This window comes from Paramacrobiotus metropolitanus, unplaced genomic scaffold (assembly GCF_019649055.1).
Source record: "Paramacrobiotus metropolitanus isolate TYO unplaced genomic scaffold, Prichtersi_v1.0 Parri_scaffold0000016, whole genome shotgun sequence".
In the NCBI taxonomy this organism is placed as follows: domain Eukaryota; kingdom Metazoa; phylum Tardigrada; class Eutardigrada; order Parachela; family Macrobiotidae; genus Paramacrobiotus; species Paramacrobiotus metropolitanus.
Genome location: NW_026570236.1, coordinates 972,257 through 1,095,064, shown reverse-complemented (window position 1 = coordinate 1,095,064; position 122,808 = coordinate 972,257). Strand labels below are relative to the sequence as shown.

At 41.2% G+C, this 122,808-nt stretch overlaps 25 protein-coding genes and 1 long non-coding RNA gene across 40 annotated transcripts; 8 read left to right on the top strand and 18 right to left on the bottom strand.

Moving 5' to 3' along the window:
• Window positions 1–1,256: 1,256 nt before the first annotated feature.
• LOC129585363 (histone-lysine N-methyltransferase SMYD3-like) lies at window positions 1,257–2,904 on the bottom strand. Its single transcript, XM_055478009.1, has 4 exons — window positions 2,540–2,904; window positions 2,132–2,296; window positions 1,915–2,036; window positions 1,257–1,779 (listed from the first exon to the last, which is right to left on the bottom strand). Exons 1-4 carry the CDS (start codon window positions 2,744–2,746, stop codon window positions 1,395–1,397), a joined length of 879 nt encoding a protein of 292 aa, XP_055333984.1. The 5' UTR covers window positions 2,747–2,904; the 3' UTR covers window positions 1,257–1,394.
• Window positions 2,905–4,190: 1,286 nt separating this feature from the next.
• Window positions 4,191–6,204, bottom strand: LOC129585353 (uncharacterized). 2 transcript variants are annotated; one of them, XR_008690014.1, is made up of 5 exons: window positions 5,778–6,204; window positions 5,416–5,574; window positions 5,181–5,297; window positions 4,718–5,086; window positions 4,191–4,658 (listed from the first exon to the last, which is right to left on the bottom strand). XR_008690014.1 is itself a non-coding variant. In XM_055477993.1 (4 exons), the coding sequence occupies exons 1-3, from the start codon at window positions 5,982–5,984 to the stop codon at window positions 5,184–5,186; spliced, it is 480 nt and encodes a 159-aa protein (XP_055333968.1). In that variant the 5' UTR covers window positions 5,985–6,204; the 3' UTR covers window positions 4,191–5,086; window positions 5,181–5,183. The 2 variants fall into 2 exon arrangements, 1 of the variants encoding a protein (XP_055333968.1); XM_055477993.1 differs by having other exon boundaries at window positions 4,191–5,086.
• Window positions 6,205–6,868: 664 nt separating this feature from the next.
• LOC129585332 (uncharacterized) lies at window positions 6,869–9,744 on the bottom strand. The gene is made up of 8 exons (XM_055477974.1): window positions 9,532–9,744; window positions 9,198–9,386; window positions 8,830–9,030; window positions 8,623–8,720; window positions 8,216–8,540; window positions 8,009–8,128; window positions 7,495–7,865; window positions 6,869–7,373 (listed from the first exon to the last, which is right to left on the bottom strand). The coding sequence occupies exons 2-8, from the start codon at window positions 9,369–9,371 to the stop codon at window positions 7,088–7,090; spliced, it is 1,575 nt and encodes a 524-aa protein (XP_055333949.1). The 5' UTR covers window positions 9,372–9,386; window positions 9,532–9,744; the 3' UTR covers window positions 6,869–7,087.
• Window positions 9,745–11,142: 1,398 nt separating this feature from the next.
• Window positions 11,143–15,506, bottom strand: LOC129585311 (uncharacterized). Of its 5 annotated transcripts, XM_055477949.1 has the most exons (10): window positions 15,140–15,506; window positions 14,349–14,439; window positions 14,215–14,276; window positions 13,820–14,015; window positions 12,959–13,159; window positions 12,769–12,863; window positions 12,375–12,690; window positions 12,191–12,310; window positions 11,743–12,113; window positions 11,143–11,673 (listed from the first exon to the last, which is right to left on the bottom strand). In XM_055477949.1, exons 4-10 carry the CDS (start codon window positions 13,991–13,993, stop codon window positions 11,388–11,390), a joined length of 1,563 nt encoding a protein of 520 aa, XP_055333924.1. In that variant the 5' UTR covers window positions 13,994–14,015; window positions 14,215–14,276; window positions 14,349–14,439; window positions 15,140–15,506; the 3' UTR covers window positions 11,143–11,387. The 5 variants fall into 5 exon arrangements, with proteins under 5 accessions (XP_055333924.1, XP_055333923.1, XP_055333925.1 ...); XM_055477948.1 differs by lacking the exon at window positions 15,140–15,506 and having other exon boundaries at window positions 14,349–14,653; XM_055477950.1 differs by lacking the exons at window positions 14,349–14,439; window positions 15,140–15,506 and having other exon boundaries at window positions 14,215–14,348.
• Window positions 15,507–18,711: 3,205 nt separating this feature from the next.
• LOC129585344 (atrial natriuretic peptide receptor 1-like) lies at window positions 18,712–23,349 on the top strand. Its single transcript, XM_055477982.1, has 18 exons — window positions 18,712–18,718; window positions 18,782–19,083; window positions 19,157–19,200; window positions 19,399–19,467; window positions 19,593–19,736; window positions 19,811–19,861; window positions 20,070–20,249; window positions 20,323–20,461; window positions 20,559–20,640; window positions 20,764–20,938; window positions 21,003–21,137; window positions 21,216–21,404; window positions 21,489–21,816; window positions 21,886–22,195; window positions 22,278–22,497; window positions 22,582–22,717; window positions 22,793–22,841; window positions 23,017–23,349. The coding sequence occupies exons 2-18, from the start codon at window positions 18,849–18,851 to the stop codon at window positions 23,207–23,209; spliced, it is 2,679 nt and encodes an 892-aa protein (XP_055333957.1). The 5' UTR covers window positions 18,712–18,718; window positions 18,782–18,848; the 3' UTR covers window positions 23,210–23,349.
• Window positions 23,350–24,413: 1,064 nt separating this feature from the next.
• LOC129585380 (cytochrome P450 2G1-like) lies at window positions 24,414–28,694 on the bottom strand. Its single transcript, XM_055478033.1, has 7 exons — window positions 27,869–28,694; window positions 26,991–27,230; window positions 26,410–26,713; window positions 25,893–26,098; window positions 25,297–25,476; window positions 24,949–25,212; window positions 24,414–24,855 (listed from the first exon to the last, which is right to left on the bottom strand). The coding sequence occupies exons 1-7, from the start codon at window positions 27,981–27,983 to the stop codon at window positions 24,671–24,673; spliced, it is 1,494 nt and encodes a 497-aa protein (XP_055334008.1). The 5' UTR covers window positions 27,984–28,694; the 3' UTR covers window positions 24,414–24,670.
• On the top strand, window positions 28,179–30,872 carry LOC129585382 (uncharacterized). Its single transcript, XM_055478036.1, has 4 exons — window positions 28,179–28,579; window positions 28,643–29,892; window positions 30,006–30,317; window positions 30,386–30,872. Exons 2-4 carry the CDS (start codon window positions 29,627–29,629, stop codon window positions 30,591–30,593), a joined length of 786 nt encoding a protein of 261 aa, XP_055334011.1. The 5' UTR covers window positions 28,179–28,579; window positions 28,643–29,626; the 3' UTR covers window positions 30,594–30,872.
• LOC129585383 (mediator of RNA polymerase II transcription subunit 19-like) lies at window positions 30,795–33,407 on the bottom strand. The gene is made up of 6 exons (XM_055478037.1): window positions 32,949–33,407; window positions 32,318–32,577; window positions 32,145–32,241; window positions 31,715–31,795; window positions 31,504–31,607; window positions 30,795–31,122 (listed from the first exon to the last, which is right to left on the bottom strand). The coding sequence occupies exons 1-5, from the start codon at window positions 33,079–33,081 to the stop codon at window positions 31,561–31,563; spliced, it is 618 nt and encodes a 205-aa protein (XP_055334012.1). The 5' UTR covers window positions 33,082–33,407; the 3' UTR covers window positions 30,795–31,122; window positions 31,504–31,560.
• A 472-nt stretch (window positions 33,408–33,879) lies between these two features.
• LOC129585385 (uncharacterized) lies at window positions 33,880–35,214 on the bottom strand. Its single transcript, XR_008690015.1, has 3 exons — window positions 34,873–35,214; window positions 34,557–34,649; window positions 33,880–34,403 (listed from the first exon to the last, which is right to left on the bottom strand). It is a non-coding gene; the product is annotated as an uncharacterized LOC129585385 (long non-coding RNA).
• A 446-nt stretch (window positions 35,215–35,660) lies between these two features.
• LOC129585379 (cytochrome P450 2J6-like) lies at window positions 35,661–39,674 on the bottom strand. The gene is made up of 7 exons (XM_055478032.1): window positions 39,307–39,674; window positions 38,501–38,740; window positions 37,838–38,144; window positions 37,306–37,511; window positions 36,931–37,110; window positions 36,335–36,598; window positions 35,661–36,087 (listed from the first exon to the last, which is right to left on the bottom strand). The coding sequence occupies exons 1-7, from the start codon at window positions 39,419–39,421 to the stop codon at window positions 35,894–35,896; spliced, it is 1,506 nt and encodes a 501-aa protein (XP_055334007.1). The 5' UTR covers window positions 39,422–39,674; the 3' UTR covers window positions 35,661–35,893.
• A 2,389-nt stretch (window positions 39,675–42,063) lies between these two features.
• LOC129585384 (protein D2-like) lies at window positions 42,064–44,871 on the top strand. The gene is made up of 5 exons (XM_055478038.1): window positions 42,064–42,510; window positions 42,615–42,735; window positions 43,048–43,171; window positions 43,588–43,725; window positions 44,388–44,871. The coding sequence occupies exons 2-5, from the start codon at window positions 42,661–42,663 to the stop codon at window positions 44,600–44,602; spliced, it is 552 nt and encodes a 183-aa protein (XP_055334013.1). The 5' UTR covers window positions 42,064–42,510; window positions 42,615–42,660; the 3' UTR covers window positions 44,603–44,871.
• Window positions 44,872–45,949: 1,078 nt separating this feature from the next.
• Window positions 45,950–47,521, top strand: LOC129585381 (uncharacterized). Its single transcript, XM_055478034.1, has 2 exons — window positions 45,950–46,350; window positions 46,546–47,521. The coding sequence occupies exons 1-2, from the start codon at window positions 46,041–46,043 to the stop codon at window positions 47,142–47,144; spliced, it is 909 nt and encodes a 302-aa protein (XP_055334009.1). The 5' UTR covers window positions 45,950–46,040; the 3' UTR covers window positions 47,145–47,521.
• Window positions 47,522–49,156: 1,635 nt separating this feature from the next.
• Window positions 49,157–51,724, bottom strand: LOC129585183 (uncharacterized). Of its 2 annotated transcripts, XM_055477775.1 has the most exons (3): window positions 51,546–51,724; window positions 50,521–50,700; window positions 49,157–49,780 (listed from the first exon to the last, which is right to left on the bottom strand). In XM_055477775.1, the coding sequence occupies exons 1-3, from the start codon at window positions 51,574–51,576 to the stop codon at window positions 49,188–49,190; spliced, it is 804 nt and encodes a 267-aa protein (XP_055333750.1). In that variant the 5' UTR covers window positions 51,577–51,724; the 3' UTR covers window positions 49,157–49,187. The 2 variants fall into 2 exon arrangements, with proteins under 2 accessions (XP_055333750.1, XP_055333749.1); XM_055477774.1 differs by having other exon boundaries at window positions 50,521–51,724.
• Window positions 51,725–51,857: 133 nt separating this feature from the next.
• On the bottom strand, window positions 51,858–54,092 carry LOC129585182 (uncharacterized). The gene is made up of 2 exons (XM_055477772.1): window positions 53,468–54,092; window positions 51,858–52,902 (listed from the first exon to the last, which is right to left on the bottom strand). Exons 1-2 carry the CDS (start codon window positions 53,799–53,801, stop codon window positions 52,253–52,255), a joined length of 984 nt encoding a protein of 327 aa, XP_055333747.1. The 5' UTR covers window positions 53,802–54,092; the 3' UTR covers window positions 51,858–52,252.
• A 649-nt stretch (window positions 54,093–54,741) lies between these two features.
• On the top strand, window positions 54,742–57,408 carry LOC129585237 (uncharacterized). 3 transcript variants are annotated; one of them, XM_055477845.1, is made up of 5 exons: window positions 54,742–54,871; window positions 55,213–55,314; window positions 55,706–55,752; window positions 55,876–56,161; window positions 56,546–57,408. In XM_055477845.1, the coding sequence occupies exons 4-5, from the start codon at window positions 55,981–55,983 to the stop codon at window positions 57,178–57,180; spliced, it is 816 nt and encodes a 271-aa protein (XP_055333820.1). In that variant the 5' UTR covers window positions 54,742–54,871; window positions 55,213–55,314; window positions 55,706–55,752; window positions 55,876–55,980; the 3' UTR covers window positions 57,181–57,408. The 3 variants fall into 3 exon arrangements, with proteins under 3 accessions (XP_055333820.1, XP_055333818.1, XP_055333819.1); XM_055477843.1 differs by adding an exon at window positions 55,476–55,644 and having other exon boundaries at window positions 55,706–56,161; window positions 56,546–57,407; XM_055477844.1 differs by lacking the exons at window positions 54,742–54,871; window positions 55,213–55,314 and adding an exon at window positions 55,487–55,644.
• On the bottom strand, window positions 57,385–59,401 carry LOC129585238 (uncharacterized). Of its 2 annotated transcripts, XM_055477846.1 has the most exons (3): window positions 59,238–59,401; window positions 59,026–59,169; window positions 57,385–58,260 (listed from the first exon to the last, which is right to left on the bottom strand). In XM_055477846.1, exons 2-3 carry the CDS (start codon window positions 59,057–59,059, stop codon window positions 57,602–57,604), a joined length of 693 nt encoding a protein of 230 aa, XP_055333821.1. In that variant the 5' UTR covers window positions 59,060–59,169; window positions 59,238–59,401; the 3' UTR covers window positions 57,385–57,601. The 2 variants fall into 2 exon arrangements, 1 of the variants encoding a protein (XP_055333821.1); XR_008689997.1 differs by lacking the exon at window positions 57,385–58,260 and adding an exon at window positions 58,668–58,721 and having other exon boundaries at window positions 59,026–59,401.
• A 1,596-nt stretch (window positions 59,402–60,997) lies between these two features.
• Window positions 60,998–62,552, top strand: LOC129585146 (uncharacterized). The gene is made up of 2 exons (XM_055477727.1): window positions 60,998–61,439; window positions 61,526–62,552. The coding sequence occupies exons 1-2, from the start codon at window positions 61,088–61,090 to the stop codon at window positions 62,185–62,187; spliced, it is 1,014 nt and encodes a 337-aa protein (XP_055333702.1). The 5' UTR covers window positions 60,998–61,087; the 3' UTR covers window positions 62,188–62,552.
• LOC129585149 (uncharacterized) lies at window positions 62,364–64,159 on the bottom strand. Its single transcript, XM_055477729.1, has 2 exons — window positions 63,526–64,159; window positions 62,364–63,226 (listed from the first exon to the last, which is right to left on the bottom strand). Exons 1-2 carry the CDS (start codon window positions 63,824–63,826, stop codon window positions 62,589–62,591), a joined length of 939 nt encoding a protein of 312 aa, XP_055333704.1. The 5' UTR covers window positions 63,827–64,159; the 3' UTR covers window positions 62,364–62,588.
• Window positions 64,160–64,560: 401 nt separating this feature from the next.
• On the bottom strand, window positions 64,561–66,542 carry LOC129585148 (uncharacterized). The gene is made up of 2 exons (XM_055477728.1): window positions 65,908–66,542; window positions 64,561–65,575 (listed from the first exon to the last, which is right to left on the bottom strand). Exons 1-2 carry the CDS (start codon window positions 66,209–66,211, stop codon window positions 64,935–64,937), a joined length of 945 nt encoding a protein of 314 aa, XP_055333703.1. The 5' UTR covers window positions 66,212–66,542; the 3' UTR covers window positions 64,561–64,934.
• A 997-nt stretch (window positions 66,543–67,539) lies between these two features.
• On the bottom strand, window positions 67,540–68,614 carry LOC129585421 (alpha-2B adrenergic receptor-like). The gene is made up of 2 exons (XM_055478086.1): window positions 67,975–68,614; window positions 67,540–67,550 (listed from the first exon to the last, which is right to left on the bottom strand). Exons 1-2 carry the CDS (start codon window positions 68,612–68,614, stop codon window positions 67,540–67,542), a joined length of 651 nt encoding a protein of 216 aa, XP_055334061.1.
• A 2,232-nt stretch (window positions 68,615–70,846) lies between these two features.
• Window positions 70,847–71,896, bottom strand: LOC129585420 (alpha-2B adrenergic receptor-like). Its single transcript, XM_055478085.1, has one exon. It carries the CDS (start codon window positions 71,894–71,896, stop codon window positions 70,847–70,849), a length of 1,050 nt encoding a protein of 349 aa, XP_055334060.1.
• A 2,621-nt stretch (window positions 71,897–74,517) lies between these two features.
• Window positions 74,518–77,563, bottom strand: LOC129585358 (uncharacterized). Its single transcript, XM_055478002.1, has 2 exons — window positions 77,077–77,563; window positions 74,518–76,694 (listed from the first exon to the last, which is right to left on the bottom strand). The coding sequence occupies exons 1-2, from the start codon at window positions 77,411–77,413 to the stop codon at window positions 76,021–76,023; spliced, it is 1,011 nt and encodes a 336-aa protein (XP_055333977.1). The 5' UTR covers window positions 77,414–77,563; the 3' UTR covers window positions 74,518–76,020.
• An 8,331-nt stretch (window positions 77,564–85,894) lies between these two features.
• Window positions 85,895–89,555, bottom strand: LOC129585356 (uncharacterized). The gene is made up of 6 exons (XM_055477999.1): window positions 89,043–89,555; window positions 88,613–88,662; window positions 87,791–88,186; window positions 87,108–87,339; window positions 86,672–86,779; window positions 85,895–86,308 (listed from the first exon to the last, which is right to left on the bottom strand). Exons 1-6 carry the CDS (start codon window positions 89,202–89,204, stop codon window positions 86,165–86,167), a joined length of 1,092 nt encoding a protein of 363 aa, XP_055333974.1. The 5' UTR covers window positions 89,205–89,555; the 3' UTR covers window positions 85,895–86,164.
• Window positions 89,556–90,319: 764 nt separating this feature from the next.
• On the top strand, window positions 90,320–98,392 carry LOC129585355 (acetylcholine receptor subunit alpha-like 1). Of its 3 annotated transcripts, none has more exons than XM_055477998.1 (16): window positions 90,320–90,549; window positions 91,367–91,733; window positions 92,384–92,823; window positions 93,624–93,638; window positions 93,995–94,020; window positions 94,119–94,228; window positions 94,503–94,595; window positions 94,704–94,737; window positions 94,887–94,910; window positions 95,356–95,490; window positions 95,747–95,849; window positions 95,961–96,040; window positions 96,110–96,169; window positions 96,686–96,796; window positions 96,873–97,226; window positions 97,586–98,392. In XM_055477998.1, the coding sequence occupies exons 5-16, from the start codon at window positions 93,997–93,999 to the stop codon at window positions 97,781–97,783; spliced, it is 1,326 nt and encodes a 441-aa protein (XP_055333973.1). In that variant the 5' UTR covers window positions 90,320–90,549; window positions 91,367–91,733; window positions 92,384–92,823; window positions 93,624–93,638; window positions 93,995–93,996; the 3' UTR covers window positions 97,784–98,392. The 3 variants fall into 3 exon arrangements, with proteins under 3 accessions (XP_055333973.1, XP_055333971.1, XP_055333972.1); XM_055477996.1 differs by having other exon boundaries at window positions 93,624–93,642; window positions 97,586–98,389; XM_055477997.1 differs by lacking the exon at window positions 90,320–90,549 and adding an exon at window positions 90,825–90,857 and having other exon boundaries at window positions 93,624–93,642; window positions 97,586–98,389.
• On the bottom strand, window positions 97,633–101,271 carry LOC129585360 (uncharacterized). 3 transcript variants are annotated; one of them, XM_055478005.1, is made up of 7 exons: window positions 100,950–101,271; window positions 100,718–100,863; window positions 100,363–100,641; window positions 99,618–100,254; window positions 99,008–99,112; window positions 98,834–98,919; window positions 97,633–98,210 (listed from the first exon to the last, which is right to left on the bottom strand). In XM_055478005.1, exons 4-7 carry the CDS (start codon window positions 99,815–99,817, stop codon window positions 98,014–98,016), a joined length of 588 nt encoding a protein of 195 aa, XP_055333980.1. In that variant the 5' UTR covers window positions 99,818–100,254; window positions 100,363–100,641; window positions 100,718–100,863; window positions 100,950–101,271; the 3' UTR covers window positions 97,633–98,013. The 3 variants fall into 3 exon arrangements, with proteins under 3 accessions (XP_055333980.1, XP_055333978.1, XP_055333979.1); XM_055478003.1 differs by having other exon boundaries at window positions 100,718–100,846; XM_055478004.1 differs by having other exon boundaries at window positions 100,718–101,271.
• LOC129585357 (uncharacterized) lies at window positions 100,274–103,528 on the top strand. Of its 2 annotated transcripts, XM_055478001.1 has the most exons (6): window positions 100,275–100,386; window positions 100,463–100,586; window positions 100,730–101,210; window positions 101,819–101,909; window positions 102,012–102,174; window positions 102,617–103,528. In XM_055478001.1, exons 2-6 carry the CDS (start codon window positions 100,480–100,482, stop codon window positions 102,858–102,860), a joined length of 1,086 nt encoding a protein of 361 aa, XP_055333976.1. In that variant the 5' UTR covers window positions 100,275–100,386; window positions 100,463–100,479; the 3' UTR covers window positions 102,861–103,528. The 2 variants fall into 2 exon arrangements, with proteins under 2 accessions (XP_055333975.1, XP_055333976.1); XM_055478000.1 differs by having other exon boundaries at window positions 100,274–100,586.
• Window positions 103,529–122,808: the final 19,280 nt, after the last annotated feature.

The following is a 122,808-nucleotide window of genomic DNA, read 5'->3' as shown; positions in this document are numbered from 1 at the left end:
TAACGTTTCGAAAAACAATAACAACAAAAAATATTGCAAATTCAATAACGACATCGATGCTGCATTGATACTTATAACGAACAGCGATTCAGCGCATCTTAGACATCTGACTCAATAACATCTTCGTCGCGTCGAGTCTCATCATTGCTTCGTTGGCTACGGCACAATTTTTTCCATACAATTTCCAGTAAATCTCCACAGATTCCCGGACCCAGTCCATCGACTCCTTCAGTGCTGCCTTGATCAGCGGCATCGAGGGTTTAGTTTTCCCATCCTGCCCGCCAAATGTTCCCAACGACTGCGTCCACCAATTAGGTGCACAAAGTGCCGCCCAATGCACAAACTGAGCACGATGCAGATGATACCGCGGAAACATAATTCTACAAAATTCAAGCATCGCAATCATGTAAACTGAAGCTGTTAAAACATTTTACACATAGCGAAAAAATACATACTACAAAACAGGTAAACAAATCGGTTTAATTTTGTTATATTGCAGTTTTGCGAAAGCGTACCGAACGCAAACCACCAATTCACGATACAATTTCAATGCTTCGTGGCACCGGTTCGTATTCTCATAGAACCGCGCCACATTCCATCCAGTGACGAAGCGCAGATGCGCTTCAGGTTGCAGAATGTCACCCGCCTCCAGTTCCTGCAGCAGATGAATGCGCTTCGTCAGGCTTTCATGAGAATCCATATTTGCCGTTTGGAAAGGGCATGTCACATCGAATAGGCCGGCATATTTGTCCAATAGAGCCTTCAGTTTACGCAGTTTGCCTTCGTTAATGGCGCCGCACTGGGCACACGGGAGTAAGGCTCGCTCATCACTGGGTATGCGTTCCGAACACCCTTTTGTTGTACATTTTAGTGGATTAACGTGCGCTTCCTACAGAAGTAAACATTGGACCGGAGGAAGGTGGGCATAATAAAATTTTAACTAATTAATAACTTCGGTCAAGGCTGTCATAATTAACTTTGGATAACGCTGGACCGCTAGACGTCATTGGTTTACAACTTTACATTGGTGCGACAGTGATCGTCGCTTTAACTGATTGGTAACTGATTGCCAGCCATACTCTTTTTATTAAGCTTATCCTGTTGCGGAACTGACTGTAACCGCAAAACCGGTTCAACCCTAATCGAATTTACTACCGTTAAGCCTTCCGTTGCACTGTTTTCACATTGTGCAGCGCACAGTAATGTGCGTCTCATGGAGCCGAAAACCATGAAAAGTTTGTAAAATTATTGCCATTTTAAATCCGCTTACATATTCCGGTGTGCATTTGCGACACTCGCACACGCGTCCGAACTCTTCTTCGAACAACTGTCGACGCTCTTTGATGGGCCATTGAAAAGGGAAGCGGGTCAAATCACAGCACCGCATTTGCAAATTAACGTTCGTTGTTATTGAAAATAAAACTGTCGATTTTCGCGCGAAAGGATTCTCTCACGTCTTGGAGTCCAGTGTAACTGGGAATATCTTCAATAGCCAGCAACTGCAGTCGTTTGCCTTGGAAGACAACCGTGGCATTGTGATCCGAGCAGACCCGCACCATGTTACACTGCAACGCGTCGAAATACAGTCCTGCCGCATACGGCGCCCGGCCTGCTTTGTCCTCGGTATGGTCAGCCATCCAGTGACAGTTCTGGCAGATTCTGTTGTACATTTCGATGAGAAGAGCGTCGGAAAAGGATTTTGGCAATTCCCTTGACAACTCCGCGAAAGCCGCATTCAAAAGGTCTCGGAAGAGCTTTTTTTGAACAAGCTGCAGGAATCTACATTTTTCATGGAATGATTAACGAGGGAAAACTTTGAAAGATACACAAACATAACTTCCCGGTTTTAAAATTAATCAGTTTCCGTCTTTTCGGAACAGATAATTAAATAATTATGATGCTTACAGTACTTACTTCGGGTTCTGCTTCGTATGATCATACGGAAACAAGTTCAAAACATTTTGGACGGACGTGGATTGCCTCTCATCATGCGAGAATGCCTGCCATCGAGCCAGAAAGCCACATTTAAGAATGTTCTGCAAAAGCGAAGGGGCAATCCAGTCTTCACTGTTTTCCAGTATCACCAAGCCCAAGTTAAAGTCAATTTTAGCTACAATGTCACATATCTTACATTGATCCCGTTCATCATCTTGATCAGCATCAACACCTCCACCGTTAATAACGAATCCATTTCCCACGTCGAAACCGATCGACAGTTCGTTAACTTCGTTTTGTAATCGCTGATGCCTTTCAGCAGCAAACATTCGGACTTGTGCTCTTTCTTCCAGTCTTGTTTCTGCAACAGTACATTCAGTTCGCATAGGTTGCTTTATTGACATGCATTAGGCATGGAAATTCTTTGGTCACAGGCATTTTTTAAAGTTTTAAACGCAACGTAAAATGCGCTCATAAGCCATAGGTAGCTGGCCTAGCTGCGTAATGCGTACAAAGACACCCATATCCCGACACCCAGAACCGCTTGTCGGTTAAACAGTAACGGAAGGGCAAGTTAAAGGTGCAGCTGTAAAGCGCAGCGTACCTGACATGATTCCCCGCAGTAGCGGTACGTGTGACATCGCGTGCAGGTTCTCAAATGCGACGAACGTTGGAGGCAGTGTGCACAAAACACCGTGTGATTACGCCATTCCAGCGACCATACCAAAGGCGCGCAATCCATAATGAGCTCCCCAGCAAGGACCGCTCTCCCGCTAGAGGCTCCTGCTTTCTGGGAGATTGTATCAGCCATCCTCGTATCAGTCTTAGGATGAATTGAATCTGTCAAAAGTGAATGCGGTTAGGATTCATTACAGCTACGCACCTATCACTCGGTGATAAATGCGATAATGCAGCACACTACAACGCAAGTTATCATTATGAAACAAGAAAAAGTATTAATGGTGCAAATGTAGTAGCCAACGGTTAGCAACTTACAATTAGCATCAAAAAGTAAGTCAAAATACTATGTAGTACAGATGAGTGCAATACAGTAGTACGGTACTCGTACAGTCGTACTTGAAACTTAAAATCAGTTGCCTGGGATATAAACCAGAACCAGGCAGAGTGCGCCAATGCTCACACTTTGATCGAGCCGCTAAATGGACGTCAAAACGGCTGAAGTTACAATACAGTAAAACCTGTCTCTACATACACCTGGTAAACAAATACACCTGGAAAGTAAATACATACGCTGAAATCGGAACCGGCGCATCCCGTAGACTATAACATAAGGGGGATCCTGTACAGTGCATACACCTGTATAATAGGCTTACATACACTTTTGGTCTTATATAACCGGATGCATATGTAAGAACCTGCTGGCTACATACACTCTGCCAAGACAAACAAAATACAACAAAACTTCCGCGTTAAAAACTTAAAATCAGTTGTAAGTGTCATGCAGAACTTGGCTACGTCGAGCAGATGAAAAACAGTGTGTTGCCAGTCTTTGAGTTTAATACCGTTAAAAATTAACTATCGTCGACAAATGGAAGCGAAATGATTTGACTTTGGAGAAAAAGCTGGCTAATGCAGCGAAAGCAAAGCAACAGACGCTAGATTCTTTTTTGCTAAACTGTAAGTTTTTCGTTCAATTGTAAGCGAAGTGCACAGTGCATGTTCTAATATTACTTTACCGAAGCTAACATACTGCACAAATGTAATAGTTCTGCTATATGTATTAACCGGGGAGGGGGGCGAAAATGTTTACTACCCTTGGGCCCGGGCCTGGGGGCAGTTCTGAAAATTAAATATGTACACCTGGATAATGAATACGGGATTTGCGGAACCGTCGGTGTATTTAGTTACCAGGTTTTACTGTACTTACGTTAAAGACGGACCGACGGTCACTACTTAACTGCGCGCCGATTGCAGTTGTCTAATCACTCCTAGATTAGTGGATCTTATACACAAGTACCTACTCGTATAAATACTGTTCGAACTTCGAATACTTCCAGATTTCTCAATTCGCAGCATATTCGCGAAAAAGTACAAAAAAGAAAGATGCGCGCGGTACCACAAGGCGTACTTATTGTAGGTGTGTTCGGCTTCTTAAACAGAGGTCAACATTAATGCAGAATGTACTTACTGAAACCGCGGAAATCAGGTATGGTTGTAATTATCTATATTTTGTACCAAGTTACCAACACTGCGATTTTCACAAGTCGGAGATTTATGCCCTTAATCCCCAAGAAGAACAAAAATAGTCAATCAAAATACAGAAATAAAAAACAGTCATTTTCCATCACCGCATGATCCGCAGTATTGAAATCTAAAGAATGATGAATACGAGCAGTATACATATAGATATACGATGATGCTACTCTTCTAGTTTTACTACGAAATATTTGTTAAGGAAATGATTCAAACTTCAAAGTTCCGCTCATAACCGGCTCAGCATAAACTTTGCCCCGTTTAGCATGACAGCAGCTTCCCCAGCTATTGTGCAATCTTTCCCATACAGTTTCCGGTAAATCTCGAAGGACTCGTGTAACCAGTCTACTGCTTCCCGAAGGGCAACCTTGATAAGCGTCACCGAGGGTTTGCGGCTTCCGTCGCCCCCGCCTAACATGCTCAGCGACTGATTCCACCAGTTCGGTGCACACAATCCCGCCCAGTGAATATAACGAGCCCGATGAAGATGAAGAGGCGGAAAGACAGTACTGCAAAACGTCATACCTGTCAAACAAATTAGTCATGCTACCGTTTTGTCAAAGCGCACCGAACGCAAACTACCAATTCGCGATACAGTTTTAGTGCCTCATGACAGCGGTTCGTATTCTCGTAAAATCGCGCCACATTCCATCCGCTGATAAAGCGTATATGAGCATCAGGCTGCAAAACATCAGCCGACTCCAGTTCTTGCAGCAGATGAATCCGTCTGGTAAGGCTTTCATCAGAATCCAAATTTTCCACTTGACGAGCGCACATATCAAAGAGATCTGCATATTTCTTCATTACAGCTTTCAGTTTGAGCAGTTTGGCTTCGTTAATGGCGCCGCACCTCGCATGGGAGTAAGGCTCGCTCGTCACTGGGTATGCGTTCCGAACATCCTTTGGTCATACACTTTAACGGATTAATCTCTGCTTCCTAAAAAAGAGCAGAAAATTTTATAAAAGTTTCGCTTAAGTTAATTGTGCACTGCAATTAAGACTCATATTAAATAAAATTTAATGCGGCTTACATATTACGGTGTGCATTTACGGCAACTACATGCATGTCCGAATTCTTTCTCAAACAGCTGGCGGCGTTCTTTTAAGGGCCAGTTAAAAGGGAAACGGGTCAGATCACAACACCGCACCTACAAATGAGCAGTTAAACCTAAACATATGCGTAAAGACTCGTACAGTCTTTTGCAAAGTGGCTTTCTAAACATGTTGCCCATATCCCGTAAGAACTTGCATTTTGATTTAGCGTACATATATCTTGTTCATCATCTTTATCAGCATCAACACTTCCACCGTGAACAACGAATTCATTTCGAACTTGGAGATGGATCGGCTTATTTCTGTCCTGTAGTAGCTGATACCTTTCAGCAAAAAACACTCGAGTTTGTGCTCCTTCTTCCAGTCCAGTTTCTGCAAAAGGCATGTTTCATTTCACCAAGATTTCGCTGTTCCGTCATATAAATGAGAATTCCACGTTAAGTTAATTTAGCGGCATAACCAGCATTAAATGTAACATGATTATAGCGACAGCCGAAAGGCACAGCATCAGTCCACAGACTCCACTCGTTATTATTATATACAGATACATATATCTATATAACATACTTACATACCTGACAATCTTCGCCGCAGTAGCGATACGTGTGGCACTGCGTGCAGGTTTTCAAATCCGACGTGCGTTTCAGGCAATACGCACAAAATACACTTTGATTATCCCATTCCAGTGACCATACCCAGGGTTCGCATTCCATAATAAGCTCCCCAGTCCGAAACCCTCGGCCAGCGAAGTTTTCTGCTGTGTGCTCGCTGGAGTCCACCATTATCGAAAGCGCTGGTTAATCAGCGGGATGTCTGGTGGTCAGAATCACAAATCGATCACCAAGCAATGACTGTGCTAGTGACTGGTAGCTTACAACTTTGCTATGTCTGCGCATTAGAATCGTAATACGGAAATACTTAACGCAAACGTGATGGCAGCTCAACAGGAAAGCAACTTATGGAAGTGGAAAAAACAAAAAAGTGCTTATCAGCAGTCTACTACAAAACGCGTGCAGCCGTGCACGCATAAGAATGGAGATTTCTCTTCTGCACTCGGCAGCATGATCTACATAATTTTTACAGCTGTAGTAAGCTGTTTAATAAGCAGTTAGCACTTAGCACCACTGAGGCACTGACTGCTGTGACTAGTAAGCTAATGGTAAGTACAGTATTAAGTAGGCTTATTGTTACTTCATTAGTCATTTTATTGTTAGTGAAAGTGTCCTTGTTTTTTGTTGTGTATGTAAAATCATAAAATTTAATGTTGCGGTAAGCGTCAACCAGGATAGTTCAGCCGGACGTATTATCAAAGTGAGTTACCGTATCATGAATGTAAATAAGTAAGTCATGAATGTAAATAATGTAAGTACTGACTGCCGACGGCGATTACAGTACTTCCGCCGGCAGACCAATGTCAGTACGATCTCGGCCCGTGGTCGAAAATGTTTCTTCATTTTCTTGTTTTCGGTCTTTCTCAATGTTGGCTTGCATTATGTAACAATTTACAATTACGTACTTATTACACACTGGTATAACGAGCCGACAAATGACTATTACAAACTTTATTTTATTACTTTTTATTTCTCGGCATAATTGTAACTCGCTGTGATCAACGCGTCCATCCCCATGGATTATTGATCTTTAATCCTTATTACTTCAGTCGCACTGCAAATTTATAATCACAATTCTCAGACAATAATAAAACTGACAGTGAGCAGTAAAATCATGCACTGCCACATTTGGTCAACATGACCTGACAAGTGAGTTAAAAAAGTAAAACTGAAAATCGCAACACTTCTCCATAAAAAAATGTTCTAAGTCAGTTGGGCACGCAAAGATTACGCCTATTTTCGATTACACGACTCTGCCACTGACTTTGTCCAATTCACCCTTTAAAAAATTCTAAAACTTGTGCCAAAAACATCTCTTCCATCATCAATGCTCCTTCAATATCCACAGAGATTACACACTCCCCGCACAATGTCAAATAGGTATCCAGCGTCTCTTTCATGCAGTCAATTGCCAACGGTAACGCATCCGAAAGCAGCGGCACCAGACGAGTCTTCTGGGCTTTACTCATTGCCACAAATTTCATTCCCCAGTTTAAGACACACGTAGACGCTTCGCGGAGAAACTGGGCCCGATAAATATTGTATCTGGGAGCAATATCCCTGTGAAAGTGTGAAATTATGAGCCAGTCTTTCATTCAACAAGTAATATGTAAAAATAATCCCATATGAGCCAGTCTTTCATTCAACCGGTATGTAAAAATCAATTCCGTAAGAGACTTACCGCAAACATGTAATCATGGGACGAAATAATTCCCACGCTTCCTGATGTCGTCCAGTTTCGTCGCAACCTCGAGCCACATCCCAGCCAAGGACAAAGCGAAGATGCGCTTCCGGCTGCAGAATATCAGCCTTTTCCAGCTCCTTCCATAAGAGGAATTTCTTTGGCATGATAGCTTCACAGTCATTCTTCTGCCACATGGCACAGTATTCGGCAAACTCCTCCTCGTGCTTATTCAGAAACGTCTGCAGCTTACGGAGATTAGCTTCGTTGATTGCACCACACTGTGCACAGGGCTCTAGGGCGCGATCATTACTTGGAATACGTTCTCGGCATCCTTTCGTGGCACACTTCAACGGATTTATAGTCGCTTCCTGCGGAAATATCAAGACAAAATTGAAAGAGAAAAATAACAGAACAAAATAACTACTTTTTAAAAAAGCGAGCACAAAATTACAAATTATTGGTGCTCGTATAGCATATTCTGTAACAAAATATTTATCATTAAGAAACTTACGTATTCCTTGGTACATTTTCGACAAGTGCACTCCTCGCCGTCAAACTTGTCTGCGTACATAGCGCGCCGCTGTTTTACCGGCCATCTGAAGGGAAACTCCCTCAAATCACGCAACAGCACCTGTATAGAATAATCGGACGTAACCGTGAGATTATCCCATAAAAAATATCAATGATCAAGTGCTCCAAAACCGCATTGGTCACATACATCGTGAAGTCCAGTGTAACTGGGAATGTCGTCCGAAGCGTACAGCAAGAGGGTCCGTCCACGGCACAGCTTTACGGCATTTTGATCGGAGCACGCTTCCCGTAAAAGCCCATTGGGGAAACGGGGATAGAGACCCATTCCGAAGAAGACAGGACGACCTCCGAGATAATCAGTCATAGCATGCTGATGCAGCGCAATTGTTGTGAGAGTTTCGGCAAGAAAAAATTCCGGCCGAACCGGTTCACCCGCTAGAAATTCCATCAAATCCGGAAGTGCTGCTTTCAATAAACCCTGGAACATTTTTTCTCGAGCAAAATCCAGTTTCCTATAAAAGCACACCGTGTGGAGAAAGAAGAAAAGTATGTCTGAAACGACGAAAAACCACGCAATGAATTACAAATATATACCGTGCTGCCACAACTGTGCTAGCTTTAGGGAACATTTCAAGAATTTCCCCGGTTAACAATTTTTTGTCACGACCGGAGATAGTCTCCTTCCTATTAATCTGCAAAACACAAACAAAAGGCCTCAGAAAAGATACTGCAAATTCGTATGCACACCCTTAATCTTGTCACTTTTGTACACCGTGCAGTAGTCTGCGCAGTTTGCCTTACATGCATTCTGTTCAGGATTTTGAGCAGAATGATGGAACTCGTGGCAAATGTTTGCGAAGTGTCGCCCTGTATACCGCTGGCAAGCCGCATCATCCTCGCCATACGATGGACCTCAGGGTGAATTTCGGTTTCTTGTCTGTAGTCTCGGACACGCTTCAGAAGATCGCATTCGCATTTGTGCTCCTTTTTCCAGTCGGCGCGCTGAAATATCGAGCAGCACAACCCATCAGCTATGCTTAAGGGTTACCGCTGGCTTAATAAACGAAATTTTGCAAATCTCAAGATCACCGTAGTGTATTGTACAAGGCTACCACAACCACGATCTGTTCTGCTACAGGCTGCAAGCACAAGCTGTCATCCATGAGTACCTGACATTCTGCGTTGCAGTATCGATACAACTGGCATCCTTGACACGATCGCAGACTTGTAGAGTTCCGAAAACAAAAAGCGCAACGTGTCTGGTGTTGGTGCCACTCAAACGACCAAACCCAAACTTCGCTGAACGCTATGATCTGTCCAGCAGCAACTGGTTTGCCACTCATGTTGCCAGCTGACACCTGCAAAACCAGAAATCGCATGTACGATACTTGCTGCTCAAAACTTCCTTGTCCAAATTAACCTTCAGGCTGCTGCATTAAGTTTCGACACTTCTACGTTAGTTTCAAACGATAACTTTCTATGAAATTCAAAGGTGCAACGTACTGCTGTAGAAAATCCAGTCAAAAGATGAGTTTGAGACTCCAAGTTGCGTAGACTTGCTTCCTTATCCCTACTGAGATAGCATCGCTAGTAGTAATCGCTACTCATTCAGTCACGACGGAAACTCATGCCAAATTAGCAAAAGCTTCTTCCTGGCTCCTGAGCAGGATTCAACCACGGATATTCGTCCTAAAAACCTTAGAACTACTTAACAAATTATTAACACAGTGTGTCAACACTGTTCAATACAGCAGAATGAGCCGAGTATAGAGGTGCCAAACCGTACCGGTAGTAACGTACGTTTATAATTCTGATACGTACGGTTTCAATGACTCACCGGTCAGTCTACGGTTTAATACGGTACGTGTACTTGTATACCTGGTATGGCCAAAAATCTTTAAATAGGCAGATGTGCCTACCAATAACCGCAGCGCGCAGTGCGGATGGGCCGTGTTCGAGCGGCCAACCACAACTGCGTACAGGACTTCTGGAGCTTTTTTGGGAACAGTTTCTTCAGTTCCTCGGGTTTCTTAGGTTTCTTAGGTTTTCTTAGGTTTCTAAGTTTTCTTAGGATTCTTAGGTTTTTTTAAGATAAAAAAACTCACTAAACAGGCTCATCTTGCGACTTGCAGAACGGTACCGAATTATGCCAGCTTTTGCAGTGTACGTTTTGTTGTACATCCTGTAGTACAACGTGTAGTACATCCTGTAGTACATTAATTTTAAGTTCGTACTGCACCGCGAAGTGCTCCCGCAGTTTCTCCTGCAGTACATCCACGAGTACATCCCGCAATATGTCCCGAAGTACCCCAGTGCGCAGTAGTGGTTGGCTAACTCAACGCAGCCAATCTGAATTGCCAAAGACTACCACTGGCAGGCACATCTGCTCATGATTTTCGTGTCGGTTGGTATTAACATACAGTAACCGAATTGACGGTACCGCATACCGCATGCGGCAATACCGTAAGCTGTACGGCGTGTATGTACTTCTTCCTGCTGTTAGGCTTCCTGTTTCCTAAACATTTTGTCGTACACTGTTTACAGTGTAATTTGTTTGAGTTAATCGACTGCGTGAAAGCGAATTCGGGAACTCATCCGGACCGGATGTGGTCGATCTCAGTTCGCAATCAAACGGAATTAGTATGCTTGAAGTCTTGAACGGCTTAACCCAGTTCTTCGAGCATTAAAACTGTCCGAACTTTATTACAGTGTTACCTCCTCTAGTCTTGAAGGTGATAGAGAATTTTGTGTTTCTTATAATTATAATATTATTTCAGTTCTCGGAATTGTCGTTATTTTCTTGAATATGAATCTGCTTTCTTGTGGCACAGAGTTCAAGTTAAATAATTCTGTTGCTTAAAATTCAATTGTGTTGACACAGAATCACAATGCAACTGAATGCTGCAGATATTCTTAAAGCCATAAATATTGCTAACCAGGCGAGATCATTCTAAATGCCACCAATAAACCATTTCGTATAAATTTACATTAAACGCATTAATAGTACAAGGAAACCGCCGGAAGTTACAGAACGTTCTGGGGTTTCTGTTTTATGGGAGTAACCAGCTGGAAACGCCTTAGATGACGAGAGGATGATGATTATTTATACTTAATTCCACCTGTTGACGCCTTGACGGCACTGCAGTTCCAAGCAACAACAGTACGCGTATACACTGGCAAATGACACAAAGTTGCAAAATTATGTGCTACATCTGTCCGAAATTACTGATGCTAAAATTTAAGAATTTGAGAATCATAAAAAGTTTTCGTCAAAAAAACCAGTCGCTTAATCGATGATTACTCCTGTTTTGATTTCACGCCTCTGAAATCGAAGTTATCAAGTGACACGACTATTAGTTTTATCCTTTAGAAAATTCTACCACGTTTGCGAAAAACATCTCTTCCATCTCCAATGCTTCGGCAATATCCTTAGTAATTACACATTGCCCGCACAACGTCGAATAGGTATCCCGTGCCTCTTTCATGCAGTCAATAGCCAACGGAAACGCATCCAAAAGCAGCGACACCAGTCGAGTCTTCTGTGTCTTGCTCATCATCATGAATTTCATTCCCAAGTAGACGATACTGGTTGACGCTTCACGAAGAAACTGGGCACGATAAAAGCTATATCTGGGAGCAATATTCCTGTGAAAATGTAAACCAATCTTTGGCTTCAGAGTTCACACCACTAGGAAATTGATTTCAGTAACTTACCGCAGGCAAACAATCATGTGGCGGTATATCTCCCATGCTTCCTGATGTCGTCCAGTTTCATCGCACGATCGAGCCACATCCCAGCCAAGGACGAAGCGAAGCTGCGCTTCCGGCTGCAGAATATTCGCCTTCTCCAGCTCTTTCCATAATGGGAATTTCTTAGGCATAATAGCGTGACAGTCTCGTTTTAACCACATGGCAAGGTACCCGGAAAAGTCTTCTTCGTGCTTATCTCGAAACGTCTGTAGCTTCCGAAGATTGACCTCGTTGATCGCGCCGCACTGCGCACATGGCTCCAACGCGCGATCATCACTTGGAATACGCTCTGTGCATCCTTTTGTGGCACATTTCAACGGATTTATAATCGCTTCCTGTGAATCAATACAGTAGTATCTATGCAGGTAAAGACAAATTATTCCGTAAAAGTTTTCTTCAAACAAAAACTTACATATTCCTTAGTACATTTGCGACATGTGCATTCCGCGCCGCCAAACTTGTCTGCGTACATTTCGCGCCGCTGCTTCACCGGCCATCGGAAGGGAAACTCTCGCAAATCACACAACTGCACCTACAAAAATAGACCGCGCGTTACAGCGAAATCAGCGATTTCTGTGTTAACTGTTTTTACGTACGTCGTCTAGCCCAGTATAGTTGGGAATATCATCCACAGCGTACAACAGGAGAGTCCTTCCGTTAAACAGAACCACAGCATTCTGATCGGAACACGCTTCGTCTAAGAGACCATTGGGGACAGCCGGAAAGAGACCCATTCCAAAGAAAAACGGACGACCACCGTCATAATTGATGATAGCATGCTGATGCAAGTCAATTTTTGTCAGAGTTTCAGCAACAAGATATTCCGGCCAAAGGGATTCTTTTGCAACCAATTCCGGAAATGCTGCTTTCAGTAACCCTTGGAACATTTTTTCTCGAACAAATTCCAGTTTTCTGCAAAACAGCATGACGGCCCAAAATACACGAACTAAAGTCAAAATGAGCGTAATAATTAATAAATAACAAACACACCGTGTTACCGCTGTGAGAACACTAGGAAACATTTCAAGGATGTTCCCCGCCGATAACTTTTCGTCATAACCGGAGATGCTCTCCTTCGTCATTTTCTGTGAAACACAAACATATGGCACAGAGATGACATTTGTACAAATCTGTACAAAATTTTTATCACTGGTGCACACATTTAATGCATTAATATTACCATAATTTTATTTATAATTTTAAGTAGAATGATGGAACTCGTGGCAAATGTTTGCGAAGTGTCGCCCTGTATACCGCTGGCAAGCCGCATCATCCTCGCCATACGATGGACCTCAGGGTAAGTTTCGGTTTCTTGTCTGTAGTCTCGGACACGCTTCAGAAGATCGCATTCGCATTTGTGCTCCTTTTTCCAGTCGGCACGCTGAAATATCGAACACCGCTATATGCCAGGGTCTGTACTTGAGAAGCTCCGATGAACCACATTTGCAAATGTACAACTACAATGTAGGACTAAATGGTCGCATAGCCCCATACCCAGCATTCTGTACGCAAGCGGTGCAGTGCACTTGTACGAAACGGATATTTTGAACTCAGTCGTACAGTGCACTGCGCTGCATTCGTACTGAATGTGGAGATTTTGGGTATGCGACCATTTTGTCCTAAGCTGTACGTAAGCACAGCACTTGCAAGATGCAGTTGATGCAACGCAAGTCCGAATCTGGATTCGCTTACAACGTGTAGGTACTCCGAAGCGCATTGAAGGAACAAGCAGCTGTCAACTGTTCGTAAGTACCCAATTCAAACGGCTACACGCCCTGATCCCGGGTTTCCGGGCACTGACCACAGGGCAAGTGCTTATCAGAAAAAGATTTGTGTAACCCCAACCATCGACTGAGAAGTTGCGTACTAACTGGTAATGCACCCAGTAAACTAGCAGCAAACGCAAATCAATGCGAAAAGCAACTTTGTCAACTGCCAACCATCAACGGTTCAACGACAAATTAGTCGCTTCATAAGCAACGATTTGTTCTGTTTCTCTGCAAAATTTAAGAAGCTGTCTTCGCTTTGCCTACGGTCCTACCTGACATTCTGCGTTGCAGTATCGATACAACTGGCATCCTTGACACGACCGCAGATTTGCTGAGTTCCGAAAGCAAAAGGCGCAGTGTGTCTGATGCTGGTGCCATTCGAACGACCAAACCCAGACTTCGCTGGAAACGATGATCTGTCCAGCAGCAACAGATTTACCGCTCATGTTGACAAGGAACTGGGAACATCTGGAAAACTAACTTTCATAACTGCTGAATGTGTTCTAACTTTACGCCGTGAATCTACTAGCTTATGGCTACCGGATGAAGGACTTGTACCAGTTGGGCAATTACCGAACTTTCATGCCAGGAATACAAAGATACAACATTCAGTTGCAACGCGGAGTTATTGCGTTCAAAGTGGCAGACTACATGTAGATTTACTTACAACTTTAATCAGGGAAGCTGACTGCAGCCGCAGATTTCTGACTGTCGCAATCTTCCGCCAAACTACCGAAACAAGCTCCTTACTGGCAGCCGAGTGGCAGGAGTAGCAACGAAATGCCAAAATGCAAGACTTACTGTACTTGTTGATAACGAAAGCATACGACTTTCGGTTTCCGCTGGATTTTAAAAATAAGCCCCACTAACAATCACGGACTTGTGCGCGTTCCTGCACGAGTTGAAAATGTGAGTTTACAGTCACAAGCTTACCCCATAAAACGGATAGCCGAATGCCAGGACAGCGTTTTTCATCTGCGCTACCCTGGCTTACCAAGTGTTCGTTCGGCGCGGTGCGCAGCCGCTGCGGATGCGAACTATGCAATAAATTAACATACGTACAGCTACTTTCCGGTGCATTCGGTTTCCATAGATAAACACGAAGCATAACGATCATTCGGCATATCAGATAAAAAAGTCAATAACAAACAACAAAATATGTAAAACATACAGTAAAAAAATAACGCAGAGTTCGGAAATTAAAAGCCATCCGGGAGATTACTAAACGCGGTTGATTAAACACATAATTAAGTATTATTTATTAATATTTAACTTGTAACTTGTAAGTACAGTGTCTACTGTCTAGTACTGTCTACGAGCGAAACAGTGAAATCACCCATAATATGTGAGATTTGATGCCAAAAGTTATTACAAGACTAACAGTTTTATGTTCGGTATTTAGCATGATCAGCTCTACTACACTGTTATTGTATAATTATATAGATGTTGCTATTGTCATGTACTGTATTTACCGTTAGACAATACGAGATTCCTGAATTCGCGGAATTTGTTTTCAGAAAAAACTTTCTAGAAGTAATTCAACATTTTGCATGGGGATTGGGGATTGCAAAGTTTATTGCGAGCATACTTACCAGTTAGAATGTAGTCGCAAGCGACCATGAAATATGATGATCACCTTCAAATATCATTCCGACTTCAAGGCGTTGCGTCGCATGGAATTTAAGACTGCATGTCTGCCGCCACTTATCAGTCTGCGAGACACTCTAAATCCAGAGCGATTATCATCAACCATCAAAATTATGATCAAATACAGGAAGGTGCCGGCCGTCTACTAAGCGAACCGCTACTCTAGATTTCGCAACGTATTCACAAAAAACAGAAAGTCAGATACTTCGCCATACCATACCATATGCATTCCAGCGTATGTTCGGCTTCCCAAAGAAGAAAAATCGTTCATACAAAGAAATCACTGTCGAAATGTCGAAAACTCAATGTAACGTGTATGCAAATAAACCGGTTACGGTACATTACAATGTACATTGATATATCTATTGTTATATATGTACGAGTATCTATGTAGAATGGAACGAACTGCTTGGGCAACGGCACTTTTCCCTTTCCTTCCAATGAATCGCTCCGGTTGAAAAACCATTAGCTCCTGGTACAGAAACCATTAGGTCCTGGTCTGTAGTAGCCTGGGTTGTTTAATAGCTCACAAATTTGGCATGACCTTTGTGCGGCTTGCTCAACGGTAACAAAGTATGCGCATTTAATTCTGTGTCCAGCAGGTCGGCAGCTAGGTAGAAATGTGTATTACCATATATTAACAATATCTGTAATATTTCGAAGCGAAATAATAACTGAAAGTTCCGAGTGGTTTGATTTCTGTTTGTGGTAAAGAATCACTCGCATACTCGACCGCAACTACAAACCGTGGTATGCAAATAAACCGGTTCGTGGGGTAAAGGCGGCCTGCGCTAGGCTCTAGGTAATGATACTACGTGACATTCTAAAATGCATATCAAGGTCAGTGTGTTTCTCCAAAGATTTCTGACAGTATGCACACTTTAGTAATACTATGACTACAGTGACTCTACACGGTGCTGCTTGATTTTCCGGTTCCGGCAGTTGGCAGGTAGGCATAAAATAGATTAGATTGGAATTTGCGCGATTCCTGTTGCATACTTATCGACGATACAACAAAACCAGAATACCGATTACAAAATGATACGAAGTATTCTCGTACAACTAACTACAAGTCTACAAGTGCCATAAGGAAACTGACAGGTTTAATTGCAAGGGTTCTTGAAGTGTATCCCAATAGTAAGTAGAGGTATATATATACAGTACATTCGAGTCAGTCTTTTTCTAAATAACCTGGAAAGGTCACGGGCCTGCGTACGCGTTTTAGTGCGCTCACTCATGATAATATCAAACTTCTTGTGAGCATGAACAGCTTTGTACACCATCGTATTACGTTCTTGCTGTTCTTTTAACAACGAGTCTTTTAACTTTTGAAATTTATGGCCGGCTGAAAGGCCCAATGCAGCAACAATTCCGCCGACTATGCGGGCTAGCACAGCTATACTCCTGCACAAGATTTATCAAGTTACCAGACTCAACTTTGCTGCAGCAAGCACCTTGGTTTGGCGCATCCCTTTCTCCCCAATATCCACAGTTTGATGAGTTCAACCAACGAAGGAGTGGATAGCTGCCTATTGGGATGAAATGCGCCTGCTCACCGTAACCCTTGGTTTTTTTAAAGGGTTTTGCACCAGTACGTTTCGTAGCGAATTCTTATAGTATCTTGCTACGAGTATTTGTCAGGGGGTGCCGCTGGGGAGGCAAACTGCTTATAAATTTCCGAGCACTAGAATGAAATAAGTAATATGGAAGTAATAAATTATTCGGCAAAATTGCAAGAAACTCGCACATACGAAGCCTGTGGAGAAGAATCCAGTAAACTACATACCAATTTTTTTGACTTGCAGACACGGTCACCCTCACTTGAGGAATGTCTTAGGGTCAACCAGCGTAGGCGTTTTTGTCACAGCCAATAAATGCATTTTCCGAAGATTGTGCAGACAGTGCAGTCACAAGTTGCAGTACAAAACCATATTTATCTGAGCCTGGATAGTGAAAATGCAGCTATTCTTGAAAGAATCCAGCCTGTTCATTGTCCAACGCGAGGTCGTGTCTATTGAGGCAAACACGAAATGTCAACACACTGGCTTGTTTGGATATAACAATGTTTCTCTTCGTTGTTTCAAAGACCAATTTTGAAATTTGAAGGCGTCGTTTCTTTGTCATACATCACGCTGATTCACGCAGTATATCTGAATAAGGGTAAAACGGATCCCCTGTATAAGTACGATACTATACTAATAACATATGTAAGTACAATGAAGCTCAAAGCGCAGATGTGTTAAACGTTAAATAATCGGCACGGGAGCCTTACCAAATTAAATTCTGAAATACGGTACTTTGCACAGTTCGCTGTATCTCTAGAAGTAGAACGCGACAAGCTATACACGTAGTAGAGTACTCGTTCGTAATGATATCACTTAGAAAAGGAAAACTGAATCGGAAAGACATGTTCATGAAATATTAATGCATAATGAAACCAATGTTTTGCTGGCGGTGCGCCGGTGAGAGAGGTACAACGACCGCGGGATTAGGCGTCACCCATATAACAGCGCCGTGAAATTTTGTAAATTAATATTCTGCCGAATCCTCTGGGCATTGCAGTGCCCGGTGGATTTCGTGCATCGGCACGAACGATTGTTTACGGCGGAGCTGCAGTTATCCTCCACAATCACAGGGAAAATAATTCCAGGCCGACACTGGGATCAACTATTTGTTTCCTTCGGCTAATCAATCTGTATCTGTAATAGGCTCGGTTCGTATGCCAAACATTCTGGGGTTCTCTTTGAATGATAACAGCACGGTCACGCACAGCCGCACATACATGATGAAAAGTTACAGTACATCGCCTTGGCACAGACTCCAGTTTTGCTGATTTAAGCGGTGGTATAATGGCAGGACGGTCAATCTTGTAATTATTCTGAAACTCTAAACCACCTGGTTTTGTAAGTATGTTGCTGATGCCCGATTTTAGGGGTTGCGGCTGTACTTGGTTGCCACATAATGCATAGGGCTTTGATGTCATTTGTAACAACCATATCTTCCATGATTTTATTTTGTACCACTATTGCCACTGCGGGCCCTCAACCGCTGCTGTCATCCCATCCTGACAAGAGCCTAAAGGATGGTGTGCTCAATGTTAGCTTGGTGGTAATAGGTGACCCTTCCGCGCAAGGGTTTCAGGATCTCCCGTATATTGGACCAGCCTTTACCTTAGCCGCTGAGCGCGTAAGCGCGAAGTACAACGGGACGATGAACTTTCGTGCGCACTTAATTGAACAACAGGGATGCAATGCAGAAAGCAGCAGTGCAATCGCAATGTTGTCTGAATGGCATTATCAGAACAGAAATGATCGCGACCTCACCATATATGACATACTAGGTAATACCTGTGTTCGGTTAGCTGGCGTTCGGTTCGGTTCGGTCGGTAATACCTGTGTTCGGTTCGGTTAGTACATTGCTGAGAAGAGTTGTCAGTTCGAATCGGGTTTGCACTTTGCAGCATGTGCAGAAAATTCGGAGATTCCTTATTTTTTTACTCAGTGGGATACTTTATGGATATCAACGTAAGTGCAGAGTATAGGGTAAAAATTCTCTTTCAAGGAAACAATTTTTTTCTTATTCATTAGCGGCTCGCCTTATAACCTACTCAACCGCGATCTATACAAAACGCGCATAAACACAAACGCTTTTATTATGGGCGAATTCGTTCACTTATACCTGGAGATCTTGAATAAGTATAACTGGACCACCATAACTGTGATCAACGACATCACTTCTCCTCCGTTTCATTCTCAGTTCGCATCTACATTCCTAAACCTTGTCAAAAGCCAGAAACACATTGTTAGCATTGTGAGGAATATAAGGACAAAATCACCTGATTTTACTGGATTTCAACCGATTCTCGAAAGGGTCCGTGCAACAAGCCGGGGTAAGCCACTGAGTCGTTGACCATGATCTCGCACCGGAAATTATTTTACCTCTGTCTTTTTCGTTATTGTCAGTGGTGATGTACTTTGGCGGTGAACCGGCTTTGCGGAACTTTTTGGTAAGCCCGTTTTTCAGCCGGTTTTTACTTTTGAAAGATCACATTTTTTGCAGTTGACTGCTCATTTATTAAATATGACCAATGGAGAATACGTAAGCTACTCGTATTCTTTGAGTACTCGTATACTTCTACTGTCTAAAGTTATAGTATGTTTTTTTGCGCTTTCCTCGAACAAGTATCATTTAACTGCCATTGCAGGTGTACATACTTGAAGAAAATAACCTCTTTCCTCCATTAACATGGCGAGCTGGTGACGCAAACGATTCGGTAAGTGACACCGCTGTAAGAAAAAATTTATATGAGTAAATCACACGCATCACCTCTGCGAAAGACTTTTCTACAAGTACTTTTCTACAGTTACTGTGTTGAATCACAAAACGCATTTTATCCAGATGCTCTTCGAAGCGTACAAATCGGTCTTAATTGTGAATCCCAGTCAGGTTATCGAGAACGCTAGTGTAAAAATGCAGCTCGGTAAGGAATTTCTCCGTCGCTCCGAGCACGACTACAACTACACGTATCCATTAGTAAGGCAGGTAAGTCCACATTCCACAGCGTTTTGTTTTCTTTTCTCGCTGTTGATCGGTCTTTAATAATTTTGATTTTCTAGCCATACGTCCTTATTCTCAGCAGTTACATGACCGTCTTTGCATTAGCGGAGGTAAGGTGCAACACTCTTGCCCGGAAAACCGCAGCACTTAATTGCAGCTTTCTGGCAGCTCTGGAATAGTCACAATGAAGACTCAAGAATTTAAATCTTAGCCTTGTAAACGCTGCTCTTTTGAAATTTGTCTACTCACATCATCAACGATACAGCTGCCTTGGAAAATCCTTTGTAACACAATGGTTTTAAAACTTGGGCCTTTTAGATGATCAACAATACACTTGCATCCGACGAAAAAGCGGACTGGAGAGGTGTTGCACTAGCAAAGCGTTTATCCAACCAAACGTTCACCGATGACTTTGGTCACAGCATGTATATAGACAGCAAAGGCCAGCGGCTCAGCGACTTTGTGGTATCTTTTATCAACGCTAACGGGAGCCGCGAGGTGCGGTCACTTTTCGCACGACATTGTTGTATGATTGTATAAAACACTTGTGCATGTTTTTTTATTTGCACAGACGTTACTGCGCAAATTCGGCCAAACAGGAGCTTTAATCGAAATGACACAATTACTGACGTGGGTCAACAGTTCATTTCCTCTTCCCAACGAGCCGTATTGTGGCTACCTAAATCAGAATCCGTCCTGCCTTTATACAAGTAAAAGATATTTTCCCCAAAATTTGCATACTTAGTTGTAACTTTGTTTTATGGAAAAACGGAGCAGGGTTTTGAACGGTATTTCACATTGACTTAGGTGACAACCGTTCGTACGTGTTAACAGCCGTTTTAACAAGTCTCTGTCTTGCTATCGGCATAACGGTTTTAGTGTGGATTGGGTAAGTGCTGTTGTATTTCCAGTACTGCAGTAAGAAGCAGTTTGATAATCGGTCTTGCATCAGGCCGCCGTTGGTGTCGCAAAGGCGAAGACGTATATATATAACCTAATGTTTTATCTTTAGATATAGCAGACTCAAAGCTAATTACCAACTGCTTCACGACCCATGGTGGCAAATCCAGCTGCAAGAACCAACTAACCGCCTAGTAGCGTCCTGCCGTTCCCTGCTGTCGAGGATTTATGCCGACCAAATCTCACAACACTCCAGAGATCTCCCTGCGGCTTTTAGCTGGACACGAGTATAATCAGACTGAACCAGTTAAAAGCATCGTTCCACTATTTTTATGAAGTTGTTTTTTGCAGAGTTTTTGCAGCGCCGTAATTTTCGACACATATAAAACCAAACCAGTTATGGGCTGGAAATTATGCAACCGGAACCATCCACTTGGTTTTCCCGACATTTCGGGTAATAACGAACTGTTGATCTTGCTTCAAAAGGTACGAGTAATTAAATGAGATGTGTGCGCTCACATTTTGAATGTTAACCCTTTGTATAATTACAGTGTTCTGCTGTAGTTAAACAGAATGGAGCATATCAATATTTGCCAGTTTGCTGGACTTGCCATAACAAAATCTTCCAAAGGGATTTACTGGATTTCGGCAGTAATGGACTGCCCATCACGAGGCGCGTTGCCGGACATATTCGACAGCTATGCTAGCAGGGACGCTTCACTGCCGACTTCCCTGGCTCACGATTTTCTCCAAGTAAAATGCCGGTTATCATTACAATTCCAGTGTTCAGACGCAAAACCTGTTGCGACCTTTCGGCAGACAGTTTGGCTGTTGCAGGCAGTACGGTATATCCACACTTCCTCGTTGCAGTTCCATGGACGAATCAGCATCTTGACTTGCTGGGTGGATAAACATTTTTCACTGAAGCTAGCGCATCTTGCTTCTGACAGATTGCGACGAAGTCTACACGCGGTTTGTGGAGATCTTAGTATAGCAGTGTGTGAAAACATTATTTGGGAATCCTTCTACTGGTCACCACCCGACACAGGAAACACGCTTGACAACAAGTCCCTGCAAATGGTTGACATTTACTCCTGCGGTCTGATCCTGCTTGACATACTGACAATGGGAAAGCTTTTAGAGCAGATCAGAGCACATGCCCAAGGTAAGCACTACTCGTTACGCATACAGAGTAATGAGTGGATGTTTCATTAGCTTTCCACCATTTATGTAGCTGATCAAAGTCTTCAAGACATTTTGCCTGGGACAGTTTTCTCGTGCTTGCCTGACTTCGAAGCGATATTACGGTCGTGCATCGCTCAGGACCCCCTGCAGCGACCGAATATAAAAAGTCTTATCCGTGCGCTGGCCAGAGTTAATCCAATGCTGGCTGCACAGGAGAAAAATACTACGCTTTTTGACCAAATCTGTGCCAGGATGGAAAGCTATTCAATTGAACTGGAATACCAAGTTACGAAGCGGACTGCCGAATTAATGGAAGAAACGGAAAAATGCAACGCAATTATCAATCAGATTTTGCCACGGTACAAGTGAACCTGTGCAGCGGCTGATCTCGAGAATGAGCTGAAGTTGCAGATCATTTTGCTTGCTTATTGTTAATTTTAGATCTGTCGCCAAACAGCTTCGAGCCGGTGAAAAGGTCCTACCTGAATTTTTTGAATGCGCCACAATTCTGTTCACGGATCTGCATGGATTCGCTGACTTCGTTGAGGGCAATTCACCGGAGACGACGATTGCTGTCACGTCGGCAACGGAAGTCTGTATTGATAAGCTGACAACCGAGTGCAACGTTTATAAAGTGGAAGCAATTAGTGCTTCGTTTATGGTAATGCAAGTGAAATCAGATTTATTTTGTGTCCGTAGATTCGGTTAAGTTTGCAGACAAGTGATTATAGGAAAATTTCTGCAGGTGGCTAGCGGGATTCCGGAAAGAATTGGGATAAACCATATTGAGCGTATTGCGGTCTTCGCTAAAAAGCTAATGGATCTTCAGCCACAACTGGCCTTTCTGCAAAGCTTGCAGTTTAAGACTGGCATTCATTCGGGTAACATGTCCTTGATGCATTTATATGAGTCATATAATGAGTGTGAACTGTCACCTGTGGAACGATGCGTTGCAGGTCCTTGTGCTGCAGGATTAATGGGGCTAAAACGACCCCGTTATTGCTTGTACGTATGCTTACCTGTGCGCAAACTTTTTGAAGCAGCTCTATGCTTCCGATTTAAAGGCTGATTTATGCATTTATTTCGTATTATAAGCTCTCCCATGAATGACAGAACGGTACATTTACGAGCACATTATTTCTGGTTGAGACGCTATATGGAACACATCTCCTTCGTTTAGATTTGGAGACACTATTAACATGGCCTCCAGAATGTGCAGTCACGGTTTGCCAGGCCGTATTCACCTCAGCCCAGATAGCCAACTTCTGTTGAAACGATTTAGCCAGTTCGTCGTGGAAGAAAGGGGACTGCTTTCTGTCAAGGGAAAACATGAAGTAACAACCTACTGGCTTCATCCGTCACCGCGGAAATAAATTAATGTTTAATCCGGTCTATTGTGGAACTCTTGCCACAGGGGCCAAATTCTGTGTTCAATGTTTATACTCGCACTGTCAGAACCGATCCGGTTTTGTCAAGGTGCGCCGCACTAGGGTCTTGCCTTCCTTGTTGGCTCAAGCACAAATGACCACGTGTTTGCGTCGGTAATACTCTACAGAGGGTGATTGCGCAATATGCTTCCAACACGGACATAAAGTTGCATTAATTCTCTCCCTTGTTCTCTCCTTCACTTCTTGGCGCTTAAAAATACTTCAATATGTGCTTTATAATTCGTAATTAATTGAATTTGAAAAAAGAAGTAGGTGGCACTTAAAAGTGATTTTAAAGCGGAACGCCCAGTTTTCCAAACCAAAACAAATTTTTGACGAGGAAACCTTTTTGCCAGTTTCCTTATTTTCTGAAATTTGGCACAGACCGTCGTAATCGGTGAGGCGCAGATGCGGCTTCTTTATTCGGACGGGAGATACGAAATTCCGTGCTGCTACTTTTAAGTATCGTAATAACAAAAATTCAAAATTTGGTAAAAAACGAAAACGAATGATGTTCGTTTTCCGAAATTATTTACCGGGGCAATATTGCAGTGCAGGCTCCCAGTGTTAAAACCACTGTAGATGTCTATACTAAAAAGTCGCTTAAAAAACTTCTCAGGACAAGCAATCTGGATTTGCAGCCCGGGGAGGAACGCAAGGGGAACAGTCAAAATGGCTATCTTCCAGTTCACGAAGCTAACACAACGTACCAGTGCCTAGAATCTCACGAAGCCAGATGTTTTCTGAAGACCACATGATGTAACATTTCACTAAACCTGGCACCCATAGATTATGAATTGATGACGATTTTTTAGCAAATTTTTAATTTAAAGCACTGGAAAGCGTTTTGCGAATTGTTACAGTATTGCGCACAGACCCTGGTCGGTTTGCAAAATCCCACCGTATTCTAAGTTGTTTTATATTTCTTAAAATTAATTCGTTATGATCGCTAAGAGAAAGGGCTTTCAAACTTAGCGACTCTAAAAATAAAATATGCACGGAGAGGATGGCAATAAATTCATAAAGAAAGTGGAAGCATATTGCAAAATCACCCTCTGTAGAGTAGTGATTAATATACAGATAATTACGGTGCATGTGGTTTAATTGTACAGATATATAGAATGCAAGTACTGTAACGAGCAATGTTTTGCAAAACTTACAGCTATCAGTATTGTATTATGCACTGTGAAAAACATTTGCAATTACAGCTGGGAATACAGTACTGCACCGATGCATTTGTTCTCGTATATACTCCTGTCGGATACGAGACTGGATCCAGAGTCCAAATTCGCGGCTTTCATGTTCACGCATTTTCTCACTGTGATCGATTCAGCAATTTGTACGAAGCTTGCTGCCAGTAAGAAATACAATGCACTCGCAGACAGTCACGAAGGATCATTAACAAATTTAAAGGCGTCGCGTAGCATGAATTTTAAAAATTGTCGGTCTCAGAGACACTCCAGGACGGTAATCATCAAACGCAGGAAGTTTCTGGCCATCTGCTAACCGAACTCGTAGATTTCGCAAGATATTCGCAAAAAATACAAAAGTCAGATGCTTGGCCAAATGCATTCCAGCGCATGTTCGGCTTCCTGAAGGATAAGAAAATTAATTCAAAAAACGCTTTCAAATTGAGGTATGAACTAAAATTATACGTTTTAATATTGCATACTGTTATACTGTACCTGTAGAGAAAGGAATAAACTGCTTGGGCAACTGCACTTTTCCATTTTCTCCAATGAATCGCTCCGGCTTGAAAGCCAATGGATCGGGGTAATAGTCTGGATTGCGATTGATAGCCCAGAAATTCGGCATGACCTTTGTGCGCTTTGGTATACGGTAGCCGAGTAAGTGTGTTTCTCTTAATGTTGAACGCGGCACTCCCAATGGGTCTAAACCACTTAGGCGAATTGTTTCATAAAGCACGGCAACGGTATATGGTAATCTTTCTACAAAACAAAGACGTACAAAAGTAATTACACAACTTCAACCAAAATGTATGCCACTGTTACGTCATGTGGTTTCTGACTGACCAATATCACTGTAACAGACGGAGCGATTGGGCTCGATATTCCGCTCCAACTCTTCCTGTGCCTTATTTTGAATATCGGGATATGCGCACATGTAAAGAATCGCCCAAAGCATGGTCACCGTGCTGGCTTCTGAACCAGCAGTAAAGGCGGCCACCATCGTCGTCACCAGATCATCCCGACCTACAAGAAGGCGCATTCTCATAATTACAAGACGGCGCATTCTCATTCTCAGAATTACACCTATTACACCTCGTATAATTATATGATTATGACTACTTGAATGCAGTATGGCATTATGGAATGAAGTATGGCATTAATGTCGCTATGTGTACACAACTGTCTAATTAATTCATCGCAAGTTTCGCTTTCTTCAATCATTCTCTGTTAATACAATGTATATGCTGCATCTGACTTCTATATACACAACTGTCTAATTAATTCATCGCAAGTTTCGCTTTCTTCAATCATATCATTCTCTGTTAATATATGCTGCATCTGACTTCCATATATAATAGTATGCATTTCTTCTGTCAATAAAATTCCACACTCCCTTTCGTAGTTAGTTGATTGTATTCTTGTGCTTATTATCAACGTACTTTGAATTGCGAACGAATTATCATTCCCTTGGTTTTTGGAGTGAAGGTACACGCCAATAAAATCCCTGACTTCTTCTGGCATGTTGGTCAGTTGAGAACGTTCGTCTAATTCGTGTTCGATCAACCGGAAGCGCTCTTCTACAGCATGTTGCACGCCGTTCCAAGCAGCTTTCGTCGGTCCAGGCACCCACCTCGTCCAAGGCCACCTAGTAATGCACGAATTCAAGAAATACGATTCTATTCTCGTAATATTCTACCCAACCGGTTCTCAACCACATGGTTCACTTGCTGGAATAACATCCACCTAATTTACGCAGCTTTACATAACATAATAAGGCGCAGACGCTTTAGTACTTATATACTGTATGCAGATAGGCATGTTCGCGGTAACCGTGCTTACGTCCGCAGTGACCCTTTTCGCTCTCCTTTAGATATATGCGGTCGCTGCTGTATGCAGAGCAATCTTCGCGTTAATTTCTGAAAACCGCTACAAGACAGGATGACTCCCACTTCGTACATTGTCACTACGCCACCGGCGATTTGCGCCAAAAAAGTCGCATCGTGCTGGGTAACATGGGCAAATTCTTTGCTATTCAGTGGTCGTCCAATCAAGACGCGCCCAACTGCTCTCATGCTAGCGTGGTTAAGAAAATCATCTGGTATAAAGTCCTCGGCTTGAGCAAAGTTCTGGGACATTCGCTGAGATTCTTCCACAAATATCCTGTCCATTTTGTCAGTGTACGCTCCCAACTCGTTTTTTATTGTGTTTGTCAGACAATTGTGAGTTGCTCGCCATTTGTCGCCTTCCAGAAGCATTATTCCTAAAGCGCACATGTGGGTAGTTTATTTACTGCGTTAAGAGTTACGAAAACAGCAGTTTTTTGTTCCTTACTTTAGCTGCAAGTTCATACCATGTTGTACCACGTTACGACTAATAAATTTTATTGTCTGTTATGTGCTTTTATTTGACATGTACAGATGCGAGCATTAAGCAGTAGGGTATTGAACATTAGGGTATTTTAGTGATTTTTAGTGAACATACTTTTATAAAAATTTTACCAATCACCACAGCGGTTTAGGCAGCACAGTTTTGCATACCATGAACTTTTCCGTCTCTTCCTGTGCTGAAGTAGCGCAGTAGAAATGCCTCTGGTCTTCCTAGGAAGAGTTCGTCCTGGTCGACATAAGCGGCCCGAACTGTTTCATAGTCTTGCAACACTACCGTGTAGTCGCCGCCCCAATATAAAGCCACTATCTGTGGATATGTCTTCCTTAACCGTGCCAATCCAACCCACGGATATTTGCCCAAAAATGGTATATATCCGAGAAAAGGGACACCTGTAATATTTGGTATGGTTAGTAAACAATCCAATATAAAGCATTATTCGCCGAAGTCTGAACTACCAGTACTCGGATTTGACTATGAACTTCTGTTTATAATTTGCTTGAACAAGCTGAAACTTTTGACGTTTACATGAAATTTGGATTAAACTCAATTCGAAGCAGCCGTAGTTTTAAGGATAATATTTGTTAAAGTCTACAGATACAAATGCTGAAATTAATAGAGGTTATTTACGCATCTATTGTTTCTGGCACAGAAATCCAAACCGGAATCTATAGAATCTTATTTGTCGATGAACATCAAATTAAAAAGTTGCAGTTATTTGTGTTGAACAAACCATGCTCTGTGTCTTTATGCCGATAGTTCTAGTTTAAATATATTGTAATAATAATATTCGTGAGAACAGGTACGAAGAACATTGCATCTTGTACAACTACGGAATTGTAGCACTTTCTTCGTATTACAGCTCGTATAATTCTCTATGCCGGCGCTGTAGCTGGTCATCACCGCTTGAAGAACTTTGTTAAAATTATTATTGCTGCACTTCCTGGATCTAATGGATATCGATACGTACGATAATAAAGAAGAACGAACTCAAAAATTGGTAGTGTGTGATTTGTGTCTGTAGGATTACCGATTGGTCCTGGTGGTGTTCCATCCTGTCCTGGTCGGCTGAGGTATAATCGTACAGCTGACAGAAGGATTATCAGCAACAACAATAAAGCCATGTAGAAAAGCAGCAAGATCATGATAAAATAACGCAGTACAAGGGACCCTAAATCAACTGAAAGAATGCTTCAGCAATCTCTCTAAAATTTAATCTCACTACAGTTCTTGGAACTTTTGCTGACTGCTTATGCAATCTATAAACAACACGGTAAATTTCAGTGCACTCTGGAGTCTGGATGTCCCTCAATCGTAACCGCAAAACGAAGTACGGTAGATTCACTTGCTTGCCAGTTATTATTTCGTGTTCATAGTTCTTCATACAGCCGGTCAAAAAGCAATCTACCGGTATAGGTCTAAATGACATCGTTTACGGCAGTCCTATAATCACAAAAATATAAACTAAATGTGATCTACAAATTGCTGTGACTGATTGAATCAAGAGAGGTAAGTGAGGTACCACCGTAGGTGTTCAGCAGATGGATACAGCTGGAAGCTGGAACTTGAAAGACGGAACTAAGCATGCACATTAAGTACAATATCTACAACACCTGCAACACCTTCTGCTTCTTAACCGTGAATTCCACGCGGTTTACGGTAAACAATGGGTCGCATACGACGGTATTCACAAAATCCTGACCTACGATAAAACCGGTTCCTGACAGTGCGCTGATTGCAAGTAAGTACATTATGTCCTCAATACGTTCATAAATTCCATCCAAGCCAAACAGCTTCTCTCCAGATTTCTCAATGAATGTCGGCCAGGTGGAAAAAACGAGAGCTGGCTGGAATTTGCGTCATTCGTGCTACATAATATAGGCGATACAAGCGCCATCAGGAAGTTAACAGGAATAGAAGTCTTTGGTACGTATTCTACGGGTGCTATCATATCAACGTCAGCCCTTTATGGGTGACCTGGAATGGTCGCATACCTGATATAGTGCGATAAGTGATAATACATAGTATTCAACTTTGCGTATACAGTGTACAGGCTTAATGCAGATTCGTATTTCTTTCTTATTCGTTTGACTTTTGATGTTCACGGTCTGGTTGGGAAAGGGTCTAATGCAGCAAGGGCTTATGTAGTGTCTGTACAAGCTTTAGCATCCGATCCTGTGTTGTCCCTATTATCGGACAAAGCGTATGATACTAAAATCGTTTGTATTGTCCGACAAAATAAAAGCGCCTTCTTATGGCGGCAAAACCGTCCTTACTTTGTTGCCTTTAGCTTAATTACGATATTGTCTGCCCCGAATATGGATATAGCGTTAATCTCTTGAGTATTGTATTAGAGTTTTAAGTAGTATTAAATAGTACCTACTACGTTGTATTTGTATTTTGTTTTAGTTGCAGTTGGATAAGCAAATATTTTTGCTGAGTTCTAGCCTACAGGCACGGTGCATTTAATTTACAACCCACAACTGAAACTTTTTCTTTCGTAGTTTACATGGAGCGTAACTTGAAATTTGTCTGTAGTTAACAAACGGGACTTTGATTTGCTTTTTTGATGTTGATTTGTGATAACTGTCATGATGCATCAGATCGTGTTTCAAGTGACTTCTGGCTGGATTCCATCTTCTGCCAAATAGAATAATTGCTTTATGAAATAGCATGGCACTGGGTGCGTAAGGTGGCAGCATTATACAGTACTATTCTTAATATTCACATACGCACATCTGCTTATCGCGCTTTCAAGTTGCATGATAAAGTTGCACTCCATGTCATTATGTCGTTAGCAAGCTTATTCCCTGTGTTTTGGATCATGAATGCTTTTCTTCTGATCGTGGGAGCATTCCAGCTGGTTGTAGCAGACAGCCCCGACTGCGATGCACTCGCCAAGAATTATACTGCGGCACTTGACAAGACCAGGTCTCAGTATGGTATGGTGCTTGCACTCTCTTGCCCTGGCACAAAACAAAGTCCGTTCCACGAGTTTTTATGCGAGCCGGACAACGGCACCGATGCAGTCCCTCTTGTTAATGATTTCTGTTTGTAAGTTCAAACATTCAATGTGCACTTCACAGAACAAACAAAAAACTTTAATTACAAATGTTAAATTCCAATCTTGTTGTGTGAGGTCCCTGCTGACTACTAGCCTGTTTTAGAGCGATGCGTACAGCAGGACAGCTTGGAACGGATTTTTCCCGAAAATGCCCTAACCATACAATCGACGAACGTCGACTTGCAGCGCCGGCCACCCCGGACGCCTTTTTGGCTTTAGCTACTGTATGCGAAACCGGTGACCCTGCCAAATACATACGAGCCATCACACCTTGCTTGCGAAAAAGAGAGCAAGTGGAGAGGAGATTACTATGGAGCGAGAATCCGGGCGAGGAATGGGGTTCCGATATGCTTTCCGTCACGACAGGATGCTCCTGTTTTAATATGTTTATGATCAACAGGCCTTTCCTGTGCCGGTAAACAGATGAGTGTTGCTGCTGTAATATGTACGCCGGTATGTAAAACAGTAAAGGTCACGTTGCAGGTTTATGCAGGGCGCGTTAGCCTATGCTAACGGCAACTTGGGCCCGGGCAACACCGTTCTGGCGACATGTGGACAAGAGGCCCTGGACGTCTTCCTGGAACTGCGCGAGAAAGCGCTGCTGGCACTTAATTGCTCTGAGTTTGGGAATTACGTCAAAACATTCAAGTATATGAATGTGAAGTATGAGAACGGCACAATGACTGATTAGACGAATGGTTCTATTTACTGTGGCGCAGGCTTTTGCATAAACCATTTCGTTTGTCTGTGTTTTCTACGTGACGTCAAAAGTGCTTAGAACTTAGAAGTACTGATTTTGGACGGAAAGGTTTATAATTCTGGATAAAGTACTTCTTATAAAAAAACAGTCTGTGTACCCGCCACATAACGCAAATTTCGCAACGAATTTTGGTCTGTTTCTTTTAGATTTATTTTTGACATGAAAGCTTCGTACAAGACCTTTTGTGACAAGAACGGTAAAAAATTATTGAAGAAGTCCTTAGACAAAAATATCAGAAACCCGAAATACTTTATTATCAACACTTCAATGAACTCTGGTGCAATCGCATAAAAAAATCTCCAAACTGAAATTGCCACCGAAATCCTTAGACCTCAGACATCGATTATATATATTAAAAGAACTAGTCGACTGGTACGTAACCGCGAGTGGAGAAACGCCACTTCCGCTTCCATCCACGTACACCGCCAAATAAGCCACGACTTACAACGTCGTAATTAACCTGCAAAAACAGGACCAATTACCTTTGATTATCTTTAAGTAAAAAACAACTCATACAGAGTCCACAGAAAGTTAACAAGTCAGCAAAGAAATAAATGAAAGGTAAAAACGGCTCACTTACTGTACAAACTACAATCCCTTTCTTGCACAATTTACGCAGCACAATTAAATGCTCACTAAAGCTTCACTGACAAAAAAATACTGCTGCCCAATTTTTTAGCGTCATAACCGAAAAAAGGTTCAAAAATAATTCGTACGATACTCAAAAAGTGAAAAGAAGTAAGTCCTAACTGACAGCCTTAAACCGGAAATTACAGACACCGCAACTATTGGCGGCGTACTAACCATCGAAATTGAACTGTTTCAAGCATTATTGGTTTACCTGTATAAAACATAAGATTTGGGTGAGTTGAGATCGCCAGGAATGGCAAAGCAGCTGCTACGACGGCATGGCACCTGCCATTACGGCTTTAGCTCTTCTTCTCTCTAAAATGATCGTCTTGTAAGTGGCAATGCAGCAAATGCTTATGAAAGCGAACATTTAACAGTTAGAATGCGCAAAGTATCGAAAGTTCTAGGATAGTAAATCGCACCTTCTTTTTTCTTCGCATGCCTTTCCTCATCTTTTTCCTTGCGTTGGCGTTTGGCCTCAGCATTGGCCGCTTCCTGTTCCGCTGTAAACAAAAAATACCCCTCGTCAAGCATAAGAATCAAACCACGGACTCGGTATAAAAATAAAAAAAAATGCTAAAAGAATTATAAAAATGCCATAAAAACAACTTTTTAAAAATAAAACTCAAACAAACAGAAGTCTAAAATAAAAATCTAAAAAAGTCTAAAAATCGAAAAATACGAAAGAAAAACTCTTACGAAAATCTGAAATTCAAACAGAAAAAAATCAAAATCTCGATAAAAGGCAAAATCAAAACCTATAAAACAATCGAAATCTAAAACCCGAAACCAATCCAAACTCTAAAAAATTATCGAGCAAAATCAAAACTGGTAAGAAGACCAAAAACCCACCGGAAGCCGCTCCCGCCGCGGCTTCTTCGCGCCGGCGACGTTTTTTGTGCTGCTTTTTCATTGCGTTAATATCCATGAGACGAAACTTCTCCGGCAGCTGTATAAAAACCAGCAAATCAATTAAACCAACGAGAAAACTCGAGAGAACCGTTATTTCTTGTAGCGAACCGTACCTGGCCAGGATTGAGACGGAAATTCCCCAACAGATGATTTGGCAAGGGATCCAGCTCTTTGTGCACGCGAGGGGGATTGTCGTACAGGTCTTTGAGTGAGGATTTATCCTGCGCGGCTGGCACGTCGCAGAATCCGGGCAGATTGGGCAGGAAGGAGCTCAGCTCGTCTTTCAGCTTCTTCACGTTGCACATTTTATAGTAGGAACTCTCCAGGAGATTATGCTCCAGCAGATTACTGCTCCCGGTCGCCTCGCTCTCTTCTGCGTTAAGAAAAGCACTCAACGTCCCCGAACAATTATCACAGTCGGAAAATACAAAAACTGTAATAATTATTGAAAACAAGGCAGAGAATGGCACAGTGCTGCAATAAATATGTTAAGAACATAAATGATAACAGTGTTATCATTCTTTTTTTATTTTGTTTTTGGAACTTCAGAGCTGTAACTTACCAAAAGGAATCAACATAAACCTTCGTTTCAGTTTTAAGGAGTGCTCCTTTCAGCGTGTTATCATAACACGCTGAAAGGAGCACTCTAAAACTGAAACGAAGGTTTATGTTGATTCCTTTTGGTAAGTTACAGCTCTGAAGTTCCAAAAACAAAATAAAAAAAGAAGTAACAACAAAACATACCGATATTCTCAGCGCGGATGAGATAAAAAGGCCCACTTTGTTGTACGGAGGGATTTTTGCCCAATGTGATGGTGGTTTTCAGTGTTCCCGTAGAATCCGCACGAAACGTATTGGGATTCGGACTAGACATCATGGTGACGCCGAGGATAACCTACTGCTTTAACACACAAACACGAATCTACAACGGAATGTCCAAGCAAATAACTGCAGAAGGGAAGATGGAGCCCAAATATGCAGATGGTAAAGCAAATGATGCAAATGAGCAGCAAATCCTTCACCATTCATAGCCAGTCTTAAAGTATTCGAAAGGAAGAACGCGAGGTGCCGCTCTTACAAATGGGTTTCCATTAACCATAAGGAACTTCTAACTTCTGTTTCATGCAAACTACACGAACTTCGAAGTCTTTCGAAAACGGTAATTAAGTAATTCTGAAGAAGAAAACTGCGAAACGGAAAAGGAAGTTCAAGTGCAGCGCTATCCGCCTACCGCCCCTAGGCGTCGCTGGCTGGAAAAATCAGTCTGCGGCTTTTTACTGTAGATACCGAAATAATATCTATATAGATGTATTATGTACAAGTACTCTGTAGTGTATCGGATGCATCTAACGAATTATCTACTAATTATCTAACGAATTATTTTTTAAATTATCTACTTTATAATTACTAGTGGTGGTTGTTAACCACATTCTTGCACCGAGCGCGAGCGCTGTTCTCCGGTAAATGTTCACATTCATGTGGCAGTGCAGCATATGTGTTATTCGAACTCATAACCCACAATTCATTCGAAAAATCTAACTGAAAGCATCTTTATTGAAACTAACAATCACATTTTGTGGCATCCCGCCTCAGAGCAAGCATGCTTTTGATCAGGTGGAACAATAAAAAACACGGCTTAGGTTTATCGACAACATTCAGCGCTGCGTATTCTTCCAATGGGCTTCGGATTTTACCATATTACACAACCCAATCACATTTTGACATCACGTTTCAGTTCAAAATTAATTTTTTTTATCGGCCACAACCTTCTTTTTCTCCAGTTCACTGATCTTTGCCTTAATCGCGTTGAGATACAGAAGCATTCGTTGCAGTTCAAATTCAGTTGTGGTTGAAGTGTACAGTTCCGCACGGCTTGAAGTAAGGCTCCGGCCAACGGACGTTCTAGCATACGGGAGCAGATCCTCAAACTTGTCAAGATAGCAGGTTCCTTTCTCACGCAAACGCTTTTCTTCTTTCTCTTGAAGTGTCAACAAAAAATTGAGGCTCTCGGTATTGTACAAATTCACAAGACAACGGATCCATTCTTTAGACCATTCTTTCGTCCGTTATACGTCGTCGACGGCAGCTCTTGGTGATTCCGTCAAAAGAGAAAGAGCAGAGAGAAACTTCCCCGGGTTAACTTGATAATGGCGACGCAATATAACAAAAGGCTGCGCAGCGATGCGATGAAAAGTGAAACTGCAAAGAGAATTCGATATAAAAAGCTGACATCATTTCGATATAAAAAGCATAAGCCTGAATATTTTATTATTTGTTTTTTTAAAAAATTATTCCACACTTTGCTTCAAACAACATTGCAAATATTACTGCTAACTTGTAAATGAATCTTACCCACAGCATCGCTAGGTAGTAAACAGGATCCGATACGAAAAATTCACGCGGAAGACAAACACGCACAAGCCAAACACGTACGAGCCCACAAATCTGCAAGAAGACAAAAAAACTGTTTACCATCTTTCAGTTGCGCATAATGCAGAACTGTTGTAAAAATACGACACTATCGACAGTACGGTAGACGCGAACCACGGTAAATTCCCAGAACTCACATACAACGGAGCGTCACGAAAGGCCAATACAACAGGTGTCGAGGTTGAAGTAGTCAATGCCTAAACTTAGAAAGGCATTTTAGTCGGGGGGTTCTTCTCACCTGTCAAGAAAGTAGAATCTTATCCCAACCGGCCGACATAGTCAGAAGATCCGGACGAGTGGCAAACGGCGAACCCAGTTCTGATGGCAGTCGAGGATGTTGCAAGATGTGGCTGGCATACTCCACAGTATGATGGGCGAGATCTGCAGACAATCTGGGGATTGTCAGGATGCAGAGTAGCATATTTCGTAAGTCATTTGCAACAGATTTCGCTGGAGATAAAAGTAAATGGTTTTTATTGAAATTCTCACCAACAAAATTTCGCAATGCAGATTACAAAATCAAAATTTAAAAACCATGAAAATTTAAATTCAGAATTAATAACGAGTCTAACAACACCAAGAATTATTGCGCGCTTCCAGTACCATTAAAAAGCGATGTAAACCACATCCATTCAACAGCACGTTTGCTCTGCAATACCACTTCCAACGGACATGAGAACTTGTGGAATTGGAAAAGCGTGACCCACGCTCTTCGTGGGCGACAGACAAAATTTTTCCCCTTGACGAAGGCTTAATTGCAGCACCTCGCGCTTCGCGCTCGGTGCAAATTACTCACTTCAATGGATATTACAATTTATTTTAACTTTTTCGGAAAAAACAAATTTTCGTAATGTGACATTTCTAACGAGTTCTGGCTCTGCGTGGTGAAAGGCTCAACAATTCCGGCAATCGCCTCGACGATACTTCTATTTCACTCAGAGTCCTTTCTCCTTATTATCGCATTTTTTAATATGCCTTCCTTAAATATTTAAACATTATGCAAAAACTTCATTCGCATGATTTGCGCGAAAAGTTTTACCTTTAATACTAATCAGAAGGCACCAAAACTCGAAGATCTTGACCATTCGTGGACAGTACTGCTGTACAGAAGGCATCACGGACAGATATTTAACGCAAAACTGAGAAAAACACAGACACAGAAATATGTACAAAAACTTTCCATTACCCTAGTAAAAGCATAAATATTTGCTACAACTGTTATTAAACATCCTGCAAGAACACGAGACCAATTTAATACATCAAAATCCAGTACCACGTTCTACAGCTTCAATTTTGAATTCCAGCGGACGCGATGAGATTCCCACACGATATTCATCAAACGGCGGCAGATCCTGTCCTTTGGCTGACCGGATGTCCAGTTTGTGCATCATATTGGCGAAGAAGGTGAAAGTCAGGGTCTTCGCCGCATCCACCCCGGGACAGAAACGCGTGCCTGAAAAACAATACACTTTTTCTGTACTTCTGTAGTCTACTTCATAATTAAACCAAAGGTGAAATCGAACATCACCACGTTATAAAAAAACAGGCATGTTGAAAATTAACGGAATCGAAGAGCAATGAAAACGGCAGCGGTAAACTAAGATCAAATCTTTTAGTCTGCGCAACATTAAGTGTATCTCTATGCAACATTAAGTGAATCTACAGTCTGGAGGTGACAGATTCTGTATTTTTTAACATACCGACGGAGAACGGCATGAACTGTTTCGGTAAGTGCACTTCTCCATCCGGTCCAATGAAGCGTTCCGGCTTGAAACTGAGCGGATCATCATAATACTGCGGATTACGGTTAATGGCGTGCAAATTGGGTAAAATCTGGGTGCGTTTTGGAATACGGTATCCCAGCAGCTCGGTCTCCTCAAATGTCGATCGAGGATTACCCAGTGGAGCGCTGCCACCCAGGCGGAGATACTCGTACACCGTTGCAGCCGTGTATGGCAGATTATCTAAACGAACAAAATAATAAAAAATAAGACCGACATTACCCTACTTTTCCTCTACGACAGTGCCTCACATTATTAGTTTTAGCCAAGAATTTATGGTTATGGTTTAAAATTAATGCCCTGGTTTCACAAAGAATTGCATACGAAACACACAGATAAACAAAACCTTAAACGAGGCATTTTGTAAACGATAAAAATTGTTGACAAGTAACACGACGACACACGAAACCACAGTCCTTGTATAACAGACGAAGTATAGTAGTTGTGCTGCTTGTGCACCAATTTATTTCTCACCAATGATTTATTTCTTTATTCATTTCTCATTTATTTCTTACCTATATCATCGTAATGCACGGCGCGACTCCGACCAATAACCCGGTCCAATTCCTCGTGAACTTTCTTCTGAACTTCCGGATGGGCCACCAGGTAGAGAACGCCCCACAACAACGAAACCGTCGTCGCCTCTGAACCGGCAGCAAATGCCGCAGCCGCGGTGCACATCAAGTCATCATTATCTAAAATTGGATGAAAGTACATCAACTCAAGAACGAACAGTTGGCCAAAAAAACGCTGATCGATTGTCCAATTTATGACAAAAAATGATAGTACAAAACAATTCTACAAATGCATTTATGTGATATTTCGAAAGATTACATATTTCAGCTGTGACAGTGCCCCTGAAAAATGCCAACGCCCTACAAATATCTCACTTTGCATAGCCAGTTGGTCCTTATTATCGCCTTCCTTAATATGCCGCAAATAGGCATCCATAAAATCGCGAATAACTCCCTGCTGGTAGGTAGCCGTGTGTTCGGCCAGTTCTTTCTCCATTAACTGAAAACGCTGTTCGACGGCATACTGCACATCTGTCCATCCCTTCATTGTTGGACCGGGGATGAATCTCGTCCAAGGATACCTATATATAAAAATATAAAGAGCTGTTTAAATTCGTTTCCATATTCATACGCGAGAGGTGCTACAAATATCATGCGCAAAACGGCTCAAGTAAACATCATTAACCATCCAAATACAGGAGAATCATACAGGAATGCGTCGACACCGTCGACGTAAACATACTTAAACCTCCTTAAGAACGATCGCACTTAATTTTACCATAACGATGCATCATTGCAACGGACCCAATACAGAGATTATAGTACTGTAATATAAACTACGGACAAAAATACCAAAAAAAACATTGTGGTCGAATAAAACTACAGTGCACTAATCGGAATTACGTACATGGTGACAACACCGCCGGCCAGCTGGGCAAACGCTGTATCGTCATGCTTGGTTATCCTGTCGAATTCCGCATCGCTGAGGGGCCGCCCAAACATCAGTCGACCCATGGCATTCATTTTGGCATGATAAATCAAGTCGTCGGGGACGAAGGCGCCGCGCTGTTCCAAAAACCGCTGCATCATCTTCTGACATTCCTCCACGCAGATGTCATCCATTTTACGAGTGTACGCTCCCAGATCGTCGCGTAAGGTTTCGCGCAGATACGCATGTGTGGCTTCCCATTTAGGCCCCTCAAGAAACAACACTCCTGCAAATAACAGATATTAAAACATATATAAATGGATAAATCGTCGTTTTTGATGTGCGTCCCTGACAAGTACGTTATGTACCGTCTAAATTTACCAGGCAAATGCAATACATATGTATCTGGAGCTTCATCTCGACAAAATAGTCAGTCAAGAAGTTGAAAATCTTTACAAACATAAATTCTATTCAATTATCAAATTCTCAAGAACCTTCACAATTCAGAGTTCTAGTACTTGTCTCGAAAATTAAAAACAATATCTATCACCTACTAATAAATAAAAATATTATAATTATGCAAAAAAGCCTTGTCATTCCTAAAACCACTACCACCTATTAAAACCTTTTGAAATACCGTACCATGCACTTCTCCGTCTCTGCCGGATTGAAAATAGCGTAAAAGAAACGCTTCCGGTCGACCGCGATACATTTCGTCCTGCTTGATAAGCGCCGCTTCTACCGCTTCGTAGTCCTGCAGAACGACTGTATAGTCCTTTCCCATATACAGTGCTACCAGTTTCGGATATTTGTCCCGTAATTTCTCCAGCCCGATCCATGGATAACTCCCCAAAAATGGTATGTATCCCAAAAATGGGATGCCTGCAAAACACATGTCTCTAGTAAAAAGGGTAACTTTGCTTTAACAAACGCCATAAAACCGAGTACGCCGCCCTACGCTCAACAAAGAGATCACGAAAATTAACTGACTAAGTCACTAATTGGTTAATTTTCGCCAACCTTGTCACACTCGAAAAATGTTTCAAATTTTTTAATTATCAAGTGATGTGTAATCACAGCCACGTTCTAACAAAAAAAATTCTAAGATGTCCTAAAGACGACCCAAAATATTATGGAAAATTATTTAAACGACCGACCAAGTCAGCTGATATATTAAAAATACATAATGAAAATTATAAAATCAAACAAATCAGAAGACAGTTATGTGCCTCTATCTAATCTAAGCACATGCCGATTAACATAAAAGGTAAATTAACAGTCAATGCAACAGCAAAAAATTCATGGCTGAAATTAAGGACATTCGAATATTCCCAAATAATTTAGGAATATTCAAATCACAAATGTTAGGCTAAATTACTAACTAAAATTACTAAATTAAAAACTTTACGAATATTATATTCGTAGTAATTCCCGAAAAACATACATACCCATGGGTCCAGGCGGAGTTCCATCCTGTCCAGGCCGTGTTTTGAATACATAAGCAAAGGCCGCAATAACGGCCACAATGAGAGCTACCGCCGGAAATAATAGGTATTCAATCATTTTGGCAGTTGTCGATTAAAAGACTAGAGTACAAGATGATAGAAATGGACTATGCTCTGAAACGATACTTCCAATGTCGCCAATCATGCATAAAAACCATATGTAGCAAAACCTAGAGGGCAAATGTCCCTTTGGAAGCGTGAATTGATTGACAGTGAAAAAGAATTAGAATTTGTTTGATACAATCATCTGGATTTGCAACAAAACAATAAGCCATCAGGTTTTTCCGGTATGTTTACGTTTCCAGGAACGAAGAAAGCATTGCAAGCAAGCGCGCATAGCATACCAAAAAATTTTATGTAAAAGGCTCCTGCTTGTAGCGGACGTCATCACGCGTCCTAAGGCTGAGCGCACGTATCCGCGTATGCGTGCATGTTATGCACACGTATGAAGACTTAGCGACTTTTTAAAACTGAAGCAATTCCAGTCCATTCTGCTTTCACAACATAACTGGAATCCAGAATATTCTGGCACCAGAAGTGAACTCGCATAGTTATGTTCCATAAGAAAATGAAAAAGCAATTACAACTGCTATTAGTTCTTGATATAATTAACAAAAGTGAACGTTTTTTCCTAGTCTTGCAATATTATTAAAACAAACAGAATGCCACTGAAAAGTAATTCAATTGTTTTATTCAGACAAATACATTCGGGTACCACAATCTCTGTTGAGCTCATCGTGGGTTTTTGGAAACTGCCTCAAGGCAACAAAATCTCAAGATAATATCATGTTCTTGGAATAATTTGAAAAAAAGACTTTCAAGACGCAAGACCCATGGGTCGCGTTTAGTTCTAGAGAATCCAATAAGTTCTATACATGGCTGTTCTTTTGACTGCAAGTCAATCTACAGGCCAAAGTGTAGACATTTTAATCAAAGCGTACCGCATTATTTATCCCATAGTGAACTACATAGTTGAGCCCGCAGTTTATCCCGCAGTAAACCACACAGTTAACCGCACCGTTCGTCCAGCAGTAAACCCCACAGTGTATTCCGGAGTTCTTTGCATAACGTTTTCACGAGCAAGTCAATCCGTAGTAAACAATACAATATTTTGTAGCAATATTTTTTGCAGTATTTTTTAAAACACTACTTTTTTCAAAAAACATTTATATTAAAGTAGTTTTAAAACAAAGATGATTTATTCACAATCACTTGTGCCAGGTATTTGCGCAAAAACTGTAAGCAATTCGTAAACGCTGTTATTAGGAACAGTGGCAGGCATGTAAAGTAAATTTCTTTGTTTTAGCGAAGCTCCGGCATGTTTGTTCCGGTAGTTCTGTAAAAAAATCGAATCTACAGCTATGTGCCTAGCTGTAGATTCGATTTTTTTTACAGAACTACCGGAACAACATGCCGGAGCTATGACTATGTGCCTAGTCATAAAAGTACTTGATGTATGGTGCTTCGTTAATGTTTTGATCCCAATAATAATTCAGAAACTGTTTGCAGATATAAATTTTATTTAAGTTTGTGTTCATAAAAAATTATATTAAATACTAAATGCAATAATTCAACTGTTGTGAGGTCTCTTATGTATTTATTTAACATTGCGTATTACAGATCAGAAGTGCAAACGCGAGTCGGCAACTGCATATAAACTTTAGTAGTTGTTTTGTTTGTAAAATTGCATAAACGAGTATCCCTGTGAGGCTACAAAATATTGCAAAATAAAATAAAAAAATTTGAGATGTTATGTGGAATATATTGTATTGTTTACTACAGATTGGATTACACGCGAAAACGATACCCGAAGAACTTCGGAATACACTGTGGGGTTTACTGTTGGAAGAACTGTGCGTTTAACTGTGTGGTTTACTGCGGGATAAACTGTGGGATCACCTATGTAGTTCACTATGGGATAAACTATGCTGTACGCTGTGACTTAAATGTACTTATACGCTTTGGCCTGTAGATTGCCTTGCCGTTAAAGAACAGCCATGTCTAGAATTTATTGGAATTTGTAGAATAAGCGACCAATGGATCTTGTTTTTTGAAAGTTTTTTTAAAATTATTCCAAGAACGTGATATTATCCTGAGTTTTTATTATCTTGAGGCAGCTTGCAAAAATCCACGATGGGCTCGCAAAACTGTGGTACCCGAATGTATTTGTCTGATTAAAAAGAATTAAATTAATGTTCAGTGATATCCTGTTTGTTCTAATAATGTTTCAGGACGAAAACATGTTCACTTTTTTTAATTATATCATGAGCTAATAGCGGTTGTAATTGCTTTTATGGCACATAGCTGTGCGAGTTCACTTCTGATGCCAGAATATTCTAGATTCCAGTTATGTTGTGAAAGCAGAATGGACTGGAATTGCTTCAGTTTTAAAAAGTCGCTAAGTCTTCATACGTGTGCATAACATGCACGCATACGCGGATACGTGCGCTCAGCCTTAGGACGCGTGATGACGTCCGCTACAAGCAGGAGCCTTTTACATAAAATTTTTTGGTCGCATAGCATACGAGCAAGTAAACAAAGGCTCGCATTACTCAGCGTCTCGTCTTTATGCGTAACGCACCGATTAGGGCGGTCTTGGCTGTTACTGCCTGTTAGCCGATGGAAAAACGGAAAAACCACGAGCCTGTTATCTGCAATCTACAATTCTACATTCAGCAAAAACGTTACCAAATATTGTAAAAATATGCTTTTTGACACATCCCAATTCTGTTCTTTTTCTGGAAAAAAGAATGACGGTGGTCGGTGGACTAAAAAATAATTTTCCGACTTGTGACACTTGTCGATAAAAATATTTATTTCAGACAGAAGTGCACTGACTGTGAGACGGAGTGTGAGTGCAATAACGGGAGTTTTCATTTGACGCATACGGCATGCAAAGAACGCTCCGTAGCTTCACCAGAACAGCGTGCCATCCCGTATCCAGGGCCCGGCCCCATCTAGCACTATTGGCAACCGCCCTGGGTCGCAATGGTTCAACCGGTTGATATTCATAAAGAACTTAAATACGAAGTCAGCTTTGCTACAGCTGGCCGAAAACCATTCTGCTTTGCTCCGGTGTAAGCAGTTTTTAGCATTTGGAAAGTGCTCCTTCGGAAGTCAAAATCATTTTATCGCAGTCGTTCATCGGTAAATTGCTTCGCATATTCTGTCTTCTTCCCACTTTGCATGCCATTTCTTCACCAAGATTGATTGAACTATTTTGTAACAATGTTTCTGGGTGTTCTTGGCAGATCCTCCGCGCAGATTATTCGTCGGAGTTTTGCATCAGCTGGCAAAATGACGGAAGAGAAGTTTGCCAAGGCGGGCATCGTCCCCGACGTGATTTCTACGGCCCCTGTCGGAGTGATTGATGTAAGCGCTTGTAAGTTAGAATGATTGTTTACTAAACGCGGGTCCTTAAAAAAACAGTGGGTACCTGGGTCGGTTATTATTGTGATTGCGCGTACTAGTATCTGTATAGCAAAGCTGTTCGGTTGTTTTTAAGAAGTGAGGTGTGAATCATGTGATAAATCGCGAAACTTGCGGATTACGAATTTTGGCATTTCGCGTACAGAGTTAACTGTTCATGTTCCTTTCAGATACAGTGGTTATTTAATTAATAGAAGAACGGCTCCGAAAAATTTGTATGTAATGCCTGTAATCGTATTGTGACATTTTTTTAAGGTGAAATACCCATCAGGAGCGAAGATGGAGCTGGGCAACGAACTGAAGCCACGACAGGTGAAAGACCAACCGGAAGTGCACTGGAAAGCGAACGATAAGGATCTGTACACGCTGTGCATGACAGGTAATGCACTGAGAATTTTTACTCATCCTTCTTCGCAGCTTTTTAGTAGAGTTTCTCCCTCTTGATATTTACCTCAAATTAGTCAAATTGATTTGAAAAATTAAACACTTATAATGTGACTTATTTGAATAATGGTGTGAAAGGAGTGAATTTTTTTTGACTGCTGATACGTATCTGAAATTCTGCACTGTACTGATTGATGTCGAGGGATTGTCAACTTAAGCTTTTCACTAATCCTCAACTCTGTACTTTTGCGAAAATGTTTCCGCGGAGGAAAAAAATAATGACAGTAAATTGTAGCAGACGCCAGGCTGTGATAAAAAACTAACAGAAGCTTGGTTTTGGCTGCACAGTACATCACCTGCAGACGCGTACGTTCAACTGGTAATAATTGCGTGTACTTCTACTACTTGCAGATCCGGATGCCCCCAGCCGCAGTGATCCCAAATTTCGCGAGTGGCATCACTGGTTGGTGGTGAACATTCCGGGTTGTAACATTAAGGAAGGACAGGTTATGTCGGAGTATGTCGGCAGTGGACCACCTGAGAAAACGGGTAAGTGTGGCTTTATAAAATTCAAACTTATTTCAGAGTTATACTAATTCTTTGTGGATGTTTTATCTGAGACGAACTTACTGTACAAGCTAAAATTGCAGTCGGTGATTTTAGTCATCTTGTATGAAGTTTTTGTTTTTTTATCAAATTTGTGTAAATGCGTTTTTGTTTTTTTGCAAAAATAAATTTCTAATTTACATTAATTTATTGTTTTGTTACATTAATTTACTGTTATGATAAAAATAATTTTTTTTTATCTAATGTAGTTTTAACGCGCGCGCTGATCGTTTTCAGAAGCGACTTCGCTGCTTTAACAATTTGATTGTTTCGCTATTTAGCCGAAATCACTGTACCACGAAAACCTCGTAAATTAATTGCATTATTGCAAATGAACTGTGTGCATTGTAATGTATGCAGTATCTGTAGTAAAACAACGTTTTTCGGTTCTTGTTCACGCATACTATTTGCACATAAACATGTCAGCTGCTTGCATATTATATTGTACTGTACTGAATGTACTCTAGTGTTGCTGTCATATTTTTTTGTTTTGTAGCTTTACTTCAGAAAATTTTTTACTTCTGAATAGTGTTAGCATTGTGTTTGTCGTTTGAAGTCACCTGCTGGGAGGTTACTGTGCTGTTAAGCTGGATGACTTGTTTCAGGAAAGCATCGTTATGTTATGCTGGCATACAAGCAGCCCGGCAAAATTTCCCCATCCGAGAAACATTTAACGAATCGATCCGGTGACGGGCGCGGGAAATTCAAGATCGCCAGTTTTGCTGAGAAGTATAAACTGGGTGATCCGGTGGCCGGCAATTTCTACGAAGCCGAATGGGATGATTACGTTCCGGAATTGTACAAACAACTCGGTGCTTAAGGATTGCGGCTGCCTGGGCCGAACTCAATGTTTTGATGGCAGTTGTTTGGTTTTTTCCGTACTTCACAATTCTTTCAATATCGCGTTGCGAAAACTAGTGGCACATTTGGCATGGGGTTCGTTCACGCTTGGCAATGAGTACCTCGGAGTTACGTTATTAGCGTTGCAGTTTAACTAAACATTAAACTACGTATTTTAGCGTTGCTGGTGCGAAACTTGTGTTTTGACATCTGTTTTATTTTGTTGATTAATAAAAAATTGGTCGCAACCGTAAAATAGATTCTGTACTAGGAATTACTGTTCTCCGCAGTTGCCTTCGAATATCGGAAGGTCATGGGGGATAGATTCTCGAGGGCGATCGTCATCCCGAATATAACTTCTTTACCAAAATTAACAATGTACCATAAAATTCTGACTTTTAGGTTAGATTTATAAACGTTATACGCCACCATTCCAACGGAACTGACACCCTAATCTAAGTTTAGTACCGCAAAGATTAAGAAAAATTCGTTTTGGGAAGATTCGGGTCTCTCGACTCGACAATAGATTCTATATAGTGTATTTCGAAAGATTTGAGACAACTGCAATTCGGAGACAACTGCAATTCCTTGTTCCCTTTTCGTGCTCAGTCTGAATAACGTTTATGAGGCGAGGATTTCGGATGTGCACTAGAGTAGGTGGACCTGCGCGCTCGGATGGCCCTGGTGTCAGTACAAAAATATGAAAAGCGTACAGATTCACTAAGTACAGACAAACTGATCAGAACACACCGACTTTTTTATGTGATCACTTTGGGTGTCATTGATAATTCACCGCTGAAATTTTGGGCATGATGCATTGGTCTGCCGGTTATCTTAACGGAAACAAATATTGTCCCAAATATAAAGTGTTCTATTGTACCGCGTATGGCTACGAAACCGCTCCCGTATCTATCGGTAATACGCCAACCAAACGAACTGAACCTTAGCGAGCCTCTTGCATTAATTAGGGTACTCTAGGTTTCCGCAAATGCGAATATACATCGGCCAACAGTAAGTACTCATCACAGGAAATGTTGATAACTTAAATTATCAATCGTTGCTCTCTAACCTTAAGGGCTAATTGATGTATCGTCAAACGTTTGGCCTAACCTCGTTGATAAATTCTAAGTGCAGAATGCACAGCGCTTGTTTTATGCTGGTGCTATCATGTTTGCAAGCATTGATAGGAGAGGTTATTTGACCTTTATATTCACAGGTGCCGCTAAATCAAGCAAACTTATCATGAGTCATTGTAGGATCGGCTATATAAAGTACAAACAATTATCCCTAACGCGCTTGTTTTACAGCAGCGCTCCATCTGCTTTTAATTAAACGAAACAAAGCGCTTTTACTTAAATCATAAATTCGTAAGTAATAACCGAAATAGTAATACTACGAGTAAGCTTTATATAAGAAAGATGGTATTCGAAAAGGACTGCAGCAATATTATACCGCTTCGGCTGGAAAAACTTATTGGGATAGGTCAAGAAGGCAGAACATATCAAGCCGTACGCAACGACACCAATGAAGTTGTTGCTGTTAAATGTATTTTACTGGATTTCGACCAAAGCGCTCAGGAGAAGAAGATCAAACACTATCAAACTCATCTGCAAAAAATTGGGAAATTAGATCATCCCAACTTGGTGCGCCATATCCATTGCCAACGTGATGCGGAACGCCACGAAAGCGGATTGCCACAGTACCACATCATTATGGAATTTTGCAAAGGTCACTCCGTGATTTACTGGCGGTGCTTGTCACTATATAACTGATAACGGATAACAGTACTTACTTCCTAAGAATGTTGGAGTTTTATTTAATGGCAAAGCGTAGTCTTCTTATTGAGCAAACGGTAGATGTTACAAAAAGATAGATAACTGCTATGGTATAAACTAACTATAACTATTCTGGTCGTTGTCGTAGGTGCACCCCTTTCTGACATCGTGAAGACCATCACGATGACACCGGTACTTCTGCGAAGATGGACGCGGCAGTTAGTGGAAGGAATCGCTTACTTGCATGATGACTTGCATTGCGTCCATCGCGACATTAAAGGCTCCAACATTTTATTGTCATCCATGGATATAAGCACGTGCCAGTTGAAAATCAGTGATATGGGTGACATGAAGTTCTTACGCTCCGAAACGACACAAGTGAACGAAGTGTCCGGCTATAAGGGAACGTTTGCGTTCATGTCACCGGAGATCATCGTCGAACTAGACAAGCATAATGTTGGACGACGCACTGACATCTGGAGTCTGGGCTGTGTCGTCGTCGAAATGGTCACTGGGCGTCTTCCCAAGTTTGTCAACATAAGCGATGGTCGCGAACTTACCGGAATGCACGCTGTAATGTATTTCGTCGCTATGGGCGGATCGCCAGTCATTCCTGACAATTTGCCAGGTCCGGTCGCTGATTTCATCGGCAATTGCCTGCGGCACAACCCGGCCGATCGACCGTCTGCGGTAGAGCTGAAAGAGCATTCGTTTCTCAGTGCGGATGACATAATAACATCGCCGTGAATTATGCCAGATGCAGCTGCTCGATCCAAAAGTTATTTAATTTCAACATTTATTGCGTTGGCACAACTTTCCTTCTGATTGGGACCTTTTCTCACTCGAATGGTTTGTTCCTTTAACTTTTGAGACTTTCGGTGTCGCCGGCCCAGCCTTTAAGAAAAGTGAGTTTTGGGTGGACTGAACCGTTCTCTTGAACATAGAGAACCTAACCTTTCTTTCGGTTCCCTACGGTCGACTAAAACATTAAAATGTATCTGTATACGTTTCCTTACCAGTTGACTTCCGCCCCTTTCTTTTATTTTTGATGGTCCGATTAGGACCTTGTTTTATTTTTTGGATTTTACATTGCCCTCAGTATTTTTGCCTTTTATTCGGCGCGATGCCAGCTACTGCTGCCATTGGGCGTCCGAATTCGGCGCATTCTGATATCAGACAATAATACATTGGAAATCCAGGAATTTGAGAGCCGTAAGCGTACACTTGCGTGTGGCTCTGCAGCGCAAGCTGCAGGCAACGGGTTCACTGCGCCAAGAACGGTACCATGACTTGTCATATTTTTGTGCCGCTCCTCCCAATTTGTTTTCTTGTTCCTGTTTTTTAATGTAGTGGTCGTTTTGCGCAGTTTTCCAAGATGGCAATAAAAAGAATAATTAATTTCTGGAATTCTCAAATAATCTGAACGATTGCAAGTCAAATCGTTCATCGTGTGCTCTCGCTACCATACGTACATAATTTCCCGTTTTTTGCGTACCTAGGAATTAAAGCTCGTGCTCACGGGAAACCGGCGGTCCGCTCTTTGGGAGCCTGTTTACATGTGTGCTCATAAGTCTAATTATTATTAGTGGGCCCGCTTTTTCATCAGAAAAAGTGGCCGAAAAGAACTGGCAGTGACAACACACTACCGTACAAGTAGTTTTACAAGAACGCAGAAGAAAACCTGTTCTCGTGTCCTGGCCAGGCAAGTAACTGTACCAGTTAGGGTGGGTCTCACATTCAAAGCGAATCTAGTTGCGATACAGCAACTCCACCTCGCGAGGTGGCTTCGCGTACCGTATCTGTAGGCGTGGCCACTGCAAACAACCACCTCGTGCGGTTGAGCAACCGTACCATAACGAGATTCGCTTTGAATGTGAGACCCACCCTTAGTGTTGTTTTGTGTAACCACTGCACCAAATTATTATGAAGACGTATTTTCAGTGAAACAGCTTATCAAGAAGATTTACGTTACGTTTTTGCTATTGCAGTCACAGTCCCAAATGACTAAGGAATGAAAACTTATGGAAACATAAACACCTTTGGTCAAAGTTGTTTTCCTGGAAATATTTTCTAGTTTTGCGGTATTGCATAATATATTTTTGTTCTACACAGAACCACTTTGTTCTACACAGTCTTTAATGATATGTCAAGGTGCTTAACCCCGACTACTTATTTTACCATTAGCACGACATAATTAATGGGATTTATGTAAAACCTGCACTCGCTTTATAAGCCTGCAAAAGTATTTACTGCAAATAATAACAGTCATTGTAATAGTAGACACATATACAATATTATTGTCTAAATGGAAGTGAATTCAGTTTTCGGAAACCGTAAGTACATACTGGCGTAATAGTACGCGATAAGACCATACCACGGACAAACTGCCGAATAAATTATGTACATTGCCGAAATTATGTAAAATACAAGAATATACGTGGATTGACCTTGTCAATAATCTCTGCAAACGAAGAATTCCACTGACTTCAATTCTTGGCGTTCTACTCGTAGCTTATAATAACTGATTGCGATTGTTAAAGAAACTGGTCAACAGCGACCGAATATGCGTCGCAATCCCTGCATAAAGTTGTGGAGTCGATTAGCAGAATAAGGCACAAATTCCTAGCATCCTAATTTCTAGCATCTTTTTCACTTTAATCAACTAGTTTTGAATCGGACCGGTACCGTAGATCCTATTTTTTCGAACGAACCGTTTGACCTCCGAAATAAAGATCTTGGAAATATGTAGTAGCGTACGAATGCGATGGAATTTTATTTCGTTCTGTTTATTTAAGTGGCTGATAAAAAGGGGTGACCTTTAAGCTCTTCTGCGCTTGGCCTATCTGTGCCGTTATTCTTTAGACACTGCTTCATGAAATTTTCACATTCTATGGATATTTCGCTAGGGATCGTTGGGCTGCCGTTTTTCCCGACAAAGTACATCACTGCCAGATCTCCAGTGATTTCAATTAATGCGTCCGCGCCAGTGGATTTGTGAAATTTCGGCATAGTCCCGGTTACCATTTCAATCATCACACATCCCAGACTCCAAATATCCGTCTTTTGTGCCACACTTTCTTCTACTTCGTCGCCTAACCCCATGATCTCCTCCGGAGACATGAAGCGTGTGGTCATTCCTAAGTTTGAATCCATTGACCGTCCGCCGTGTTCAAGAGCCTTTTTCACATGAGCTAAGCCGGCGATTTTCAAATGACAGGTTGCGGGATCCGCTGAGGACAGCAACACATGCATGCTGTTGATTTGATGGTGAACGTAATGGTGCTGATGTAGATACGCAAGGCCGTTAAGCAGCTGGTGCGTCCAGTTTACCAACAATGGTCCCGTCACGGGAGATTTCGTCGCGTAATTATGTAATGTTCCGCCTAAATGGGCCCAATATGCAATAAGCAGCACGACGCATTGTGTTTTTGATAATTGATTTATTTAATGCAGTTATTCGTCGCAAGTTAAAGGAAGGTCACAAATTAGGTAATCATAATTCATAATGCAGTTTTATTTTGGATAATATATATGGTCCGATCACATTAATATTAGCACAACCTTAAAGCTATAATTAAACCTTCTACAAGGAGAGAGTTTTATTTTTTCCATTATAATTCTAAACGTTGATGGGAACAAAAACTTGCTTTAATACATGCCCATCAACTTGCTTGCTTGGTCATATGAAATAGCTTGTCTTGGAAATAATTTACAAAAAAAGGTCACAAAAGTGATCTAATTAATGCTTCGTGCAGTTGTATTTCGGACCATATGTACAATAATTCTATCCTAACGGCTAACCCATCCACGCAGAGTAAAGCTTGCAAAAGGAAAGAGTTGCTGTAACGTTGTCAAATTAGCGAACATTTTTCTCCAGTATCCCGAAGATACAGAGTACAATAATAATCCCATTACAATGCAATGCAAAACATATGCAGCTGTTTACACACACGGTGTGTCATATTCAACTTGCTGTAGCTCGCAATAAAAGAAGAGAAGTTTCTGTTAGCCCACTTGCACACTGTTCTCGTAAAAGTTTTCTTTTATTTCGTGCAACCTTCTGCATGCCGCAGTACGTATAGTATAGGCAGCAGTAATATTATGATTTTTTGCGTATAATTACCTGAACAGAATTCCATAAGGAACCGATATTTCACTTCATCCTGCAAGGAAACTTGCTGATGGTTGAAGTATCGCATTACGTTGGGATGCTGAAATTGCAGCAGAGGGTCCAGGTTCTTCTCCAACCGTTTAACCTGTTCATCCCTGATGCTGCTGTCGACGTGCAGAAGTAGGATTTGGGCTGCAACAATCTCGTTAGTGTCCTCTCGCACAGCCTTATAAACCTGCGTATCCCTCTCTTGCATCGTGCACATTTCCAGTGCAACCGGAATGCTTTCCTGATGACGCGTACAGATATCATCCATATTGAATGCAAGCTTCATATTCCTTTGTTAATTAAACCAGCAAATTCTTGAAAACTGCTGCTACTTTTAACTTGAAATTGTTATATATATCGAGGGTTCTGTATTGATATAGCAAGGACGGCAAAAGGACAGACAAAAATCACGCAGTGATTGGTCAATATGAAATACGCTTACGTTATGATGACACGTATCTGTTGCATTTATGTTAACCAGGGCCGCAGCTGTTTCAATACGCCCTACGCCCGAACAAACGAGTAACACATGCTGAACTTCGCTGTTTGCGCTGTGTGGTCACCGGCTTATCATACTGACTCATTGTGACATCAGTTGGGCTAAAACTGGTTTTTAGCTGCCAGTTCCATGGTCGAACTGCGGTTTCTACGATTACATGCACACAGTTCACGCTAACAGATAAAATAATTAGGGTAATCTCAAAATATAAGTATTTCAAAGTCTCTTGGCAGACCACTTCAGGCAGATTTGACAATTGTGCAACCGATGTAGCTATTCACAATCGGGCTCTAAGGAAAGGCAAACCAGGTTTTAGATAAAAGCGTAACCTCAACCGGAAGTGTGCAACACGTTCTTTACTACAAGGTGTGTTGCAGTAGGTTCTTCAATCTGGAGTTAACACCCATAGCCGATAACGCCATAACAGGGATAGGTATGCGTCGACTCCAAACTCCCTGCTGTACGAAATTAATCGTAAGGTATGACGTACTTGTATATCCGGCATTTGCAGTACATCGCATATTTACGTCGCACAAGATGCAATGTAGAAGCTGCGGTTCTCATTCGTCTTTACGGTCCGTTTTGTTGAGTCTAACATGTAAGCGATTGGCAGAGCTAAATTTCGCGGGAGGTTTCACAAACGGTGAATCTGAAAAAATTTGGTGCTTCCCATCATTGAAAACTCGAAATCTCCAGTCTGCTTGGGTGCACCACTAAAATTGTGACTAAACCCTGCAGCCTAAAAATGTTAAGTTAGACGAATATGCGCGAAGTGGAAAGCGATCAAGCGATGAAAGGTGAGCACGATTTGTCGAAGATATTATGCCGACTAAATAAACATAAACATAAAGAATTTTTGCTCTGTGTGTTCAAAATTGTAGCAAGTTCTTGCAAGTAATAAGATAGTAGCGAAAATCGCGAGCCAAATTGACATTCATGCCTCTGCAGTGTATGAGCGCTGGCGTTTCGGACCCACTCCCCGGTAACAAAATTCCATGGAGTCGGCACTTACGAAAGACAGAAACTGGATAGGAAGCAAAATGCACACGCTCCTGATGAAAGACGACTACTGCGGACACTTTAAAGGTTACATCTCTCTTAGCTAGAATAGTTGTCAGTACTTACAAAAACGATACTTGTACATTTATCACAGTACTTAGTTTGTCTGGCGCAGTATAAGCTGAAGTCATTGCAAAATCACCGCAACCCTTCATTAACATCCGGTCTTATCGGTAGTGTCCAGTGGTCAACGTCATCCGCTGTTAAGAACGGATGCTTCTTCAGATCGGGGGCATACGGTCGATCCGTGGACTTGCGCAGGAAACATTTGTGCAGAAAATCCATTATCGGTTCCGGTAGGTCAGACGGAATCGCCGGCGATCCACCTTTACCGACAAAGTACATAATCGCCAGTTGTTCCTTAATCGCCACATAACCGTTCCCTTTTACCACCGGCTTATAAAAGCGCGGAGCATGTCCGGTGATCATCTGGATGACCACGCATCCCAAACTCCAGATATCCGTGCGCCGCCCCACAATACAGCTATCATCATTCTGCTCCCCGAGGATCATTTCCGGTGACATAAAAGCGAAAGTGCCCTTGTCGTGGGAGACCTCTCTGCGGGCGGTGAGACTCTGCACCAGCTGTTTGATGTCACCCAGGTCACCGATTTTAAGGCAGCTGTTGGGTTCGGCGCTGGTCAGGAAGATGTTGTCACCTTTGATGTCGCGATGGACGCACTGTTGCTCGTGGAGGTATGTCAAACCATTGACTAACTGTCGTGTCCAGTTCTGAAGCTGGGGAGCCGTGAGGTGATTGATTTTGACGTAGTCGTGTAAGGTTCCACCTAGTCAAGAAAAATCACAAAATTTAATCACGAATAGCGCTGAAGGATGCACAATTTAAATATTTATAGCATCACATTTAGCGGTACTTCTAGATCTGTACAAGTGCAATATATAATGCAATGGCAACAGCAGCACACTGAAAATAGTAAAAATTATTAGAGCATACTCGTACTTAAAATTAAAGCTAAAAGTTATTAACAATAACTAAAAATATTGTTCGGCATACTGTATCTATGTGAAAAATTTCGTGACATAAATGTGTTACGGATCTAATTATGTTAAAATTAAGACTAATAAGTTATTACTGCAGCCAGAAAACACCTTAAAAGTAATTGCAGAACTAAAGTCTAAAGCCTAATTTTTATTGCTTTATATTGAAATAGTTTTGCTGATGAATTATTTCGCTTATGAAAGCTAAAAGCATGACGTATTGTATAGAGCTACCTATCAAAATAATTCTGCCAAGTATAGTACTCTGTCAGCATATTCTATATAATATACCTGCACGAGTTATTTATATTCTGCAGTGTATTTTTGTGCAACATTGTTTACTTAAAATTATACCTGCGCAGTATTCCATAAATATTTGATACTGCGGGCAGTGCAGCTCCGTAGGCAATCCACATTTTGTAAACTGGTTTTTTTGCAGCATCCTTTGATGGAAGATATGATGAACCAGATTCGGGTGGCGCAATGCCAGGATCGGTTCCAGTTTTTCGGTAAGAAGATTAATTTCATCAATATTTTTCTGCTGCTCATCTGATCCGTGAAAGAGAATAATTTTCACCGCAATATCGCTGCCATTTCTGATATCCGTCCGTTGGGCTCTGTAGACACTGGCATTGCCTCCGTTGCCCAGCGGATTAGCAAGAGGGGATATTGCGCGAAACGAAAACATTATTTTCGCAATGTTTTGTTGAAGAGCCCGTATTTCCCGGCGCGAGCCGGCCTGAATTAAATTTTATCTGTTAGCTGACACACACGTGCTACAGCAGACGAGCAAACTCAATGAAACCGTGTATTGTAAACTGTAACTGTGCGTGTTGTATGCACAACACGGCGTTATTGGAGCCTTCAGTATACTTAAATAACGCAAAGAACAAGTTTGGAATTTTTAACGTTGTGAAGAAAATCGCCGACATTTACAGCATCCGAGCATCGTATAATTATTGAATTTATATAGTCCTATACCGTCTGATGAAGAGACGGTTATGATTAGAGCCCCCAAACAGTATACTGTACTGCCGTATACGGCATACTGTACGGCACAACAGTACGTAACCGTAGCGAAAATTGGTACGGTAACGAAAGTGCCGTACGTAACCGTAAGCCAAAAACACGGTTTCACAATGGGCTTGCCGTATACGGTACTGCCGTATGCGGTATACCGTACGGTGAATCCAGTTATTTCTGCCGTAACCGTACCGTAGCCGTAGGAGCCGTAAGCGGAAACCGTACGTAGCCGTACAAAAATTTGTTACTGTTCGGGGGCTCTAGTTATGATACAATAGGTTGATGACTCATTACTCTGATGAATAATAATCTGGCCGTAATTTTTGCTACATATGGCTGCAATGAAGTCAGAAATTATCTTATCATTTTATAATTATTATGAGATTAACCGAGCTACGAGTACATAAAGGGTTACCGTACCGGTCCGTACGTGTAATATAATGTTAGATGCCATGATAAAGAGTTTATTACTGTATTCTGCGCTCTTGGATTGGGCGTGCATGGTTAGAATGATACGATCTAATGACGGATTTTACAAAAACAGCCAAATACGGACCATAAAAGTTTATTCCACACTATTGTGTATAAATTATAAGCACTGATCATGACTTAACTTTCGATATTTCACTTGCATTCTATTAATATCATTATGTCGATAACACTTGTAATGCCGTAAACAGTATGCCTATGTTTCTGTATATTAATTTTGCGTCTTGAACTTTCTGACATTAACGAGTAAGAATACTGTATCACAATTGTCTATACAGTGTACCGGCCATACAGTCGACGATCCGACGCCTAACATTAATCTTTTCGACGGCTATCTGCTCAATGATATAAATATTATAAAAAGACGATTTGATTAGTGATCAACAAATTACGAATGTTCAATGCAAAGTATATAAATACAAGCCTTAATATGCAGTATTAATAGCCGACATATCTGTATAGGTATTTCTATTTGATACCCGCAAGTACGTCCCATTATTAGCATGCGTAATACTCGATCGTACGCATAGACGTTAGACAAAAATTTAATTACACATAACCGTTTTATCATTATGCATATGTTGCAGATTAATTATAGAATATGGGCAACGGATTGGAACATTGGATCGTACACCCGATCTTATCCGATCCGAATTTCGAGCAGGATAACGGAACACGATATCTAAACGGTATAAATAATATGATTATGTCTATACCATGGCAAAGACTAAAAGTCATAACAATACTCGTATTATCAGCTTGCGATAATGTTAATGTTCTTATCGGCATATTAATACACGCGTTATTTTATGAAGTAAGTACTGTACGCGTATCCGTTCGGACGTTATAGTTCTATTCCGGAACTGGATTACTAAAACGCTTGCGCTATGTTTAACCTACGATGACTCATCGTCTCCCACCGTATTATCGTAAAAACAACCTTCAACACATGTTCGCAAGTCGCAACACGCGATCACGTAATATTAACGGCGAGCGCTGTACTCTGTAGCCTGTAACTTGTAAGTGATTTGGTGTGTGTGAAATTATTATTGTACTGTATTCAGTGTACATATATTGTAGATATACTCCTGCGTTAGTGCAAGCGATAATGGGTAACGTATGCTGCTGTAAGTAAACCGTAAAACCGGATTGTTTTTGGTTTGCTTGACTGCAAAATTCGTTTGCATGCTGGTATGGAGTGCAATCAGGTAGAAAGGAGCACCGACGTGATCCCTGTTGAACTATTACAGAATCCAGCCGGCCATGGTGCTCAGGCTATTGTGTACAGAGCGCGTAGAACCGATACTGACGAAGTGATCGCCATAAAAATACCATTCCTGGATGACAATGCGGATATGAGAGCGCAAGAGATTTGGGAGCTGACGCAACGTCTCGAGCCATTTCTGCACCTGAAACACGTGAACGTTGTACGGCATTTGCATCACCAAACGGTAATTACGAGGCAGCTGCCCGAGCAAAGAAACGGAGAACAAACGTCCATGCCACAATACCAAATCTTAATGGAATATTGCTCAGGTAGAATAGCAGATTTCGCTTTAGGTGGACGGTTTGCACTGCTTGCAGCCAAATTAAATTGTAAAAGGGTTGTTCTACCAATTCCTTCAGTACGCTCGACAGATTCGGCGCATAGTTGTTTGCTGTGCGCCCGAAACATTTACAATGCTTACGGTAGTCAATTTGTTGTGTTTCAGATTTGATGTTCGAAAAAAATTAAACATTAATGCTTTGCACAGTGTTGACCAACAGCAATGCTGTTAATGTGTGCAATAATTTATGAATAATTGTGAATATTTTTGGTAAATGCGATTAAGCAATCATCAGTGACGATATGCAATAATGCAGTAATAAAAATTCGAGGCACCGCGCAAAAAGCAGTCCACAATCCACTGCATTTTCTAGGTGGAACGTTGCATTCGTATGCCCGCGACAATATCATGTCCGCATCATTAATACAAAAGTGGACACAGCAGCTGGTCAGCGGATTGACCTATCTCCACAAGCAGCAATGCGTCCATCGCGACATCAAGAGCGAGAACATTTTCCTCTCCACACCGGACGCTCACAACTGTGATCTGAAGATCGGTGATCTGGGTAACGTGAAGCGTATCGTGGCGCAGTTTACCGACAGCAGTGAGATCTCTTGTGAAAAAGGCACGTACGAGTTCATGTCGCCGGAGATGATCACCGGTAACCCGGCTCTGGTTGGACGGCGGACCGATGTATGGAGTTTAGGCTGTGTGGTGATTCAGATGATCACGGGGCATGCGCCGTACTTTTACAAAGTCCTTCCTCAGGGGAAAGAAGTGCAGCTTACAAGCGGAACAGCAATCATGTATTTCGTGGGGAAATTAGGAGGGATGCCGCGTATTCCGAATGGTTTGCCGGAACCGATGCGTAGATTCGTTGAGCGCTGTTTGATACGAAGTGTCCGGGAGCGCCCGTATGCACCAGATTTACAAGGCGATGCGTTTTTATTGGAAAGGGAGGCTGACCAGTGGACGATGCCACAAAGAAACAATGCACAAAGAAATTGATCTGCACACTGCTTTATTTTTTATGATTTGTACGCTGCAGTTTGACAGCTACGAGTAGGTTAACGAGCGAATGAAACACATTATCTACTTGTCGTCTGTGATGATGATGTGTTGATCGAGCTGTATTCTTGTACCGCAAATGAAAAAATTGCGCTAACTGGTGACGTAATACCCATACACACAGTCACAGGTGAAGTACTGGCGATTTTTGGCAACGTTCGTATCGCATGCATTGGCTAGCTGTGGACAAGAATTCGTGAAATTTTCTAATTTAACAATAAAAAGGTTGAATAATTTTTGTAATTTTCAAACAGTTTGAATCATAACAAGTTATTTAGGAGATATCACAGTGGCCTGCGCAAAGGCAGAAATTTACCCACATATTTGAGGTACGATGGCCATAAAGCATTCATGAAAGCTTTTATCGACGATGTCTAAAGCACGCCAAAAAAGTGCCTGCCGTCGAACGAAATTTCCCTTTTTTTATTTTACTAGGTAACAAAAAGGGGTGATCTTTTAGTTCTTCTGCGCTTGGCCTATGTGCAGCCTTTTTCTTTAGGCACTGATTTATGAAATGTTTACATTCTGCGGATAGTTCACTCGGGACCGTGGGGCAGCCGTTACTTCCGATAAAATACATCACTGCCAGATCTTCAGTGATTTCAGTTAATGCACCGGCGTCAGTGGATTTGTAAAATTTTGGCATACTCCCGGTAACCATTTCAATGATCACGCATCCTAGACTCCAAATGTCCGTCTTTTGTGCCACACTTTCTTCCACTTCGTCACCTCTCCCCATGATCTCCTCCGGAGCCTTGAAGCGTGTGGTTATTCCAAAGTCTGGATCCATCGAAAGACCGTCGTAAGAAAGGGCCCTATTCGCATGAATCAAGCCGCCAATTTTCAAATAACAGCTTGTGATATCCGCTGAGGACAGTAGTACATGCGTGCTGTTGATTTGATGGTGGATGTAACGATGTTCATGCAGATAAGCCAGGCCGTCGAGCAGCTGGCGCGTCCAGTTTACCAACAGTGGTCGCGTTACGGGAGCTTTCGCCGTGTAATCATGTAGCGTTCCACCTAAGTGAGTACAAACGTCAATAAGCGTAAAACTACAAAATAACAACGTCACATTGCAGTTTATGCATTCTCGGTCGTCATCGTCGTTACAAAAGGTCACAGGTTAATGCTTATCGCAGTTATATGTTTAATGCTATGTGGCACGACGTATAGTCGTAAACCTTTTGAAAGGAGAATCGTTCTTATTTTAATTACGGCACAATATTGCAAAATGAAAGTATATTTATTGTATTCGCTTGTTCTTAAGAATAATCTACAAAAGGTCACAGATTTGATCATTTTGTTTAGTACAAGTTTATTTTGGAATCAGGAGGATACTATGTATGCAGCAAAAGGCATAATCTTGAATAGTATTTCAAGTAAGCACCGCGACATTTCCGAGAACAACCAGTCGCAGGCCATTTGGTCACGGACGATTTGCCGTCACTTTATCTCGCCGCGAGGCCGTTCCGACATATCGTCTATCAAACAAATAGTCTATTACAAAAGACTGAGAAAAGAGAACATCAGAAAACAAAAAAATAACATAAGAAACCTTTAGGAAATTAAGAAAAACAAAAACTCAGAACCTGCTTTTATGGAAACATCGTTTTGCAATTACTTTTACGCACGGCATATGCATGTCCAGTTTGGCATGGCCTGCCAGCGCTATCGGACCATAACGCACCGCTCTACCCTAGTAAATATTCTTTTTTTTCTTTACCTTGCGGCTTGCACAACACGGGCAGAAGTGCTGTATTATTAGCTTTTTCATGCTTCTTGTACCTGAGCAGAATCCCATAAGGATCCGATATTTCATTCCTCCCTGCAGGGAAAACTGGCTGAGGATGAAAATATCGCACTACGTTTGGATGCCGAAAATGTAGCAAAGGATCCGCACTCTTCCCCAGCCGTTGGATCTGTTCAACCCTAGTTAGTTCGCAAAGATGAAGGCGCACGATTTGTTCTGCAACAACCTCATTAGTATCAAGCCGTACAGCCTTGTAAATCCGCGTATCCCTCTGACGCACAATGTATTTATGAAAAAGCGCACCGGTCATCTTGAAATTTAATTTCACGTTCGTTTTCTAATTAACCAGTTGATTCTTAAAAACTGAGAAATTTCTAGCAAGATAGTGCTATATGTACCCGTAGTTTTGAACCCCGGGCGGTATAACGACAGACAAGAGCTAGCAACGCAGTGAGGCAATATGATATGCTCGTAAGTCGTACATATTACCAAGGTGGATAATCAAGTATCTTATCTTGTGATAGTTATGTGTCTAATCATATGTACTGTAAGTATCTTATGGCATTTACTGTTTACCGGGCCAGCAAACGGTTGAACACGTTATGAGCTCTAACATAAATGCGTAACACGTGCTGAATTTCAGTTTTACTGCGTATGTGATCACTGCCCTGTAATATCTGTATCAATTGCTCATGGTGACATCAGTTGCGCTTAAAAATTGAAAACTGGCTTCTATAGCTGCCAGTTGCATAATGTGTGTAGAAGTACGTGTAGAAGCACTGTGCAGTGTGCCGACGCAAATTCAGATAAAACAATCAATCTAAAAACCAGATTTTTTAAAATTTATTGGCATGGATACAACTTGAGGCATGTGTGCGAACGATGTAAACGATCCATTCGCAACGGGTAACTTCCTCTCAAGAGAAAAGGAAGCCAATTTGAATGTCACGCGTGACCTTTACCGGAAGTGCAGCATACAGCACGGTCTTTTATCAGCTTGGTGTTCAATAGTAGTACATGCTGAAGAGGCGGTCTGCTTTGAATGACCACTTTGAACGATCATCACCCATTGACGTACTGTAGGTGGCCATTTCACAAAGAGTGAGTCTGAAGAAACTGATTTTAGTGGGTATCGAAATCCTAGAGATATGTTCCTGTATGTAGCTATGGTGACAGTAGGCAATCTTGCCGTTTTTCTTTGTAATTACACAGTTTACAGTTTACACTATGCATCAGTAATAAGGAATGGAGATGCCATCGCAAAATTTGATTCTGCTTTTGGTAAACTTTCTTTTCCAGTGCCAGCATATAAATTATGGATTCACATGGCTTTATCGCGTGCATTTTTTGCCACAACAGAAAAGATGGCGGTGCGAAATCGATTTTGCCTGCACTGCCATCCTCTCTGTTGGGACAAAGAACTGCAATAAATGCTAATGGTAATGGTTTGCATTACATTACACTGCGCGCTTTTGACCGGGTATTGCAGTTGACTGGCATCATAGGAAAAGAACCACCGAATACATTTCTGTAATATCTATTTGTACTTCTGTTTTGATAACATGACATTGTACAATGCAAAGTACAAAATACTGTAGTACGTATGCATAGTACAAATTTGTATCATCAGAATAAGTTTACAGTCATGATTATATCGGGCGCACAGTTTAACCGCGATAAACAGCATGCATGACTCAGTCAGCCGAGAGCACAATGCGTATACGGACGAGGTAACTCATACAACATCATATCAACAAGGACATGAGTGTTGGCATTGCTCATACATACTACGATCGCATGGCATCATTATAATTCATAACGACAGCTGATCGCTTCCCGATAGGCTAAAATCTAAATGACGTCATCTATGACGAGGAGATATCATTAAATTTTTACCGCATCCTTACTGATTGTATGACACTTCCCGGAATTTTGCCGTGGGTGCAAGCAGAAATAAGCGATATAAGCACAACCGACTTGCTAAAAATTTACAAACTGGATTTCGCGTCTACAAGAAAGTTGCGTGCAGTGTGAAAGATTGCGTGCAGTTTCACGCCGCTGTTAGTTATTGTTTCGGTTTTGAACATAAAAACTAGTATGGCAGATTCAACATTTACCGCCAATCAAACTCCTCTTATTGGGGATATCACCTCTGTGCTGAAAGAAAGTTCCCATGCAAAACTCTTTCTTGGCAAATGGTATAACAGCAAGGACTCAATAGCCGTGAAAATACCTTATCTGGATTATGACGAAAGCAAACGACAACGCGATATAGACCGGATAGCACGGGTGATGAAAAAGATCTTACCTTTTGATCACGTTAATGTTGTTCGGCACTTTCATCACGATATCGGTATCATCAAGGCCTCAGTGACCCATCGCTTTAACACCCTGGACAGCCAATTTTATCGGATTCCACAGTTCCAGATCGTAATGGAATATTGTTCAGGTACAGTTAACTCAGCATAAAGAATAAGAAGTGACTAATACAATTATAAATATTTTTATTTTTGATTGACTAATGTTTCCCTTTAGGTGGCACGCTCCATGACCTTTTAAAAATCTCCCCCATCGCTGCACGGTTATTACAAAAATGGGCTAGGCAATTGGCTGATGGCCTGGCTTATCTTCACGAACGCCGCTGTGCTCACAAGGATCTCAAGGGTGACCACATTTTTCTCTCCTCGCCCGATGTAAACTGTTGCTGCTTAAAAATTGGGGGCCTTGTAAATCTCAAACAATTATTGTCGAGTACAACAACTTCCATGTACTGCGGTGACATTACCAACAAAGCCAGCTCATTTGCATTCATGTCACCGGAAATGATAACCGGTTCCGAGGTCGAAATCGAGCCCGTTGGGGAAACGAAGAAACTCGGACGTCGAAGTGATATATGGAGTCTGGGATGCGTGCTGATTCAGATGATCACACGTAGTATTCCGCAGTTCCTTAAATATAAAGACAATAAGGTCACGGCAATAACGGGAGAACTGGCGATTGTATATTTTGTCGGTAGCGGAGGGTTTCCCACGATTCCCAGCGATATCCCAGCTCTCCTCAAGCAAATGATCGAGCAGTGTCTTGCTAGAGATCCAAATGATCGACCTACCGCCAGTGAGTTACTTCAACATCCTTTCTTTTCCTGCTGTACGAACAGTATGGAAGATCAGTGGATGCAGAATTCACCAGCTGGATGAAATTCTTGGGTTATAGAGAACGAATCGTAAGATCTGTTGTCAATAGCATTTCGTCTGTTACTTAAAATAAAATTTAATGTTAGTGACAGGTGGCAAAATGCGTATGAAAACGATGGTTGTATTTTCACTTCCTAACCAAGGTTTACTGAATCTTTCATGTGATGCGAATGTTAAGTTTTTGAAACTTTATTAAATGAGCACTCTGCTGTGGAGTCGTAGACGTTTCTTACAGCATATCCTTATAGACACTGGTCAAACTGCTGTTTACACTAAAAACACCTATGTACTCGGAGAAAACGCAAACGTTGTTTTATCATAGTTCGGAATTATGTTATCCACGATTTTGTATCGAGCAGTTTCCTGAACATGTTATAAATCATCCGACGCTCAATCGGCAGACATCAACGTAATCGCTTTGGCAGAATCCAGTTTTTAATCTCCTCTTCAGGTGATGTCAGAAATTCGTGCTGCTTCAAAACATCACCAAAAGGTCGCTCATTCGGATGATGTTTAAGGCATCTGACAATAAAATCAGATAATTTGCCTGGTAGTTCCGCAGGAATGGTGGGGGATCCTCCCTTAGCCACATAATGCATTACCGCCAGGTCAACGGTGATCAGCACGCCCTGTCTGTAAAACTGCGGCAGTGTACCGTTGAGCATTTCGATAACCACACAGCCTAGACTCCAGATATCCGTTCGTCGTCCCAGTTTAGCCTTCTCGCCCGCTGGTTCCGTTTCTATCTGCCTGTCGTTGATCATCTCCGGTGACATGAAGGCAAAGGTGCCCTTTGCATGGGACAATTCCCCAGTTCGCGTGGCTTCAGCCATCAGGCGTTTGATATCACCGAGATCGGTAATCTTAACATGGCAGCTGTTAAGATCATTGGAGGTCGTTACAATATTGGCTCCTTTAAGGTCACGATGAACACAGCGTTGTTCATGGAGGTACGTAATGCCGTCGACTAGCTGCCGGGTCCACTTTTGCAGAAGTAGCGGGGGTACCGGAAATTCTCGAACGAGATTATGCAGTGTTTTACCTACAACGGATTTATTTATACCGCGGACCTTATTTCAGGTACCCATCATCACAACGTAGCATGGTATCGGTTAAATTGTTACAGGTTAATTAGGTAATACAACTCGTTTAATGAGGGTAATCCGATTTAACTCGATAACGTGATCTTTGGTTTCATATACATACTACATGCGTACAATTCGAACGTGCTTGCTACGTAATGTGTAAAGTAGTATTACGTGCTACCGTAAACTTTAATCACATGTACACCACTGTCTGAACACATATAAGCAAAAACTGTTGGCGTTCTTAAATAATTACCTTCGCAATATTCCATAATGATTTGGAAGGCTAGTGGGCGATTAGGTCTAACCAAATCTGTCTGAGTAAGCATGTGACGCACGACATTAGCATGATTTAAGTTTTTGATGATGTCGAACTGCGCTCTTAGAGCTTTCGTCTGAACTTCCCGCTTTTTTGGATCAGGATCAAGATAAACATTCTTAACAGCAACAAGTTCCCCAGAATCGATCTTTTTGGCTTCAAACACCGTGCCCTGTGCGCCACTAGCGACTAAACGGATGTATTCTAAAGAAACAATATGATCATCGGGATTGGCCATGTGTGCTAATTTATCGTTTCATTTCTTGTCATATAATAGAAGTTGTGCTAAGACGGTGAAGTAAGCTTGGCAAGGAACCCTGGAGCTAAGAACATATTGTCGCAGTTAACGAACAGCGAAGTCCACAAAGAGAGTTCATTCTTGTACAATTATAATACTTCTACGAACCAACATTTTACAGTAATAGATGGGTTTTCCTCAGTGAAAGCGTAATAGAGTGGAATACTGAGTTAACTTAGCTAAATATGGTGTACAATTGAAAAACAGCTCAATACGAAAGCTAACGTATATCAAAGCACGTCAAGATAATCGACGTACTGTATACGGTAGCGGAAATTAGCTACTGTAAGCGTAAGGAATCACTGGTTTCAGTAGCAATAGTGTTTAATTATTCTACATTTATAAGAGGTATATGCAGCCTGAAAACCCATCAAACTTGCTGTAAAGCATTATCAACAATGCAGATAAGCGACTTGGAATTCATTCTGGTACTAGTAAGTAGTAGTAGTAATCGCATTGGTGAACTGGTCAACTCACATCTATTATGAGTTTATGACTACCGGTACTTCTGCTTCTTCAATGATTAACACAAAGTACTGGAATGACTCAAAGCTCTAAAATACGAACTATCTGTACCAAGTGAGGATTTATAGTGCCGTTCTATTTCCCAGTTATAACTTATAATGACAGTCGGTCAAACATTTCGTGGTTCTCCGGTTCAGCAAAGTTTACGAAACCTTTGTTTGCGTTTATTTATATCGCACATTCCGGTATTAAGCTGGTTTATAACTCGTAACTCATGCACGTGCCGAGAATCAGTGCAGATTTGCCACAGTCGCCCATGGCCGCACCAGTTTTGCATAGTACGGAAAATTAGCTGCAAGTTAGCAGCGCCGGTAAATTATTAATGACAAGCTTGACAGTTTAAAAGCTTGACTGATTTAAACGTAACAAGGTACATACATAAAATAGGCAAAGGGGTAACACGACGTTTAAATGTAAAATTACGTGGGATGCATTGGATATCCCCTTCTTTGGACTTGGTTGACCATACATGTGATACCAAGCGGAACGGGCTTATGAACATTCGTATCCGGCCATAAACAATTCATTTTAAACGCGGTGGCAGTATCCATGTCGCAACATCTTCCGGAGCGCTTGTCAGGAATTCGTGCTGCTTCAAAGCAGCAGCAAAAGGTCGCTCATTCGGATTTCGCTTAAGACATTTGGTGATGAAATCATGTACCTTCTGCGGTAGCTTTGCGGGAACTGTTGGCGACCCTCCCGATCCGATGAAATACATTACCGCCATATCACCGGCAACCAGTATTCCATTCTTATTGTGAAACTGCGGCAGTGCACCGTTGAGCATTTCGATAATCACACATCCCAAACTCCAGATATCCGTTCGTCGCCCGAGTTTAATCCTGTCGGCACACTGCTCGTTCTCTGTCTGCTCCCCTTTAATCATCTCCGGTGACATAAACGCCCAGGTGCCCTTTTCATGCGACACTTCTTTAGTCTGCGTGGCTTCCTTCATTAAACGCTTAATATCTCCAAGATCGGCAATTTTCAAGTCACACGTGTTGGCATCAAGCGAAGTCGTTAAAATGTTGGCGCCTTTGATGTCACGGTGGACGCAGCACTGTTCGTGTAAGTATGTGATGGCGTCGACCAACTGCCGGGTCCATTTTTGTAAGAGTAGTGGAGTTACCGTGAAATCTTTCACGAGATTATGTAGCGTTTTGCCTAAAAGTTATTAAACTGTTGTTTTCTCTGCTTGATTTAATTGATTTTTAATTGGCTAATTTAACTGAACAATCTAATAATCAAAACAGTGTCTGTACTTAATTATACGCTCAAAGTCATTTCGCACCATGAAATTTTGGGGCACGTAGCATTTTAGAAATTTTTATTTTACAAAGCCAGAAATATCACGATGGGGGTTTGCGCCAATTTTATAAAAGCAACCACATGAGTATCTGTACGTATAACTGTATAAGAAGCATTCTTGATGTGATGTTAGGTAACTGAACTTGACAGCGTAACGAAAGTAAATACATGATATGCGGTACTCGTACCTTCGCAGTACTCCATAATAATTTGGTACGTTGGCTGCTCGTAGAGGCTAACCACCACATTTGTCTGCGTATGTATATGGCGTACTACATTTGGATGATCCAGATTTTTAATATCCTCAAACTTGGATCGAAGCGCTACCAGCTGGTTTTCCCGGTTCGAGCTTTCGAGATCAAGGTTGACATATTTAACAGCAATGATTACATCCGTGTCGGTTCTTTTGGCTTTATATACCTTCCCTTGCGCACCACTATCGATCAAATTCATTAACTGCAGAACAACAAAATGGCTGTCTGGAGCAGCCATATCGGAAGAGAATCATGCAACAGTCCTACTACTATTGCAGAAATAAACAACTCATGGGTGCAAAAAGGATAGACAGCGAGACGCACACAACTCGCGAACATGAAATCCAAGAACGGTCTTGAAGTCTTAAACCAACCAAGTGTTTCGCTCTTTCCTTCAAAACAGACCACTGCGTATAACAGTAAAGTACTGCAAGTGCAGATGCATCTTGCAGTGTTTAAACTGAACAATGCTTTAATTAGTCATACACTCGATAAAAGACAACACACATTATCAACGATTTTCTACGGAGCAAACATTCGCCTAATTTGCAACTTTGAAGTACCGACCTTCGGCACATCTACTGTAGAGTGTGACTGTAGACCGTCATTGCGAACTTTCGATCGAAATAAACTCGTCCTTCCGCTCATCACACCTAACTATGTGTCATTCGCTGCCAGTATGATGCTCATTCGCTGCCAGTATGATGCATATGCTCAACTGCGAGATGTTTATTTACGCACTCGTAATTACCCGGGCGATAATTTCTACCACATTTATGCCAAAGGGTAAGCAACGTTATCCCTGTTGAAACTAAAGTACTCGTACAAAGATTTTGCAGTTTACGGTATATAAAAACGGTCAAAATTAAATTAATTGCAAGTGCCCGTATATAGATATGCCAAGCAGAGTGGTACTCATACATCATACTGTTGGTACTGGATAGCATGAGATTGTTCTAAAATACAAAGGCTACCATCATTAATTGGGAGGATCGAGACGATTTAGTAAGCGAATTAAATAGAAGAAAAAGAAAACGCTACTTCAAGCTGATGAGTACTGTACTTGTTGCATGTCACTTTACACATAAAAAGTTAAATTAACTTTTCGAAAGCAGTAAACGTAAACTACTAATTATTATTAATTATGCAGTGCAGCTAATCTCAAAAATATTTTTCGTTATACCTTACACCTACTTTAAAATTCTGCATCAGTTTTAAGTTTTAACTAATGGCTTGATCTGCTGTAGAAACAATTATTTGGCGTAACTGGTACAGAAACATGTCGGTCAGCAAACTGTCGGGAAGCAAAACGGAGGTCGGTAAATTAACATGCTACGGCTACCACAATTGACACAATTATTACACCCCCCAAATTTATTGGATGTTCAGGCAATTTAATGTACTAAGTGCAGAGTACAGATATACAGACGCGTAGTTCAATATGAAATTTTGTGTACGAATCGTCATTTGCAGTTTCACGCTGTCAATAGTCTTTGTCTTCTTTCTAATCGAATTACTAACCATAAGAAGGTGCGAATTGAGCGAATCATACGAATTTTGAAATTCTTAAATCCATGCTAGACAAACAATGACATTCATTTTATATTCAGCGGTATGGAAACCAGCCCATAATAGGCAATCGCATTTCGGGTATTACAACAACAAAAAAGATAGGATCCAAGGCCGGTTGCAGCACAAACAATATTTCACAAAACTCCAATGTTTTCTCGTATGTGGACAGATCAATAAAACAGGAAATAGTATAGTATGTATCGAGAGGTGTCCAGCAAATAGTCATGCTGATCGTCAATGCCGTGAAGATAGCAAATGCCCGGTTCGTCTTTTTTGGTGACCGTACCGGCCCTTGCGCATTGGGCACTGCTGCGGATAGTGACGTGGATGCCGCTCTGTGTTTGAAACGATTACTTTTAACACTGCCAGTTCTTGTTGTTCTCTGAGATCTACTCAGTGCCATCACTCTGCGCTGACGAACTCGCATACAGATCAAATAAGGATAGGCTACAATAATACACAAATTAGGCACTGTAAAAATTATTAGTTGCATCATAACGCTCCACACCGGCATCTCCACTGTGTTTATTATACAGCCAGTTGTCGCGATAGGCAACCGGTATAGCGTGGCGTCCATTATCAGGCCGGGCAACGACACAATGTGCACTAACAGCCACACAGCGATAACCAAAAGGGCGGCGCTGCGCACCGAGTGGTGTTGCCGGTAAGAATGGGGGAAGGTCACCGCCCAGATGCGATTGGTGGTCATCAGCATGTGCGACTGCATGACAATTCCACAGGATACATTTATTGCGTATAGATACACCGTACACCAAGTGTTACCGAGCCACCAGTACGAAGAAATGGAATTAAGGATGTCCAAAGGATTCTCCAGTAGAGCGAAAACGATGTTGGAGGTTATGACATTGATCAGGTAAATATTAAATGGGATCTGGAATCGCCGGGTAACGAGGAATAACGCTAAAATGGAGCCGTTGAAAATCAGCACGCATGGGAAAATCACGGCTTCTATTCCCGGAACAAAACTCCATGTGTATCGCAGCGTGGTGTCGTTAAGGGTTGTTCTGTTGCTGGCTGGCAAGCCAGCTACACTTATGTTGTGGTCCATTTTGGAAATCATGGAAACAGGGAAAGTCCAGCAGTTATTCTTACAAGATTAAAGACATCAGATTGTGGCGACCAATAAAATCTATAATTCATTGTTTCCGATCGATCTGTTGATAACTTCACTAATTATAACTTGGTGAAATTCTTGCAAAAGGGGAATCGCCACTCTAAGGAATAAATTACGTTAGTCACGAATTGAAAAACTATTCTGGTCTATACAGCCGTTCTTTTTGCCACAAGGAGAACAAGCGTTATCAAGATGAAATTATTCAGCACAAATGATATGGCTTTTCGTCGTCGGCATAAATACTTTGCAAACCAAGAGGGATTCTCTCATTAATTTTGATTCTAATAAATTTAATCCTTCATATTGTTTTACCTCAGATCACGTGTAAAACCCTAAATTGTTAGCTGAATTTTCAAACTATTTCACCTACAGAAACAGTTATCACGAGTATAGGATAAAGGTCATCAACAGTTATTCATTTCCTGCCCAATTATAAAACTGAGCATCAAATAAGTAAAGGGGTATCAGAAACAGTTTATTACCGTACGTACAGAGTAATTTACGTCATTTGATGTCAGCCAGCCAGCATCTTAGAAGAACATATAAAACGAGCAACGTTGGACTGCGAGAGCTGCCATTCGCGTACGCGTGCATAGTTGGCGAAACTCTTTGCAATTAATTACGCCAATTTTTAACAGATTGCAACAATATTGTCACGAAGTATTAATTTCTACTTAGAATACTACTTGTTTTATGATAGTTTAAATTTTTCTGTCGGGTCTTTGTGTTAATGTTAACATACATTTTGTACATGTACAGCAGTCGACAGGCAGCTGCAGATTCAACAATGTTTGTAAGGGCACGTAATTGGTAGTCGGTGCCAATGTATTCCGCAAAAAGTGATCACTTACTTCTCAAGCACTGATTCCGAGCGAAAGAAACTTTTTAAACCTAATTCTAAACAAATTAAGCAAAAAAATACTGATGACATAAGCACGGTATAAAAGAGATTTATCTCTTTTATACCGTGACATAAGTTTGTTGTCTTAGTCACTAGCTGCTGAATACTGTATGTAAATATCTGGACAATGCGTAATATCTGGAATTTGTCGTAATCTCATAAATGTTGGAGAAAACAAAATTTGTTGCATTGTGTAACATAGCTTTTGAACAAGTACCTTGTACTTCATGAATCGCAGACCTTCAGCAGATCTAGTAGTTTTCCTGCATTTATAATACAAAGTACTCGTAGTTTCCATTCTAACCAGTGTGACTGCCGATACAGTAAAGGATAAGTAGGCTGCTGTGATAGAAATGAACTTAGAGAGTACGGTCATCGTTTGCGTACTGAAGTGCCGCTAAAGAACCAGGGACCGGAAAAGTGTCTTAATGTTTCACATGATTAATGATCAGAACAGAAGCTGATAATACGTATTTATCGAACTATGATTATCTGCGGTTCCGGCAGATCGTTTTCGAAAAATTGAATTTTCGACTGATCAAAGGTATTAATCTTGCAGAAGCCTTCCGGTCTGCTGACATGCATTTCCGGAATTGCAGTTTTTCTCTGCGAAATCAAATAGGATGGGCGAAAATAGTGACATCTTTGTGATGTGATACCGACATTCGGCAATTGCAGTACGAGACTCATACTAAAAATGTAAACTCTATCCTCCTGTATTACTAATCATTCCATCCTTGACCCCTGTACTTATTTCTTCAGAACATGCAATTTGGGAGTGAAGTAAATTAGACACTCCGCAGACACGCGCACTGCTTCATCGAATTAGTTGGGAAGTATGGCAGTGTTTTATTCTACTCCTCGCAAACGACGCATCAATTTTTCAAAGCAGTGTCCTAAGCGTCTAGTCACTTTTGACCTTGTGAGTGCGGTTCAAAATATACAAGAAGCAAAATTAGAATCATAGTTTAACATTCAACTTTGATACTGCGGTACAATGATCACCAACAGATCTCGATTTGCCATAAATTTTTTTGTGGAATACCAGCTGCAACAAGTCGAAATAAACGTGAAATGCACACAACAATCATACCGGGCTTGCCAGAAAATTAAAACTAACCGACACAGATATTTAACCGTTTGCTGACCGCAAATAGCACTTGCTAACTTTTTATTTGTGGCTTTATATAGTATGTACCCATAATATTCGATTAATGGTAAGCGTTACTGAACTGCGTTTCCAAGAGTTAAGAATGAATTTGGGGCTATTTGGAGGCCCATCGGTACCGAAACCACTGCAAGATCTGCGATCGCACATCGGGAATTATAACAGCAAAGAAGATAGGATCCAAAGCCGGTTGCAGCACAAACAGTATTTCACAAAACTCCAACGTTTTTACGTATGTGGACAGATCCATAAAACAGGAAATCGTATAGTACGTATCCAGCGGTGTCCAGCAAGCGGTAATGCTGACAGTAAGTGCGGTGAAGATGGCAAACGCCCGATTGTCCCTTCTTTGTGACCTTTCGGGTGCTTTATTGTTGGTCACCGTGACCGATGCTGAGGCTGAGGCTTCCCTGTGATAGTAGCGATTGGCTTTGAAATGCACACTGCCACCGAATTTGGTTGTGGCGGGCGATCTATTCGCCGCCCTCACTTTCCGCTGACGAAGGCGCATGGAAACCAAATACGGATAGGCTAAAATGATGCACAAATTGGGCAGTGCAAAGATAATCAGTTGCAACATGATGCTCCACACCGGCATCTCATTTGTGTTTATTATACAGCCCGTTATTTCAATAGGCAACCGGTACAACGTGGCATCCATGATGAGACCGGGCAACGACACAACGTGCACCAATAGCCAGACAGCGATGACCAACACGGCAGCATTGCGCACGGAATGATGGCGGCGGTATGAATGGGGAAAAGTGACCGCCCAGATGCGATTGATGGTGATGAGCATGTGCGACTGCATCACGATTCCACTGGATACGTTGATTGCGTAAAGGTACACGGTACACCAAGTGTTACCGAGCCACCAATACGAAGAGATGAAATTCAGGATGTCCAAGGGATTATCCAATAGAGCGAAAACAATGTTGGAGGTTATGACATTGATCAGGTAAATATTAAACGGGATCTGGAAACGCCGGGTAACGAGGAATAACGCTAAAATGGAGCCGTTAAAAATCAACACGCACGGGAAAATCACGGCTTCCATCGCCGGAACAAAACTCCATGTGAACTGCAGGGTGGTGTCATTGTTGGCTGTGTTGGTTGTGGAAAAATTTGCACTGGTATTCTGATCCATTTTGCACCATGAAAACGGGAAAAGTGGAGCAGTTACCTGTACAAAAATAGAATTAGACTGCAGCCATTATGCAATCGGGTATGTTAATAAAATCCCCTGGCGATACGACAGCCTTCATTCAGGATTATGATTCATGTACTCGTACATATATATTCCCAACAGTTTGTCATTTTCTGGAAAATTCTCGTAGTAACTTTCCCTGTCCACAATCCAAATAAAGAATATGCACACACTATTTGCTTATCAAATACAATGGTCGGGCTTCTCTCTTATTTCGAAAGTTAATTGATACTAATTTGTTATGTCATATACTTATTTCCTGCATCACTTTCTGCCACTTTTCGTTAGACCTAAAAATTAAAATTTATTCCCATTTAGTTTAAATTATCTTGGTTGTAGCCTGCGGAAAGCATAAAAGGTCACCTGGGAGTGCTGAAATCACGGGCACCGTCAACGTTTTATGTCATGCTTCATAAAAAAGAGTGATGAGGTAGACTAATTGTACTATAATATTACGAAGAAAGAAGCACCACGCCATATAAATTTTAAAACATACTCTTCTACGAATATTCCCGGCATTGACATTTTTGATTCTTACCTGAAAACTAGGGACCGACGATCCGACAAATAGAATAGAGTATTTATCGGAAACCGTTGCTTTACTACGAGCACCGGAAGCCAACACGGTTAAGGTGAAAACGTCACCTCAAGCCTCAAGGGACGTTTTAAATGATGAAATATGTTCGTCCTTAAAACAGTTTTGCTAAACATGGTTTTAAGCAGGCTTTCTGGTAGCATAAAAGATCTTTCAAATCAGAAGAGATCCCGATTTACTTTCAATAAACCTAACCCTTTATATCGTTTTACATTTCACATCTTGCTCAGCAGATTAACTGTAAACTGAATCCTCAACCTATCTTACACTTGTCACGTGCTACAACAACAGTTTAACAAAAGCAATTTCGTATCAGATTATAGAACTGAACACCATTTTTCCCATCAGGATGCAAACATCAGGAAAGGAACATTTCATTAGGAATTAAATACAATACGCGATTTTCTAAACACAGAAGACGCAACTGGAACACAGGCGTCAGACGGCGTTCGGACTTAATGGATCCGGGGCAGTTTTGAATTGTACAACGTAGTACGGTAGTACCATATAGATATAAAGTAAGTACAGTATGTACTTATAAAAATGTATTAACGCACAGCTTGCCAGTGTTCCTCTTGTAAGATTGGAATAGTTATTGTGTATTGAGGGATTCACCTTAAAACTAAAAAAATTGTTAATTTTAAAAACTCTGCTAGATAAACACGTACGGTTAATTTCTGAACACATTTTAGGTATCTTCCATAAGCGATTTGCTAAATGTACAAACTTATTTACCTAAAGTTTGTGGCAGTATTTTTTAATCATCAGCACAACACACTCACTGCATTAAACACAACGCATTCAGCACTGTAGGGTTGAACAGTACTCCACAACGTATTACTCCGGGTATGCACAATATATTTCTTCACTGTAAAACAAAGTCCTCGTCTCGTCAGTAATTTTGTTGGTGTGTTATACGCACTTTCTTTCAGATAATTATATGCGATAGTAAAAAATATTACTGATGACTGACTGCTGCCGTGGAGGCGAGACGACACGAAAACACCTATCTAGCTTGCGTAATTACTGACCATACTCGATAAATCGAGCGGCTCTTACTGTATAATTGTCTCCATTATACGCAGATACCTAATGTAACAAAGATAATGTGCTTTGCTTGCTTAGAGGATGGCAAATACCGAAGCGGATTGTAGGAACATGATGGAATCCAGCAGAGGAGTACCGCGCGCAGCCAAAGATGAGGTTCCACAGTTAGCGCGCAGCTGCACTACAAGACGTATCCACTTACATGCTGATGCAATGCAAGACTAGGGTAGGTCCAAGTGCGAGTCAGTCAAATAATTTTCTGCGATGCAGACTATGGGAATCAATCTGCAGACGTCGGAGCTAAAAGATTCTATAACGACGTAGTGATTGCTAATTTCTTATAACCGATTCACATTAGACACAGACGCAGGCGCACTACCATGAACAACGCAGGTATCAACATAAAAAGGTCATCTTAACTATGTACTTATATGTTTCTCACTATTGGCTACACTACGTGCATTCTAATAACGTATCTATTGGCATGTAAGCATGCCACCTACCTAGCTGGCACGAACCGTAAAAGTGCATTTGTGGCCTTAGCAGGTCCAAGTTAAGCAAGTAGAATTGCGTATAAGCGACACGAATATTAACTATTACAGATATAAAGAATAGAATGACATGTTCTATGAACTGTCCTCTTGTCAGCGTCTTTGGTGGTTTTGAAAGGGCAAAGTAGCAGCGATTAGATCAAATTAATCCTATAACTGCCTGCATTTTCCATGGTCTCATTCCCCAAAGGGGCTCGCCGAATCATGATCATGCATTATCTGCGAATCCGTTTTATCCTATCTCAAAGAGATCGTCGCTTACTGATCAGGTGTAATCTGAAATTTTCCAGTGTACTAGCGTTCAATAAGGGATTGCTATTTTTCCTTGTGAAATGACACGACGCAGAATGCAATGAAATCATCATCACCTTGTACTAGAATTTTGGCCAAATAAAGCGTAAGAAAAACTAATCTAGCACTGGTTTTGCGACGAAATCCATACATTACTCTGTATTATAATTACTGCAATTTGCAAAGTCATACCAAGGTGAATAGTGTTCACCTTGGTCATAGTACCAATAAATGCACGCCGACAACCTTGAATTCGCCGTCGGCAATTAAGAACCAGTCGTCCAACGGATTTAGCAGTCCCTCGGTCTTCTTTCTGCGACGCTCTTGTTTTTCTAACGCGTGGAGTCCTTTACAATCCGGTTCTTATTTGAGGAAATCTGCGCATCGGTCTGTTGTGACTATTGGTTTTGGACTGTTCGCGTTGCTCCTACGTTTGGATGCACTGAAACCAGATGCATATTCACTGATCCCAGAGAGACGCTCTTCATTCTTTCGTTTTCACTATGCTTTCCTCTCACTCTCCCATCTTGGAAATCCAGGGTTTATGATGCGATTCTGAGCCCTGGATTTATTGTTGGGTCTTCTTGTCTTTTTCTGTTACCTATTCTTCCTTTGTGACGACCTTTCGGGCAACTTGCTGCATCCGACGTGCTTTCTTTGAAATTTTTCTGTCGCTAACGCAAAGCCCGCTTAATGTAGCAGCGTTTACGTCTACTGGCAGCTTTATTTATCGTCAAAAAAGAATAACTGTACTTAATTTCAAGCTTATTTACATCCATGTCGCTTGCGTTATTTCACTATTTTGTACAGCTTTTTCCGAGTGCATTTACATAAACAAATTCGAAGAACATATCAAGAAACATTGCACCGAGTCGTGCACGAAATACACCGGAAGATTTATATATCGACGAGCACCGTATTGTGGCATCAAGGAAGCGCGGAATAATTGTTTAACAAAATTAATCAAACAAGCCGCTTCGCATTCGATGTTCAGATAGAAGTGTATTACTTGAACAAAAAATCTGTATAAAGACAGAAATTAAAGCGGTAAATTACGTACTGTATTACAAAAAAGCAACAAAAAATTAAAAAAAAATTTAGAAAAATTTTTTTATAAAAAAGTGCAATAATTATATGTTAAACAAAAACGGCTAACAAAATATTTTATAATTTGATTAACACAACTGCCCCAACCTGGCTGCCCAGGGCTGTACTGTATTACAAAAAAGCAACAAAAAACTTTAAAGTGTACAATACAAGCGTGCAAATGTAGTTTAAGAGTTTTGAGAGTTGTGAGTTTTTAAGAGTTCTAAAGGTTTTAAAGGTGAAGAATTTGTACCAACAGTGCAAATTTATGTAATGTTTTAATACAAGGCAATTGTTTTTGGTGATGTACGGCATGCGAAAACGGAAGTATCGAAGCACCAAAACTTGAAATTAAAGTATGTGCGCGTGGGATGCAATTTGGAGGTATCAGAATTTTTTAGAAATCAAAGCTGCCGTAGAGTCACAAAACATACTTTTAGATCTAGATACACAGCTTGGGGCATCGTGTGTGTACAACTGCGATGGGCTCCGTCTTATGGATCCGTTTCTCTTGCCGGAAGTCTCCATTCCGAAACATTTACTGTCGTTAAAAACGGATGCCCTTGTAAAGCTGTAGCATATGGTCGATTTTTAACCTGCCGCGTAAGGCACTTCTCGATAAAATTGTGAAGCTCCTTTGGCAATTCCCTGGGAATCGTTGGAGATCCTTCTGAACTACCCACGAAATACATTATGGCCATAGGTATTTTCAACCGCATGCGATCGCCATTCGGTAAAATTTTATAGAATCGCGGTAACCGACCGGTGATCATGTGAATAACAACGCAGCCAAGACTCCAGACATCGCTGCGCCGTCCCACAATCAAGCCACTATCTTCTCGTGCGTCGTTTGCTGCGACATGTAAAGGCGACGCGTCGCCGATGATCATCTCGGGTGACATAAACTCGTACGTGCCCTTTCCAGAGGAGAGTTCGTCACGGTGCGTGAATTCGCCAACGATGCGCTTGACATCACCAATATCACCAATTTTTAACAAGCAATTTTCGGCATTGGGTTGGGACATGAAAATGTTTTCGGTCTTGATGTCACGATGGGCAAAACCTTGTTGACAGAGATACGATAAACCGCTGACTAACTGCTGGACCAAATTTTGCAGCAAGGCTATGGTTAAACAGTTGGTTTCGATGTATTTCCGGAGAGTGCCACCTGTTAATGCATGCTTCATGTGAACGTACGTTCATCTAACGTATATATATTTAATATAATGCAATGTGTGAATGTAATGTTTTTTATGAAGGAATTATTTTAGGTGCTTCACGAAGTATACGATATCTATGCTGCTGTAGAATGTATTAATGCGTGCACTGCGTACGTATTATGCAGATGTCGGTTTTATTCGTCCGGATATTCTAGAGGTATACCCATACCGAATATTTTATGCAGATTATTGTAATATACAGCACCGGTATATTAAAATGTGCAGATGCTACTGTATTATCATTTTCATTTATAAAGGTAGGATTTGGATTGTATTCTTTAGGCTTTCGAAGTACATCAGCGAGTATTCGCCGATGCAATATTTAAGTACCTGTACAGAATTCCATGAGCATTTGGTATTCGGGCAAATCAGGCAAACCGCCGCGCATTCGTTGAGCTGCTTCGTCTGGTATCACAGTTTGATAATGGAGATGGCGGACAAGATTCGGATGGCTGAGGTGAAGAAAAGGTTCGAGACGCTGTGCCAGCTCTTGGATTTGTCGTTGTCTAGTATCCGCATCACGTTCTAAGAAGGGTATCCGCAGTGCAATGATTTCCTGGGTGTCTATCCGAATTGCTCTAAAAACTTCCGCTTGACTGCCGACGCCGGTAGGGCTGCCCAGCTTATCCATAGACTCCACCGGTATAATCGTATTGTGTGCCGCCATCTTTAGGAAAACTTTCAGTAGTGAAAGTAATTTGCTGGCTACGGCTGAACGGGTAATAATATGCGTACCGAATCCAGAAAACTCTATATTAATAAGTAACAGTGCAACTGCGTTATCGTTTGATTACAGATTGCAACGGGTTCCTCGGTATTTGTTTTGGGTACTAGCACTGTGCAAAGGTTTATCTATACTTATATGCATTTTGTTTTACTAGGTGCAATCGAGGTAAACAGATAACGTCACAAATGCGATAGTCATGTCATATTGGGCTTGTAAAAGGTTCAGCAAGTGACTCAGACACCTATCTTGCTAGCGCACAAAGCTTGTGACTATCGCGCCATTTTAGCAAATATCTGTTAACCAATTTGACAAACTACGCCAGAAAAACCGGTAAACATCGTGCGTATTCTTTACCATGACACATGTCACATAACTGTATAGAATATACATAAACGATGAATCCTTGCTACCAAATCTACAATCCGATAAATTGGTTCTCCACAACGTCGCTTAGCTATAACTTCCACTGACAGCGGTTACACGGGATTTTCCAGTGGAAGAACTACAAATCACCACATTCTAAGATTTAGCGACATCGAAACCATTTTAAAATATGCGATCGTACATCAGGAATAATAACAGCAAAGAATATAGGATCCAAGGCCGGCTGCAGCACGAAAAGTATTTCACAAAACTCCAATGTTTTTGCATATTTGGACAAATCCATAAAATACCAGACCGTATAATACGTATCCAGCGGCGTCCAGCAAATCATAATGCTGATTGTCAATGCGGTGAAGACGGCAAATGCCCGCGTTCTCTTTTTCGGTGGCCTTTCCTGGCCTGGGGCAACGGACGCTACTGCAGACACCGAGGTTGAAGTTGCAGTGTGATTGTCGCGTTTGCTTGTCACACCGCCATTGGACGTTCCGCGCAATTTGGTATGTGCCATTACTTTCTTCTGACGATGACGCATAACGACCAAATACGGATAGGCTATGATAATACACAGATTGGGCACTGCAAAAATCAGCACTTGGGAGATAGTGCTCCACACGGGCGTTTCGGCCGTATTTATCACACAGACCGTTGTCGTATTGGCCAGTCTGCACAAAATAATATCCATTACCAAACCCGGTAGCGATATAATGTGCACGAGCAACCAAACGGCGATGACCAACAGAACGGCACAGAGCACTGAGTGATGCTGACGGTAAGAATAGGGAAAGGTCACCGCCCAGATGCGGTTAATGGTGATAAGCATGTGGGACTGCATGACGATTCCGCTGGATACGGATATGGAGTACAGATACACAGCGCACCAGCCATTTCCCAGCCACCAATACGAGGAGATAAAGTTGAGAATATCTAAAGGATTATCCAGAGCAGCGTACACGATATTGGAGACCATGACACTGATTAGATAAATATTAAACGGGACTTGGAAGCGCTTTGTGATGAGGAATAACGCCAGAACAGAACCGTTAAAAAGCAATACGCAGGGAAAAATAATCGCTTCTATTGCCGGAACGAAACTCCAGCTGTATTGAAATAACCTGGTGGAGTTGTTGGTAGCGTTGCTTGTAGACCAGGTTGCGGCACTCACAGTCGTATTCATTTTCGGTAAGCACGTCGGAAAAATTCCGAAGTAATCCTTACAAGAACAACATCAGAGTGCAATGATCATTCTGAAACTCCAAAAAATGTGGATTTAGGTCAACATTATGTTGATCCGGACACGGTATAGGTACACAAGATTACGGGTAACTTCATGAATAATAAATGTGGATTCCATAATATTGGATCCACCATATGTTACTTTTGGAAGCTTCTTTGCGCAAAATTCCGATGCAGACAGAAAAAGATTTTGCTATCCAAAACAAAACGATTATCGATAACATTAAGAATTCGCTATAACTGTTAATTCCCGCGTCAGCACTTTTGGAAATAAAATAAGTAGCATCCAGGGTACTGAAGGCATCTTCTCGCTTTCACACTTACAGAATAACTGCAGTTAATGTATGATAGTCGGCGCTCATTTCCTGAAACTGTGTGCCCTGTGGAATAGACCGGATGATCGCCATTAAATTATTCGAATAATATGACGCGCATAGCCGGCAAAGACCACAATTGTACAGATATATGTGAAAGTACTACAGTCACTGTATACCAGCGACAACTTTGATATGCAAACTGCTGTGTTCGAATACCGCCGTTTGATAGAACTAGAAGAACTTCGTAAAGCTGTACATATTCCAAGAAGGCTAGAATTTATGGGCACAATAACTATTATGCGAGCAAACTGTGGGAATTAATGGAATTCGGCTTCCTCCATCAGCAGTTGGGATGACTGTTCTGGGCGATTATCGCATGTTGTTATTATGATGTAATAACAACATTCATTTTTCGTACTATTTAAATCACAATCTTAAGGTTTCTACTCCGTAATAATTAGAAAGAACACTACGAATCTGCGATCTTTCGTTCAAATGAGCCACATGGATTGTGCGGCATTTATAATGTACTGTAGCTGCGTACATTTAGACGCTTCACTTTCAGTCGTAGACTCGGTTTTTATTTTTATTGGACCAGTTCGTCGGACCATTCAAAAAAGTAATCACTGGAAAGGTCCATGGGTCTAGTTGCAGATGTATTGCAGACTGGTGTTCAGAGAAAGCTGTGATGATCCGAATCTGACAGATCATATTGAAACAATGGTTTTCTGAGCATTATTATGACATTTTCTGGAAGACTTCCGGTTATACGTCGCTCATTTCCGGGACTTCCTGAATGTGTAAAATAATACCGGAAGCGTGAAAATGCAGACGAATCCAGTGGATACAGTCTCGATATCCGCCTACTCTTGCACAGCACGTTGAAGTTGCTCATTTTTCGTACAAGTAGAAGTACTCATACATTTATCGATAAGTAATAATCCGACCGATATTGTCTCTGCGCCCGAATCCTTATAGCTTTAGACGCGCATCGGCTATTTCCAGTTCAGCTTTATAATACTTGTCCCATTATACGTGAGATTCCGCAGTACCATCTTTGTTTTGGACCGTTAGGAGCGCGAAATACACAGAGCCATTAAAATAAATATGAAGAGCGCAAAATACAGAGAGCTATTAAAATTAGGATTAGAACAAGCACCCCGCGCATAACGCGATCGATGCGGATAGAATATTCCGTTTAGTACTCGTACATACAAATAATTACAATAGTCATACTTCTGAGCTTACTAAAAACCAGCAACACAGTAGCCGATACAGTAATCGGTCTCAAATTTATACGCAACAAATACAAGGAAGGCTTGTTAATCTTCGGTTTTACACCAAAGGTAAGTGACAATACCCTCATTAATTACCCTGGTCCCAGCTTATGTTTATGAAAACAACAGAACGAGAAAACAATGCGTTTAGTCTGCTTTACAAAACAGCCTAATTAATACTGAACAATGTCTTCAGGGTGCACACGAACCATGCAGAAAGGCCCGAAAAACGAAAAAAAAATATTGTTGTGCTTGAAAAATCAGTGATATTAGAATGAAGGTTGAGATCGATGAACTGCTTCCCCTCGAGAGGAATTCTTAACGCGAGAAGCTGCTGCGCACCGCAAAGTGCAGATGCAGACGGCACTAGGTGCACATACAAAGAATTCTTTCTTTCTTTCTTGTAATTAGTGAATCCCGTCTATCTTTTCCTAATTCAACGTTTCCGGAAGCACTGCATAATGTGCGTTCGTATATCGGGAATTATGACCGCAAAGAAGATAGGATCTAACGCCGGCTGCAGCACAAACAACATCTCACAAAACTCCAGGGTTTTTGCGTATGCCGACAGATCTAAATAAAGGTCAGAAACCGAATAAAACATAACTTCGGGTGTCCAGCAAACGGTGATGCTAATCGTGAGGGCGGTAAAAACGGCAAACGCCCGACTGTTCTTCTTTGGCGACCTTTCCTGTTTCTGTTCAGCAGACGCAGCTGCAGATTCCGATGCTAACGCCACATTGAGTGTGTCACGATTAGTATGACTCGTCGATGTTGCTTGTAATTTACTCAGAGCCATCACTTTCCGCTGATGACGTCCCAAACCGACCAGATACGGATAGGCGACAATAATGCACAGATTAGGCAGCAAATAGATGACCAACTGCATCAGGGAGGTCCACACCGGCATCACTGCCGTCATACAGCCCGTTGTCTCAATATCCTGTGGGTACAGGATGACATTGGCAATGAAGATCGGAAGACACACAAGGTGAACGTAGAACCACATACTAACGATGAAGAAAACAGCGCAACGCACCGAGTGATGTTGACGATTAGAGTTCGTAAGTCCTCAAAATGACGAAGCGTAACGATAGTTAACGAAGCGGTTCGTCAAGTTTCGCGCAGGTTTTAAGGGCAATGGACACCGCTTCGCTTAGCTTCGTTATTTCAATTTAACCTTTCGTTTCGTCTAGGTATTGCTTCTTTTTTCGTTCGCTAAAAATTTCGCTACTTATTTCGGTTTTTTCGGAAATTTCTGGCAGATTTTAAAGAAATCTGTCCGTCAGCTTCGCGCTGCGCGCGAAATTATGATGTTTTCTTTGATTTTTTTCAAAATTTACTGCCTTCAACAGTTTTTGCTTGGTTTCAAGCGTATAGGAGCAAAATTTAGGCTCAGTTTGAATAAGTAATCTTTCTTTCAAAATTTTTCGCTCAGTTTCGTTCTTTAGTACGTGAAATATGTTCCGTCATCGCCAAGTTTCGTTAAATGGTTTAGTAAAATCGCTAAGTTTCGTTATTATTTTTCTAAATTTGCGTACAGTTAGGTTTCGTCAAGTTTTTCCAAAAGGCTGAAAATTTCCGTTGCGCTGCTGAAATCTTGACGAATTACGAACTCTATTGACGATAGGGATGTGGAAAGGTCACCGCCCAGACGCGGTTGATCGTGATGAGGACATGAGCGTGCATTACGACGCCACCGAAGACATTGATGGAATATTGGTAGACCATACACAAGGCATCTCCGAGCCACCAGTACGACGAGATGAAATTTAGGATGTCCAAGGGATCATTCAGGATACCGTTCACGATGTTGCAGATTAGGACGTTGCCCAAGTAAATATTAAACGGAGTGTGCAAACGTTTGGTAATGCAAAATAGCGCTAAAACATAACCGTTGAGAATCAGTACGCTTGGGAAAATTATTACTTCCATTCCCGGGACAAAACTCCATGTGTACTGCAGCTCTGTGGCGTTGCTTGATGTGCTAGTTGCGGACAAATTCGTCACAATGTCGTTCTGGTCCATCTTGCTTCGTTCGTACGTCGCAAACGTTTAGCCGTGATTCAAACAACAAAAATACCAAATTGATACAACTACTTCTGGGCTGCGTATCAGTAATAAGAACAAGACTTGACCGCATCTTATATAGTGAAGAGACGACTTAATCATTTTATTGCAAACGATGTGTTACTTTTGTGGAAATTCCAGACGTCTGACTCCAGTAACGAAAGCAAGTATTGGATTCACAGTTTATTTCTGTTGATTACAACGAGCCGGATACCGAACACGGAATTACTTAAGTGTTAAATTAAAATTCTGGGTTTGGGTAAGGCACGGTTTCTGTTGACACCGAATCCATCCTATATACAAATTTGCGACAACTTGTACTAGGTAGGAACTAAACCTGATACATGATCCAAACGAAGGAAAAGTTCATTAAATCAGGAAATGGATGCTATAGTATCGAATTCAGTCTGGGTGAACATTCCGTTTTCAGCTTGTGCTACCAAGAGACTGAATGACCATTATCAGGGCAACATCGCTCTTTTACAACAAAAAATTTTAGTAATCTTGGGAACATCACTTGCAGCACTTGCACATTTTTTAGCGCTTACTCTGCATCTGGTTACTGTACATCCTACTGGGTAGTCACACTCGAACTTCAAATAATTACGAAAAGAACTTCAAATAATTACGAGTACAATCACATATTGCCTGTATGAAAAGAAATTTTAACGGCTTTCGAGCTGACAGCTGTGATTTTGAGGTTACAATTTGTGCTGGATTGCAAGAAAAAAAAACAGATTTCTGTTGTTCAAAAGAATAACTTGTACCTTATTCGTATTCTGCCAAAGATTAATTCGATTAGTGAGATTTCACTCAAGAAGTTTCTGCAATTATGATTGACTTGATTTACCCACTACTCTGTATACGTACAGCGCCTGCGAATACAAGCAGAGTATATCGGTAATTTGCGTGCCTTCAGAAAATGTGATCGTTGACTGTAAACCTACGAGTATGGTTAAGCTAAAAAATGAAGTGCACCAGCGGAAGCGCACGAGAAATGGGTTCGCTTTTTACGATTCAAGTTATTTGAAAACTCCAGAAATTAATCATTCTTTTCATTGTAAAATTTAATAATTTTACGGAACGAACGGTTCAGTATAAAACCGGTGCAAGAACATAGATTAGGAGGAGCGGTGGTGAAAATATCCTATGTCATGGTACCCCTCTTCGGCGACGTGTAAAAGTGCCTGCTAGCGAAAGCTGCAGCGCCAATCAACCGCTCGCGCATGCGGAAATCCGTGTTCTCGGACTTCGAAGCAAAAGTCGATAATGTACGTACGAGTGACGGATATCCCTGTTCTCGGACATCCAAATCAAAATGTGAAGGAATTCCTTCAGAACCAACCCCGCCGAATTCGGCAACAATAATGGGGGAAATGTAAAACCCATAAAATAACACAAGGTCCTAACCGGACCATCAAAAACAAAAGAAAGGGGTTTAAAGGCACATGATGGGATGTAGTATTTTGGTTTCTTGTAAAGGAAGTTCAGGAGCAAAATAAGACTGTACATGGATTTCGAAAAGGAAAAACTTTCAAGAAAACTTGTATTGACACAAATAAATGTCCAATGGTCAGCTTTACTTCCTTACTCGAAAGTGACTGTAGGTATTACCATAATATTACTAAATACTGTTTAGTAATATTATGGTATTACGTGTAACACTGAATTACGAAAACGTGTTGGTCCAAAGAAATCATATGACTCGATTGATATCAATGCGCCAGCGATAAACAGCAAAACGAAGACAATCCTTGTTGTTAGATATTTCTGACACAATAATGCTGCAAAGATTTAGATTGATACTTTATTGAAAGTTCGAAACTTGGAAAGTGGTTCGGTTTATTGCTAAGACGTAACTGGCGTTCCCGCGTTAACCGCTGTGGTAAAAGACAAGGTCATAGCGAAATTAGATCACCAAAATTACGAATTACGACTGCCTTAAATAAAAAATCATTGTTCTTCGTAGTGTTTTGCTTGTACCGTTGTACGCATATTTTGACCTTAGTGGGTTTCGGAAGCCACCATCCAGAAAAATTGTGGTGCCATAATTGATAAAGGGATTCTATACAATAAACCGTACGGCACCGGTAAACTCTTCCAGTTGACCTGGACGCAAGGGGAAAATTAACGACTCGAAAGCTCAGACATTTTCGAGCACAAAATCCAGTCCCGTCCTGAAGCAGCATGCACACATGCAGAATCTAAATTCCACCACATTATTCGCTGCGATAAAGCGACAGATAAAAAATGTGCGCTCAAGTTGATGCGAAAACTACCTGGCGCAAGTCCACCTCGCGTATCCCGAATTCATAAGTCCTGCTTTGCCCTGCCTCGCTTGTGTGTCGCGCATTAAAGCAACAGACAATCGTATGACAGTGAATGTACAGTACCAAAAACGTTTACCTAGCTAGTAGACTAGGCTAGACCAGTGTACTTATATAAAGGTCAAGCAACCTCTATGCTGAAACTGCCATAATGCAAAACAATGCCTACAGAAAATAGCTGTAATAATTGCGCTAGTGATTACTTATGTTTATACATCTTGCATTACAGTATTTCTTAAGGCTCCATAGTCCATAGGATGTCGAATTCCATAGTCCATAGTCCATAGGCTCCATAGTCCATAGGAGTCGAATAGTCCATAGGATGTCGCCATCATGTCGGGATAGGGTTCGTTTGTCATGATGTCGAAGACATAGTGGCATGATGGCATCTGCCTATTCCAACGCAGTTGTCAACGCAATCCAGTCGGTATTTGCTGCGAATTGTATTTGTATTTGCTGCGGTATTTGCATATTTTGCTGCGATTTCCTCGATTACTGAAGGGGCTTGCTCGTCGTTCGCAATCGGCGAACGGAAAGAAAGATGTCAACCCAAAGGCCATCTTACGATCAGTGACGCAGCCAGAAAAGTAAATTTTTTTTGTTTTATCGTAAGCTTGGCGAAATGTATTTGTATTTGCATTTGACTGCGCATTTTGGTAGCAATGTTGAATGATCACAAGTCGCAACTTGATTTTGTATTTTAAAAGATTCAATTCTCCCTGTAAACGCACGCAATTAAATATTCTTACCCTGGCTGGGGAAAAATTTTCTGCACTTCATTTCTTATGGGATAACGACATACGCAGGCAAGTTCAAACCTTTTAATATTTATGCAAGGTTCACAACCCAGATTTCGAGTAAATTCCAGCCAAAAACAGGCCTTATAAGGCAAAACCTGTTTTGCACACATTTTATCACGAGTCTAAACCACAGTCTAAAAAATGCATTTTAACGAATATTATGAAAATCGAACAAAAGCGTTAACCAGTCTTGTGCAAAAGATCCAGGACAGTTCGGCCCAGGAGCAAACGGTAAATCTGTACAATGAAGTAACCAAGCCCAAAATTCTCTTTCTTCATTCTTCTATTCACTATGATTCAAACCAGCCTCATCGGATTCGAAAGGCAATTCCTTTGCTCGTCGCTGCGTGTAGCTGTCCTGTGGATGCGTAACCGGCAGCCAGTTGTTCAACATAAACAGCTGTAGACACTGGTAGGCCTCCAGATCCTAAACAAAAAATATTTTCCAAACCGTCAGTTACAATCCTTAGTTTGATTTACACGGACAGTGCTGTGAAACTACCATCAGATTAATATGACTGATGTTTTCACGCAGGTTATCCACAATCCAACTCAACAATGCTAAATAATCTATTCAACGCCATTATCCATACAAACATGAACTTTGGAAAGATATTATTTTGGTATTGTTAACTAAGGCAATAGTGTCCGATATTTTTGGCGAAAAAGCGGTACGGTGTTATGGAATTTAACACACAAAATATTCTTCACAAAGCCAACTTTTTATACATTCAAAAGAAATCCGAATATGATATAAAAATAACGTATTGGTCACTGTTTTTATTATTACCTCCGGATCCGATAAATCTCGTCCAAAAATATCTCTTGGTGTCAGATCCAACGTTTCCTGGATGTCTTCCGGTCCTATGCCGTTTACGTGCGGGATTTCCATCTCTTCCTGTAAAAATTAATAAATACACTGGAAACCTACGACAACATGTGATAAAACGCAAATAACACAAAATCTGCAATTGTATTAGATGACGGGAGCTACATAATTAGTACTATCGGGAACTAGATAATCAGTATTACTGTCATGCCAAGCGACAGTCTAACCAAATTAACATGAGCGAAATGTAAATTTTCCTTTCGAGTTTGATATAGCGTCGTTTTTCTTTGAAGCGTATTCGGCAATGCTTATAATATTTAACGTCACTTCCTAGTTTTTACACAAGATGTAATCTCTTTCATAGAAAATTAACAGATGCAAATGTCGTTCGACATACAATGCGGAGTTTCGGCGTAACAATCCATCCGTCGATAACCACATCGGATCGCCCAATCAATTCCCATATGTGATGTGCTCTGTTTAATTCCACCCAACCACAACCGCGGAATTTGTTATTTTGCCAGCGATACAGCTCCATATTCTTCACAACGTAACCGAGGGCTCTCAGTCCGGCTTGCAGCGATTCTGGAGTGGTTGCCGGATTCAAGAAGGGGAACCACACTCGCATTCTGCATTAAAATATCCCATCAGTAACCATGATTATGAAATTTCTTTCATTGTATTATATACTTATAGATGATATAAAGATGAGCAACCATAAGAAACCGGACTTGACATAAGTAAGTAACAAAAACCATGCAAAACATATTAAGTTTTCAGAACCTAAACACAGGAAAAAATGTTCAGGAAAACAAAAATTAATACGGAATTCAGACAACGTAATCAATAATTTAATACCGCAAATATTTACCTGCAAACGAAATCACTGCGAATCGGTATGTTATCAGGTACACGAGAGAAACACAGATAAATTTAAATAGTAAATTTCTTATTTTTACAATACTGTACACTAAATACATTCCCGAATTTGTGGCGGATCTGCGGTAAGCTGGAGATAAACTGCCGATCTTGATTACATTACCAAACTGTTTTTTTCCCGATGTAAATAACTATACGTACATAGGGAGACCGTCGAGCATTTCTTCGCTGAGTCCATTAACCGGCAGCGGTTTAATCTTGCCGAGATCCAGCACATCCGAGTACGCGCCAGTGGATCCATTGAGCGCCGTTTCCCCGTTGCACTGGCCGGCCTGATCGGGTGCGGACATGGGGGATTTAGCGTGCGTAACCGAACTGGAACGTGAGGAAGCAGGCGCGGGAACACTGCTCATCGTGGAACGCGCGGTTCCCAAAGGCACACTGGGAGCGGATTGGACGGGGACTGCTGCGGCTGACGGCGGTTGAGTAAAATTACTGGCTGAGTGCACGGTAACCGGTGAGGAGCGTGTGGTGGGGACCATGGTGGATGGCAGACGGGAGGGGGCATCACGACTGTTATGGTCTATCTGGACAATTCTGCACAATAAAAATCATACTGCACAACAGATATAATATAAAATTTACAAAATCACCGGAAATCAGAAAAGATGCAGTTAAAAAAATCAGCAACTATTCTATTTCAAATTTTCACTGCAAAAAATTAAGAAACCAATAAAAAACCGTAAAACAACAGCCAAAACTATAAAACTATCAAATTCACAGCAAAAACCCTTCCACTGAGAAATCAGAGAACGATGCAATTAAAAAATTTAATAACTATTTTATTTTAAAATTTCCCTGCAAAAAAAGTAAAAAAACCAATACAAACTCATGAAAACGTCACAACACGAGAAAGCTAGCACAAACTCAATATCTTTAGTGTCGTCGAAGTACGCAACTACGAAAAACGTCAGCAACAGAAACAAAACTCAACTGGTGCAAAAAACAAAAAGCAAAACCAACCTGCTAAGGATTTCCCTCCGGATGGTCCCGCACGACTGAAGCATCTTATTCTACAAGCAAAACAAATTCAATTTTAATCTACTGTTACAGTGTACACAGGTACGGATAACGGGATCAGTCACCACACGCGTCACAAGTGCTAACTGAAAATCCACAAAATTTCAAATCAAAGAACAAGGTATAGCCGTTGCCAAAATAAAAACCCATCCAGACATCTGATGTCGACTGACCAAATCTCAAATCTGATCGTGCGCGTGAGTTAAGCTGTCGTTGCTGGAGATGTCAAAGAAAAGCCTATAGGTTATAGCCTATAGGTCCTTATACACATGTACAGTGCAAACTAATTACTTTTCTATTAGGTTTAGTGGTCGACCATAAACCTAATAAAAAGATAGCTAACACGAGCGTTCGATCCAAACAGACGACTCACCACCGTCATGGACAGTCGCAGCAGTTCATCGCGGTTCCCCGCCAAATCCAGCGCTGCAGGCAGCAGCAACTCCAGTTCTTCGCGGGTTTCCAGGACGTTACGGTAGCTCTCGTCAAAACTGACGCCGCACAAATCCAAGGGTTCCGTGGAGGAGGGGTCCATAATTTTCTACCCACTAATCCGCACCGTGGCACAGCTGCTGTGACCAGATCAGTTGGGGGGAAGCTCTCACATAAATTTTCTGGCGTCTGCACTCTGCAGTTCGCTGTCACGCATGAAACACACAGTATTAAACAGTGTGACAATCAAGGAGTCAAGAGGCTTTAATCACAACATTAAAATCGGGCTTTGACATCCAGACTCCATTTCAAGAACTTTATGACTCTATTATCATACTATCATGTCCATACGACTTTTTTCTTTATAAGTCTTTATAATAACTTCAAATACTTGAAATAGATTCTGTTAAAGTTTTAATTCTGAAGTTTTATTTGATTAGATCATAAGCTTTGTGAACCGTTTCCAGAATTTTTTTGCAGAAGACCTAAGGGCACGATGGAAATAACGATTAATGAAAACAGCATCTCCGGGCGTCCACTCATTGCACACACGTTTGCCATTCCAACCGCCACGATCTGTAACATATCACAGTTAAAGGGTACTTAACGTTAAAATTGTTGCAGAACTTGGCACATGATTCATATAATTATGGATTATGGAGTAATAATTTTATAACTAATTTGTCTATAGATGTTTCGGTGAGTACTTTCGCTCTCTCATTATCAAATACAAGATGCATGGCTGCATGCCCTTTATTTATCGTAAAACCGCAGAAATTAATACTACGATCGAGTAAATCAAGCATATATCTATACACGAGGATAAAGTGCAGTCGGCTAGACATTGCACGTGTTTGCCGGATCTATTGTTTTTACATTTATCGAATCAGTAATTTACTTTTCTAAATAATGTAATGTTAATATACCATACTAGGTACATCACCGTACATGTGTGATAAACGTTCGGAACAAATGCTTGATCGGTGTCAAATCTGTTGCGGAACGGTGCTTAAAGGTTAAAATTAATTATATTATGTAAGGGCCGTTAAACCTCGGAGCGGTATTCGTACGCGTACAATAAGTGTCGCTTCTTTCTACATAATATTATGATACAGTACGAGCTCGTACTGTATTTCTAATTTCTGTACAATACATCATACATCACGTCGATCATAAAGAATATTAAAGCAACTAAATGTGCGATATCGATTCTACGAGTATAATGTCTGTGAATGATGGTTGTACATTTCGGCATCTTCGACCTTGTTCTCTGGACTCTCGGCGTGTGTAATCCTTTCCAGTCGAAAAACTGATGCCGGCCGGCAACGAGGCAGTGAGATTCGACGCCTCCACAATTATTCGTCCGGAAACAAGCCAGAAATCCTAGGGTAGGATCAGCAAGCGATACCACATGCGGGAAATCGGTTCTCCTACTGATAACACCGAAGGTATCATGGGAAAACAATTAGGCATGGTGTAATCATTTGAATTGAATTTCCCGCTGCGTACGTGATTTGGTTATTATAGCTGGCTGAACGTATCGGTTTATCCCAATTAATTTTGTATATCGGCTGTAGAATCGCGGCCTAGTTAAATCGCTGAGCATGTTGCTTAATAATTACTGATGCCGTGGAAATGACTGATATGCGTGGAAATTACTGATATGTTGCTTAATAATTATCGATATGCGTAGCCTTTTCTGTTCCGCACATGTTAGTGCGCAAAATCATGTATCCAAGCTATTTCCATAAAATGTGTAAGTAATGAAAATCTAATGTTTCTGTGTAGTACAAGGTATAACAGCTATAGATCAACGAAAAAGTGAGATTAACAGAATGTAAATTTAGTAAGAGAGCGATCAATATATAATGCAGCCCTGAAATGCTGATTATATTTGACGTATAATTTAAGAGGCGCTAAACCGCCGTGTATGTATTGTGCAAATTAAAACTACCGCTACAAAAAAGCTGAAGTACTGTAGTCTCTATAAATTTGAATGGTATCACGAATCCGAAGAATCCATATCCGTATCGTCGAAATTAATCGCAAAAAGTAAATCTAGCGAATGATTATGAAGGTGCAGTGTGTCACAAAATTGGGATTGCATAATCTTGTGATCAATACAGAATAGCAATAAAGATGTGCTGCAGTTGTGATTCAAACCGGATATACACGATATATTCGGGATGATCCATGAATTTTTATTGGTGAATATTTTTAAAATGTGGACCATGGAGAAATTTACTTAAGACGTCTACTGTACAGCGGTGGCCCATTAATCAAACCAAACATCTGGAGAAGCCCTGGCACAATATTTGCAGAAAGATCCTTCAGTTTCACATGAACTCTCAACTCTTCGATTTTTCTATGGGTTAATATTTGGTCGAGTCTGGGCCTGGCAGTGGCAGTGCATATTATATTTACGTCTGCCCGAGTGTCGTCTTAGCCGGTGTTGATGTTGGCCAAGATGCATCAAACCTTTTTATCTTAACGTCTGTGGTGACCCTCTTGACAATATATATATGTGCATGGGAATCCCGGTCCCACATTCAGCCGGATATGTGAAAAGACGCCTCTAGTGCTGCTTTAAACGTTGATCCCAGAGCTCCCACTTGCCGGAAATCCGATTGCGGTAAGCAATAATTACCTATAAGTTCGTTTTATCTAAGAATACGTTTTTTTGCTCATACCAAGAAAAAGCTGACAACCATTCTGTTAGGTAACAAGAAAAAAGTTAATTATAAATTAAACAGTCTGGCTGGTTGAAAGTCCGGTAGCGGAAATCTTTGTGTTACCGGTTATGTTTTGTTGATCTTTATGCCCGGTTATAGTTTTTATTAAACGAAAAGTGCCTTCAAAATACTGCTATTTTTTTTCTACGGAAGCTGTTTATGGTATTGCAAAGCATAATATGTGACGATAATTAACGGAAAATACTGTTTTAAATTTATTTTAATTTATTTTTAATCCAATCAAACTACGCTATATAATATTTTCAAATTTAAGAGAAACCAAAGCAGAATTGGGATCTATTAAAATTTGCTGTTTAATTTGATTAATTACTATGTACATTAGAATTTGGTGGTCATTCTTGGTATTACGCACGCAGACTGATGCGGTGACGGACACACAAATTATAATACATATTATGCAGAAAATCCTTGTTTGTGATTTAGGATGTATCGATCCAAAAAAATCGATCGGTGGATGCGGTGCTCACTTTTTTTAATGCAATGCCGCATTATACAGTAAAGCCTAACCTTTGATATGTTATGTTTTCAGGTTTTCTTACATTTTCCCGACTGGATTGTTTTGCCGGTTTCAAGATCACTTCAAACTCGGGCGTAAAAGTTTGATGATTCCCGAAAATCTGCGTGGCACACTGATCTTTCATATGTGTGTACCTACGTATACACTTTTCCGACTGGACCGCGAAGTATCAAAATTAATGAAATTTCACATTGTGCGCCGAAAGTACTGACAATCGCATGCCAATATTTTTGCACGTACCCATTGGGTCTAACCGGGATAAAATGGGATTTAGCCATTTGTCGGCGATTGTTGTGTTGGTATTGCCCAGTTTGATTGCGGCCAATTCGGATGGTCGACGATTATATGAGTGGCTTATGCGGGATTACAATAAACTAGTTCGTCCGGTGGAGAATGATACGATGCCACTTGATGTCTTCTTGGGAGTCAAACTAACACAACTGATCGACGTGGTAAGCAGATCTGTACTTGCACGTTTTAATTAATAGCTTTTGCGCCGCAGTTAGTCAGTATATGATTCAAATTTTGTGATATTAGAATTGAACAGTACGTATATACCGTTTTTATCTAAACTGAATAAGCTGCCAGTGAAATTTTGTTGAGCTACAAAAATGCTGCTGTATAATTTTTGCTTCAAAAACGGAAAATGATTTTGGCCATTCATATGAATACAATTATGCAACAACTCGTGCACAATTTTGGTGCAGAAAAAAACTGGGCTAGAACCAATGCAAAATTTCCAAATAAATTGTACTGTTTGTATAAATCAAATATGTAGTTAGCTAAACTGTGCGCAGTGGGCACACTAGGAGCAGTGCTTTACTTATAAAATATGCAATAATTGCGCAGAAAAGAGAGCATCCTTTTTCTGCTGGTTGTTAGAGATTTTGCTTGCGTTCAGTTTTAAAAGCAAGTGAACCGGCCTTCTCCGATGTCAGCACAATTATTTTTAGCGCAAGTGTTAAACTGCTATGTGTCGGCGCACAATTTTCGGGCTATTAGCCAGAGCACAAATGTTGTCGTTCTAATTTTACACCGACTGATTGATCGGAATTTTAAAATTTCTTCCAGATGGAAATGTGATAAACTAACTTTAACGACCAGCTACAGGGAGGACAACCGCATCGTTCCCAATAATTAACTTTTCAATATTTAGCCTTTTTCATTAATTACAACTTCACACCTGACTAAGTACTATATAATTACATTCTGTTTACCCGTTTAATTGTCATTTTCTGAATTGTTGTTGTAGGATGAGGTCAATCAAGTAGGTAAGTCGAATAATCGGCAACACATTTATTTACAATAATCGATTGCTTATACAGCGTCAATGCTTATACATTGCTTAAGTCTGCTTAAGTATACTCGTACTTTATTATACAGCGATAATTATTGCTTAAGTACTACATACCGATGTGCTGCAGACATATTGTATTTTATACACGCAAGATGCAGAGCGTCGTAGCTGTCATAAAACGAGATACGGTGTATTATCCGTGTATATATTGTATAGTTACTTGAGTGAATAGGTGCACAATTACAGAAAACATAAATGTATGTAGAAAACCATAACGAACTGGATATTCGTAGGATGATACCGATAATTTTTTGGGTTTATTTCAGTTATGACAAATGTGTGGCTTCGTCAGGTGGGTTAATTGCGTCTGTTGTCTTGAGAATTAACCATTAAGAAGAAAAATGAATTACATATGTATGGTTAAATAAAACGAGAAGGGTTCTGATGCAGCAATGGAAAGATTACCGTCTAACTTGGGATCCGAAAGAATACGATGGGATCGAGACCATTCAAATCCTCAGCGACACGTTATGGACACCGGACATCGTTCTTTATAATAAGTATAATTATTGTATAGCACAGATACTTTGTACAATACATTATATGAACAGCATGTGCGATAATGTATATGAATGTAAAAATGGCGATTTGGGAAGTAGATTGTTTTAGAAAAACCTTTTATAGTGTGAAGCCGAAATGATATGCAGTCTAGCGTACAATTGTAATAGCATTATAAGTTTTGAATAAAGTTTACTTACTTGAAAATACTTATGCCGTAAAATTTAGCAAACTTTCCCTGCCGGAGTTTATATGCTTGATTTTGAAAAATTGCAGCGCTGATGGGAATTATGAAATAACGCTGAAAACGCGTGCCGTTGTGCGATATACTGGCGAACTGATCTGGGAGCCACCGGCTATTTATCGTAGGTAAAGCATTTAAGGAGTTCATAAAGTTTCCCTTGTTATTTATTTACTTCTCATTTAATCCAGCACGTATTTTGTACATTAAAATAAAATCGTTTTCATTGCTTCTAGCTACTGTATGATCTTCGTGGAATACTTTCCTTACGTAAGTGCAGGCTGCTATGCTTCCTCTTGCACCCAAGATATAGTACAGTAGTAATTCGGCATCCCACATTTTATTTTGCTTAAAAACCGAATAATTAATTCCAAAAAGGGTTTGGAACGCATTTAACTAAAGCCAGATTTTATTTTCAGGACGAACAAACCTGTAGGCTTAAGGTGAGTCTGCTTCGACATCCACATATATGCATTTTCAGAAAAAGTGAGCGTATTGATTAGATTGACCCTGGTCGTCAGAAATTTCCCATCGATGGCACGTGGAAGCGATAACACAATAGTCTTTATAAAATTTAACATACGCATTATCCAGCGCGCCGTAGCACGGCAAAAAATCTAACGCGATCGATTTCATGAATAACCGTGACATCTTTTACGGAGTACTGCAAGCTTTTCAAACTGACTGTGTAGTCTCATAATTTAAATATCTACAGTAAATCATGGAAGTTGTAATAAATCAAGCCTGGCGTATCCCTGCAAATAATATTTATACTGTAAATACTGTAAACTATAGGAGTTCCTCAGTTTTTTGTCTGACGGCAATGAATGCATGAAATTTACTATGAATTTATTTGTGCATATCTTACTGGCTCTGTACATATTGTAGTTCGGAACATGGAGCTACGATGGTTTCAAGATCAATCTGTTGCCGTTGCACGGTTATGTGGACGACAACACCACTATTCCTGACGGTATGGACTTATCGGAATACTATCTCAGCATTGAATGGGATATCATGAAAGTAAGGATGCCTTCCCGGCTTTTAACATTTTTGTGATATAGGCGTTAGCTTGTAACGGCGTTATGAGAACTGAATGATATATCTCGTATCATTTAATACGTTTCCTGTCATACCAAACTGACTTTTAGAATAATTTTGCTATGAACATCTGGTATCTGCAAACTTGCACTGAAAGCCGGAAGAAAGTTATGTAGTTTAGAACCGAGAACGACGTATTTTATTTACTCGTACCAAATGAACGATTTGCTTTGAAAAGGTCACCGCCAAACGCAGTGCAATTTCGTACTCGTGCTGTCCCGAGCCGTACATCGATATCACGTACGAATTCTCCATCCGTCGGAAGACCATGTACTTCACCGGTAAAACGGCAAAATATTAGACAGAAAAAATCTTATCTGTCCATTTCCGAAAGATCCCATACTCGCGTATATACAAAACATGAATTAGTTAGAAGTGTGCTTTTCTTGCAGTGAATATGATTTTTCCTTGTGTGGCCATATCGTTCCTGACGGTGCTAGTATTTTATCTGCCCAGCGACAGTGGTGAAAAGGTCAGTTCCAACAACCTTTTACATTTTAATTTGGTGATTAATTAACTGCTTATCTAATGCAATTTGCAGATTACATTGAGCATTTCCGTACTGATGTCCCTCACCGTGTTCTTTCTTCTCCTTGCCGAAGTAAGTACCTATCTCACTGCAGTTAGGATAGTAGCATCGAAATAACGCTTTATCGTACGCAGCTCTAAAAACCATCGTTAATGAACTCCTTGCTGCGTATATTTTATTAATGGAAAGCTGCGTAATTGTTATGATGGATAAAAATGTTACAAAATTTGGAGTACTCGTACATTTGTAGTTTGTTCACTTTGCTAGTACTCGTATTACCGATGGACAGACACTTACGCAAAACATGCAACCGATATACGAGTATTATGTTGCAATATGTTGCGTGACGTCTTGTATCGTTGGCTGTAGTGCAAGGGCGGTTATACCAGGGACAATGTCATCCGAAACTTATGCATAAACAATCTGCAAAATTAAATTTACTGTTAAGACTTTGATTACCGATTACCTGGGGTCCAGTTTTTCAACAAACGTCTTCACGTATAATCACCTTCGTTTTTCGTAAAACAAAAATAATGCGCGCGAAGCGGCCAGTACGATCGATCTTGACGACGTCGTTTTTTATTACAGAATGTGCCGCCAACCAGTCTTGCTGTACCCCTCATTGGAAAATATCTAGTATTCACCATGGTACTAGTAACGCTCAGCATCATGATTACCGTCGCCGTATTGGACGTTCATGTAAAGGTTTTATTTCTTGCAATGACGACAGCTATCCTTCTTCCGCAGCTAATACGTACGATGGGGGTGTTCACAGTTCCGCAATCCTAGCACGCACTATAAAATGTCCCCGTGGATACGCCGTGTCTTCGTGGATATTCTACCGCGTATCATCCGCATCCAACGACCCCGGCAATACGCTCCCAAATTCGAGTACAAAAGCCGCGTCGATAAAGAGCGGGAGAAGTTTGTCAAGCGCAGCGAGTACAGTGCGGCGCGCACTCTGGAACCGGATGAACTGTCCGTGGCATCGTATTCCTACGACGATGACCCATTGCCGGTCAGCACGGAATTCCAATTGGAGCACACCTATTCACCGGAAGTGCAGCGGGCCATTGAGGGACTCAAGTACATCGCGGACAAATACCGTGACAATAAAGAACAGGAAAATGTAAGTCAATCTTAAAGTTTTCGTGGTTTCTGTAAGTAATATACTGTAATAATTTAAAGGGAACTTGATAGGCAGAATGTATGTACTGATGGTAACCTGTTTAATTACCATTCGGCATTCACAAGTGTTAAATTAAATTAAGTGCCATCGGAATGTCATTGTCCGCTAAGTCTGCTAGAAAATTTAATTACCGGTACCAGTATTGCTACTATTAATTAACATTTAGTAAATTACTGTAGTATTCCAATTTGACACACTAAATTTACTTAAAGGCTAAAGCATATTTATAAAATTGTTATTTTTATTATATAGATATTATGGATTAACCTGTGCGATGAACCGATATTTGCCTTTTACAGAGCATTCAAGACTGGAAGTACGTCGCCCGCGTGATCGATCGGCTGTTCCTGATTTTATTCGGGATCGGTGTGCTGGTGGGCACATTAACCATTCTGCTCAACGCGCCATCGTTATATGACAGGCGCGACCCGATCCCAAAAAAGTGCATCAACCAGACCAAGTCCGAATTCAACCCAATCTGCTCGCAACTTTTGTAGCACAAACTGTCGCCTAAAATACGACATGCAAACGGGCAAACCAATATAAAATAAAACTGAGTAATAACATGCAGAAACAGCGCTGGTAAAAGAGACCAAATATTCGTCATCACGCAGGATCAGCAGGGAAGATCTCCAAAGAAATAAATGCCGGAAACCGACAGGCGACAAGGCATCTAATCTTCCTGAAAAATGCCGTTAATCAGCACGTGGCGTTCCAGGCGTCCGCCTTACTCGACCATGTGAACATCGGTGCTGAGCAGATCCATGTGCTGGTCTTTCTTGTGCTCCAGCGCTTCTTCCTTCTGCACAATTTCCTCCAACCATTGCCACAACATCCCCACCTGTGCCGCATCGTATGGCAAACCCATCGGAACACAGCGCGTCGGAACGAATGCGTTCTGTTTCCCGCTGTACCGCATCAAAACTGCAATAAAGGAATTACACTTAATTGTTGTCAGACTAGTCACCAGTCAAACAGACATGTGAAATGGTAGGAGCGTTGCTACATGCAATGAAAACGCTGCCAGAGAACACAGAACAAATCTTTCATTGTGATATTGAATTTTATAACTGTATCAGCGCCCACTAGAGAGTGAGAATACTAGCTTTAAAGAGAAAAAAATTTGTTAATTAAAAAGATCATTCTTCTTTACTACACCGAGCGCAAAGTAATGAAAGCATCGATGCGCGGGGATAATGGTTATGAAGATGTCGCTGCCATAAATGATAAAACGAAGCTTTACTTACTCCACCTTTTTGTAGAACAATTATTCTCTTCTAAAATTACCTCATCTACAAAATGAAATTTATAAAACAGTAATCTGCAGCAGTAATTTACAAAATAATGTTTAAGTATTCCTGGATTTTAAAAAAAAGACGGAATTTGTAAAGAGCAAAAACCGGAAAATCATTAGTAAAAATGTAAAATCATCAATATACAGCAAAGGGGCTGAAAATTATTTCTGTTTCACGGACAAAAACTTCAGTCCGTCAAGCAATAATCAATTCGATTCAATGGACTTACATTCAATTAGACAGTGGACTTACAAGCACTCGTGACTTCAGCGGGCTTTTCCTCATCTTTAAATTTGCACTCCAGCCGCACACATTTCTGTGTCAAATCAACCAGTTCACTAAAAACAAAAACCAAACGGTTATGGCCGTACAGACGTTCTACGAGGAGGTAAGCTTGTTCGAAAGACATTCGGAGTTGTTGCTCACCTGGAGATATTCAACTGGTTTTCCAGTTCAGCAAGTGCCTTCGTTTCCTCCGCCAGTTCCGCTTCTTTCTGAACCACCTCCACAGTTTGACAATCCTCCAGTTTCCTACACAACAAAACTAGTTTTAAACGGTAATAAGTCCGTACCAACCGAATTTCGATTCAAAAAACCATAGCTAAGCTTTTTAATAAAAACAAAAAAGTATTTCCAGTAATTCTTTTTTCGATAAGCGATAAAAAACCCGAACAAAGCGCGGCAGTTTTAAGTTTAATTTTGATTAAAAATTCAAAGATAAACTTTTTCTCAATAAAAACAGTATTTCCATTAATTCTTTTTTGGTAAGTGATAAAAAAACCCTAAAGTAATACTGAACTAAAAAGGAAAACCGCTACCCATTATAATGTATCGTCAGTTGATGTATCGTGTATCGTTTTAAGCATTCAGCATTAATATTACTGGCATTACAATGTATCGTCATATTCTTATGTCATAGCTTATGTTTACCAGTTACAGTATCATCGTCAAGAGTTACAGTAATAATAAATCGGAGATAAGTCTAGTCCCACGCAAGAGTTGCAGAAGTTACTGGTTACACGTTCGAAAAACTTACTTTGCCTGTTCTTCCAGCAACTTTAGCTCCTGACGTTTATTTAGTAGTGTAGCCTGGAGTTTCTGGATTTCGGCATTCTTCGCCGCTTTATCCTGCTGGCGCTCATCAGTGTGGGCTTTCAGTCTGGAGAAGGCCTGTTCGAGTCTAGCCAGTGCAGCTTGGCGCTCGTCGTTTTCAGGGAAACTATCATGATTCTCCATTCTCGCTGATGGTTTAACAGTGGAGCGAAGGATTAGCAAGTTACCTCAAGGCAAAGTCATAAAAGACTCAGAGAAACAGTTCAAGAATCAAAATCAAGGGATAAGCAAAGATTTGTAGGCTTTTTCTTTGTGCTAAAGTTCTAAACTAAAAATAATGTAGGCTTGTAGTTTGTACTTTGTAGAGCGTTGAAGACTCGCAGAGCAAACTTGTTGCACTGACAATAAAAGCGGAAATCGGTCGGCGGAAATGGATTTCCATTAGGTCGTGAGTCATACATGCGACTTCCAGCGCTCAATCATTGGGAAACGGCGACCCTCTATAGACGGTAGCTGCGTGATTGGCATCCACCGACGGGAACTGGAAACGGAAGTTAAATTGGAAATGGAAAGCGTAGCCTCGATAGTAACAAAAGCGTTGGCAAACGGCAACTGAAAGCCTGAAACGCATAAAATAACTCAAAAGTCAAAACTCAAAACAGCGAAATTTTTCGTACGCTTCGAAGCCATTTTAGGTTTTACTTTAAAGCTTTTTTATAGTTACATACTTTATCTCCGTCCAAGTTATCATGGTGCGTCAAGTTCTGTTCTTGTAATCGTTTTCTGTTAATTTCTGTAAGTTGTATGTTGGCCTGTGTATTTTCAAAGGAACCTAACATTTGCGCATGGTTGAGAAATTGTTGCTTCGAAGCTCTGGAGTTTTCATGAATAGTATTCCGAGCGATATGGATATTAAGAAGACCGTCACAGTTTTAACTCAACGATTCGAGCAGTAAGTGGAAATCTTATCCTTCCCAGCATCCTTGCTTGGACGCGTGCTCCCTGTGCTGTAAAATAATACTATTATAATAGCAACGAAATAGAACGCACAGCGTAAAGAGCGAAATAGCGATTGCGTTTGACTTTTTGCAACAGACGAGCCTTGGATTTCCAAACTCCAGCGCTCAGCCGACCAGTTAACCGACCGATCATCCCCGCCATTCCCTCCGCGCGGTCCACCGATTGCGGGGCATCCGCCACATCCACCGGCTCCTTCAAAGAGAACGACGCTAGAAAGAGAACCGTGCGCAAATGGTCGTACAGAGATTTCGACATCGGCCGTCCCCTGGGCAAGGGGAAATTCGGCCGGGTCTACCTGGCCAAGGAGAAGAAATCGGATTATATTGTGGCGCTGAAGGTGCTGTTCAAGAAAGAGCTGCTGGACAATAAACAGGAGCAGACGCTGCGCCGCGAGATCGAGATCCAGGCACGGCTGCGGCATCCCAATATTCTGCAGATGTACGGCGTGTTCTGGGATCAGCAGCGGGTGTATTTGATCCTGGAGTATGCGGCGTGTGGGGAGCTGTTTAAAAAACTGCGAACGGCTATAAGATTTCAGGAGCCGGAGGCAGTTACGGTGAGATAGATATACAAAAATGTTCTGGTAGTAAAAAATTAAAAATTCCACGGTTATTCACTGCCTGGAGGGAGATTTCGGTGGATTTATTATTTTATTATTATTTTTTTATCGAACTACAGTAGCCAGCTCCTATTAATGTCTTTCCAGGCGATTGGAAGTTTTTTTTGTTAATTTGATAACTTGTTGCTGGCGTATCAGTTAGAAAAATGATACAATTTAATCGTAACAATTCTAACATGTGTATTGAGCAATGAGCATTGCGTACTATGTAATGACAATAATTAGTGAAGTGTATTAAAATTCTGGTTTTAAATTTTCCCTTCCGTTTTGTCACTTTTGTTAACCGATTTTCTGAAGTTTTCAAATGTTTACGACTCATCATTAATTGTTAGTAATATACTGTGCCGTAAAGGGTGTTTTTTGTATTTTGTTATATTTTTTTTGGTACGGTTTCCACTTTTTAAACCACTTCGTTCACGTTTCAAAATGGTTGAAGAGCTAGCCATGGACAACAGCTTATGATTCGGTAGTTTAAAACGGTTATTTTGCGATATAATTTTGATCGTGGGCCATTCGTGGCAATCGTAATTTCTTTTCTTTAACAGTATATCGCTGAGTTGACGGACGCGCTGATCTACTGTCACTCGAAAAACATTATTCATCGCGACATCAAACCTGAGAATTTGCTTTTGGGTGGTAAGTGTCTTATTAATTATTGAGCATATTATTGTATTTGGTCTTGCTACAGTAGGTTGGTGTCTGTGCAGTACTTTCGCTATCTTGATCACACTGTTTTAGGCTACGGAGAGCTGAAGCTGGCTGATTTCGGTTGGTCAGTCAATGCAGCTGGTAATAAAAACCGTCGCACAGTGTGCGGTACACCGGATTACTTGCCACCGGAAATGATAACAACGCGCCAACACAACAAAACCGCCGATATTTGGTGTGTCGGTGTTTTGATGTAAGTTGTCTTTCAATACTTGCAGAAGTCTGTTGTGAAAGCGTTTTTGCACGAAACTGGCACTTTTAATTTTGAATTCTTCAGTGAATGATTAACGTTTGGCTACTACCACTGCGCTGTTCAGTTAAACATGACGAAATGGAAGTTGATTGAAAATGCACGTTTCTGTTAACGGAATTAGTGAAAAATTTTATTCTAGGAGACCAGCACCGCATTCAGGCAGAGTATGCTCTAAATTGTTCAATAAGTAAAACTGTAAAATAATTCAACATCGCTTTGCATCGAGTAATGAGTACATATCACACTGCTCCGAATTTCGCTTTATGCAGAAAGTGCTTATGTTATGTCTTCCAAGAAAAGTTACAGGTGGTCTGCGACTCTGTGATACACATGTAAAATAAGTTTATTGTCTGGTTACTGTATTTTATTTTTGCAATTTCAGGTATGAACTCCTTGTCGGTTCCGCCCCATTTGAAGACCAAAACCAAAGTGAAAACCATGAAAAGTTGTATGAGAGGATTACCAAGTTAAAATACCAGATTCCAACATACGTATCACGAGACGCCCGCTGGATGATCCAGGGAATGCTGAAGCTGAAGGGGAACGAACGAATGCCGCTGGAGAGCATCCAGAATAGTTCCTGGGTGAAATCCCTTCGTCTCAAAAGGGACACGCTGCAGATCTGAGGGAGTCAGCCGTGCACGAGATTGTTTGTGGGAATTGTGGCTTTGTGCTTGTTTATCGGTATTGTATTTTTACATGTCGATTTCTGAGTAATGTGTGGTTTGTATCTGAATGTTGTTCCGGATTGTTGGTATATTTTACAATTTTGGGGCGCGTAAGCGTCAGTTTCCCGTTTTTGTAGGTCTAAATTTACAGGGGAGTGCGCTAAGCAATTTATTCTGAGCGATTAAAGAAAAGTGATTAAAAAGGTGTTCCAGAGAAACATTTTAATCGCTCGAGTTTTTAATCGGTCTGCTACCAACCGATTAAAGAAATTCGCGAATTTCTTTAATTTAATCGAAAGTTTCTTAATCGGTAGTGATTAAAAACTGCCACTAGGAGGTTGCTCGAAACCTACCAATAGTAGCGTTCTGAGTCCGAGTTCTGAGTCGAGCCGCTCCTGGTAATTCGTAAAACTCTTAATCGCTCAAGTTTTTAATCACTTTCTTTAATCGCTTTTGGCGCTCAGCGCATCCCCTGTTAATATCTTGTGCAGTACAGTACTTAGAATTTGTACAGAAGTGCATTATTTTCAGCTTTTATTGAGGTGTGGTGGTCGGTTGTACTCTGTAGCTTGTCTTTAGCTTGCGCAGCGCTGATTTGTTATTTGTTGACATAATCATTTCGATCGAGTTGGATACATTAAAGATGAAAAGTATAGTATTTTGCCAGTTGGATTTCTTCTGATGTCTTGAGCAGAGGGTCTATATTGCCGGTATTGGTACCTACTACTACTACCTCCGGAAATGCGGTTGTTGATTAGTGAAATGTCACTGAAATCGGGTGGTACATTGACTTCGTGGTGTCAAATTTGTGACCTAATCGTTTTACACTCTAAGTGTAAAACGATTAGGTTCAAATTGGTAAGAAGTTATCGGCCAGTTTTAAAACGTTTCTGAGAGTCTCTGGGTGAACACTTACTAATTCCTAGTTATCTTCAGAGGCTTTTATCATCATTGGCAGAAGGCGCCGCTCGCAAATCGTTTTTTCCAATCGCGGTTAACTACGGTTCAAGTAGGAAAAAGCAGAAGTACGAGCTTTACCGCTATAATCCGAGCAAAAAATCTACGAATACTCGTAATCCATTATGGACAGTGTCACAGTACTGTTATTTGAGAGATAGGTGACTAGGTACCTGTACACTGTACAGAGTAAAATATAGCGTAGATGTTACATACTGCACATTTGACTAGATTGTACTTATAGTAATTTTGTTGAACGTTGAAATGAGGTGCCTCTAATTATGATAATTTTGAGGATTACAAAAGGTTATGGTTCGCGTCGGTAATATCATTGTTATGGCTTATTACAATAATATGTGTAGGATGCACGAGTACGATACGCGAATAACTTGATGTACAAGTACCTGTACTGTAAGCCGTAAGGAATAAAACAATAACAGCAAAAACAAAAAACGTATTTACTGTTTCGTTGCATGCACAAATTGTTGCAGACTTGCAGTATAAATAGATTCGCGTACAGTATAGAATTGTGATTTGCATGCTGACCCCCTTTTTTTCTGCGATGTAAAGACAGTGACGTTAATTCTACAAACCCTAATCAAGCGAGCGAGCGAAGCGTTTTTAATTTAAAATGTGTGACGTGACGAACCGGAGAGCCGTGTTCCCGGGGTCCAGTCATTATTGACGAAATTATAACCCGGTCATTATTGACGAACCCGCCGCCGTAGTAATGTACGGGGGGTCCGAAAATTTGGACCCGGGGCGGATTTTTTTCGCGACTCCTGGGTGGAGCGTTTTTGGGGAACCGTGACGTAAATTTTAACCCGGTCATTAGTGACGAACCCGCCGAGTAATGTACGGGGGGCCCGGAAATTTGGACCCGGGGCGGGTTTTTTTTACGACCCCCGGGTGGAGCGTTTTTTGGGAACCGTGACGTAAATTATTGCCCGGTCATTTTTGACGAACCCGCCGTAATAATGTACGAAGGGTCCGGAAATTTGTACCCGGGGCGGATTATTTTAACGATCCCCGGGTGGAGCGTTTTTGGGAAACCGTGACGTAAATTATAACCCGGTCATTATTGACGATCCCGCCGTAGTAATGTACCGGGGGTACAAAAATTTGGACCCAGGGCGGATTTTTTCAGCGATTTCCGGGTGGAGAAGTACTGGGGAACGGTAAAGTAAAATATAACCTGGTCATTATTGACGAACTCGCAGTGATATACGGGTGGCCGTAAAATTTGGACCCGGGAAGGTTTTTTAGCTACCCTTGGTTGGTGTCGTTTTAGGGAATTGACGTTTGGGAACTACTTATACATTTTTCAATCTTACATACTTATGCATTTTTATGAAGAGTCCGCTGTACAAGTGTAGAAGTAGCTCGTTTTATGGACCCGGTCCGAAGATTTTGCCCGGTGTAGGTTGTGGAGTGTTTTACTGTAATGACACAGGTTTAAGGAACACGAAAATACCCTAGGTCTGCTTGCAAGCACCCGGGGCCTGCAGTTACATTCAAACTCGTTCACTGACAATGCTGTTCACAACTGCAGGGAACTTTACGAATAATCACCTAGATTTCTAAAAGCTTTTACGTCAACTGTCGTCGAGCGATATTTTTTCTTCTTTTTTTGGATATCCAGTCAAAAACAGTGCCCAATTCTGAATGCATTAATTTTGAAAACCTAGAGAAATCCATCAGCGTCCTAACCTAGAGCGTCATGGAACGGCAGCCTACCTTGAAATAATTATGATCATTGGTAGATGTTGAGGCTCGTGCAAATCACCACAGGCAAATTCGGACTGCCTGATAATGATTGAATCAAGAATCTAAGCACTGAGAAAACCAAAACAAACGATACAGTACAGAGAAAACCTAACAGAACCTGCAGAAACGCAGAGGGACAACGTTGCCCCTAGAGCACCCCCTGGCCAGGGGCAGCCACTGGCACACAATTCAGCACTGCAGTAGAATCACAATGTTGGCCAGTAAGCAATGCGAATTTGCCATTTCAGTTCTCGTAACATAACATTTTAAATAATCATGGATATCCAGAAAAGAAGGAGTAATATAGACTGAAATAGTTGCCCGTAATGAGCAATAGCAAGTTCGAAATCTGATTCTATTTTTAATTAATTTCAATTTTCAGTGCTGAGTGAGCAGCTTTAAACGTAGCTGCAGGCCCCGGGTGCTTGCAAGCAGACCTAGGGTATTTTCGTGTTCCTTAAACCTGTGTCATTACAGTATGTTTACGGGTCCCGCAACAGGTAACTTTTACCGTGAAGAGCTCTCGCAAACATTTCTAATTACTATCAGTAAAATTACCGTAACCGCAATACGTTACCTTAGACGAGGATTACTGTTACCATAACAGAATACTTTTTATGCAACGGGTGATCATTACCGAATTTCTATAATAATTAATCCTTCGGGTAACGGGTTACCGTTACCGCAACCTGTTTTGTAATGGATTACTATGGCGGGATACTGTCATTGTAACCGTTACCGTAATGGATTACCGTGCATGTTATTGTCACCGTTTTGGGTTTCCGCAACCGTTGCTGCTACCCTTTAGATAAACAGTTGCCTTAATGAAACGCTTTTACTTTATTAATTAACCGCTTTTATAAATGAGCTGAGGGCGCCGCCGAGTTGCAGCCCGAACAATCATTTAATTTTTGCTTAAATAAACTTAATGTAAAAATTCTGAAAAAACCTAACCTGAAATGGATTTAGAATGACTAACGCCGTTATTCATCGAAGATGAACTACAGAAATTCGCGCTCACGGGCCTTGCAAGTTACAAATTTATTTGAAGGAGTACGCTTAGGAAGCGCACATTCGAGAAGTTGTAAAATATTAAACAAAATCAAAACGATTCTAAGGCTTCTGCGCAATTTTTGGAAATAGTTTTGAAACGTTGCCATAGCGAAACATCTATTTAAGAAACCCAGCGAAGTCAGGAGTTATTACTCCATTACTAACGTTAACACTGTTACCTGCATTGCCGCTGTTGTTGTTCATATTCTGATGGTTCATCGTTGCGCGTTACCGCTACCGGCGTTACCATTCAAACCAAGCGTTATCAGTAATAAGTGATACGTTTGCCTAACTGTAACAAGTTCCCGTAACTGTGTCTGTTTTTGATAATGTATCATGTCCCTTTACTGTTGAAACTAAAGGCGTAGCCGAAGGAGACGCCAAAACGTGGCGCAAGCGAGCGCAGCAAAACAAGCGGAGCTGCAAGCAAAACAAAAGTTCTGTTGTTCTGTTAATCTGAAGGTATGTGACTTTATTGGTCAAATCAAACTTGGCAAAATAAAGAAAGAAACAAAAATTACAACAGGAAAATTTCTTTCAGCTTACCCAGGCCTTCCATCGTGCCCAGTGCCCAGCACAGACACCGCATTACCCCGTTGAACATCTATCGACAAACGCTGACGTAAAAACTAATGCGAGCGTGCTTCGCCGGTTGGCTGCTGAAATCTTTTCCCCAGTTCTTTGGCAATTGCGACTGCTGACGGCCCCACGGGCCCAGGGTTTCAAAGGCGATTGAAGCGAACAGGTAGCGGCCAACCAGGTACAAATCAAATCTGGATTTTTTATACTCTGCTTGCACGGCGGCCGCTCCCGCTGTGATCGAGGTGGCTTTGACATGTGACGGCGCAACCGTGTCTACACATGTCACGTCCCATGCTAGGCACAGTCCACGTTTCCAGGCAAATGCCGTGCAGCCGTCCGGACGGCGCTCCGTGGTGTGAGAAGTACCACGAGGCTCCGGTTTTGCAGGCACGCCGGCAGATACACATGCTCGACAAATGATGCTATTTAATCCGCCGTGGCGCGTGTGTCGTCCGGCGGAGAAGACACATGACAGCCCATGATGCCCGTAACCATCCACGCGTTTGAGACATTTGACGCAATCATGAGGTTCGCAAATCGTAGCGCCATGGCGAAGACCAGCACTGATCATGAGTTTGTCGTCTCCCGGCAGGTTGCCGATGTGGGCGGAAGGTTGGGCGTTTAACCAGATGCCGGCTTCTGGCCTGGACTGGGCAAGCAGGCGTGCTGTATTGACTTCATCGCCCTCGAACACCTGCAACAGAGTAGAAAGGGAACGTTGCATAAAAGCATGTCCCACGGCTTTTGAGACTTCCGGAAAGCGGGTTCGGGAATTTCAGCCTGACGGGCATTTAGTTTCCAGGACTCCACTGCGCCGGCGACGTCGGTAATACCGTGGGTAGGGAGCAGCGCGGACAGCAGACCGGAAACAGAATAAATCGAAGTCAGGAAGGCTGGTAGGGATAATTCTTCTGACCGGCGGATGCCAATTCCATCTCTGCTAACTGGGAGTGTTGCTTGACCCCAAGGCGGGAGTCCTTGTGGTTGGTCCGTACGCTCAAGATTCTTCTTGCAGTTTCACTTAAACTTTTTGTTACTGTAACGATACGGTCGCACGAACAGAAGGCGGAGCCAAAGGCGACGCCGAGCTGCGGCGCGAGCAAGCGCAGCGCAGCGAGCGGAGCAGCAAGTAAAACGAGCGGATTCTATTGTCCTGCTGTTCTGAAGAGATTCTTCTTACAGTTCAGCTTAAACTTTCTGTTACCGTGATGATACGGAAGTGGAAACCGTAGGCTACGCCGAGCTGCGGCGCGAGCAAGCGCAGCGCAGCGAGCGGAGCAGCAAGTAAAACAAGAGGATTCTATTGTCCTGCTATTCCGAAGAGATTCTTCTTACAGTTCAGCTTAACCCTTTTGTTACATGATTATACGGTAGCAAACTACCGTTTCCACCGAAACCGAAGGCGATGCCGAGTTGCGGCGCGAGGGAGCGCAGCATAATGAGCGGAGCAGCAAATAAAACGAAAGGATTCTATTGTCCTTTTATTCAAAAGAGATTCTTCTTACAGTTCCGCTTGAACTTTTTGTTACCGTAATGATACGGAATTTATTCGCAGCAAAAACAATCTTTCCGTAAATTTGAAAATACTGGGATTTAAATGGCTTCCATGCGCCTAACAACTTGAAAGCAATGACCGCCATCCTAAAGTAAAGAATTTGGTGCGAAATTGACGGTAATGTGCGGCATGGTATTATATTAGTAGTGCCGCGTCGCAGTTGCTTGCGTGGTCACATTTGATCGTGTAGCAGTCCATTTGTATCACCCGCGGGGTCGTTATTATCATTTACGAGTATATCAGTATTATCAACCATGTCACGGAATGAGATGTCCCGAGGTGGCGGCATGCTCGTATCGCGTTGCGTCGCGTGCGGAAGTATGGAGAGACTACCGCTATCCACCAGTCTGCTAAAACTCATGCCAGTCAATCACGCCGAATTTCCACTCAGCATTCAGCTATTATAAGTAACCGCTTGAGCTGCTTATCGGCCGCAAAATCGGCTCTACAATGTCGAGCGTAACCGCAAACAATATTTTGGCCAATAGACAGATCAGTAATTCCTTACGCTTGGTTAGCTCAAGCGCCTCAAGACATCGTTTATTTTTCGGGTCAAAAAGAGGATGGAAAGTTTTCGGGTTTATTAAAACTCTTGGATTTGATACAAACACCGATAAATTAATAAATTGCGCCTCGTTTGGCCGATCGGCCAGCATGGATTCTCTGGCAGGTGCGGCGGAGGTGCCCTTCCACAATTCCTTTACTACCAAGCGCAGACCATTGGCCCGCATTGATTCGTGCCAGGCAACTGTCGCTGCACAACTGGAAACTTAGCTGGGAGTGGGAGTGCAATCACTTTCTAAAAATTCTCTGTTATTGTTGAGAAAACTCGACCTTAAAAAATAGTAACGGAAAATAGGGGGATGCCTACAGATAACGGGGCTGAAATGGGGTGCCTATAGACATTTCCTTTTAAATTTTGCCTCACAACGGCACAGCCATCTGGCAGTAATATGGAAGGTTATGAGATGACGACGATAGCGGCGATGAAGACGCACGAACGGCGTAAGTAGATTTTTCTGTAGTATTTATTTTGGTCTCACAATTCGGATGATAAGCATATCTGAAGGTCTTAAGCAAAAGTATTCGATGTCTTAAGCAAAAGCAGTCGTCTGCTTTTTCATTAGTTTTTTGTTGTTTCGTGTTTTTGAATAGACTTTCTGTTCTGAAAATTTCCTTCCTTTGGCCTAATTCGGGCTTCAAAAAATTTTTATTTTGGCAAATTTTCGTAACCGCTTTTCGGCTTTTAGAGTTCGGCGCTGGTAATGATACTTTTTTGACCTGGAGGGAATAGCAACATGAACATTATGGCTCTTGTTGTCATCTTTATCGTGTGTTCGTATATCGGTAAGTACTCGTATCAAGTACATAAAACTAGTGACAAAACATGAACATCGATATCCGTTCTGACACCGCCGGCATATTTGATTTGCCACAAGTCTATAACTTAATTAATTTTTTGAATAGTTGGTTATAGATTAAACCGCATCTGCTGCACTATGTGAACTATAATTAGCACTAATTATTACGAAAATGCACTACAGTAAGTGTATAAAAAATCCTATACTTACGGGGGCTATGGTGGCCCCTACGGTGGAGATGTGCTTGGCGGGGATTTTGGTGACCTCGTGCATGCATGGTGGCCTTTACAACGGCTTCGGCCATCCCTTTAATAATGGATTATACAATCAAGGATACGGCGGATTAGGATACCCAAAGGGGATGGGGATATTACAAAAAATAAGCCAGCTAACTCGGAGTGCGATGCAGGGTTTAGTAAATAAATATTTATATAATGTTTATAGAAATTTACGCTGCTTCATCCAAAGCGGTTGTAGATGCAATCTTTATACGAGTCCGCATACGTATAGTATCCAGTTCGTGATGGTTTTCTATATACATTTATGTTTTCTGTAAGTGTGCACTAATTCATTCAAGTAACTATGTATATAATACAACGTTATATATATATATATAAGGGGCGAAAGTAAACGCGTTCCACCGTTCCCCTGTACTGCTGCCGTCACCCGCCTGGAGTGTGACGTTACGGCAATACTTATGGTTAAATCTGGCGCGGTACGTAAGCGCCATGTTCAGCCACAACGTCAAACTCCAGTCGGGTGACGGCAGCAGTACAGGGGAACGGTGGAACACGTTTACTTTTGCCCCCTATATATATATATATATATATATATATATAGTACACCGTATCTCGTTTTAGGACAGCTACGATGCTGTGCATTTTGCGTGCATAAAGTACAGTATGTGGTGCAGTACATCGATAATCGATATACAGTACCATAATATTACTAATATCATTACTATTATTAAATTAAGTACATATCTGTATTTAAACAAGCCCAGCACGGATGAATATTGGCCGATGACTATTAAAAAATAAGTAGTAATATTATGATACACTTTATATAAGTGTCGTGATAGAAGGGGCTTACAGCCATCCGGTAGCACTATGTCGTGGAAGACGAGAGTGTACGAGAAAGCCTTCCTCCCTGCCTAAATCTCAATCGGTAGAGCAGACTCTTAAATCAACTGTTACAGTAGAAACTGGATGAAACAATCAGGAACACGAAGATCTGGAATCCCTAAGCAATTGTGCTGGATACTCCTAACTTCCGGTCGATACACATGCGGGTCGGACGAAGCACGAGCATACCGTGTTTACCACGCTATAATCCGAGTACAATTACGAACGTCGATAATCACAGAAGATGCTTTACTTCGCTAACACACAATCATATGCACAACACAAGGAAAGTTAAAAGTAAGTTGTCTTGAAGTCTGAATATCAAGACTGCTCCCGACATTAGAGACGACATGAGAATTTATAGACTAGCAGAAGTAAACATCAAATACACCGCTAAGCCATGACTGAATAACAAATCACAGAACTGATTAACTGATATCCGACGTTGTACTTGCAGGTAAAGGCGGACAGTCAGTGGATGTACGGTGGAATCCTCGTACGTACTCCTCTCCACACGTCATAAGTTAATCGAAACACGAACTGTCTACTTGTACATACAGTATTGTCACGAGGAAGGTCTAACACCCCCTCGAAATAACAGAGAAATCTGGAGGTGGGAGAACACGGGTTTCCCACAAAAGAAGAGTTTATTGCCCAAAAGGGTAAAAATACAGAAATTAGGGGAAAAGGAAGCAATAAACTGAGCATTTCCATAGGAAATGCATGAAACATAGACCAGCAGTCACCGAGGGCGGCTGCTCAATACATCGAGCAGACACCGTGACAGTATATAGATACTGTATTATATAACTTGCAATGATGACTACCGTAATGATGACTAACGTGTTAAGTTACATGAATTTTTTACTTTGTATTGTTCAGGTACTCGTACTTATTGTTAAGTACTAGTACCAGCTCAGATATTTCTACTGTTCTGGGTCAAGTTGTGTTAGAACAGTGTGCATTTCTTATCGCGTCCATGTTAACAAGCTTATGATTGACCACTGGACCTAGACAAACGAATTTGGAAAAAATTCAACAATCTTGGATCCACCGCTACACCTAGAGAATTTTAATGTGCTTTGAAGCAACAAAATTGATGAAGTAGAAGCCGAGATCCTTCGCCTCAAAGGACAGGGGCCGAAGTCCTGGCACAGATAATCAGTATTCATATAACAATAATTATCGCTGTATAATAAAGTACGAGAATACTTAAGCACCACCCGGCTTATTCAAATGTCGAATCATCGCACCGATATTTGCTGGCCAGGAGTGCTTCGTATGATCGCTCGGTCGACTTAGAACCATATACCTCGGAACGCCATCTTCAAATCCTACCATTACTGTACTTTCAAATTCTTAAACAACGTGCTCATAATCAGCCGCGTTACATGAATATCGGTAACCAGTCGACGCTTAACAAATTCCGCATCGATCATTTCAACTGAGAATCGGTTCATCGTTTTATCGTCTCGTAAAAACTGGCAAATCTGATCGGGTAACGGCACACTAACTTCTTTCGGTCGCATATTCGATCACTGCCTGGGATCGACTGCTGCTTACCGGCTGCATGTTTTCAGGGACATTGAGTGTTCCTGGTGACAGGCCAAATTGCATGTTTGGCACTGGCACTAAAAAAAGGCTGTTGATACAATTCGAAATCCTTTTGCGAAGCGCGTTCTGCTGCCTCAGTTTCAGCTCCTGTCGCTGGTGCCCTTTCTACCAAATTCCCAGCTTCTGCGTTCAACTTTATTGTAACTGCTGTTTCGAAATCTTTATCCTCTTTCCTGGGTCTTCCTCTCTTCGTTTTCGGTTTATCTGCTCCCGATTTTCCCTTGACGTTGTTTGCATCCATTTCTTCGTCAGGAGCATATAATCTGTCTGAAGCCATGAAGAGTGTACGCCACACTATTCCAGTTCCACTATTGCAGTACCATTTCCCAGTGGTATTGGCGCTCATGCTCGTGCAATGATGTGGTTCGCAACGACCGCTAGTTTGAATCTATTTTTTAGCTATAATTTAAACCAATTAATGTTTCTAGGCGGGAATTCCGCAAGAACATTTTTGCGTATTTCCGAATTTTCGTACTTTGGTTTTTAAGAAAATAATCTTCTGATGCTGTCTTTTTGTAAATGCTGTTCGTTTTGAACTGGCTAATACAAAGATATTAATGTACACATCCTCGATTCGCAAGATGTCAATTGTTTCCACCCATCGTTTTTTCTGTAACAGCACTTTGCAAAAATGTGTTGGTATTACGTACTGTGTTGCCATAGTGATTCTTTTTGCAATAATAATAACTGATTCCGCCTATTCGCCGTTAGTGCTTACTGATTCAGCCAATAGGCGAAATTCGAATCAAAAAAGTTTCGTAATTTCGGGAGTAAAAAGTGCGCCAAATAAAAACCTTAATGGCACCCTATGCGAATTTACGCGTTTTTTAAGCTATCGTGGAGGTAGAAACGTCGAAGGGTGTGGGAGGAGATGTCGGGCAAAAAAGGCGAAAAAAACGGCGGAGTGAGGATTGTAATAACAAGGCAACCCTCGGCCTCCGGCCTTGGTTTGGAAACGTCGAATTTTAGAAACTGAGAATTGGGTTTTGCTTTAAACGACCCAGCAAAACAAAAATCGGGATTGCTTATACACAGTGAGTATAATAGCACTGAAGTCTTAGTTGCCAAAAAAAAGATCCGCCGAATGAAAGGTGAATTGAGAGGGATTGAATTTTGTTTGTGGTTTTAATAATATATAAGTACATAATAGAAGTACTGCATTTTGAAAAATTTTATTGTAATTCAATAAACTACTATGAATCTATACTATATATTTGTACCCCTTTGTCTAACCGGCAAAATTCCCTTCTTCACTGTTTAACCGGAAAAAATCCCTCTCCCCTTGCCTGGCCGGCGAAAATTCTTCTCCTTTGTCTGATCGGCGAAAATTCCTTCCACCCTGTTTAACCGGCGAATATCCCTAACCTTTGCCTAAGTAGCAACAGAAGTCCCACTCCCACTGTCTAACCAGCGAACCCCAGCGAATATCTAAAATATTTAGAAACTAAAAATCAATCTTTAAAACATCCATACTGGATGTTTTTTTTTACCGCAACAGGCGTAATTGTTGTAAACAATAACGTTTATCTAATTTGGCTAGAACATTCTTTTGTTTGACTTAGTCTTATTTTCACAATCACAACAATGATAAATTAACAACAACCACAGTATATCCGAGCAAATAAATGATTGCCTAAAGAAGGTACTGTTACAGTTTGGCGAACACCTGTTTCCTACATTGTATCCTAGAAAGTTTAAAAATTGTAAAAAATTAGCAAGTTCTTGAAAACGAAACAAAAACAGCGTTTGAAACACATTTTTGTAGTTTCAGCGTTGGCTTAACGCTACGGCTCGTTGCCGCAGAGCGATTTTATTCGGCAATATAAGTACACTGTACATTAACTGAAATATTTAAATTGCCTAAAATTAGGAAAATTTATTTTCATTTTAACCTTATTGTCATTGTTATTGTTGTTTATTAATTATTATTACTTACTTTCATTTACTTATTACTGTTTGTGTTCGTTTTTTGCTAATGAAACTCAAAGTTTATTTTAGCTTCTAAGATAATGTCTTTAATTAAAGATCCCTCAGTAGATACAGGTGCTACACGAATCCCTTGAGTACACAAATCGTAAAACCATTTTGATAGGGAACAGGGAGAAGTAAAAAACCTTAAGTAAACAAACTTTTGATAGGGAATAGGGAGACGGAAAAAACGCTATGTACACACACCTGTGCAAACACATTCCACACTTTTATTGCCGTGCATTCCAAACTTTACGAGCACACTGACCGGTAATAAAATCCTTCTCGAGACACAGAACAGAGAGAAGATCATTTTCAATGTCATAACACAAAATCGGAGAAGAGCGTAATTATTTTTTCACAACCATCAAGATCAAAGAAGAGTAAAAACTATAAAAACTAACAAAAAAAATCACAACTTCGTATGGCTAGCAGCGTAAAACAGAATACTGACTGTAATTTGGTCAACAGTTGAGATTCATAAAAGTAAAAATCTGTACATAAATCTTTTCGTAAAAAAAAAAACATCTACAATTCATAAATGTTCTCATTGCGAACTTGCATCTGCATCGCATCATCGGGTTCAGCAATTCGCTCCAAAGCGGGGCCGTTCTTTTTCCTGGCGCACTTTTTCACAACGAAACAAACACACGCGACGAACGTTCCAACACAAGCAACCGCACCAACGCAGGAGTACAAAATGTTAGAGGTACTCATCTCCGCGTCTTTATCCACAGTAGTGCTCGTTTCTGATGGCATGACATTTGCAGTTGATCCAGCAGCGTCGGTGGTGATGTAAGGGACATGTGTAGTGGCCGGATTCGTCGGAGAACCAGTGCTTGCCAATGTGCCAGTTCCACAAACAGAGATCACACGAAATTTCACAAACGGTGGCGGAGTAACGCACTCATCGATAGGATTTCCAGACAAATCCACAGATATGAGATCAGGAAAGTAAACGGACAGTCCATAATAAGGGATGACACGAAGGGAATTGCCACTAAAGGCGATGTGGCGAATCCAGGTCTTCGGCTCGGTGGGATAGGGGATCGCTGATAGTTCTCTACCTGCACAGTTCACGATGCCTGTGTCATATCTACACATACATTTCCCGTAGCACTCTATCCATTTACCACACTCCACACCACTGCACATGTATAGCAAAACGAAAACGACAGAAACAAAAGCCATTTTCGGTAGAAATCGGAAGATGATAAAGAACTGAAAAAAAATCACCGCTAGTCACCACACACTGTCAGTGCAAAACGTTAGACTGAACAGTCATTGCATGTGCTGTATGGTATCGGCGCTGCCGGAAATGCATTTCGCACATCGTACTGCTGCCTAGTGGTAGGCCAATGCACACAGACTGCGTTTAGCGTCAAAATGGTAATGTTAATTCAAGTCGTTATACATGGCGTCAAAGACGGCGTCAAAACATAAATCGCATAAATCATCCATATGGATACATTTCGTGCACTAGGCGTTGCACTATCATAGTCCACAGTGGTAGCGACTTTCGAAATTTGTGCATGCAACAGCCATACGATCATGATCAGTTTTCCTGCGAAGTGTGTCCTTTCAATTATAAAGGTGCCTATCACGGCATATACACTTGTATTTGCCATGGTATGCACCTCTATAAAATAAAAAAGGAACACAGATGCCCCCTCGGAAGTCAGATTATCCTAAACACTCCTGCCATAAAATAAAACAAATCGGACCCATTCCATTATAGAGATGCCTTCCACGCCATATGCAGACGCATTTACCGTGGAATGCATCTCTGTAAACGAATGAAAAAACAATAGTTAACAATAATGGTGCCATCCACAAGTAGAATATCCTAAACAATTTGTCATAAAACATACCGCATCTATAACCATGCATTCGGCGAACTGTACATAGGAATGGACAGGTCACGGAGCGCAAGGCTATAAACATGACGGCTAGTGAATAATCAGAGACGACCAGTGCATCGGCGGAAGCAATCCATCCAAATTTAATCCGTTTCGCGCATTGATAGACTAAAACGATGTTTCGAAAACTTTTCTATCTGAAAGGTGCGAAGCGGTTGCTTTTGCCTGATCCCACCCCACTTATTGTCGCTGCTCTTATCCGAGCAGATCAAGAGGCGGGTATACCGATCTATATTATTCTAACAAATGACCAGTAGCCAGTAGGCTGTGCAAGCCATTGGCTGCACTATGTAAACAAGTTCGCGTAAGATTCTGCAGCATAATCGGCTTTTCATTTCATTCTTTTTTCAGCAATCATTTGAACTTTTTCTTCAACTGAATTTTTGAATATTTCACTTCAAAATGGCGTTCAGTGGCGTTGTTGGTGCTCTTTATCCAACGGGTCATGTCATGGGCTTCCCTGACGGAATTACGTATTTCATGCCTGCAACAGCAGCGGAGGACACCTACATCCGTGAAATTTATACTGCATTGAAGAATCGTTTTGCACTTGCAGCTGAAGATTATCCGTTTTTGAACATGGCAGTTAGAGTGCAGTTTGAGCGTGTTTCGGAAATGCAACGCCTGGCCGAATTGGTGTTCAAATTTGTCAAACCAGTGGAACAGCTCGCCGAGATTCAGCAGCGATTTCCTGACCGTACGTTCAACAAGGTGGCTCTGGCGTCCTGGAAGTACATTGTCCGCGACTTAGCCCACGGCCGGATGCGTAACTATCTAAAGTGGAAACTGCGTAAGTGGGAAGGCGAAGTTGAAAAACGGAGGCTGCAGCATGTCCGCGTGTATATCAGCAACACCGCCGAAATGCCGGACAAGACTGGACTGAAGATTTACGCATCATGTGGCACGGACGACGAACAGCTGCAGTCGTACCAGAACATCGATTTCTATTACAACGTGTGCCAGATACACGAAGCAATGATTCGTCTAAATCCTATCTACGGCTTTCCAACGCAGGACCCGGAGTACGAAGAAGAAGAACCAACCAATTCAAACCGGGTGTGGCCACCAATGGACCCAGCTTGGGGTGATTACGGCATTCTGAACAACCACTGTCATTATATCAACAACAACAACGACTGCTGCCACTGCTGGTAAATATTTCTTCGGTCATTCGTCATTTTCACTCGTAGAAAAGAAACAATTTTTTCGTAGAAACGTTTGCCACAATGGACACGCCGTTGCCACCTGTTTACGTGCCGGACGAACCTAATGGGCAGCCAAAGCCACATGGGATTCTGTTCTGGATGCTCTTTTACGTTGTGCCTTTTCTGTTTTCTCAAACAATGCGCATCATTACTGTTATTGCACTAAAAGTTACTAACCGCATTCCTTTAAAATCAGTTGTTATGCCGCTGGTTACTTTTTTATTTGACGGTACACGTCAGTTATTAGGATTTGGCAGCAACAATCTCAGCAATGGAGATCCTTCTACATAACGAATTTTTACATCCGACTTCGATGCTTATTTCTGGTAATTCTGGCTGCGGCAAATCAACGTTCGTGGCTAATTTGTTACGTTATAATAAATTCTCAGCAAAAGTTAATCGGGTTTATTGGTTCTACAAGCAGTACCAGACATTGTACGACGATTTACTTAGAGAAGGCGTACCTATTATTTTCATCGAAGGATTACCGGACGAAATTTCTGAACCAAGATATTTTGATAAAAATTTCGTTAATGTATGTATTATTGATGACCTACATCTTGAAGAGAAGACGAGTAAACACGTAGCCCAATTATTTTGCAATGGTGGACGTCATTCTAATACCACTGTCATTTTTCTGACTCAAAACCTTTTCTTCAAGAATGCTTATGCTCGTGACATCAGACTGAATGCCAAAATCATTATCTGTTTTAAAAATCCGCAAGATAGACAACAACTTCAAATTTTGGGAAGACAGTTATTCCCTCAAAAGCAACAGTATTTTGAAGCAGCACTTGCAGGATGTTTAGATAGACCGTACGGCTACATTGTAATTGACTTGCAGCACACAACGCCTGATAAATATCGGCTGCGTACCGCCATTTTCGGGGAAAACGAAGAAAAATTACCGGAAATTTACATTCCCTCATAATGGAGCGCAGTCATACCGTTTCTAATCTGGACTTACTATCATCTATTGCAAAAGGCAAACCAAAGCTGATCAAAGCAATCATCAAAAACTCTGAAAATACTCTTATTGATGCTATTTCTGAGTGTGCGTTACAAATTGTTGAAGGAGTAGTTCCTGTCACTGAAACAAGCAAAGCTGCACAGCTTAAACGTGTGCTGCCGTATGTGAAATTATTATCAAAGCGCAACGTTTCTCGTCGCAAGAAAAGAAATTTCCTTCTAGCAAAAGGTGCCGCGTTATTATCTCTGATTTTACCCCCTGTTTTAAGCTTTGTTTTGGGAAAAATTTAAAACTAATATGGCTGCACGTAAAATGTTTCTACTTAACGCTGACCAGTTGGCACAACACAGAGATGCCCAAGCAACAAACCTCTTCAACTTTCCTTCAACACATGCGCATACGGATCGGTTCGCTCAACCATTATATAATGCATATTCGGATGGTAATAATGCGTTACATAATCCTAACTTATCCGCAAAAGAAAAACTAGCTGTGCACGATGATGCTTTTTCACGCTATGGAAATATGTTATACCAAGCTACTGCAATGCCACCGGGAAAATTATCTATTCCGCAGCCTGTCGACACCACAGACGCAAGCGAACACGTTACGAGCAAAATTAAAGATTTATTGCCAAGCAAGCAACAAGGTAACGCTCAGAAGATTTTAAATCATCTTCTGGAACACACGAATTTTAGTGTTGCGGATAATTGGAATATAATTAACGATGGCATGGCGTTACCGGGGACCAATATTGTTGATCTTCTGCGCTGGGTGACAGCGCCAACAAATCCAACCAGCACTTACACACCAACTGGTTTAATGACGTTAATAAATGCGATGAAGTACTCAAACGTTCCAGCAAGTTTAATTTCTAATGCGCAACGGCGTCGACTGTATGAAACGGCTGATGGGGATGAATTTGAAGGCTCGGGAAGTGGAACCCGTAGTGGTCGCGGCAGCGTAAACGCTACACCAAGTACATCATGGCGACGATACTAACTTTATTATGCTTATTGTGTCTTATGCTTTGCTTACTATTTGATAAATTTCCAACAGCAACATGAAAATATGTTTTTCACTTTATTACTTTGTACATCGGCAACGAATATTGCAATTTTTTCGGATGACGTTTCAAGCAACGTTCCGGATGTTTACATATGTGTAAAAATCGTCGTGCAAACTTATTTAATAAAACATCATTGCGCTTCAGATTTTTCGGATATTCAAGTTTATCAGTAATAGCAATGAGTGCACAAGGAGTGCACAAGGAAACCTAGTTTGAATGCCGGATGGCAGTGTGTCCCGTGAATACACGCCTAAAAAATGCTTCGCCAAACAGGCGTCGTGTTGAATAATGTCCAGTATTTCGTAGTTATTCATTGTTTTTTTTTGTTAGGCACGCCTATAGGGGCAGTAAACATTCCGGCGAGAATCAATTTCTATCAGCGCGTTTCTGTTGTGGTAAATTAAAATTGAATAGGTCTCGGTTGTTGGTGTGGAAAATGTAATTGACAATCCTAAAATTCCTTTGCGAGGCGCATTAATGCATGAATGGTCTCCGACATCCGGTTCTAAATTGAACCCGTAAATTGCAAACCCACGTCCCCAGTCGCCTTGCATAAAAGACAGACACGAATTCTTAAACAGCATTCCGGTTGTTTCCGTTAAGCTTAGATAACCATCGCGGTAATTGTGATCCCCTAATTCTAAAGGCTTCCCTGGAAACGGCTCCGAGTTGATATAAGTTACAATCTGACCAACTCCAGCAAGAACGAAATTATATGGGTTTCTTGTTAACACGCCGCCAACAGCTTGCGAATGTACAATACCGACAAGAATTTGTTTGGGAATTGTCCCGCGGAATAAATCGTCCCGCGACCAATGACTACTTCCGTTCGGGATAGTCATTTCCATAATGTTTGATTCAATGAACGGAATTAAGGCATTACGTTTTTGCAACATAATTTCATGAGCGAGCAAAAATTCTGGGTCCAACCTAATTTTTTTCAAACGTAGTGTTGCTCTCTGAATAACAGTTTTTAAATCTAGGGCTGGAACGCTTGACATAAGAACAAATTTATCTTTAGCCCGTGTTAAAACAAGTTTCATGTCCACTTTAGTCGGAATTAGACGCTGCTGGTTAGCCAAATCAGACGGAAATTTAAAAACAGACGCAGTGTGATTCCCGCTTTAAGAGACAGGTTTCGGGCAACATACGCTTCGTTAACTTTCAAGTCATTATCATTTGGGTCGGGTACTGCCAGCAACAACGTGTCGAATTGACCCGGGGTTTCGGGAACCCATCCAGCATGTGACAGCTGCTCATGACCATGCTCTCCATAATTAAATAAATTCTCAAAGTACGATGCGTAGTGTGATAACGATGGTATCGATGAAACTGATTCGCCGTTAAATAAAAGTTCGTGTCCGCTAAATAAACTACGCGCTAAATTATTCACTGCACCAAAATTTAATGCATCCGCTGGTAGTGCGTTTCCTGAGGTTCGTACACAAACATCTAACAAAATCACACTGTGAGCCAAATCAATCATTTCATCGGGAGTCCCAGCGATTTCCCATGACAGGGTATCAACATCAAGAGTATTCCCAATTGTGTTATAAGATACATATTTTGCAGATTCGATAGCCGTTTGGGTAGGCGGAAACGAAAAGTGGTCCAACTCAGACTTTAAACATAGAGGAGCTGATTGAAGATCCATAATTGCCACGTAGCTTTCTATGGAAATTATTTCTGATTCAGTAGATTACTCAGAGGAAAACGCAGCCTTTTCTTCTTCGAAGATTTTTTCACTTTTGATTTCTTGTGACGTTTAGCAGCTCGCTTTCTCGGTTTTGCTGGCTGCTTCTTTTTTCGATGGCGACGCTTCCGCTTCGTGATTGGCTTTTCTATATTTTTGACAACTTTTCTGGAGCTAGTTCTGCGCTTTCTTCGCTTTCCGGACCCTCCCTGAATTTTACTAGCGATGTTTTGCATAGCTTCCACAGTATGATTCCGAGCCGAATCCAACAGAGCCGTCTTGTTATGAAGAACGTCGTTAACAACATTTTTCCCTAACCTTACGAGGTTTGGAAATATTATATTCTTAGCCGTTCTGGCCAAACTACCAAAAAAATTCCCAATAGCACCATACCCAGTTTGTGCATGCCCTTCGCTGTGGTTATATGTTGGTGATAATAGCTGCACATAAACCTGAGCAGGTATGCTGAACGTTTGGATATCATCCATGATTATTTTTTCCGAAAATATAACTGAAGTATAGTGGTAGCGCCTTTTTCAAATGAAATGTTTTTGCCACTTGCATCCGTTATTGAAAATGAAATTCTGTCAAACTGATTGACGGCAATGTCAGTATACGATCCACGTTTCGATGCGTTTCCGCCACATGCTTCTTTAACGGACAGCAAAGCTAATAGTGAAACACGTGAATTATTTAAAATTTGGCTTCTTATCAAATCAGAGTGCACAAAAAGGGTGGTTACATCAGAATTTATTGGCTTCGGACACTGTATAAACGTTAAAGCCATTTCATAATCCGATGAAAGTTGGATATAATCGGGTAAATACACGGTAAATTCAGAGGCAGTATTGCCAATCAGCTTATCAGAAGTCGCGGTAATAGTAAAATCCATGATTGATTATTTAAACAAGCACAAGACCACGTTTAGCTAACTCGGAAACTGAAATCCATTCATCAAATTTTTTATTCCTTTGTTTCTCTGTTTTCCAATAACAACGATTTCAGCGGATTCATTCGTTTCTTTCGCCACTTTTTGCAATTCTTCAAGGTAAAATTTTCCTTCTAATTG

What these genes read in the sequence shown, in the direction of transcription:
- LOC129585363 (XM_055478009.1), bottom strand. Translation starts at nt 2,746, where the DNA reads ATGGCTGATACAATCTCCCAGAAAGCAGGAGCCTCTAGCGGGAGAGCG. An exon ending in ACTGCGGGGAATCATGTCAG is followed by an intron (nt 2,297 to 2,539) that starts GTACGCTGCGCT and finishes GTACTGTTGCAG; the next exon opens with AAACAAGACTGGAAGAAAGA. An exon ending in AGATGATGAACGGGATCAAT is followed by an intron (nt 2,037 to 2,131) that starts GTAAGATATGTG and finishes TCGCTTTTGCAG; the next exon opens with AACATTCTTAAATGTGGCTT.
- LOC129585353 (XM_055477993.1), bottom strand. Translation starts at nt 5,984, where the DNA reads ATGGTGGACTCCAGCGAGCACACAGCAGAAAACTTCGCTGGCCGAGGG. An exon ending in ACTGCGGCGAAGATTGTCAG is followed by an intron (nt 5,575 to 5,777) that starts GTATGTAAGTAT and finishes TGCCTTTTGCAG; the next exon opens with AAACTGGACTGGAAGAAGGA. An exon ending in AGATGATGAACAAGATATAT is followed by an intron (nt 5,298 to 5,415) that starts GTACGCTAAATC and finishes GCTCATTTGTAG; the next exon opens with GTGCGGTGTTGTGATCTGAC.
- LOC129585332 (XM_055477974.1), bottom strand. Translation starts at nt 9,371, where the DNA reads ATGAGTGGCAAACCAGTTGCTGCTGGACAGATCATAGCGTTCAGCGAA. An exon ending in GTTACACTGGACTTCACGAT is followed by an intron (nt 8,129 to 8,215) that starts GTATGTGACCAA and finishes TATTCTATACAG; the next exon opens with GTGCTGTTGCGTGATTTGAG. An exon ending in CCCATGATTACATGTTTGCG is followed by an intron (nt 7,374 to 7,494) that starts GTAAGTCTCTTA and finishes ACACTTTCACAG; the next exon opens with GGATATTGCTCCCAGATACA.
- LOC129585311 (XM_055477947.1), bottom strand. Translation starts at nt 14,155, where the DNA reads ATGTTGTATCTTTGTATTCCTGGCATGAAAGTTCG. An exon ending in ATTCCTGGCATGAAAGTTCG is followed by an intron (nt 14,016 to 14,120) that starts GTAATTGCCCAA and finishes TTAGTTTTCCAG; the next exon opens with ATGTTCCCAGTTCCTTGTCA. An exon ending in ACTATACTGGGCTAGACGAC is followed by an intron (nt 12,311 to 12,374) that starts GTACGTAAAAAC and finishes CTATTTTTGTAG; the next exon opens with GTGCAGTTGTGTGATTTGCG.
- LOC129585344 (XM_055477982.1), top strand. Translation starts at nt 18,849, where the DNA reads ATGGGCGAATTCGTTCACTTATACCTGGAGATCTTGAATAAGTATAAC. An exon ending in TGTTGATCTTGCTTCAAAAG is followed by an intron (nt 21,138 to 21,215) that starts GTACGAGTAATT and finishes GTTCTGCTGTAG; the next exon opens with TTAAACAGAATGGAGCATAT. An exon ending in TGGCTCACGATTTTCTCCAA is followed by an intron (nt 21,405 to 21,488) that starts GTAAAATGCCGG and finishes TGGCTGTTGCAG; the next exon opens with GCAGTACGGTATATCCACAC.
- LOC129585380 (XM_055478033.1), bottom strand. Translation starts at nt 27,983, where the DNA reads ATGATCTTGCTGCTTTTCTACATGGCTTTATTGTTGTTGCTGATAATC. An exon ending in AACACCACCAGGACCAATCG is followed by an intron (nt 27,231 to 27,868) that starts GTAATCCTACAG and finishes CAAATATTACAG; the next exon opens with GTGTCCCTTTTCTCGGATAT. An exon ending in GTTTATTCCTTTCTCTACAG is followed by an intron (nt 24,856 to 24,948) that starts GTACAGTATAAC and finishes CTTATCCTTCAG; the next exon opens with GAAGCCGAACATGCGCTGGA.
- LOC129585382 (XM_055478036.1), top strand. Translation starts at nt 29,627, where the DNA reads ATGTCGTTAGCAAGCTTATTCCCTGTGTTTTGGATCATGAATGCTTTT. An exon ending in CTTGTTAATGATTTCTGTTT is followed by an intron (nt 29,893 to 30,005) that starts GTAAGTTCAAAC and finishes AGCCTGTTTTAG; the next exon opens with AGCGATGCGTACAGCAGGAC. An exon ending in AACAGGCCTTTCCTGTGCCG is followed by an intron (nt 30,318 to 30,385) that starts GTAAACAGATGA and finishes GTCACGTTGCAG; the next exon opens with GTTTATGCAGGGCGCGTTAG.
- LOC129585383 (XM_055478037.1), bottom strand. Translation starts at nt 33,081, where the DNA reads ATGATGTCTAGTCCGAATCCCAATACGTTTCGTGCGGATTCTACGGGA. An exon ending in TCCGTCTCAATCCTGGCCAG is followed by an intron (nt 32,242 to 32,317) that starts GTACGGTTCGCT and finishes GTTTTTATACAG; the next exon opens with CTGCCGGAGAAGTTTCGTCT. An exon ending in CGCGGCGGGAGCGGCTTCCG is followed by an intron (nt 31,796 to 32,144) that starts GTGGGTTTTTGG and finishes TTTTGTTTACAG; the next exon opens with CGGAACAGGAAGCGGCCAAT.
- LOC129585379 (XM_055478032.1), bottom strand. Translation starts at nt 39,421, where the DNA reads ATGATTGAATACCTATTATTTCCGGCGGTAGCTCTCATTGTGGCCGTT. An exon ending in GCCGGCGGTGTTGTCACCAT is followed by an intron (nt 37,512 to 37,837) that starts GTACGTAATTCC and finishes TTTTATATATAG; the next exon opens with GTATCCTTGGACGAGATTCA. An exon ending in GGACCAACTGGCTATGCAAA is followed by an intron (nt 37,111 to 37,305) that starts GTGAGATATTTG and finishes ATCCAATTTTAG; the next exon opens with ATAATGATGACTTGATGTGC.
- LOC129585384 (XM_055478038.1), top strand. Translation starts at nt 42,661, where the DNA reads ATGACGGAAGAGAAGTTTGCCAAGGCGGGCATCGTCCCCGACGTGATT. An exon ending in CCCCTGTCGGAGTGATTGAT is followed by an intron (nt 42,736 to 43,047) that starts GTAAGCGCTTGT and finishes CATTTTTTTAAG; the next exon opens with GTGAAATACCCATCAGGAGC. An exon ending in GTACACGCTGTGCATGACAG is followed by an intron (nt 43,172 to 43,587) that starts GTAATGCACTGA and finishes TACTACTTGCAG; the next exon opens with ATCCGGATGCCCCCAGCCGC.
- LOC129585381 (XM_055478034.1), top strand. Translation starts at nt 46,041, where the DNA reads ATGGTATTCGAAAAGGACTGCAGCAATATTATACCGCTTCGGCTGGAA. An exon ending in CATTATGGAATTTTGCAAAG is followed by an intron (nt 46,351 to 46,545) that starts GTCACTCCGTGA and finishes TCGTTGTCGTAG; the next exon opens with GTGCACCCCTTTCTGACATC.
- LOC129585183 (XM_055477774.1), bottom strand. Translation starts at nt 50,842, where the DNA reads ATGAAGCTTGCATTCAATATGGATGATATCTGTACGCGTCATCAGGAA. An exon ending in CCTTATGGAATTCTGTTCAG is followed by an intron (nt 49,781 to 50,520) that starts GTAATTATACGC and finishes GGGCCCATTTAG; the next exon opens with GCGGAACATTACATAATTAC.
- LOC129585182 (XM_055477772.1), bottom strand. Translation starts at nt 53,801, where the DNA reads ATGTTTTCGTTTCGCGCAATATCCCCTCTTGCTAATCCGCTGGGCAAC. An exon ending in ATTTATGGAATACTGCGCAG is followed by an intron (nt 52,903 to 53,467) that starts GTATAATTTTAA and finishes TTTCTTGACTAG; the next exon opens with GTGGAACCTTACACGACTAC.
- LOC129585237 (XM_055477843.1), top strand. Translation starts at nt 55,819, where the DNA reads ATGGAGTGCAATCAGGTAGAAAGGAGCACCGACGTGATCCCTGTTGAA. An exon ending in CTTAATGGAATATTGCTCAG is followed by an intron (nt 56,162 to 56,545) that starts GTAGAATAGCAG and finishes TGCATTTTCTAG; the next exon opens with GTGGAACGTTGCATTCGTAT.
- LOC129585238 (XM_055477846.1), bottom strand. Translation starts at nt 59,059, where the DNA reads ATGAAATATCGGATCCTTATGGGATTCTGCTCAG. An exon ending in CCTTATGGGATTCTGCTCAG is followed by an intron (nt 58,261 to 59,025) that starts GTACAAGAAGCA and finishes GTACTCACTTAG; the next exon opens with GTGGAACGCTACATGATTAC.
- LOC129585146 (XM_055477727.1), top strand. Translation starts at nt 61,088, where the DNA reads ATGGCAGATTCAACATTTACCGCCAATCAAACTCCTCTTATTGGGGAT. An exon ending in CGTAATGGAATATTGTTCAG is followed by an intron (nt 61,440 to 61,525) that starts GTACAGTTAACT and finishes GTTTCCCTTTAG; the next exon opens with GTGGCACGCTCCATGACCTT.
- LOC129585149 (XM_055477729.1), bottom strand. Translation starts at nt 63,826, where the DNA reads ATGGCCAATCCCGATGATCATATTGTTTCTTTAGAATACATCCGTTTA. An exon ending in CATTATGGAATATTGCGAAG is followed by an intron (nt 63,227 to 63,525) that starts GTAATTATTTAA and finishes AATCCGTTGTAG; the next exon opens with GTAAAACACTGCATAATCTC.
- LOC129585148 (XM_055477728.1), bottom strand. Translation starts at nt 66,211, where the DNA reads ATGGCTGCTCCAGACAGCCATTTTGTTGTTCTGCAGTTAATGAATTTG. An exon ending in TATTATGGAGTACTGCGAAG is followed by an intron (nt 65,576 to 65,907) that starts GTACGAGTACCG and finishes AATAACTTTTAG; the next exon opens with GCAAAACGCTACATAATCTC.
- LOC129585421 (XM_055478086.1), bottom strand. Translation starts at nt 68,614, where the DNA reads ATGGACCACAACATAAGTGTAGCTGGCTTGCCAGCCAGCAACAGAACA.
- LOC129585420 (XM_055478085.1), bottom strand. Translation starts at nt 71,896, where the DNA reads ATGGATCAGAATACCAGTGCAAATTTTTCCACAACCAACACAGCCAAC.
- LOC129585358 (XM_055478002.1), bottom strand. Translation starts at nt 77,413, where the DNA reads ATGGCGGCACACAATACGATTATACCGGTGGAGTCTATGGATAAGCTG. An exon ending in GCTCATGGAATTCTGTACAG is followed by an intron (nt 76,695 to 77,076) that starts GTACTTAAATAT and finishes ATGCATTAACAG; the next exon opens with GTGGCACTCTCCGGAAATAC.
- LOC129585356 (XM_055477999.1), bottom strand. Translation starts at nt 89,204, where the DNA reads ATGGACCCCTCCTCCACGGAACCCTTGGATTTGTGCGGCGTCAGTTTT. An exon ending in TTACGCCGAAACTCCGCATT is followed by an intron (nt 86,780 to 87,107) that starts GTATGTCGAACG and finishes TAATTTTTACAG; the next exon opens with GAAGAGATGGAAATCCCGCA. An exon ending in GAGATTTATCGGATCCGGAG is followed by an intron (nt 86,309 to 86,671) that starts GTAATAATAAAA and finishes TTTTTTGTTTAG; the next exon opens with GATCTGGAGGCCTACCAGTG.
- LOC129585355 (XM_055477996.1), top strand. Translation starts at nt 92,590, where the DNA reads ATGCCAATATTTTTGCACGTACCCATTGGGTCTAACCGGGATAAAATG. An exon ending in CCACCGGCTATTTATCGTAG is followed by an intron (nt 94,596 to 94,703) that starts GTAAAGCATTTA and finishes CATTGCTTCTAG; the next exon opens with CTACTGTATGATCTTCGTGG. An exon ending in TTGAATGGGATATCATGAAA is followed by an intron (nt 95,491 to 95,746) that starts GTAAGGATGCCT and finishes TGCTTTGAAAAG; the next exon opens with GTCACCGCCAAACGCAGTGC.
- LOC129585360 (XM_055478004.1), bottom strand. Translation starts at nt 99,817, where the DNA reads ATGGAGAATCATGATAGTTTCCCTGAAAACGACGAGCGCCAAGCTGCA. An exon ending in TTGCTGGAAGAACAGGCAAA is followed by an intron (nt 99,113 to 99,617) that starts GTAAGTTTTTCG and finishes TTTGTTGTGTAG; the next exon opens with GAAACTGGAGGATTGTCAAA. An exon ending in CGCTGAAGTCACGAGTGCTT is followed by an intron (nt 98,211 to 98,833) that starts GTAAGTCCACTG and finishes CCTTTATTGCAG; the next exon opens with TTTTGATGCGGTACAGCGGG.
- LOC129585357 (XM_055478000.1), top strand. Translation starts at nt 100,480, where the DNA reads ATGGTTGAGAAATTGTTGCTTCGAAGCTCTGGAGTTTTCATGAATAGT. An exon ending in TGAGAATTTGCTTTTGGGTG is followed by an intron (nt 101,910 to 102,011) that starts GTAAGTGTCTTA and finishes ACACTGTTTTAG; the next exon opens with GCTACGGAGAGCTGAAGCTG. An exon ending in TGGTGTGTCGGTGTTTTGAT is followed by an intron (nt 102,175 to 102,616) that starts GTAAGTTGTCTT and finishes TTGCAATTTCAG; the next exon opens with GTATGAACTCCTTGTCGGTT.